Raw genomic sequence first — 144179 nt, 5'->3', positions numbered from 1 at the left:
AGAAGATGGTGAGCTGCGGACAGCAGCTTGTCTTGAGTAGCTCCAATTTGTCTTCATGGTCCAGGATCCGAACCTACTCCTTTCTCCCCTTCCAAACACACACATTTGTGGGTCCTGAGTTCAAGTGCAGCGCAGAGGAAAGAAGAAACTCCTTTGGATGACCGGAGGAGCGATCACGTCTTACTTTATGCACACACACACACACACACACACCGGTTTTCGGATGAGCAATTCAGAGTTTCATTTGCCCCGCGGAGGGCGCCTGGGAGAAACCGAGAGTGCTCAGGGTAGGGAGAGATTTTAGATAATGTACCGGCTAACTCGATTAGGCTAACAAACTTGGCTGGAAAGCAAATACGGTGCTGTGTAGCGGAGAGTGGGTAGAAAATGTAATCGGATTCTTGAGGCAGGGAGGGTTGCGGACTGCGGCAGGAGGACGCGACTTTTCCTAATCTTCTGAGCTGAGTGTACTTATGCAAGACTACGTTGTCTTGTTTTCAGCTGCTTGTTAACTTTCACTTTTCTCTTGGACCCTTTGTCCAGGGGAACTGCCTGGGACGCTTGGGGGGGGCAATGTTGCGGTCCCGATCCTAAACATAATTATCTGGGAGAAAGCCCCGTTGAATTCAAGGGGACCTTCTTTCCTGCCCCGGATGGCAGCGTTAGGAGGATGTTATCTGCCTCCCTAACTATTACACAGTCCTAGCGTAATCTTCCTACACCGATCGGCCTACTCAGAAATTAGCCCCTTAATTCAATGGGAAGGTCTTGCTCCCGCATCATTTTGCATACAGTGGCAAGCTCGCTAAACTCTGGGAGATTTACTCATGGGAGGGTTCACGAAGAGTCGGACACGACTAAACGGCTGAACGACGACGACACATGCGTGCGATGAAGTTGCATAAATTCCAACAATTTCAACGGGGCTAGATAGAAATGGACATTTTAAAAAGACACCCTTCCATTGATTCTCAAGCCAAACATCCACGCTGCAATCGAGTGCCCAAGAGAAAAACCCAAGAACTGAGTGGCATTTCGGATAACATGGCATTCTAACTAGGAGTAAGTCCTCCATCCTATACACAGTCAGCCGCATGGAATTCGGGGGGCGGGGAGCATCAACGTCTAGGATTGGGTTCCTAAGGGCCCTTCACTTTACCTAGGATTGCCCCGCCTTGGGTCAAACTGAATTCGCCTTCTGAATTCTAGAGTCTGCGCACGTGTGAATGCTCTGAAAGAAGAGACATCAAACCACGTAACACAGTTCAGCCGCAGCTCTTGGGCTCCTGGCTATTTAGGTATCTCCCTTCTGAAGAGATTGCCTCTGTTTCCACAGAATTTATGTGTGGAATATCAAAGGAAGCCCTTCCCCCTCCCGCCCCCGTGAATTGACCAGTCTCTCGCCCGTTTTAGAAGCGGAAAGGCACAGAAGAAGCCTTAGGTCGATGCGGCCCTGTACCTATCGCCGAGGACTTGGGATCTTTGAACTACTGTATTTCGAAATTTATGCAGCGGCTTCCGAGCTAAAACAAGCTGTGTCCGAATTTCAGCCACTTCAAAGTTTTTACCAACTCGGACCGTTTCGAGGCGAGAATTAGGCGCGTGCTTAAACGCGCCTTTGCTTACTCCCGGGGAATCCGACTCCGCCTTTTATGCAGAAGTTGCATCGCAAGAGGATCGCAGCCATTAACTAAGAACCGATCGTCTTTATCGGTCTCAATCCAATTGTTAGTCCGAGAGGGTATAGATCCACTGAATGAATGGGGCTTGCTAAGTCAACATTTGTGTCAGTCCCTGTGTTTCCGTGAGTTTAGTCCGTGGACTGTATACAAGTGAATTATTGGTTTGGTTCTTGGCTTGTGTTTTATTGCAGAGTCACGGCAGTGAAATATTTGATTAGATCCGATGCTTGAAAGCTCTGGCTTTTATGTACACTTGCCTTACCAGAAAAGTCTAAGGAACAAAGTGGGCTTTATTTCCGATTAAACCTGCGGATCGTACCTTCTCGTTAAAATCCCTGAGACAAGTCGTTTCACTTCAAATGGATACTGTACGAGTTGAGCCTACAAACCTAAGTTCGAGACGAATTCCTTGAGGACTAGCAGTGAAATCCTACGACGTTTACTCAAAAGTCAGCTCAAACTTTCATTAATTACCAGCATGCTTGTACAGTAGTCTCATTTACAGCAGTTCAGTGGTTTAAGTGTCTGGCTGCGGAGTCAGAGACTGTGGGTTCGATTCCCCTGTGAATAAAGCCAGCCTGTGTAGCCTTGGGTAGGCGGCACAGTCCCAGGATGCCCCCCCCCCCGAGAAGTGGAATGATAAACCACTTCGAGTATTCTCTGCCTGGAAACCCCTGAAGAGGATTGCCATTAGTCAGAATTGATTTCACGGCACATTGTTGTTGTTAGGACCCATAGAATTCAGTGGGACAATCTTCTAAGTAGACAGATATAGGATCGGAATGTGAGTGGCGGGTTCAAGATCGACACCCTCACGGTACTTTTCTGCTTTTCTATAAACCCATATACTCGGCCTTCCGGTAGCAATTCGCAGATCGGCCCTCGGTGCCAGGGGATGCTTATCGGGGCAGAGGCTTGAAGCACGTGGTGACGAAGAAGGGACAGCCTCAGCGGCCTTCTTGGGTTGAATGCCCAGCCTGTTCAGGATCCGGGTATCATTTTCATCCAATCCAAGCGTTCCCTCGGAACTGGATCGGAGAACGGCCCACCGGAGAGGAATCCCGGAGGAAAAGGGTGGTGGATCGGGATACTTAAAAGACTCGGGTCTTTGCCTGATCGAGGCTAGCGGGAATGGACGGGGGGGGGGGGAAGACCGAAACGGTGGGTCCCCCATGAAGGAAAGAGAGCACCGGCAGAAAAGCTGCGTTCTTCTTCTCCGGAAAGAAGACTCCGCACGTCGGACGTTGGGTTCGCCTCCTGAAGCGGTGTAACCTTCCCTCGGGGACGCTCCCTCCCTCCGCTGGCAACCCGATCGCCTCCGGGTTAATGGGGCCACCCTTGATTGCCTTTGTAGTCTCCCCTTGAAAACCTAGATGGAAACATGGGAGCGCCGGGGCGTGCGTGCGTGAGTGTGTGTATGTGTGGCGCGCGCGCGCGCGGGGGGGGGAAGTCCCGGTTATATGAGTTGCGTTCTTTTCCCGGCGAGGGGAGGCGCAGCCGCTTAATTGGGAGAGAAAGGAGTGGGCAGGGGGGGGGGAGAGAGAAGGGCCAGCGGAGAGGACGAGGGGGCCCAGGCGGGGGACGGGGGCGACCAGCGGCATCCGACTCTTTTTATTGATTAAACAAATCATCCTGTCTTGGTGCTTGTGTATGAATGACATACACATGAGGCAAGACGAGGGATGTAGCCGATGTTCGTCTAGCATAATTTGCCTCTGATATGGGAAAAACGAGGGAATTTATTTTAAGGATTGTAGCCTCTACACGTTACTCAGCTTTCATCCCAGTCTCTTCCCCCCTCTCTCAATCCTCCCCCACCCCAATAATAATAATAATAATAATAATAATAATAATAATAATAATAATAATAATAATAATAATAATAATAATAATAATAATAATAATAATAATAAATAGTGTGCCACCAAGTCCATTCTGACTTATGGCGACCCTTTCGAGAAGTTTCTAGTTAAACACAGAAAAGCGCCTTAATATATCTATATATTTCTAAAAATAGAGGTATTGATTTACAGCGGTCTAGCTGCTTATTTCTCACCAGTATCTGCTCTGTCGTCACTATATAAAAGGACCTTCGGAACCGATCAGCCATCCATGGACCGATCTTTCTTATCCCGTCTAGGGTAAATGAAACACTCTTGTCCCATGGATTACAGATTAATATGTTCCTGTTGTCACTTCTTGGGGAGCTAGACCTAAACAAACGTCGACTTTAGTGCTTTTACTCCCGCGTAAACATGGATAGGCTCCGGCTGGAAACTCCTTTCAAGGATCTATTGTGTTTTACAGTGATTTGGCTGGATTAGGATGGTCTGCTCACGGTGTGCGCATATTTCACTGCACGGACAAAGGTCAAGGGGATTATGTTCCGAAAATTTCGGCCACCATCCCTACCTAGGAATAAATCCATTTAACTCAAGATGACATAGCTGTGATCAAAAATACGTGTAGGGTTTCACTGCTCATTAGTGCTTCCAAGAATGGAGGACAGCAGTTAGATTAAAGCGAAGCCCAGCTGGTTGGTTTTGGAAGATTCTTCCTGTTACTTACGGTAACGTCTAAATTCGTTAAAAAACGTACATGCTGATAGGGAAAATTCAAGATCTTTTGTGTATAACGGGGTATGCACGCATCCTTTACAAGGGCTAAATTTCAGGCTAGGGGACTTTCTTCCAGTGCTAATATATCTAGGACCAGGTTGTAAGTGGCATGGGAGCCGTGACATGCCTTTTTAATATCTGTTTCGGAAAATTCTGGGATGCGCCGAAGAACAGAATGGAAACAGATTTCCGCTTGGGAATAGGATTTGTGTGTGTGTGTGTGTGTGTGTGTGTGTGTGTGTGTGTGTGTGTGTGTGTGAGAGAGAGAGAGAGAGAGAGAGAGAGAGAGAGAGAGAGGGTGGTGATCCGAGTGGCCGGTTCTCAAAACTAGAGAGTAAGTCAACCATAAATTCAGGTTCATGTCAACCTGGTGCACGGAGAGAATTAAGAAATGCATTGGAGTAAAACAAACGAGTGGTTTGATAGGAGCTGCCAGTCTCAGAGAAGTAAATCCCGTTTTGCTCACTGGGACTACTTCAGAGTAAACAGGAAGAGATCCGTAAACAAAACAGGAACCTGAGCCGCTAAACCGAAGCAAATCATCTTAAACCGATTCTCTCTCTCTCTCTCTTCTTCCCTTTAAACCCTCAGTTTAGGAACCGCAGACCCAAGGCGAGAAAAAGGTTCGCAAGATCCGACCCTGTCTGTGCCTGGGAGCTGTCGGATCTCACACGCCCAGATCAGTGAGAAGACTTCAGATCAGCCTTCTTTCCACATTAAAATCAACAGGCATTAATATAACTGCAGCATTTGGAAGTCATTTGCTTCCTCTTCCAAGATAAAGTACATCTGAGGAGGTTTCTAGTCCTCTAACGTTCATTTCTGATTATGTATTAAGTTGTATTTACTGTATATAGAAACGAACACATACCTCCATAGTTTAAAAAGAAATATCCCTAAGGAAATCTTGATCGACTCCATTTGTCGTGGTGGTGGAATCCTTTGAACACCTACCTGGGGTGAAGTGTTTTCGTAAAGGACGCTTCCGAGGGAATATGCACAATTTTACGACTGATTGGAGATTCTTTGTGAGTAAATTTGTGCTAAACAGAAAAAAGTGTTCTGCTTACAGAATTAAATCATTACTTGGCTAGAGTTTAATTAATTAGTTGTTCAACAATTAGTAACTCGGCTAAATTTGTCTGCTAAGGGAGGATGTTGGTACACACGTGTACTTGCAGACATTCTGTCCAGGTCCTGACATGACGTCCTAAAAGCACTAAGTCTGCGATTCAACACACACCTTTTAAAAGACAAAATCCCCTTGGAAAAGGAAGGAGGTGTTTTCTGGTAGACATGATCAGGATCAGTGTGGAAGGCTGGTTAAGGTGTGACACACACTCTCTCTTTGAATGCCTCAAACCCCGATTTAATGAGATTTTGGATGCCCTCAAAGAAGAGAAACACAGCTGGCCTCTTCCCGTCTATAAAAATATCTTAATTTACAATTCCCAGAAACCTAGTGCAATTGTCTTCAGGTTGGACAATGTGGGATTTGTAGTCCAAAAAAAGTAATCTTCCCAACCCTGCCCCCGACCCACCGTGTCTTTATTACAGACCAAAGTTTGAAGCTTTCCACCCTGGGAATAAGCCCCATAATAAAACCATAGGGCTCACTTCTAGAGTAGGCGTAGAACCGCTTCAGAATCTGGACCTTGAATATTGTAGTTCTGTTCTTCCCTCCCACACATTTCTGCAAACACACACACACACCTCTGTAACCTCGCTTCTCTTGCCTGCTGGATGATCTTGACAAGACAACGAGAACAAACAACAACAAGAAGAGGGTAAACCGAACCAGATGGCTGGAGTAAGATGCGAGAGCCTTTTGCCTTGGGGGGATTGGCAGGAACCAACAGTGCTCCGGCTGTGGGGAACGAGATCCCAAGTTTGCAGGGCGGGGGGGGGGAATCGAGAAAGAAGCCCCCCCTCTCTGTGTGTGTGTGAGAGAGGGGGGGCGGTATACGGGGGGTGATGGTGCAGGAATTGTTCTCCCCTCTTGGCTGACTTTCCACTGTGATCAAATTTTTAACAATATTTATAAACTTTCCTGGCCACTGTTCTCCTCGATCAGAGAGAGAGAGAGAGAGAGAGAGGGGCTAGGTCTCCAGCAGCCTGAGCGCAGACGGACAATCCTCTCTCTCTTCCTCCCGCCTCCTCCTTCCTCTTCCTCGCCTTCCGCGCTTGATGAATAGCGATCAGGTTTCCTTGAATGGCTGCCCCCTATTTTCACAGCCTCCCACCACTAACCCGAGAGCCTGTTTCCTCGACCTCAGTTAATGCCGCTGATTATTCCAAGATGACGAGCGAGGCAGGAGGCGCGGCGGCTGGGCCCGCCGAGGCCGAGCAGTCGCCTTATTACCAGCTCCCCGGCTCAGGCGCAGGGCGGCGGAGGGGAAGGGGGATAATCTTACAGCACTACCAGAAGGAGCAGAAGGGCCACACTGACTGACAGCTGAGGATCGGCCTGCCCCTCCCCACCTCCCTGCAAAGAAAGAAAGAAAGAAAGAAAGAAAGAAAGAAAGAAAGAAAGAAAGAAAGAAAGAAAGAAAGAAAGAAAGAAAGAAAGAAAGAAAGAAAGAAAAAAAAAGACTTCTCAATAAACACGATCCCTTTCAAATCAACCACTTTCTAAGCACACACTTGCTTGGGGACAATTCCCCCCACTTGGAATCTATGGGGAGATGTTATGATGATAAAATCTCAGGCTTGTGTTTCCGTGTAGTCCATGGGAAGAGAAAGGGCAGAAAATTTTGGGTTGTTTATTGTTTGTCTTTATTTCAAGCTTGTATTGGTCTTAATATTGGGAAACAGCATCATCCCAAGCCTGCCCACACCTCCCTTCCACTACCCTTCTCCCCACCTCCCTCCAGGAAAAAACAAATAACAACTGGTACTGACATTACAACCTATGATTCTGCCACACCTACCAACATATAAAAGTATGCACGGAGATACCTGGAAGAGTTTTGATCATCTGGTATCTTGGATGCCAGGTCTCTCTCTTTGGTTCCTGAAAAATGTGTACCTACTATGTTTTCTGGCCAAACTGGAAAGCCAGAGGGAGTAGTGTATGGTTCCCATAAATGCAGGTTAGGTAGTAGAGAACAGGTTAGGTGGGATGGCCAGTGGAAGGGAAGCCAAAGTCAACCAAAGTGGTTGAATATGAGCTTCAATGTATTTGCTCCAATGAGTGAAAGAGTATAACCAGAGTCCATCTATATGGCCAGTCTAACAAGCATGGCCATAAGCCTTTTCCCCACTACTCTGTTGAAGCTTAAATTGCTGATTAACCACAATGATTGTATGTGCCATCAACTGGCTTCTGGCTTATGGAAACCCAAAAGGGTTTTCAAAGAATGGTCTACCATTCCAACTGCATCATTGAGTTTCTGTGGCTCACTAGTGAATTGAACCCAGTTCGCAGAGATCTATCCAAGAGTTGACTGACTCTGATTCTGTCACCGTTTATCACGTTAGAACTGCAGAGCTGAAAGGGACCCTATAGATCATTAAGTTCAGCCCTTGTCAAAGAGGCACAGTGGGGAATTAAACTTTGCAGCCAGTTACCTAAACCACTGAGCTATCTAGAAGTTGTTCATCTCCTACAAGAACAGAGCAGTACAACTCCTTAAAGTTTCATCTCTATCTGATGAGCAGATTTTGATGTTGTTTCAGTTGGGTTCTCTTCTATCATAATTAGTCACCAGCTGGGCAGGAGAATGGTGGCTCTGTCCCAGCTTTTTTAGCAGGCAAAGCTGCACCATATTCCATTTGCTCTAAAGATCCAGCCTTCACTGGTTAAAGAACCTCTCTCTACAGGGGATGCCAAAATCCTGTTGCTTAGTATAGTGGTGCCTCGCTTAGTGATCACTCCGTTTTATGGTGAAATCACTTAGCAACGCTGTTTTTGTGATCGCAAAAGCGATCGTTTTGTGATGTTTCCTATGGGGAAAATTCGCTTTGCGATGATCGCAGGGAAGCGATCATCACAAAGCCCCCATTTTCGGCCAGCTGATCGGCGGTTCCAAAATGACCACCAGGAAATAAAATGGCTGGCCACTGTTTTGCCTCGCTTTAGAGGCACCGAAAATGGCTGCCCATATGGAGGATTTTCACATAAAGTTAGTTTTTAAGCCCATAGGACCACATTAAATGTGTTTTAATGCATTTCTATGGGCTTTTAAAAATCACTTAGCGATGTTATTGCTTAGCAGCGATTTTTGCTGCACGGATTAACATCGCTAAGCGAGGCACCACTGTACTGTATAATGAATCACAATAGAGTAGGCCCATTGAATGAATGGGGGTATGTTTAGTCAACTCCTCTGTAACTTCATTTATTTATTTATTTATTTATTTATTTATTTATTTATTTATTTATTTATTTATTTATTTATTTATTTGATTGATTGATTGATTGATTGATTGACTGACTGATTGATTGATTGATTGATTGATTGGTTGGTTGATTGATTGATTGATTGATTGACTGATTAATGTGCTGCTCACACTACCCAAAGGTCTCTGGGTGGCTTCCAACATTTAAAATACAATAAAATTTAGAACAATTAAAATACAATTAATATATATATAAAAATTGCCATCGGACCCACAGCTAATATTATTTCAATTAAAAGCCTTCTGGAACAGGAAGGTTTTGACCTGGTGCTGAAATGTCATCAGCGTCAGCGCCTGTCGAATATCAGTCAGGAGGGCATTCCATAGTCTGGGGGCAGCTGCCGAAAAGGCCCTTTGTCTACAAGCCATCCCTCTTACCTCCTAACAGGATGGCTCTTTCAAAAGGGCGCCCTGGCTAGATCTTAACTGCCGGGTAGGTTCATATGGAAGAAGGCAGTCCTTCAAGTATCCAGGGTCCAAGCCGTTTAGGGCTTTATGACAAAACAAGCACTTTGAATTGGGCCCGGGCAGCAACTGGTAGCCAATGTAACTTATGCAGAATCGGCTTGATATGTTCCCTGGTGGCTGCACCACTCACCAGCCGCGCAGCTCAGTTTCTGGACCAGTTGGAGTTGCTGGACCATCTTCAAAGGCAGCCCCACGTAAAGCACATTGCAGTAATCTGTGCGGGATGTTACCAGTGCATGTGTAACTGTCATGAGACTCTGCTCGTCCAGGTAGGGCCGTAGCTGGTACAATTTCCGCAGCTGAAGGAAGGCGCCTCTGGCCACCGAGTCCACCTGGGCTTCCAGACTTAGACTGGGGTCCAGGAGCACCCCCAGGCTGTGGACCTTGTCCCCTAGGGGGAGTGTAGCCCCATTCAGAGCAGGGAAATGGCCCTCCAACCTGTCCGGCGAAGCCCACTAACAGCACTTCTGTCTTGTCTGGATTGAGTTTCAATTTATTAATCCTCATCCAGTCCATTATCAGGTCCAGACACGAGTTCAGCACAGAAACTGCCTCATCTGGATTGGTGGAAAACGAGAGGTAGAGCTGAGTATCGTCAGCATATTGCTGACTCCTCAGCCCCAAATGAGCTTACTCTAACTGCAGCTTACCTTAGCATCATAAATTGCTATCCCTCACAGACCCACTCACAGAGAGAAAACCTGTTTGAATCAATGCAATGTACTGAGCACAATTGACTCACTAAATCCCCATTGGTTCTGTAGTCCTATTTACTATCCTAAACAACAGCAAGCTATAAATATAATTGGGAAGTAAAGGAACAAGGACTTTTAGTGACCTGTTAGATGAACTGCGAATCCAGCATTGCAGTTCTTCGACTCCATCTCTCCTCACCCCTACCTCAGGGTAATCTCAAAGACATAAATTATAACCATGTTAGCATTACCTCCTCCTTTGACAGAGAGTATCCTCAAGGGTTTCATATCTAAACCCTCCTGGGGCCTTAAACCATTTCTCACCATCATTTGGTGGTTCTCTAGCTTTCTTTTGGTGCCATTCCTCCTTATTCTATAAGGTTGAAATGCATCTCCTAAGATTTAGCTATTGCTGTAAGATCTAAAAGAAAGAATTTATCTTTGACCTTTGCCTGCCACCCGAATATGAATCCTAAGAATTTCTTGAAATGGAATTTGGCTCTTGGAGATTGGTGAAACCCCTCTAGAAATTAACAACAACAACAACAATAATTAGTGCCATCAAGTCATTTCCTGCTTATGGCAGTCCATCCCAGTGTGTTCTAGGTAGTGAGCACTCAGAAGTGTGTACCATTTCCTTCTCCTGGGGATGCTCTGGGATGGTACAGCTTGCCCAAGGCTATGCAGACTAGCTCACACACAATCAAATTCCCAGGTACCCAACTCGTTGAGCTATCCAGCCAGCCATTTAACAACAGCCATTTCAAAAGTACCCCCCCCTTCCAACCACCATAAATTAAATTGTAGAAATAAAGAAAGTTTTGAATAAACAAGCAAATGGACAAGTGGGAGGGCAAGACCTGTGAACTGCTTTGAGGACTGGAACTGGGAAAGAGGAGTTTCTTGGGCTCTTATTTCTTCAATTCCATGGCCAGAATCCTGTTGGATTTGTGCAGTGCTAATGACAATGTGCATTCTTTCACAAGCTGTTTATTGCATGGTCAGTCACACCTGGACAGCTGCACAATAGATTATGTGACTAGCATCCTGTAAACAGTGAAAAAGACATCTGTAGTTACCCTAGTGAATGCATAATTCCTTTGTGCTTGGCTTCATTTGGCAGATCAATTAAAAAACCCAAAGTAGATCCCACAAGCCTGACATTTGGCCACCACTGGGGTAGGCCATGTGACCCAGGGACAAATGAGATGTTGCTGTTTTATGCTCTGCATATTACAGTGCAACAGATGTGGAATTCCTGTAAAGTGAGGGGTGGGCTTAAAGTGAGGCATTGGCAGGCAGGCAGGCAGGGTGATGCTGCTGCGCCTTTATTTCTAATCATACTTGGCTCTGTCTCAAAGATGCTTTTCAAAGGCAATTCCATGTCAAGCTTGTTATAGCAACCTCAACTGGACGTCACCAGCATGCAGCTGTGGCAGCTGCGGTTCCCTCCCGAAGAGAAGGGAATAGCTATTAAACCAATTTAAGCCAGTAGCGGAGGCATGCCCAATCATTTTCATTTATTAGTGAGTCTCGCTAGACACCCCCCCGATGCACACTCTCGCTAATGAAATCAATATGAACACCAATGGCTCCATTGAGTATGAGTTGGGGCTCTTGTGGCCAGCCATGGCTGGCCACAGAGGCCAAGTTCTGAGATAACAGATATGAGGAAGGCTGAGGGGGGTGGAAAAAAAATGAAGGAGAACCACCATGAAAGGTTTGGCATGAAATCACAAAGGGTGGTGGCGAGCATGTGTATGTTTTCAAGGGAGGGTGGGAGGACGGGGTATGTATAAATACAAAATTCAAAATCCTTTTGATAGCACTCAAGTCAAAACTTCCCTCAAGGCATCTTTAAACTCAGCAGTTGGCACGTTTCATGGAGCATAATCCCCGCACAGACACCCATCTTGGCAGAAGTACAGGGCTAATATTTTCACAAGGATGAATTGTTCTTGACCAGTTGCACAAACAGTCTCGCCCACAGATCCAGCCGGGGCACTCTCAGCAGGCGAGTTTACATTCTAATTGTTGTTATGGTTTCTAACTGCCACAATTGTCATCCTCAGGGACAGAGGAATCATAAATCTCACTTCACATCTAATCACCGTCTCCCACAATGCTGTGTGTTATTATCCTACCATATGGAAGAGAAAACACCATGATCTCCATGTCTAGTTTTTTTTCCCCTGCTCACAGCATCATAAAGCAGTGCTTACATTGCTAAAGCAAGGCTAAACATCCACTCCAATGTCTTCCAGGTAGGATAGCTTGATGCTATTAGGGCAAGTAGGAAATCCCTACAGGGTTTTTCGGACAGGCAAAGATTTTTTAAGTTTTTGAATTCTCCTGATTTGCAAAGTCTCTTGAACCAAAGCACTCTGCAGCATGACTCTGCGAATCTCCTGAAGCAAAGCAAAGCAAAGTGTGCTGCTTATATACCACCCCATAGTGCTTCAAGAACTCTCTGGGTGGTTTACGGGTTAATTATGCAGGCTACACATTGCCGCTCTCTCCAGCGAGCTGGATACTCTACTGACCTCAGAAGGATAGAAGTCTGAGTGAACCTCAAGGGATTGAACCCCAGGTCGTGAGCATAGTTTTAGCTGCAGTACAGCAGTTTAACCACTGTGCCGCAAGACTCAGTGGCACTATCTCTCATAGGGATATGCCAGTCTCTTACTTTCTATTCCTTTCCTTGTAGTTTTGAGAACAATGGTAAATTCTGGTCAAGAACAAACAGAAACAGAATTCTCACCTACCTCTGTGTGTGTGTGTTCTGAGCCATCAAGTCAGTCCTAACACGCCTTTCGAGGTACTGTAAGTGAGAAATGTAAGAAGTGGTTTAACCTGTTCTACTCACCCAGTCAGAAGGGATGTGGTGGCGCTGCAGGCTAAACCGCAGAAGCCTGTGCTGCAGGGTCAGAAGACCAAGCAGTCGTAAGATCGAATCCACGCGATGGAGTGAGCGCCCGTCGCTTGTCCCAGCTCCCGCCAACCTAGGAGTTCGAAAGCATGCAAATGCAAGTAGATAAATAGGGACCACCTCGGTGGGAAGGTAACAGCGTTCCGTGTCTAAGTCGCACTGGCCATGTGACCACGGAGGATTGTCTTCGGACAAAACGCTGGCTCTATGGCTTGGAAACAGGGATGAGCACCGCCCCCTAGAGTCGAACACGACTGGACAAAAAGTGTCAAGGGGAACCTTTACTCACCCAGTCAGTTTTCTATGGCCGAGCGGGGATTTCAACCATGTTCTCCAGCGTCCTACTCTGTTATTCTATCCACTACACCACACTGGGAATCCCACCTTTAGGATAGGTAAATCTGTCAAGTTTCTTTCTTTCCTGTTCTAATTTTGCAATTTTTGTCAATTCTGATGAAAAATAAACTGAAAAGAACCACTTCGTTTGTTTAGTCGTTTAGTCGTGTCCAACTCTTCGTGACCCCATGGACCAGAGCACGCCAGGCCCTCCTATCTTCCACTGCCTCCTGGAGTTGTGTCAAATTCATGTTGGTTGCTTCGCAGACACTGTCCAGCCATCTCATCCTCGGTCGTCCCCTTCTCCTCTTGCCTTCACACTTTCCTAACATCAAGGTTTTTTCCAAGGAGTCTTCTCTTCAAAAAGAACCACTTACCCACAGGAAAATTTCTCCATTTTACTTTCTCTGATATTCATATTTGTGAGTTTGAGTAAATTGTGATTTAAAATTAAGTGAAACGCAATTCTGCCTTCCTTATTTAAGAATGGACAAATACAGTCCTGCTGCTTTCCTCCCACACTGCAGTTTTGGATTTTGGGTCAATGGTGATTAAAAAAAAAAAAAACAAATCCAAGCAACACTCATTTTTGGGGATGCATACATTTGTTGATTGTGCTTTCTCTCATATCTGTGTTTTGTGGACTGTGGTAAATTCTAGTAAAAACCGAAAACAAAATGAAATATACATACTGAGCCCTTGGGTATAGGCCAGGAGCAAAGAAAGACATAAAAACAGGCAGAAAACTGAGGCATTAGCTCTTTTTAAAATCAGCATGTCATTAGCCTTTCTGAACCTCCAGGAAGTTTGGGCAAGTAATCCACGTCACACTCTAAAAAGGAAGCCAAGAAGGGAGGAAGAAAAACTCTTCCTCTAGCAGCTCATTCTTCTCTTTGTTTTCCTTATTTTAACATGGGAAGGTTAAGAATCTCTTCCTTGCTCAAGTGGTCAGGAAACATCTTCGAGATTGCCAGGGAAGTATCAATAACAGGGTGATCAGCTTGGGTCATGTTTGCTGAAACAAGCATTTTCCTGCAACAGGCTACATAAATATCTGGTTCCTCTGAAAAATGTAGAACTCTGTGTGTGTGTGTGTGTCTACATGTGGGTAAATAATCTACAGTGGTGCCTCACATAGCGAGGTTAATCCATTCCGGATTAACGTTCGCTATAGCGAAACATCGCTGAACGGATCAAAAAAACCCATTGGAACACATTAAACATCGTTTAATGCGTTCCAAATGGGCCGAAAACTCACCGTTCAGCGATGCTTCCTATGGCCTGCAGCCATTTTCGCTCCCTCGTTAAGCGAGGGGAGGGCGCAAAAACGCTGCGCGCGGCCATTTCGGGGCTTCCGGCGGCCATTTTGTCCGCCGAACAGCTGATCGTTGGGGCTTCATTTTGCCAAGATCGGTAAGTGAAACGCTTGCCGATCTTCGCAAAGCGAGTTTCGCCCTATCTAAACAACGTTGAGTGATCGCATTAGCGATCCCAAAAAAGGGATCGCTATGCGATTTCGTCGTTGTATGGTGCGCTCGTTAAGCAAGGCACCACTGTATCGCAGAGAGCTCAGAGAGGAGAGACGAGTGGTTTAGACATTGGCTCAGAGCCAGAGGTTGGGAGTTTTATTACTCACTGTGCCTTCTTGACACTCAATGATCCATAGGGCAGTGGTCCCCAACCTTGGGCCTCCAGATGTTCTTGGACTACAACTCCCAGAAGACTTACCACCACCTCTGCTGGCCAGGATTTCTGGGAGTTGAAGTCCAAGAACATCTGGAGGCCCAAGGTTGAAGACCACTGCCATAGGGTACCTTCCAGCACTGCAGTTCTACAATGATGATTATGATTAATCACTTTCCACAGTGCTGCTAGTGCTATTTTTGTCATTGCTGTTGCTTTCAAATAGTTCTAGATCACTTAGATCTAAGTGGCCCATAAGAATAATTTTTTAAAAAATGTAATATTAAACTCACAGTGTTCATGAGATGGTAGGTTGGAGCACCCCAAGCACAGTGGGGAATTGAACTCCCAACCTCTTGCTCCACAGATAGATACTTAAACCACTGAGCTATCTAGTTAGCTACCTTAATTTTAATTGAGTTGATTCCCAGCTACATTTATGTATACACGTATCTATAATAACTCAGTGAGGCTCACTTCTAAGCAAATGTGATGTAAGACATATTTTTTGTCTTCCTATACAACAGTGTTGAGGTTTCTGAAGTTCTTTTTAATACAGCACAAAGCCAGTCCATATACAGTACCAGCAAATTATTAAATAAACAGAAAAACAAAAACAAAACACAACACTAAATTTCCTTATTTTCCCTCAATAGGAATCTACTGAACTTTGCAAGCCAGGTGAAACAGGTTTGAAAAAGACCTACATTCCCTCTAATGTCCTGTATTACAGTAAAACAAATTTTATCATTGTCTGAACTTCGTCAAGGAGATAATGATTCTACATCAAACTTGACTTCTTCTTAAACATACTTCCTCCCACTTGGCAGTACAACTGTGGTACAGACATGCTGGGTGAAATTTGCCCCATGTGAAATGACTCTTTTAGGCTTATATCCCACTTGAATTCCACTTAAACTTTTCAAAAGATTATTAAAGGGATTTGAGTGCTGAACGAAATGCATTGCATCTGGAATCTTCAATTGGGAGACAATCTGCAAATCATCCATTGCAAACAAAGCATGTTTTACTGATGCTAATTCAAAATGTATCTTTCTTTGATTTTTTAAAATGCAATTTATTATGATCAACAGATTGTGCTTGTCCTTTCTTCAAAATGGGGTCTCAGGCTAATTATACTGTGGGGGTGGGGGACAGCACAGCACTATTGAATAAAAAGTACAATTAAAACACACAGCAAGATCAAATATTCAAATCAAATTAATTGAAAGGACAATTAAAAACACCATAAAACACAGTTTTAAACTGCCTCACCCAGTTAATAGCATGTCCCTTTCTTAACAACTGGTCGATTTAGAAAATTCTAGGAATGGGACCATGTACTTTGATTGTAACCATATTTAGTGAGCAATATTCTATATTAAGCAATCGGTATCTCACAATTTGTTTGTCCACATTCTTTCTTAGGCAAAAAGTAGTTTTGGAGGCAAGAAGACCTCCAAAAAAGGAGGCCAACAGGAAGGATTGTATTTTTTTTCCAGGAAAACAGCAAGACTGGAGTACCTGACTCTGTGCATCTTTTAAAAACTGAAATTATGCAAATATACTACAGTATTCCATTTCCTATATATCTTGGTCTCACTCTAACAGCAATCAGGTTTGGGGTTGAAGCCATAATCAGGAAAAAAAAGTGAAAAATCAAATGGCTTCTTTAGAGGCAGGTCATGTTCACCCAAAGTTATAACTGAGACTAATTGAAAAGTTAAAGCATTGACTGGGACAATTTTTTGACCCACAGCCTGAATTCTAATTTGGAAATAATCTCAGGAGTCACAATCAAAATGTAGGTGGCATTTAAGGTCATGACAGGCATGAAGGGCAGAGAAGGTAGAACAAAGAGAGATCTAATTCTCATTTTCTAGCATGCAGACAAAAGAGCTTAGCTCTACATATGTGTATGCATAACACAAATAAGTGTACATATTTCTACTTCATCAGCGCTGACGTTTAGCATTATGCTGTATTAAGATGTGTATAATTTTAAGATGTCTATAATTTTCTTTCATTTTTGCTCTAAATAAAGTTTGTGGGGACCTGATCCAGATTAGCACCTCTCCTATGTGGCTTGATGGAGACTTTTTAACCTTTTCCCCAAGGGTCTCTTCCCCTATACAGTGGTGCCTCGCTTAGCGATCGCTCCGTTTTACAGCAAAATCGCTTAGCGATGGACTTTTTGCCATTTCCAGAGCGATCGCTTAGCGATGGCCCCTATGGGTAAAAATCGCTTTGCGATGATCGTGCGGACGCGATCATGGCAAAGCGCCCATTTTTAACAGCTGATCGGCGGTTCCAAAATGGCTGCCGGAAAAACAAAATGGCGACTGCTGTTTTGCCTCGCTTTAGAGGGACCCAAAATGGCTGCCGCTATGGAGGATTTTCGCTTACAGGTAAGTTTTTAGCCCATAGGAATGCATTAAACACGTTTTAATGTGTTCCTATGGGCTTTTAAAAATCGCTTAGCGATTAAATCGTTTAGTGATGTTTTTTCCTGCACAGATTAACGTTGCTAAACGAGGCACCACTGTATATTCACTCACTGGTACAGGGATGAAAAAGAAATCATTAGCACTGTTAAGCCCACAAGAAGGATGAATTAACTGAAGCAACAGCTAATGGAAAGTTTAAGCTCAGGGCCCTGGGTACATATTTTGGGGTGTCCCTGTTACACTGTGAGTACACAGGATATGGTTCCTCTGTAGCAATATCTTGAATGTGGAACTCCCTTCCAAGGCAAGCTCCCTTCCCAAATAACCTTCCAGTAGCTGACTATATGCTTCCATATGACATTTTATCATTCAAACTGATTTTAAAATTGATTTGAAGAATTGTGTGTGTGTGTGTGTGTGTGTGTGTGTGTGTGTGTGTGTGTGTGTGTGTGTGTGTCTTTTTAAAGAATTATTATTTTTACTTATGTTGTTATGCATCCCTTTGGAAACCCTGGAATCAAGAAAATGCAATTAAAACAAATATTATAAAATAAATAAAATGTTTATTAAATATTTTGTTTCCTTTATTTATTATTACATTAAATAGTATATTATTTTAAAATATTTTGATATAACTATTTTAATATATTAAATAGAAGAAAGAAAGAAAGAAAGAAAGAAAGAAAGAAAGAAAGAAAGAAAGAAAGAAAGAAAGAAAGAAAGAAAGAAAGAAAGAAAGAAAGAGAAAGCTTTCATTGCATACTAAGCATTTTATGCAGTATGTAATTTAACCTTGAGTTTCAAGGAGATCAAATGAATATTCCCGTGTGCTTCACATATGTGAAAGGTCTGAATTCTAGAACACACTTGGTATATTAAAAGGCTACATTTTTAAAAAGCAAGGCTGCAGATTATGGAACCTGCTCTTGATAAGTCCCAGGAATAACATTCTACATTCACTGTATCTTCTACTTTTCTAAAGTGGTAGATTGTCATATTACTTCTCTAATGGCATTCCTGAGTGGAGTGATTAAGGACAACAGTGCTGAGTTGCCATGTGGGAAGCTCATCCAGGAGGAACCCAACACTTTTGCAGTCATCATGCAATCGGACTTGCTAATAAAGGACTGTTTATAACTTTCAAGACCAAACTATACAGATTGCACAGCTCTGCGCAGTTTCTTCCTTATGATGATGACGGTGATGATTCTTCTACAATGTTCAACCACAGTTGTAGTGAAATATGTACAGGGCCGGACACTTCTAAACACTTCATTTACACCTGGTTCTCTGCTAAGTATCATTCTCTTCCCAACCTCATCCTCACCTGTGTGATCAAGATGTCATCGCTGGACATTTGCACCCCGTTAAATTCAATGTACATCCCAAGCTGCATCTTCCTCCACATTGTTGTTGTTTTTGTTTGTTTGCACATATATATCTCTTACTCACTTTTTTTGGCAAAAGGTAATGATATAAGTATAATTGGGTAATCAGCAATAATAAAACCAGAATTGTGTAGTATGTGGAGTATTGAACCAGGATGCAGGAAACATGGATTTTAATCTCCACAGTGGAAGGTGGCAATGGCAAACCTCTCCTAGAATATGCTATGTATATTGAGAATCTTATTAAGGCTGCCATAAGCTGGCAGTGACTTGACAGAGCATATTAATGCTGTTATTGCTGCACTGTAAAAATCCATGCCCTATGCTGCTCTGCTTCTTTGCAATGTATGGGTATCAATCGCTATAAAACCTAGGAGTCACACTTTCTTCTTGCATAGACATCATACAGACAGCTGACTCTTCTCAGTGGTTTCACAGTTGTTTTCTTATAATTAACAATGGGTTTGTGGCCTTTTCCATTCTGGTGATGCTACACAATAGATTAACACTGAGGTGGCTCCGCAATCCATCTGGAAACTTACAGAATTCTGATCCACCAACATTATTGTATAGATAGCTGAACTGTTGCTCTTTTTTCTTCTGTAATGTGAGGCTACGTATCCTTTAAAATGAGGATCTCATCTCATCTGTGGTATCCCGGCCCTCATCACTTCATGGGATATTCTATCTCTTTTTTGGCCGGCCAGCTATAAAATCCTTTCAAGCAATTCATTTTCCTACATCCTTTACACTCTCTCCCATAAGCTCTACACTCTTTCTTTTGCCCTTCATGTAACCTCCCACAGCACATGCGCTGAAGTATATTGTTTGCTTTTGCACAAGGACTGTCAGGTTCCTGCTACCCAGAATCTTTTCAATGAGGCTGTATGTGTGTTCTGTTGTTGCTGTTGTTGTTTTTGCTGTTGTGGGCCATCGAGTAGAAACCAACTTATGGCAACCCTAATAAGGCTTTCAAGTAAAATATTTATGGAGTCATTTTACCAGTTCCATAACCCCAACGAGTTTCCATGGCTGATTCAAACTCAGGTTTCCTGAGGTGAAGTCTGTTACTCTATCTACTATACCACACTAAGTATAATGTGTTCTGTACTTGTAGCTAATGATAGTGTTATGCTAGTTTGTTTAGACAATTCATTTGCCGTTGCAATTTGGGAAAATTTCCTTAGGTGAGATCTACATCTCTCAGCAGCCTCTCTTGCAAGTCCGTGCTCACATAAAGTGCTCACACAAAGATTCTCATCTGAAACATTTTTTTTGTTTCAAAGTTACATGTAGATACCAAAGTTATTCCTGCTTTGATATAGGTGTCCATTCCTTCCTCTTCAAAATAAATAAACAAATAAGTAACTAGAGTCCTATCCTTATTGGGGGTCACAGCAAAAATCAAACACAAGGTCCTTGTGAATCAGTGTTACAATTGAATCTTGAGATGTCTCTCTGACTAAATATCTTTACCATTTTCTTCTTTTTATCCCCCATAATTAGTTCTACATGCAGGGTTTTTTTAAAATGTGTACTGAAAGCCAGTATCCAAGGTAGTCACTATTCTGTCCAGAATCTTCTTGAATCACTGCTGAGCCCATGATATTTCTCTCTTCTGGGCTTCCTCAAACAATTTCCATTGCCACCATCTTTCATGTGAAATGTTTTGTATAATCAAGATGTCTTGCTTAATGCAAATAATACAATAACATCTTACAGACCAGTTATGTACCCATCTGTTCTGTCCTAGCCTAACACAAAACTGAAACCATCTCCCTGCCCACCTGCTTCCTGTTTCTCCTTCAAAGTCCACTTCCCTGCAGGTGGTCACATCACTTTTGAGCTCCTGGTCTACTTGGATGTTCATGGGACCCCAAGTATCTGTCCTGAATGAAAGACTGTTCCTTAATAGAGTGTCCCTAAGTTATTGCCCAGGGAGGAGGAGAAGGCAACCTACACAAGCTGTCATCCCACACTTTTCTGTCTCGTTTCTTATTAGATGCTCTGAAGATAGAACATGATCTAAACTGAGAAGCGCAGTACTAAATAACTGTGGTTAATGAACAAGGAGCAAAGTTACCTTCAGTTACCTTCCCCATTGAAGCACACTAAAACAATACGAAAACTGAATTTGGGATAACTGCTGGATAGACTTTCTGGCTGCACAGCCAAAGGTTAGGACATTCCCCACTCTACTTCCTTGACAGGGGCTGGACTGGATGATCCATAGGGTCCCTTCCAGCTCTGCAGTTCCAAGATGAGGATGATTCAAGGTCCCTTGCCCCACCAGTAGATCAAGACAGACAGACAAACCAACCAAAAAAAACCAGTGCTGATACCTCTTCAGACACAAGCGCCTTGTTTAGAACTGGAGCACAAAATATTAAACGCTAAGTGGGCGATTCTCTCTTAATCTTTCACCATGAAAATTTAGAGGAGATTTAGTATGTTTTTGTTCTAGAGTGCTTGGCAAGCAGCCATCAAGATGAATGAGGCTCACTGATTTCATTTGTACTGCTGCCAGAAGTCACTGTTAGATATGGCTGCTTTGTTTCATCAGTTAGGCAGAATTTCATGTGGTGGTTGATTGGAGGAGAGCTGCTTTGGAAAAATAACATGATGTCAAATTAGCAGGCACGCAAAACCCCATTATGAAAGACCAGTGATATTCCAAAGACTCATGACTTCCCTTTTGTTTCATTAACCATTAGGCAGTCTCATTCCATTTCCTCATTTGCCTGTACGTTAATTGGGCGCCCAAAAGTAACAGCTGCATTATAAAGGTGGTTGATTGAGTAATTGGTTTTTAAGTACATAATTATAACACTGAGATCTGGAGAATTACTACAGGAATACAGAATAGAGTATTCTGTATTATTTATGTATTATTTAGTTAATGGTTACATTTCTATTCCATATTTCTTCTATGAACTGGAAGTGGCATACATGGTTTCCTTCTTCCCCACTGTTTCTTCACAACAATATTTTGGGGTAGTTTTGTCTGACAGAGTGTGAGAAGCCCAAGCTCACTCCGTAAGTATTCTGGGTCAATGAGGAGATGAACCTGAATCTATCAAGTTCAGTGCTCTAACCACTAGACTGCACTGGTCAATAGAAAATGTCTATTCATTTCTGTGCTTCTAAATTGCACAGGGGCATCTCTCTACTACAGACCTCAACATTCAGCTAGTCATGAACCAGACCACCTGAAACCCATTGAGCAATTAACCACAACTAAACTATGGGTTTGGTTAGACAGACTCAGTTGGAGTGGGCTGAAGCAGGCTAAAAAGGGCTGCTTAAGATCTGGTAGAAGTCTGGTATGCCATTTGGTGTAATCTTTGAATCCAAAGGCATATGCACCTCAAATGATCTATTTGGTCTGGCTCCTTTGAAAGACATGGGAAAAATTGCATCCTTGTCTCCTCCAGTCTCTTCCTGCTTCCAAGGAGAAATATTTCCAATTTTTAATTTTCATGTGAGTGATAAAGTGCATCAGCACTGTTCTAACTGGTGTAAAAAAATGGCTTCCTCCTTCTGCTCCATGGAGGAGTTGAGGAAGGAAATCTTTAATTTCCAGGTTAACATCCCAACTTCTCTTTAAGTGACTAAGATGTGTGTTTAATCCACTAATGATATGGGGATACTGAATTCACCATGAAAATTAAAGAAGAAAGCTTGATTGCTTCAGTACCAGCAATTGCATGTACTGGAAATGAACCAAAATTAAGGAATCCTACCCACACACACAAAAAAACAAAAAACCAGAAGCCCCTGACAGGAACCAATAAATGTGCAGGTAGGAATGCTCTGGGAATTGACTGGTTCACTCCAGCAATTCTGATCACCAGAAAAATGAACAAACCAGCCCACCTCTGCAACAAAAAAAACAGCAGAACAAACACCTCTCTGCTTGCACCCTAAGTCAATTCACTTGCAAGGGAACTTAGTAACAGCTGCCTTTAGCTGCAATAGATCAAGATTTGGCTGGCCATTACAGAAAAACAGGAGTGTGAAATTGTTTGCTGTGTCTTTTTTAAAAACAAGTATGTTGCTCATCTGATTACACAGATGGAACATTTTAAATCTTAAAATTGGATCTAGACTTGGTCATTTTATAAATGGAGTTATGGAGGAGGAGGAGGAGAAGGAGAGGAAGAAGAAGAAGAAGAAGAAGAAGAAGAAGAAGAAGAAGAAGAAGAAGAAGAAGAAGAAGAAGAAGAAGAAGAAGAAGAAGAAGAAGAAGAAGAAGAAGAAGAAGTGGATCTCTTAAATCCTGATCCAGTGCTCTAATAACTACACTACACTGCTCAGTGGAAAAGTGTTCACGGACAATTGTAACCTGTTTTGCAGTGAAAGGCCAGTATACAAATGTAATCAAGAAAGAGAAGAAGAAAGAGAAGGAGTGATACAAAACCTTCCATGAATTTTTAAGATATTGTAACTCAATTACATAAAGAGAAAGGTGCAGTCTGCATTTCACCTTGTTTCTTACCTTTGTTTCTGTCTCACTTTTGCTTTCCCTGCTAGCTACACAAAATGTTGGACATCGTTGAAGAAATAGAGACACCCAACTGGTGTGGATGAAAGTCATGACTTGCCATTGTTCTAACCATTCTCCGAACCCCCTCCTTGTACGTTTGTTTAGCCTTTGTATTCAAGACTGTTTCTGAAGACAAGTAATGTGTCCATGTGTGCTAAGCTTTATTCCCAGTATCATCCCTGGCAGGGGCAGGCTCAAATTTTCACATGATGAGTGGAAGGCCAGAGAGACCATCTGTGCACAGATAACTGAACAAACATATAATTGGATATTCCATAGGTGAGGAACTTCTTGGGGGCAGATGGGAGATCTGCATTGGTCCTCCTCACAAAACAAAGGCCAATGTCCTCCCCTCATCCAATTTGTTGCCTCATGTCTTCATCTTGCAATGAAGGATTACAGATACTTCTCTTCTGCATCATGTTTGAAAACCATGATTTGTGCCACTGAGGTCATTCATCTGGAGATGATACAAAATGTCAACTACTAACTTATTTAGGACATTTTGACCAAGCTGCTTCATGACTGCAATGCAAGGTCATCCCGTGCTTTCTTCATATTCTCACCTTCATAAAATAATAATATAATAATCATGAGCTGTCAAGTCAATTTAGAATTATGGTAACCTTTTTTCAGGCTTTCTAGGTAAAGAGTACTCAGAAGTGGTTTGCCATTTCCTTCTTCTGGGGCTGCCCTGGGACTGTGCAATTTGCCCAAGGCCACATAGGTTGGCTCTACTTCACCAGGAGGCACAGTGGAGAATCAAACTCCCAGACTCTGGCTCTGGAAAAATCTCTGAGCCATGTGAAAGGAATGGGTTGTCCTTGTAGTTTTTCGGTCCCTGGTCCAATTTTGACTGGCTGCCATTCACAGAGAAATGGAGAAAGTTCCTTTTCAGCTGACTGTTCCAGAATCTGTCATCCATCACTGGCCATGCTTGCTCTGGGAGATGCAGTCAAAAATTTAAAAATAAAATAAAATCCCAGTCTCTGCATTTGTGGGTGCAGAAAAAGAATGAGCACCAGACCCATGTTTTGTTTTGCTTAAATATTCCTGGGGAGATCTAGGGAGAAAAACAGATGCAGGGCTGTTATTTTTTTGTGGCATTTCTTCCATTTCATGTCCAGATCCTGCCTATGGAACAAAAATGAACTAAACCCAAATGAAATATGACAGAATGCTAGTTTGGATATCTTTTTAAGTAAGTAAGACATATTATCCCAAACTAAATTTCCAAGTGTTTCCTTTGGTTGTTTAAAAAGCTCTCTTTTAATTTAGCTCATCTATATTTCTTGCTCCGAGTGGCTGCACCTTACCATATGTAAAACATTTCTGAAAGGTGTCAAAATGGCTTGTCATGGGCTTGGAATGAAGGAGAAATGAAATGTCCATATCGTAGCATACTTATATAAATAATGAGAGATTCCAATGTAAACCATTCATTTGGCAGTCATTTTTCCATCAGCAAGCAGTAAGTGAATTCACAGTGAAAATTCAGTTTTCACACGCACACACATATCCCAAAATTAAGAAAGGAAATGTGTATTTTTAGTAATTTTAGCATGAAAATCTACCTTCTCTCTTCCTGTTCAAGTAATTGGAAAATATTTTTAGCTCATGGATATGTTGTGTGAAATTTTTAAAAGTGCCCTGATTTTTTTATGTTCCTCTCTCCCTGGATTTTTTCCCGTTATTTGGAAACATAGATGGTGGAAATGGGGAAACTTTATTAGTGAACATCAAAAACTATGTATGATGGACAGTGTTGGTTTTTTTTAAGTAATGTTCTTGCTTTTTTAAAAAGCATACATTCATTGAAAGCTGCTCTGTAACACAAGATTTCTTTAAACCATGGACATTTTTGGAAATGTCAACTTGATACAGATCTCCACCTTGCTCCCTCAGGCATGCCTCCGCACAAATTAATTCTCATACCGCCGGTGAGGTGTTTTTTTTTTTGTGTGTGTGTTTTTTTGAGATCTTGTATTGCAGAATCAACTTAAGTATATGTGCATGCACAGAAAAGTAATGTTTGGATGCTTTCTGAGATCGTTAGAGACTTCGTTAGGGCCTTCATTCTCAGATATATTTTTACGTGGTACCATTTTATTGCATCCTTTAAAAAAAAAAAAGGCACTCTAGAAAACATATATAATGAGCTAAATCAAACCTTGAGCTGGCAGTTTCAGTGGAACTTTCCCCTTCTCCCAAAGACAGAGGAAAGTCAACTTTCCAAACTGTAATTCTCAGGGCTGGGCTATTGTCAAAACCATAGCTTTAAAAAGTAATGTTTTAGCCAGATCTAGAGGCATCGATAGGTATCTGGCTGTAGAGCCAGAGGTTGGGAGTTTGAATCCCCACTATGTATCCTGCAAGAAGAGTCAGCCTGTGTGACTTTGAGCAAGCTGTACAGTCCCAGGATGGCTCCAGAAGAAGGGAATGATCAACCACTTCTGAGTATTGTCTATCTGGAAAACTGAAAAGTGTCGCCAACAATCAGAACTGACTTGATGGCACATGGGGTGGGGGTGGGGGAGGAAGCAGCCATTTCATCAGAACCACCTTCAGAGACTGGGAAGTTAGATCCCTCCCTCCCCCTAAAAACCTCAGGTTTAAGTTGAAGAAAGCAACTTTTTAGCAGTTTAGTTAATGTTAAAATGCCATTTAAGGTTAAGATAGGTGACTACAACAAAGCCTGAATTAACCTGAGTTTACTTCCTGTTATTTGGAAAAAGAATTTACTCACATGCCTACTAGATCCTGGCCAATGTTTGTAAAAAGGATCACACACTCCTTTCAGCTGAAGCTTGGTGGTAACTTTATATCACATTGTGAGTCTTGCCAACCCTTCCAGGGTCAACACATGGGCCCTCCTCCCTCTCCTGATCCATGGAGTCAACACCACTGGCTTCAAAAACAGAAAGGTTTATTTTAACTTGGCCAAACATGTTAGCAAGAGTTGGTTCACATTCATACAGCACCCCAGGACTAGTTAACTGCAGTAACCCTGATTTGATTGTCTCTTGCCCCACACTCTATATTAACGGCACTGGGGTGTGGTGTTCCACAGACATTCCTGGGGGTAATATCCTGGAGATCCCGAATGTGAGGGCTGGCATACCTCAATTGAGGGCAGGACATGTGACATATGGATGGTTCTAGTGGGGTACAGTTCTCAGTTAGTGATCTCTGCTACTGTTTCTGCATCCGGTGTTGGTACTCTTTTTGCTGATTCCTCCACCAGCATCTCAGCTGTGTGAGGCTGGGCTCCCCTGTCCTGGTTTAGTATCTCTGACTGAATTGATCCTGACATTCTTCCCTGTGAAGGTTTGGGGTTCTGGTACATCTTGCCTTCTCCCTTCAGGAGCCTTAGTTCAACAAGGAAACCTCACCAGGTGTGTTACTACACACTCAGGGTCTTCCTCCTCCCTCTTCTCCATGTTGAGGGCATGTTTTATATCCTCCTGGGTGTCATTCCAGGCTCCTTCCTCCCCCCCTCTGAGGAGCACTCATCTCTCATTTCCATGCCCTCCATCACCTGCTCCTCCACCTCCTCCAGTGCTTCTGTTATGTCCCCCCCCCCCCATGGTCAAGTTATCTCCTTCTTTCTCCCACTCTTCCTCACTGGTAGCCAGGAGGTCTTCTATCTGTGGCCTGCTAACTTGTGCTTTCCTTTGTGCCAGTGTGGGTCCCATCACTGGCTCCATGTCTGCTCACACAAGTTTCACCACTGCATCTGCTGGACTCTCCTCTTTAGGGCCTAGGCCAGGGTTAGATGGCCTGGCATCCTCCCCACATATATATGTCAAAGGGAGACCAACTATGGATGTCCATGCATTCATTACATTACAAAAGGAGTCTCAAAACAATTAAAGCTGCCACCAGGTCTCGAAGTTCAGGTGAATGGAAGTAATTGTACAAACAAGACACTGAAAGGCTGTATCAAACAAATATTAATTCAAATGCATCCAGACTGTCAGTTCAAGTTAATTATCTGCTTTTCTTGGCGGTTGGCTTTTAATTAATCTACTTATTGTATCAAATCAGTAAAAAAAATCAAACAAGAAGGAGAGAAAGCAAGCGGGAGGGAGCAGAAGTGTCATTATCTTGGAATATAGTTACATAATTATTTTTAATTCAGAGCAATGGCTCAATTAAACACTTGCACAAAACCAAACTTTTTCAGGAAGTTTGGCAATTACCATCAATTTAAATGAACAGCTACATTAATATGATGACAAGTGGAGTAATAATAGCACAAACCCAAGTAATTATAGGCAAATGTTAAACAGATGTGTCAATAGGCAGGGATCATTAAGATATGTTATGCTGAAGCTGAGAGAGAACCTGCTACTTAAAGGCCTGTTTCCCATTTAACCTTTTTTTTGGTGCTTGTTTATACCTCCTCTGGTATGAAATATACAGTAGTTCATAATAATAATAATGATAATTGTGTGCCATTAAGTCAATTGCTCTTTCCAGGGTTTTCCAAGTAGGGAATACTCAGAAGTGGTTGACCATTCCCTTCTTCAGGCGACACTCTGGGACTGTGCAGCTTGCCCAAGGCCACATAGGCTGGCTTTACTCCCAGGAGGCACAGTGGGGGGGGATCCTAACCTCTGGCTCTGCAGCCAGACACCTAACTCACTGAGCTATCTAGCCAGCTACAGCAGTACATACATGATGTAATAAAATTATGAACCTGCCTTCCATCGTTTCAGACTGTGCAACACCTCTCTCCATTACAGTCATTGCATATTTATGAAGTATGTAAGCTCCCTTCAGAGTTTGGAACGTTTGGAATTTTTGTTATAGAATTTAGATTATTTATTGGGTAAAGTATTCAATTCGTCAAATTAAAGATTAAGATGAAGAAATTTATACACTTTTAAAGAAAACCTTGGCATAAAACATTACTGTGGCGGACAGCATTTCTCTTACTGGCATTTTGTTATTTATTCCTTTAGACTGACTCTTTCCATAACCTAGCATTTTCCAGATTCTTTAACTACAAACCCCACAAATGAACTGCTGGCTAGAGGATAGTAGGATTTGTAGTCCAATACATAGGGAAAGTGCCAGGTAGGAAAATGCTGTTCTTAAGTATGGCTCTCACAACCTCTTCAATTAAGCTTTGCAATCTCTCTTTCGTTCTTGAACTTCATGTAACTTTTCGTTCTCGAACTTCATGTAACTTCATGTTAAGCCGGTGGTAATTACAATCGCACCTAGACACAATATCCACAGAGCACTTCGGCCAGTGCATTGCACAATCAGTCAAACAGGAACCATGCAACAGATTGTACAATTATCTTGTGCGGTCCTTGTCGCCGGGATGGAGTGCCAAACACTTTTATGATGGTGTAACTTAACATTATGCCCTGATAAAGTGGATTCCAGCTACTGAAGAAGTGCAGTACAAAAACCAGTAAATCGAGGCTGGGAAATTCTTAAACAGGAATATTTTTAGTACCTCTGTCTGCAGAACATTTTTTTTTTGCACTGCTGAATAACTCTGTCCTCTGCTTTCCCATTCAAAGAGGATCGTGAAACATGATTAAAAGTGGAAAGCCAATGGCATCATGCAAAATGGGGATGAAGGGGACAGAAATATTCTTATCTTCCTTGCATCAGCTCTGATCTGCTTCTAAAAGCAGAGTAATGACTTATTTGCGTTTTCTACTCCAGGTTCATCCTCTCCCCCAACCCATTCTAGTCACCTCTGTAAGCCAGTTCCAGTGTCCCCACCTCACACATATCTTGTACTCAGTGCTTGCCTCATTGTGTTTCTGACTACTTCCATGCAGTACTGTTAGTTTCATGCTGCAACCAGGCACTTTGAAACGAGAAACCTTAACACTGCTGTTGCTACCATGGTTTGGCTCTCCTTTTTCTTCTTCTGGCTGTAGCTCATACTCATCCTGTGTATTTGCTGCTGGCAACACCCCAGCAAAATAGGTCAGCTAAAACAATTAACACAATGTTGTGGGTAAACGTTAAATGAATCAAACCCTAAGTAAGTTACCAGGTTAACGGTCTTTAGCAGATGCATGAGGATTTATGGTTTTGGATTATAGCTTCCAGAATTTCCCAGGCAACTAGTCTTTAGCTTTCTCGGGGTTAAAAGTTACTAGATTGACCTACTTTGTTCAAATGATTAATTTATTCCAAACTGTTCTAGTACTAACTAAGATCATGGCCACTGGTCCCATCACCTCCTGGGAAATAGAAGGGGAAGATATGGAGGCAGTGTCAAATTTTATTTTCCTGGGCTCCATGATCACTGCAGATGGAGACAGCAGCCCCGAAATTAAAAGACGCCTTCTCCTTGGGAGGAAAGCGATGACAAATCTTGACAGCATCTTGAAAAGCAGAGACATCACCTTGCCAACAAAAGTCCGAATAGTCAAAGCTATGGTTTTTCCTGTCGTGATGTATGGAAGTGAGAGCTGGACCATAAAGAAAGCAGACCGCCGAAGAATTGATGCCTTTGAATTGTGGTGCTGGAGGAGGCTCTTGAGAATCCCCTGGACTGCAAGGAGAACAAACCTATCAGTTCTAAAGGAAATCAACCCTGAGTGCTCACTGGAAGGACAGATCCTGAAGCTGAGGCTCCAGTACTTTGGCCATCTCATGAGAAGAAAAGAGTCCTTGGAAAAAACCCTGATGTTAGGAAGGTGTGACGGCAAGAGGAGAAGGGGACGACCGAGGATGAGATGGCTGGACAGTGTCTGCGAAGCAACCAACATGAACCTGACACAACTCCGGGAGGCAGTGGAGGACAGGAGGGCCTGGCGTGCTCTGGTCCATGGGGTCACGAGGAGTCAGACACGACTAAACGACTAAACACACACACGTTCTAGTACTTCCCACCCGTGTTATAGTCCATTTGTCTTGCCATGTACGGTGAGGACTTCAGTCATAGTTTATTTTTCATTCATTCATTCATTTTAGAAGTTTGGAGGCAGTGGTTGTATCCAGAAGATGATTTCAAGGTGGATATGTATGCCCATCTCATATATATCTGGTTTAGGGTAGCCATGTGTCCTACAGTTCTGTTCGAATGTCCTTTGCCAAAGAATAGGCATCCATCTCAAGTGCGGTTTAGATATCAAAACCATTACCATTGCCCACTCACTGTTAGCTCCTTGACAACAGTTTGAGCAGATATGCACATTACATGGCCAGTCTTCCCAATTGCAGTAGGACTTAATGGGTAGTTTTGCACTAAGACTTAACGGCTAGTTTTGGACAACTGCTGGCAGAACACTAGAATTCAGAGGAATTGGAAAGGGGTGACCTATGTTTCCCACTAGTTGGCATTTCTGAGCTACAAAGTCCACAACTACCCATTCTGGGATCCCTCCGTATTATATTCTTTACAGACACTGATGTGGTTCAACTGGGAGAAAAGACCTAAAAAGCACAGCTCCACCTAGCTTCCTGTTCAGAAGGGAAGCTCCCAGCTGACATCAGAGCAGAAACAGGGAACTTAGGCGGATAGCCCAGCTGCGACCCTACCTTGATGTGGGGGCGCTCACTACCTTGGTACATGCGCTCGTAATCTCGAGATTAGACCACTGTAATGCGCTCTACGTGGGGCTACCTTTGGGGTTGCTGCGGAAACTACAGGTGGTGCAGAATGCGGCGGCCAGATTAATCAGCGGTGTGAAAAAATACCAACATATTTCACCCACTCTGGCCGCCTTGCATTGGCTGCCCATCCGTTTCCGCATCGACTTCAAAGTGTTGATGCTCACGTATAAAGCCCTAAACGGTTTAGGGCCTCGATACTTGGCGGAACGCCTACTCCCACCAAGATCTACCCGTGTCACCCGCGCGAGCCAGGAGGTGAGGTTGAGGAGCCTAACGCCGAGGGAGGCCCGGAAGGAGAAGACAAGAAATCGAGCCTTCTCGGCGGTGGCTCCTCGCCTCTGGAACAACTTACCTCCTGTGATCCGCAGGTCTCCCTCGCTGGGTGTCTTCAAGAAGCAATTGAAGACATGGTTGTTCCGGCAGGCCTTTCCATCATACACCTCTTGACCCCCCTCTTTTCTGTTTTTGTTTTTTGTTTTGTGTATTATATGATTTAATGTAGTGCTTTCTTCTTTTAGAATTGTCTATTTTCGTTGTCTTATATTATTTTTATGGTTGTTAGCCGCCTAGAGTGGTCCTTTTGGACCAGATAGGCGGGGTATAAATCAAATAAATAAATAAATAAATAAATAAATAAATAAACTTGTGTGAAGCTAGGTCTAGCTCAGGTTCAACGTTTTCCGGTTTAGGCATCTTAAGACATGTGAAAGTTAGATAGACCTCCCAGAATGGGATTTGTAGTCCAAGAAATTAAAAAAATCACATCCCTGCCCATCACAACGTCCATGTACTGCCAAAAACTGGTTCTGAAGGATTAGCAGAAGGAAGGAAAGAGGAAAAATATTACAGTGCAACCGTCAGCACCGAACTGGATTTAGCCCACTGTATTTGCATTTAAACTGTAGTGATGATTACCAAATGCTCGTCAATACATATAAATCAGTATATGGATTTTAAATACAAATCTTTGTCCTCTTCTTTTAGCAGTACTGGGTCTTATTTGGTTGGCCACTGCTGGCAATAAGGTACTGGATCAGATTCCTGCCCAGAAGGGATCCACTTCCTTTCTTAAGTACGTCCATAGCTTTGACTTGTACTTTTCTGGGAAATGAACTCTGCTGATTGATGTCTTCTACTTTATATTTCACAAAAGAATAAGCCCTGCTGAAATATACTCTTCTTTCAACACATTTCACGATGAAAAGAGGTTTGCCTTTGGAATAGATTAGTAGTCAAAACAATCCACACAGCTTTTTAAGTCCACATGTCTTTCCCTTCCCCAGTTCTGATGTTGATGATGGGCTCACAGATAATCTCAAACAGCCAGACCAAACAAAACTACATTATTCTATCAGGCACAATGTGTGTCGACTGGATTTGTTGCAGAGACTCTCTTGTACAAGAGGTGTGTCATATGTAAGGGAGGGAGTAGGAAGGTGTGTATTTGCCTATAATCCTCAAAAAAAGCAAATATTCCAAGCTAGCAGTCAAAATGAATTGTGCAGATTGCATTACCCCAAATACCTTTGAGACCTGTGATTTCACTGATACTGGCTGGTACATCTTCCACCAACACAAATTATAATGTTTCCAGGGATAATTGCTATATTCACTTCACCATGTGATGGTCAGCCTTCTGCTGATGATTGTTTTCCACACTTAGCTAGGCTGGTCTCCAGGTGACAGACACAAAGGCTACCTCCAGGGCCATACTCAAAGACATGCCAAGCTGGTGGAACATGCAAGCATATACACTCCACTGGCAGAGGCTTCAGGAACCCAAAGTCAGCTTCATGCCATAATGAGGTGGTACAGTGGTTCCCATACTTCAGTCCCCAAATGTTTTTGGACTAGTAGGCATCCTTCAGTCTCCAGAGACTATGGTAGCGTGCTCTGTATGGAGGTCTTTGAACAGCGTCTAGTGTGGCTGAGAAGGCCAGTTCAAGAGTGACATCTCTTCCACATTGAAGACAAATACAATCTCTCCCCTGTCCAGCTGCCTGGTTTTGCTTGTTTCGGGACTGCCTCTTTGCCTCGGCCTGCTGTACAAATGTCTTTTCAAATTGGGAGAGGCCATAATGCACTGCCTGGCTCCAGGCTGAACGCTCAGACATCAAGGTTTCCCATCTGTTGAGGTCCATTCCTAAGGCCTTCAGATCCCGCTTGCAGATGTCCTTGTATCGCAGCTGTGGTCTTCCTCTGGGGCGGTTTCCCTGCACTAATTCTCCATACAGGAGATTTTTTTTAGAATCCGACCATCAGCCATTCTCGTGACATGCCAAAGCCAATGTAGACGGCGCTGTTCTTGGACTACAACTCCCAGAAATCCTGGCCAGCACAGCTTACAGCGAAGGCTTCTGGGAGTCTTAGTCCAAAAAACCTGAGGATCCAAGGTTGAGAACAACTGAGGTATTAAAATAGGACTTTTGTGGGGCAGATTTTATAAATATATATTAATCACCGGTGCTATATTTTCAGTAACAATTCTTCTATAGCCAAAGTTTTGGATGTTCTGCACTTCTTCTTTTTTTAGTATAAAAACTTGCACCAGAGTGACTCATCTGTACCAAGAAAATTCTGCATCCCTTATAAATAATGCAGAGTTGTCCATCTTTGCCTATTTTGCTGGTCTTATTCTCCTGCTCCCAGTCATGGAAAGGGATTCCACAGGCTAATGCAGTCCTGCTCCTTAAACACTGAAATTCCTAACCAGTTCTGCAACAGCAGAAATTTCAGGAGACATTGGCCTTTTATATGGTCATATTTTTACAGCTGCAGCTAGAAAGTGAAAGCAGGATTTCTCAAGATGCTAAATTCTACAGCTACACTCCACATGGCATGATGGCAGAATCAAGGCATTATATCCTGCATGAATAATCACATCATGGCCAGTTATAGATCCGGATGATGAATCTATGGCTTCTGCTTCCCTCTGTCAGGCAACATGGCTACCCAGAGCTTGAAAAAGTTACGGATTAAAGCAACAATACTCAGAATTCCCCAGCCATCATGGCTATTGCCTATGCCTGTCGAAAATAAGTTACATTTATACCCTATTCTTTCTCACATGGTTCTCCACATGACATTTCACTGACCCCTGTGAGATGGCTAAGATGATAAATAATGAGTGCCTCAAGGTCACATGGAAATTTGAACTCAGGTCTTCCAGTATTCTCTAATACACTATACCAGCTGTTGGTAGCATCTTATTGATATGTTTAAAAAGTTACTGGACTAGGTAATAACATGGCTGTGTGGTGTCCTAAGCACAATCTTCCCCACTATAGTGTTGCATGTGTTTGTCTGTAAATTGCAGTAATCCCCTCTATATTTGCATTCGGACAAGGAGACGGCTAGAGCGCAAATGGAGAAAGGACCCGACGGATCACAACTGGATTGCTGTTAAAGTCGCCACTAACCTTTACCTGCCAGTCGAGCATACTTCGCTAACCGGATAAGCGAAGCTTCCAACCAGCAGGCGGAATTATTCCGTATAGTGCGCGACTTATCCGGAATTGGTACGGGTGATGGGCCTCCCCCTAGTCTTACACCTGACCAATTTGCAGCATTTTTTAAATCAAAAGTGGAGGCCATCCGCCGGGACCTCTCTCCTTATTTGAACACAGTGAGTCGAGCTGAGATGTCCAGCGCTCCGTCTTGCCCGGTAACTTTTGATTCTTTTCAGCCAGTCACGCCTGACACTGTGGCCAGGGCGCTTGATCGCTGTCGTGCCACCACCTCCTCCCTTGACCCTTGCCCGGCCTGGCTAATCAAAGCAGCCAGGCCGATTACAACGGAATGGGCCACTGTAATAATAAATGGGTCCCTCCTTGAGGGCAGATTTCCATCTGCCCTCAAGGAGACACTCATTAGGCCCATTAGGAAGAAACCAAGTTTGGCGGCGGACGAGATTGGCAACTATAGGCCCGTCGCCAATGTTTCTTTCCTAAGCAAGGTGGTTGAGAGGGTGGTGGCCGACCAGCTTCAGGCGCACCTGGATGAAACAGATGCCCTGGATCCATTTCAGTCGGGCTTCAGGCCGCGCCATGGTACAGAAACGGCATTGGTCGCCCTGTGTGATGACCTATTGAGGGAGGCCGACAGGGGCAATGTGTCCCTGCTGGTCCTCCTCGATATCTCAGCGGCCTTTGATACCATTGACCACGGTATTCTCCTGGGGAGGCTCTCCGAGTTGGGAATTGGTGGCCTGGCATTGGCCTGGCTCCGTTCCTTCTTGGGGGACCGCCCCCAGAGAGTACAGCTTGGGGAGAATGTCTCGGCCCCGTGGAGTCTCAATTGTGGGGTTCCACAGGGGTCGATTATCTCCCCAATGCTATTTAACATCTATATGAGGCCGCTGGGTGGGGTCATCAGGGGATGTGGAGCTCGGTGTCATCAGTATGCTGATGATACTCAGCTGTACATCTCCTTTCCACCTACCACAGGAGATGCCGTTCTGTCCCTTCAGCGCTGCCTGGGGACCGTACTGCAATGGATGCAGGAGAACGGGTTGAGGCTGAACCCGGACAAGACGGAGGTACTGAGGGTGGGCGCTCCCACAGTCGGGTGTTTGGGAAACTTCCTCACTTTTGGGGGGGCGACCCTCCCCGCCAAGGATGGGGTCCGCAGCTTGGGGATCCATTTGGACCCGGCGCTCACCATGGAATCCCAGGTGGCGTCGGTTGTCTGAACGGCCTTTTACCACCTTAGGCGGATAGCCCAGCTGCGGCCCTATCTCGAGGTGGGGGCGCTCACTACGTTGGTGCATGCGCTCGTAATCTCAAGATTAGACCACTGTAATGCGCTCTACGTGGGGCTGCCTTTGAGGCTGCTGCGGAAATTACAGGTGGTGCAGAATGCGGCGGCCAGACTACTCAGTGGTGTGAAAAGGTACCAACATATTTCGCCCACCCTGGCCGCATTGCATTGGCTGCCCATCCGTTTCCGCATCGACTTCAAAGTGTTGATGCTTACTTATAAAGCCCTAAACGGCTTGGGGCCTCGATACTTGGCGGAACGCCTATTTCCACCAAGTTCTACCCGTGTCACTCGCGCGAGTCAGGAGGTGAGGCTGAGGAGCCTAACGCCGAGGGAGGCCCGGAAAGAAAAAACAAGAAATCGGGCCTTCTCGGCGGTGGCTCCTCGCCTCTGGAATAACCTTCCCCCTGACATTCGCGCGGCTCCCTCACTGGGTATTTTTAAAAAACAACTAAAAACTTTGATGTACCGGCAGGCTTTCCCGTTTATTAATTCCTGATCACCCTTCCTTTTTCTTCCTTAGCTTCCTCTCATCTTGTCGTAATTTTTCCTTTGTATGATTTATTTAACCGTATTGTTGTTGTTTATTGTTGTAAGCCGCCTAGAGTAATCTTGGTTGATTAGATAGGCGGGATATAAATAAAATAAATAAATAAATAAATAAATATGTAATTTGTGTCCTCTTTTTGAGGGGGTATGCTTCTTTTACTTTGGCAATGCATGAGGGTCCAATCTATTCACTATACAGAGCAGCCTTATGCTTGCAGTTGGAAAGCTTCAAGGTCAGGACTCCCATAATATCCAAAGCCTTGCAGGACTTCTGTCAGAATCTTATGTCAGACATCATCCAATCTTGCGGCTTTCTCTTTCTGACCTTGAAGAGTGATCTCAACTCAATCTTTTCTACCTTTGCTATCTGTGGGGTACCATTCCAAGGATAAGACTGCAACATCCGAGGGTTTCAGCTGAAGCCTCAGAGAACTGGTATGCCTCTATGATTCTGCAGAGAGCCAACAGGAGAAAGCATGGGGTTTGTGCATGAACATACCTCCAACTATTTCCAGCTGGTGTCACAGAACACTAGCTTGCCATGAAAATGTTTGCAAGGGTATATTGCTTGGCTCTGAGCTGCCAGGTTACTTGGTTAGCCCATTTTTACCTGGATTCTAGGCACGGATTCCCCTCAGACGCTGCAGCTGGCTAAGAAGCAGACCCACATCCTACCCCAACCTTGGCCCTGCATGTCGAGGAAACGGGCTGCTGACCTTGTAATTGTTAGATATATTACAACCTAAACCTGATGCCTTTGTTTTAGCTGAGAGAGACTTTTCTGGACTGGGGTGAATGTCAGTCAATCCAGTAACAGACTATTGTTCCAACTCTGCCTCAGATTCCTTTCCCTTCCTTTTTCTGACAGTGTTAGCAATGGAGGCAGAAGTGGACAGTTCAAGTGAAGCATTGTCAGCTGTGTGATCAGTTGGTATTGAAGCTAGTTAGCAAGTTAAGCTCAGTGATGTTGCAACTTAATAATTTTATACAACATGATGTTTGTTTTTATCTATGAAGACCTGTAAGTAAACAGAAATGCTTTATTCTTTCTCATGTGAGAAATGCTTTATTCTTTCTCACTGACAAACAGTGGTTGATTGAGGAAAACTTGAAGCCAATCTGCTCTGTTAGGTCCCTGCCTGAACCATTTTATCTGCTGCATAATTAAGAAGTTTTATTTAATTATTAAGCCACACTCAATTCTTGATACTCTCTGCCCCCAAAAACTAACCCTTTCTAGATTACTCCTCATTTTTATCTTCTTAAAAATTCCAAATGAACAAGGGCCTTGACAAGCAGTTGGTAGGCTAGGAAACCTGACAAACTGGTTGAATTTGGCCTTGTCAGTCACAAGTTGTGTTGGCTTCTTATAACTCATGAGTGCAAGCAAAAGGGGGGGGGAGAGGAATGTGTAAACAAAGAAAAGGTGTTCATTGATTAAAACAGTATGTATCTAATGTTTAAAAAAAACAAAATAAGGTTACACATATTATGCCTTCAGAAATACAGAAATAAATCATTACACGTTTTCTTCCCCAAACTGCCTCTTTCAGAATAAGTCCTGATGACAGCACAACCAGTTTCATACCTAATGGGAAACAATCTCTAATAATTGCCAATATTTCATTAGGAAAAATTAACAAATGTGATAACAGGATGAAGTGCGATAACAGAATTGCTGTTCACATCTCATTGATGTAAGTTATGACACCAAGCAGAACACCCTATTGGAAACATATGCTAGTTCATCTTTCCCTCCCCCCCCTTTCTTTCTTTTCTTTCTTTTTCTTTTTCTTTCCTGAGAGGGTCTGGCTCTGTTTAAAACTATTCTTGTTTTGGGAGATCAAAGCACTATAGATAAAACAAAACCATTACAAATTATTCCCTCAAATCCAGCCAGTAGTAATGCAAAAACAACTGTAAATAGAAGACTCCAGATGGTGCTTGATCCCTTTGCAGATAATGGAAAATCTATTGCAAGGCATTGTCTTCCTACTTTGGATTTGCTGACATGGCTACCAAAACATGGCAGGATTCTTCTAGGGCTGTGCAGGAAGCAGCCTTCCCTTTCGGCTGATGGGCAGGTGGTCATCTGCAGTGCTGAGTGACAAGGCAGTCAAATGAGAGCTCTACATTAAGGGCTTGTGCTATGTCCATGGTTCAATGCTGTATTATATCATGCTATTATTTTATACATTTTTACTGGATATGGATCCTTATTGGTCAACAACCACTTTATTTTATAAGCCCACACAAGCACAGAGCTTGGAAAAGTTATACATGTGGGGATTAGGACTCCTAGAATTTCCCAGCCGACATCTCAATAGGAAGGAAGGAGGAAGATGCATTTATTATTTGTTTCATTTATTATTTATGGCACTTCTGCAATGCCTTCTCTCAGCACTGAGTCCCAAGGCAGCTCACAAATCTTTAAAAGAGACAGGAATTAAAACAATATGCAAAAAAATTAGGTGTGCCAAAGCCATTTTTCTGTTTGAATCATCATCATATTATCCTAGAACTACAGAGCTGGAAGGGACCCTATGGATGATGGAATCCAGTCCCTGGAAAGGAAGCACAAAGGGGAATCAAACTCCCAACATCTGGCTCCACAGCCAGAATCCTAACCTGCTGAGATATCCAAAGCAGAACTGAAAATAGTTATCACCTCACATCATCACTGAGATTCCTACTAACCCAAGCCAGCCATATTATTTGGGCACATGAGGCAGAAAATGTCTCTTCACCCACCTTGGCAATTTGTTGCCCTTTTGTGAGACACCAAACCATCTATTTGAGGAAGCTGCTTTCCTTTGATTATTCTCTCCAGAGCCAGCCCTGCCGTTGGACAGAGCAAAAATGCTACCCTAGACAACGGACTTGAAAGCACAGCAAATGGCCAATACACGTTATTTACTTTGCCAGGATTGTATTTGTACAGTACTTTCAGGTAAGGGAAGAGGTGTTTGCGGGGCTTTCTGGACTTAGGTGACAAAATATCGGGTATCTTTGCATATTCTGCACCCTGACGTGTAGGGATGGGATTTTCAAAATGCAAGGACCCCCCCTCCCCCAAGTCCCATCATTTGGCCCTCCTGGCCAAATCATGGGACCAGGAGCATTCAGATTGACAGAAGGAGGAGCAACCCTCCCACCTCCCTGTCATTCTTACATTACTACTTCAAACCATTATAAAAGTTGCCCACAGTACCCTGAGAGTCATGAGGCAACCTCTGCCAGAACTCATTCCCACATGCACTCTTGTGAGTCATGGGGATTCCGCATGCCTCTCGTGGTGCAGCAGGGCCCTTTGCTATTGGTCTACAAAAACGATCTATGGAACTGTATGGAGGTGAAGGGTTTGTGCTACCTCCTTGCCAATTTCAGGGTTACTGGTCCCATAATTTGGCCTGGGGAGTTTCCATCAAACCACAGGACTGGGAGTCCTTGAATTCCAATACTCCCTTCCATACTAATTTGCATGGAGAAACATGTGAAGTAGTCCTTTTATTCAGGACATGAAATCAGTGATTGGTTTCACTACAGTACAGACTGAGGCTGTGGCTACACTGTCTAGTTATAGCAGTACGGTAGCTCTTTAACTGTCTTAGTTCCCACCTATGGTATCCTGGGGGTTTCAGTTTGTTAAAGCACTTAGATTTCTGTGCCAAAAAGCTCTAACACGCACCCTGAACTTCACCAGAGAAATCTAGGTAGCTTGCCAAACTATAAAATCCTACAGTTCTTCAGAATGGAACCATAGTAATGAAAGGGATATGGATATATTGTGTGTAGTGTGTAGATACACTACAAATCTTTTAAAGGAATCCTCAAACACCACTGCATACAGAGAAATAATATTGTATTGGCTGCCATTGTGGTAGTTCATTAAAACAGAACCTTTGGCCCCATAACTGTAGAAAATCATAGTAAAGGAGAAGAATTCATTCTGAAATTGCAGGAACACAGAATGTTTCAAAGGCGACCCAGATTAAATCAACAAACACTATGTTGTGGGAGTTTTCTTCGCTTCTGAGATGCCTCTGGATAAGCAGCATCCAATAATAACATTGTGAGCCTTGTCAGACAAACAGTTGAATGTTGCATGTTGAAGGTAGGCCAACTTAGAATGGCCCCTACCCACAAAGGGGAAAGATTTTTTTTTCCTTTTTTTACTGCCATGTGCCCAATACCCCAGCCAATATCATCTCAGGCTGCTCCCTGCTGATTTGCAAATTCTAGGAATTGTAACCAAAAGCAAAACAATAATCTCAAATAAAGTTTCCAGGCTTCTGCTTATACAGGGTGTGGAAGGTGTTTCTAAATTTTAAGGGAGAATGATTATTTTCTCTTTTTTAAAAAATGTGTGTTTTCAGCTGGCTTTCACAAGGTTGTATTTTGTGCATTTTCATAAATCATATATTTAATTTTTCTTAACAATGTGATTTTTATATTTGTTACTGTTTTAATATTTGAGATTTTTAAACCATTAGTAGGCTTCTTAGAATCCCTCTGTGGCAAGAAAGGTGGGGAGGAGAAGAGAGAGAAGCAAGCCAAACCAGCTAGCATGACTCAGATCATAATGAAAACTGTTTAAACTTGTGCTTACTTGATAGGCGACAGACCTAGAGGGACATTTCAGGCAATAGTGGCCATATAGATGATTCTGCACATTACTGTAGAAAGTAAATAACATAGAGGTGTAAATTGGACATAAGTGCAAGTTCCCAAATGGTCATCTTGACCTTAGAGGGTGCTATACTTCTCAGGCTAAGAATAGTACATTAGAGCATAGTGATCCTTGATGCCTTGAGGAATTATGTTCATGCATAAATGTTCACCTTTTGTCATTTTGTTTTGCCCGTTTCTTACCTAATGTGTTTTCCTTTTATTGAAAATAGTAGTGATATTTTGAAATATGGAAGAAAATACCTTTTGGAAACTATGTAGAAAGATTGAAAAATTCTCATAGACAACTGGGTTCCAAAATAATATCCATCACACGCCAATGGCCCGTTTATTAGCACACCTAGTCAAAAAAAGTGATGGACAGATAATACACCAGAAGCTACTGGCAATTCAGTTGATTTACATTACTTTGAGTTTCTGAACTCAGTTTACTGATAGCAAATAAAATTGATTTTTAAAAAATCTTTCTCATGGCTGGTATTATGCTAAAGGTTTATTTCTAATTTTCCAGGTCCATCTGTAGAATTGGAGTATTAATTCAGGAGTATAATCTGTTTAATGGAAGTATTAACTTTTGACCAGGTGGTTGTTGTGGGTTTTTCGGGCTCTTTGGCCATGTTCTGAAGGTTGTTCTTCCTAACGTTTCGCCAGTCTCTGTGGCTGGCATCTTCAAAGGACAGCACTCTGTGCTCTGGTGTAGTTTGGCTTTGGGAGTGCTCTGCCTTCAGAACACGGCCAAAAAGCCCGAAAAACCCACAACAACCATTAGATCCCGGCCATGAAAGCCTTCGCGAATATATTTTGACCAGGTGTTTGTGTGGTTCTACTGGTCATTTGAAAGTTCTGTATTAGATTACCACATTTATAACAATTCTGCTATAGGACTGTATATACAGGAAGTACGAGATGCAGTATGTGACTCTACTGTGACGTCCCTCGCATTTTGTTCCTGGCTCTGATTAATTGACTTAGAGTAAAATGTGAAGGAAACCACAAAAAGCCCTTTTCTTGTAGTCACTGCTTTAGTGGCAGAACAAACAACATGCCATTCCCTTAATTATAAGTGGAACTGTCTTAAGAGTTAAAGGACTTTTATTGTTCCTACCATGAAGATTCAAACCCTCAGCCTTCTTTTAATTAGTGAATGGTGTTTTGCAGATAAGAACACACCTATGTTAATAGCACAGAAACCAGAGTTTGAAAAAGGCAACTTTAGAAGGACACCTTCTAACTGCAAAGCTAAGAAACTGTCTTGTCTGTTTCTGTGTTGAATCATAGTTTATCAGATGAAGCACAGAATTTGTACTAGGATCCAATCTCAGGTTTAGTCTTCATTGCCAAGATCCCACCTCAGAACTAATAGCACACTTGAGTATGTGTAAAGTGCTGTAATCTGCTCAGCAGCCACTGATTCCACCCTTCCAAACTTTACAGCCAAAATCTTGGTTTAGAAAAGTATTTTTAAAAGTGAGAGTGCATCCTTAGTTTGTTAACATTCGATGCATGCTTCTTTTCCTCACTCCATTGGGCAGCAGGTAGTAACTGGAGTGATCTTAATATATATAACCTTAATAGCAAGTTAAATGGTAGCAATTAGTTGTTCAGTTTCCAGGTGCGCTAAGCTAATTGTCAAGAACATAGCAGGATTCAAAAGGATTAGAAATCTATGTGGAGAATAATAATAACATTTCAGATAAGATGGGAAATAGAGAAAGCCATTCGTGGTTATTAAGCCCCAAGCAACATTCTTAAGGGTGATAAATGTAGGGGCAAAAGAGTGAAAAGAAGTCCATTATCTGTATAAATGAAATGTAGACAAAGGTCACTGCATAGAAAAGGTCTGGATAGGTTAACAAAGAATAGTTTTCATATCCAAAATTGACCATCATATTGTTGGGTCTCACAATTCCAGCAGTGAAACATGCATTAAAGGGTAGGAAAAACCCATGCTATTATCATTCTAATAGTGAATATAATAGTTGTTGTGGGTTTTTCGGACACTTTGGCTGTGTTCTGGAGGTTGTTCTTCCTAATGTTTCATCAGTCTCTGTGGCTGGCATCTTCAGAGGACAGCACTCTGTGCTCTGGTGTAGTTTGCTTGGGAATGCAGTATTTAAGGCTGTGACATAGGCGTTTGTCTTTTTCAGAAGATGGGTGATTAGTGTGTCTTGTGGGTGTATTGTTGTGCTAAGGAGAAGGGATTATCTGTCACTGTGGTTGATGGGTGTCATTAGCTGGTCTTTTGTGTGTAGTGATCCCCTGTCCTTGTGGCTGGGTAGAGTTCGTTGACCTTTTGCACGCTGTATTTTTGGGCACTAGGAGCCAAGTTTTGTTGAGTTTCAAACTTTCCTCTTTTTTGTTGAGGTTCTGCTGGTGCTTGTGGATTTCAATGGCTTCCCTGTGCAGTCTGACGTAATGATTGCTGGTATTGTCCAGTATTTCAGTATTTTGAAATAGAATTTCATGTCCAGTTTGTTTTAGGGCATGTTCAGCTACTGCACATTTTCCTGGTTGTTTTAGTCTGCAGTGTCTCTCATGTTCTTTGATTCTGGTGTGGATGCTTCATTTTGTGGTTCCAATATATACCTGGCCACAACTGCAAGGTATATGGTATACTCCTGCCATGGTGAGGGGTCCCTTCTGTCCTTTGCTGACCGTAACATTTGTTGTATTTTTGTGGTGGGCTTGAATACTGTTTGTAGGTTGTGTTTTTTCAAAAGTTTTCCCATGCGGTCCGTGGCCCTTTTGATGTATGTTGTTTTCTTGGTTTGATGGCTCTTGTGATTTTATTTTTGGAGTAGCCATTTGCCTGTAGGGCCCAATTTAGATGGTTGAGTTCAGTGCTGAGAAACTGGGCTTCACAGTTCCGATTTGCACGGTCTACCAGTGTTTTGATTATGCCTCTTTTTTTCTGTGGGTGGTGGTTGGAGTTTTTGTGTTGGTACCTGTCTGTGTGGGTGGGTTTTCTGTAGACCTTGTGTCCCAGTCGGAGGTCAGGGAATATAATAATCAAGGAGTTTAAGGCTGCAATCTGATAACCATTTCTTAATAATCCCCATTGGACTCAGTGGGATGTATCCCAAGAAGGCATGAAGAAGACAGCAACATAGGTGGGATGAAGAGTAAATAATCTGCATCCAAATTGCAATACTCAGCAAACAGGGCAATCCTGTGCATGTCTACTGTGCCATTACAAGGACCTACCTTAGACTTTGGATCTGAAAAGAAGCTGCCGACCTGGTAATTTTCTAAGATCATAGGGTTGTGCAGCACAAGGGCAGCAATGGCAAACATTGTCTCACCGTTTTTTTTCACCAGGGGGTTCTCTGCCACGCAGGGAGTTCTCAAGCCAACATTTTGTGTTTGTTTCTTATCCATAGGACAGTGGTTCGCAACCTTAGCTCCCCAAATGCTCCTGGACTACAACTCCCAGAAGTCCTTGCCAGCACAGCTAGTGGTGACGGCTTCTGGAAGTTTTGGTCCAAGAATATCTGGGGACCCAAGGTTGGGAGCCACTGCCCTAGGACAAAAGATTCTCTCCCAATTTTTGCAACAATCACACATTATTATGTTGGCCTCTTTTGTAACTGCATTAATTCTGTTCACAGGATTTTTCCATTTAAATTTTTGTTCTTGGTCAAAAAAAATTTGAAGAAATAAATATATCAATGCCTTTCTAATAGTTCACATTTGTATCTATTTTATTGAACAAACTCTGTAACAAGAAGACTGACCTCCTAAATTTCTTGGAAGATTGAGCATCTCGGTGCTTTAGTGCTGTTACATGTCCTTTTTTACACCTCTATTTTAAGGCTGCTGAATGAGCATTAGGCATTGACACGTCTTGTGCACGCAATCTTTATATACCAAGGGGAAAGTACAGTATATCCTAATAAATACCAGCTTCATGTTGGTCCCTCAATGTGCCCAAAGGAGATAATCTTATGGGAGAAGTCAGTTAAAACTGTTTGAATTGATAATTTCTGGAAAGTTTTGCCGGCCAGTGATTTTCAAACTTAAAAAAAAAAATCCATCATCATCAAAACTGTGTGCTCTTAAGTCAATTCTGACTTAAGGCAACTGTTTCCAGCCTTTCTAGGTAGAAAATATACAGGGGTGGTTTACTATTCTCTTCTTCTGGAGCCATCCTGCAACTGTGCAGCTTGAGACCTGCTTCCTCAACAATTTCATCTGAAATTTGAAGCAATGTGGCTAAAACAACTCAAATCATTTGTGAATTTAGACAGATGCACTGTTACTTGTTACAAAATTATGGAATGAGCTGCATAATAATAACGCAATCCTAAGACAAAGATGTGCTGGTTGCAACAGGTCTGGAATGAGATGAAACAGTGCCACCAGTGTTATGTCACCAGAAGCCCCATGTGCTGACTGATCTCAGAAGTCTACTGGTAGAACGAAGTGCCAGCTTAATTACGTGCTGACTAAGATTAGCTAGCGAGAATCACAAACAGGGCAGAGAAGGAAATGAATGCGAGATGAGCTGGGTTATGGTAGAACTCAGCCAACACCTCTATTATACCAGCATGAGGTCAGGTCAACACGATGGTACCCTTAAGTAATGCCCAACATTCCCAGAGTGGAATGGGTTTGGAATCAGCACAGCTTCAACTAGCCTAACATCAGCTCAGCTGGTCCTCAGCCTTCTTCACGACTTAGGATTCTGCCCTAAAGAAGCAATAAGTATAATTTGTTGCTTGTAAAGATCATGAATATAGGACTTTGTAAGCTCAATGAGTTAGGTATCTGGCTCTGCAACCAGAGGCTGGGAGTTTAATTTCCCATCATGCCTCATGAGAGAAAAGCCAGCCTGTGTAACCTTGGTAAAACTGCCCAGACCCAGGGTGCTCCCAGAAAAAGGGAATGGTAAACCACCTCTTGCATTTCTGATCACCATGTACGAGTGTGAAAGCTGAACAGTGAAGAAAGCTGAAAGGGGGGAAAATTGTTTTGTTTAAAATGTGGTACTGGAGGAGAGCTTTGTAGATACCCTGGAGTGCCAGAAAGACAAACAAGTGGGCCTTAGATCATATCCGTGGAGGCGAAAATGTTGAAATCGAAGCTGTCGTACTTTGGGTACAACATGAGAAGGCAAGATTCTCTGCAAAAGACAATAATGCTGGGAAAGGTGGAAGGGAACAGGGGGAAAAAAGGAAGACCCAATACAAGATGAACTGGCTCCCTCGAAGGCATATGCTTGAGTCTACAAGAGCTGAGCAGGGCTGTTGAGGACAGGACGTTTTGGAAGTTGCCCACTCATAGGATCACCATAAGTCTGAAGTGACTTGATGGCACATAACAACAACACCAAAAAACACTTTTGAGTACTCTACCGCTAGAAAATCCTAGAAAAGGTCACCCTAGGTTGGAATTGACTATAGAAGGGAGGAAGCTACTGGCCACCACCAGCCAGAGTGGGACATGGAATCAGAGGTGGTAGAAGCAATAACAGACCCTTTCCCTGTCAGATCTCTCTCCTTTCCCAGTATATGCACAAGACGAACAGAAACCCTCCCGTACACAGCCTTCCATCATGCTGAAATACAGAGTCCCTATAGAGGAAATGCAGGGAAAGAAATGACCCTATTGGATTCAAGAACAGGATATTCTGATACAATATATGAAAGAAGAACATCTTTAACATCTTGAAATAATTTATTATCACAAGCGATGTTAACAAACTGCAGCTCTCTTCCATTTACCCAATCATTTACATCTTTCAGTCAAAGCCAATGGGTAATGAGAGTGAGACGGATACGGTTAGCCTGGTCATTACTGTCATTTTCACATTGCAGAATTACAGTTAACACATTTGCGATGGGCTTGGAAAATAACTTTTTGGTGTGTCAGGGCTTGGGGAGGAGGCAAAGAGGATAGATAAAGTTTCAAATTATATCTACACGATAATCACAGCTACATAGAACAGCTACAGAGAACCAGAGGTTTTACGCGGGGGCATAGTTTCAATAGTCAGGTTATATGCCTGTCCCATGATTCTAGAGGAAAAGCCTCTTGGGATTTTATTAGCAATAAGAGCGCAGTCAAAACCTCTCATTTTCATCATATTCAATATATTTTCTGACAAGTTACCCTAAAGCACTTCCACTGATGAAATCAAAGCTTTTACATGGTCTCATTAGCAAGAATTCAGGGCCCAAGCCAAAATGGAGGGATTTGATCTCAATTTGAATGATCCATGGGGACCTTTGATATCATATTTTGCTTAATATCTGAGACCTTTTCAGACTAATTGACTACGAGGAAATTTGCAACTTAGCCTCTCACACAGACAGAACACCCAGATTTCTCCTTGAAAAAAGGTCCTTTAATCCTTTCCAGTAATAGAAGGTATGAAGATATATTCGTAATATGTTTCCTGCAGATCAGATCTTGTGGATGTTTTCCCAAAACATCTCATCACAAAAAGGGCTTGAACGAAATTACTTGTTTAAATTACAGCTGCCAGAATCCCACAAACAGGAAGGCCATGTTTATTCTCTTTCACTGGTAACTATACGCATATCTGCATTCACTGACAGCATCACATAAAATATTACCCAGGGCAGACCAACATATTTTGCAGCCTAAGGTGAAGAACAAGATGGCATCCCTGTCTATTCTATGTACAAAAGCCACCTGGAGCAGCAGTTCAGTTTTACATAATCATTGGTGACAGAACAGTGTTTAGGCTAGCTTAGGGCGTCCAGAAGATAGCACTCCTCCAACACTTTACTATCATCTCTGAGTACAAATCGCCTCACTATGCCTAATGTTTGGGTCTATTCAGAGTTTCACAGAGAAGTCAACCACACAACAACACAGCATTTGCTGCTCTTGTTTATAATGTGGTGCTGGATGAGAGCTTTGCGGATACCTTAGACTGCCAGAAAGATGAACAAGGGGGTCCTAGATCAAATCAATCCTGAACTATCTCAGACAAAATTGGCAAAAATATTGAAACTAAGGCTGCCCTACTTTGAGCAATTATGAGAAGACAGGATTCTCTGGAAATAAATAATGATGCTGAGAAAGGTGGAAGGCAATAGGAGAAGAAGAAGACCAAATACAAGATGGATTGACTTTCTAAAGGAAGCCACAAACCTGAGTTTGTGATAGCTGAGCGGGACTGTTGAGGAGAGGACATTTTGGAGATCACTCATTCATATGGTCATCATAGGTCAGGGGGAAATTGACAACAACAAATTAATAATATTGTATATGTTATTTAACATTAGTTTCATATATAGCGAGGCCTTGCAAGACAAATTTAATTCGTTCCGCTGTTAATGTTGTCTTGCAAAAAATTCGTCTTGCGAAATGCGTTCTCCCATAGGAATGCATTGAAATCTAATTAATGCATTCCTATGGGCAAAAAAGTCAGAACAAAATCAAATTTGGTTTACAAAGGGTTTATTAAGTGCTCTTTAAAGCCATACATATTGTGCAGATGATTTCAAAAATTTCAATCAAAAAACTTTAACTTTTTAAACATCATAGAAAAACATTTAAAAATCAGCAAACATGAGGGAGGAACAAAAAAAAAAACGGCAAACATTTGTCTTGCGAAGCATGGCCATAGGAACATTTGTCTTGCGAGTCATCAACCCCATTGCCAAAACCATTTGTTTTGTGAGTTTTTTGTCCTGAGAGGCATTTGTCTTGTGAGTCACCACTGCTGCCTGAGGCAGACGAACAAATGGCAATCTCAGCTAAATATTGCATTACATATGAAGAAACTTATTTAGGTAACTGAGGCAGAAAGTCTCACCTTGTCTTCCCCTGAAGTAAATATTCAATAATAGAAAAATAAGTAGCTACCCATTTTTAGCTTTTTCAGGGGACCCCAAGTCTTCCACCTGAGGCAGACACCTCATTCTGCCATCCTGTTTGTGCTTTGATCATTTCGGAAGCACCACATTACATTTAATAAATATATCAGATAATTGTCGCCCAATTAGTGGCAACATTAACAAGATTTGGAGCAACAAACATCAAGTCTTCCACAGTACATGTTGACAGCACTGACATCTTGTGAAGTTGCTTGTTCTCGGTACTTGCAGAGAACTGTGTCAGTGGAAAACTATGTTTTCTTTGGTTCTGCCAACCCTAATCTGTAGCCGATTAGCTGACTTCCAAATACCCATTTCTCAATCTGACCAAAGGCTAGTCTTTCCATGATTCCATTTGTTTCAATAGGTGGGTCTTTCTTCATCATAGTCCTGGCAGTCTCTGCTGGTCCTTCAAAATTCACTGATGTTCTAAAAAGATGTTTTCTAAAAAATATTTTCCCTATTTTATTCTGGGAGGGGTGAGATGGTACCTGTATCATAGGTGTGCATTTGATGCAAATGCTCCATGTCTTTGACTGCCAACTGCAACCTCTCTATATACTGTATATCATTGAGTCCAATGGCTGCTAAGTAACTAATTTTATAAATAAGGGTTGTCCTTAGACATCCATTAATGATTTCACAGCTTTCACTGTAAAATCATTACTAGATGCCTAAAGTCAACCCTTATTGATAAAACCCTACGTCTACCTGTTTTGCATGGGCTGAACTATACCACCCAGGCCTGGTGTGTTCACCTGTGGAATAGCATAGGACCAAGGTTGCAGATCTTAGTGTTTATAGTTGTGTGCCCCAACTGGTTCCCGATAGCTTGTTAATATCCTAGGTGTTGCACAAAACAACAGGCACCTTGTTCAACAGAGTACAGTACTGAGCAGGATTTTTCCAATAAGAACCACTTCTGACTTCCATTCAACGGATGGGGCATACATGTGATGGAACCTTCTCCTAATTCAAAACTGCTTTCTTTAAACACGGCTGGATCCTGTCCTCCTCCCATACTTTCCATGTGGGGAGCCTTCCGCTATAGGATTAGCACCTGAAGTGGAAAACAATGCTGTCTAACTTTAAAAGATTTAAGAATTAATAGTGTAGGAAATCAGGCTGTAATAAGCTTTAGATCAGCAGTTCATACAGTATCAAGGGATTGATAACCTCTCCAGGAGAAAAAGGTTCCTAATATATACGGTGGCCTACAGCTTTCCCCTTGAAATGTCTTAGTTCCACAAGGCAATAAAACAGTCTGGACAAAGTAACTGAGGTTCTTTGAAGTACTGGAGAGACCAATAAATAAGGTGAGTAGTAGCGGGGGATGGGGTCGAGCGCTCATTTTGTGGTATACACATACTACAAGTTCATAGTCACGTTGATTTGTTGCTACTTTAAGTCAGTTTCCTGGGAACTATAAATCTTCATTCAAGTAAAACTCAAATGCCGCCTATATTTATTTGATGTGTTTTTTACACCCTCCAGAAGGAGAGCACCCCACAACCAAAAAACAGGGAAAGCATATTTTAAAAATATATTGTCAGCATCCACGTAAAACTGTATTACGCACTATTTGCAGCCCGGCTTTCTGTAAATGCATAAAAAATGTTTCATACTGAGTTGTAAACATTGGCTAGCCAATGTTCCATTTCATGACCAGAAAGAGTGGTAACTGTCAATGGTGAAATAAAATTGAGTGATTGTTTCCAGTTTCAAAAGAACCGAGCAACAAGTCTAAAAAAAACCACCCCCAAAAAAATCCCTATATGAGATCTTTGTCCGCAATACACAACACCCCCAGACACCTGCACCCTTCTAATGTTTCACTGAGTCCTGAAAAATACGTGCATAGCTCCAGTCTCCTAATCCATGTGGCTCCAGAGACCACTGTTACATGAGAACTTAAACTGATGGTGCTGGGCGTCACTGGGGCAGCTTAATCTTTTTTAATTCAAATCAACTGAGTCCCAAGTGGCACTGGGATGATACTCTATATGCCGCAATCAGACTGACCTAGACTTCTTGTGCTCTAAATGATTAATGAAACTGCCTCTTCGTTTGTTTCTATGGTGATCCGAAACTCGACACGATGGAGGAATCTGCCATTCACACTGAATGAATTGAGAAAGAGGTAGCTAAGGGACAAGAAAACTTGCCTCCAGTTCTCAACACTTCATTGCCAAATGAATGTTAACCCTAGAGGAGAGATAGATAGATATAAATTTATATATATATAAATTGAGGCCATTACTGAGCAAGCTGTAGCTAATGAGAGTTAAAGAATTAAAGATTAAAGAAACAGACAAAGGAATGGTAGCCGTGCATGGGCTATAAGGAAAATTCCAAAACCTACTAGATTAATTCAAAAGTTAACAACTTAATGTCCCTAAGCATGCAAACTTTTCTGTCCTTTAAATCTCTTTATCAGGCTAGAAGATAAAAAACTGGGGAGCAGACAAAAGTCTGACTAAGTGTTTTAAGCTATAGGGATCTGCTAAGTAGATCAGCTTTTAAAAATGATGTTCTGCAAAACTCAAAAGATTTTTATATTTTCTGAATTTATAGTTGATCTTGGGAACTGCACAAAGTTTGTATATGCTAAACCAGTGATCCCCAACCTTGGGCCTCCAGATGTTCTTGGACTTCAACTCCCAGAAATCCTGGCCAGCAGAGGTGGTGGTGAAGGCTTTTGGGAGTTGTAGTCCAAGAACATCTGGAGGCCCAAGGTTGGGGACCACTGTGCGAAACAACATCTGCACAGCTGGAAGGGACCCTATGTATCATCAAGTCCAGCCCCTGTCAAGGTGGCACAGTAGGGAATCAAACTCTCAATCTCTTGCTCAACAGCCAGATACCTAAACCAATATGCATATGTATGTATAATATATGTAGGAAAGCATATTTAGAAATAATTGCTATAATTTGTAGAGATACACAGGACATGTCACCATGGTACTTTCTAGTAATGAAGAAATCTATCAGTTAGTTTCACTTTCTCCTGAATACCAATTTGTAAACTTCATTTTTTTCTGTCTTGAACATGCAATGATTTGTAAATTTAAGAAATATTTTTCAAAAAAAAATTAATTATATTCTCTCCCCTATACCAGCCAAATCCAAAATGTACAGCTGTTCCTATGATGGAGAGAAACATATATGGGCAGTAAAAAATTAGAAGACTTTCACAAGAAAAGAGGTGGAAACCCTAACTCAACATTGCCATGGTTGAACACCCCAGGCTCTCAAACCCAGGCTTTCAAGAATTTCCAAGAGCCTGGGGGTCTTCCAGATGGAACTTTTGTATCAACCAGTTGCATCCCCATCCCTTTTTGTTGGTTGTTTACAAAAGAGCATAGGATTTGCTGGGATTCACTTCTGGACAGTTGTATGCCCTTAAACGGCTTTAGCACAAACTATGTCAGCTGGGGCAGCTGGCTTCTAGCCAAGTGAGGTATGCGGGGAAATGGGATGCAGTGGCCACTGTACCTTGGTTGAAGCCAAAGTGAAAATTCCAGCATGAAGAGAAAGGAGAACGAGTCAGGCAGCCATGATGAAGGCTTCTTGCAAGTTCCTTTTGATATGTGCAGGGTGAAGAATAATATTCTTTGGAAACTACTGAGAACCAGTTGGGGCACACAAACACTAAGAACAACAGCCTTGGCCCCATGCTTCTCTGCAAGTGAATACTGCAACCTATTGTGGTGCAGTTCAGCCCTTGCAAAACAGGCAGACATAGCGCTCAATGACAGCTATAGCATCATTATTAGATGCTTGAAACCAATCCCTGTTGATAGAGCATGTTATCTAGCAGGCATTACACCCAGTGACATACCGAGAGAGGTAGCAGCTTACAGGGAAAGAGTTAAAGCATCTGCATGAAATGCACATCTTTTGTTTGTCTACCATCCCACTTCTCTCAGATTGAAATCAAATACTGTATTTTTTTTCTGGAACATCCATCAGTCTTGGATGAACAAAAGCGAATACCAGAACTATAATGTGGAAAGAACGAACTACCAACCTCTCAAAACAGATAGTGCCTTGGGGACTCTAGCCCTTGGTCATATCGAGAACTAAGTTACCTGGAAGTGGCTTAATAGACTACAGAATGGAGTTGGCAGGACCAAAGAACCTAAGAAAACAGGAGTTTTCCACTGACACAGTTCTCCATGAGTACAGAGAACAGTCAACTTCACTCCTATGTCAAACTACCCTATGCCCCTCAACATGTTATTTGACTTGAAAACATTGCTCTGACTTCCAGAACTAGGATGGGACAATTCCATCCTTCAGTCTCTGCACACTGAAAACCAGATGCAGATGATCAGTCAATGTTCTAGTGCAGGCTTTCAGATGGGATCTATGACAATGAGAGAGGTGGGGAGAGGGATTCATGCAGATACTTGGTTGAATGTTGATTTCAATTGGTGCTACCATCACTGCAGCCTAAGTTTGCATTCCCTGTTTCAGCAGCTTCAGGGCATTGCAAGGTGTGTACTGGGCCACTTGTCAGGTCTGAAATTTAAACTTCATTCCTAGGAATGAAACCCTAACCTGAGTCAGAGGGCAAAATCCTGAGATGTGGCGTCCCCATTCTTACTGAATGCATTCACTATTTGGATAGGAAATGCATGGTTTTGTGAAAGTTACCTTTTGAGGCTATGATTCCAAGAATCCCACCAGTCAGATGGACATTCTAGAAGGGAGATGCTGGGAGTTCAAATTCCACAGATTAACTTCGTCCAGGTTGGAGAAAATAGAAAGGTTGGCAAGGCAACCATTCCATTTTAAATCTGTGATAAAATGGTGAATGATGGAACTGCCCATGTTTAACCAGAGACCCAGAGACAAGCATCTGAGATGCGCTTGTCAAGGATCACTGGGTCTTCCACACTTTGAAGCCAACCCACAAAAGCTTACACTGTCATTAAAATGCTAGTCTTTAAGGTGCCACGAGGCTTTCTGTTGGTTTTGCTACAACAGACCATCAACAGCAGCCCCTCTGGAAATGGTTAGCAACAGACAAAAATAGCATGGAAGCAGGAAACAGACAGCAAGGGTTGCGTGGATTTAGAGAGACGAACCGTCTGACTGTGAATCAACAATGCAGCACTGTGGCAAAGTTGAGGAAATGCTTCAGAGTCAGATATATCAAGAGCCTCTCATATGAAAACAAATGGAGTGATTATTCTGCTCTACTTCACTAGATAAGCCTCATTTAGTTCTCTGCAGGTGGCTCTGAAGACCATTTTACAAGAAATGATACATGCTAATTTGTGAGCTGATGCAGAGAAACCTATCAAAATGAGAGTCACATTGAAAGATAATATTTATTATGCAAAGCTGCACACCGGATGGAATAAGATAAGGAGGCAAGCATCACACCAAGAGCTTCCCAGTTAGAAGCTTCTTCTTCTTCTTCTACAACACAGGCCTAAGCCAGACTACATTCAGCTCCCTCAAAGGGTGACAAACTTCCAGATACATCTGTATCTGTCCATCTGTATACACAGGCGAAGCTGCAGACACACAGACGCAGACAGACACACACAATGCAAGTTTCCACACTCCAATTTGTTTAATTGGCAGGACAACCAAAGCATAGGTAGATTGACTGTGGGGTCATAGAGGGGAAGACTGCTGTATCTTGGTAGTTTCTCCATGTGAACCAAGATCCCAAATGCTGCTCTATCTAGGCAGAGAGGCTACGCAGACAGAGCAGTCTTTCCTCTTCAAGTGGTTCCTTTCACACATTGCAAGCAATGTCAGAAGTGGCACAGGTAGCATGCTCTGCTCAGTATGTATTGGCTCCCCATGTACACAGCGAATCAATGCACTTAAAGAGTCATAAGTAGTGTCTCTGACTTTCAGCTGCCTGCCATGCACAGTGTTTTTTCGCACAGACAAAATAGGCTGGAACAAAGTTTGTCCCAACAAATCTAATGCATTTATCCAGTGGGCCATTATTCTTTCTCTCTCTCACTCTGTCAATGCACATGGCTGTTTTTCAGCAGACAATGTTGCTGGAAAGCAGAAGTGATATATAAAGCAGAAGTGAATGGGTCAGTCTCAGGGGAGATCAGTTAGAATTCCAGGCCTGTTCAGGCAATGCAAGACACCTACATTAACCCTAACCGTACCCTAATCCTTACCCTTACTGCAACAATAATTCTACTACGAACCTTCTATACACTGGATTTCACATTCAGTTCATTTTTTGGAAAGAAAAAAAGATGGATGAGGTTTAAATTTACATTTATCATTTCTAGAAGTTATTTTTGTTCTGGAATAGCTGTCTGAAAGCTGTTTGAATACTGTAACAGGGAATACAAATATATCTATATCTGATGCATGAGGCCTGCAACAAAATGTTGCAGCATGAGTTGACTCTGTTCAGTGTTTCTGTTCCTTTCAGTCAACCATGCAGTCCTCTCACTTTTCAAATCCTGGACTTTGGACTTTTAGCCATGAGGTTGTCAGTAACACAAAGTGTGTGCCTTGAAAGCCAGAATGACCTATTTCTTTCAACTCCATCTTCAAATTAAAAAACTACAGTGGTGCCTTGCTAGACAGTTACCCTGCATGACAGTTTTTTTGCTAGACATTGACTTTTTGCGATCGCTATAGCGATTCGTAAAACAGTGATTCCTATGGGGGAATTTCGCTGGACAATGTTTGGTCCCTGCTTCACAAACCAATTTTCGCGAGACGACGATTTTGACAGCTTCCTCCGCGCTCGCAAAACAGATGTTTTCTGGACCTAAGCTTCGCAAGAAAGCTGATCGGCGGTTCACAAATCGGCTTTCCTATGGCCAATCTTCGCTAGACAATGACGATTCTTCCCCACTGGAACGCATTAAACAGGTTTCAATGCATTCCAATGGGGAAATGCTTTTCGCTAGACAATGATTTTGCTAAACAACAATTTCAGTGGAATGGATTATCATCTAGCGAGGCACCACTGTAGTAGTAGTAGTAGTAGTAATGCTCCATTATTGTCACTACACATGGCCTAATCGTGACATCTATTTTTCCAGTTTCTTGCTGACTGTCAACGTTGGTTACAACATTTCTCACCGGTTTTTCCCCTGATGTGTGAAACAAAAAATGCTGCAATGGCAAAAGAATAAAAATGGGGCAAAGGAATCAGCAGGATTCAGCTCTTGTTTCTCTACCTGCTCTCAGATTAAATCACTGTATCACAACCATAAAAACAATCAATGCACTTTTGGAAGTGAAGGGGTTCCTGTCAATGGAAGAAAAACTGATTGTATTTCCAATGGTTCCAATGGGTGGAGTCAATTAATATATATGAGGAAGGTATAGAAAGATATAGATAGGGCTGGTTAGTCAGGAAGAGAGAAAACAGATACTGATAGAGATAGGGCTGGTTAGTCAGAGAGGCAGAGATTGAGATGAGATACTGAGAAAGATATAGCTGATTAGGAAAATAGGTAGAGAAGGTAGTAATGATATTGCAAGAGAAAAGAAGTATGTACTGAGAGGACTGTTGATGATTTGCTTATGTATAATGTGTACAGTGGTGCCTAGCATTACGATATTAATTTGTTCCAGCGAAATCGCTGTAAACGAAAACATCGTAAAGCGAAATTAAAAAGCCCATAGAAACGCATTAAAATCCAATTAATGCGTTCCTATGGGCTTGAAACTCACCGTCCAGCGAAGATCCTCCATAGCGCAACCATTTTCACTACCCGTGCAGCGAGGAATCCGTCCCAGAAAACAGCGGGCGGCCATTTTTTTTAACCCGTTGGCCATTTTGAAAACGCCGATCAGCTGTAGGAAAATCGTCATTTTGCAAGAATTGGTTCCCAAAGCAGGGAACTGATAATCGCAAAGCGAAATTCCCCCATAGGAAACATCGTTTTGCGATCGCAAAAACTTTGTCGTTATGCGATTTCATTGTAAAATGGAGTGCTCGTCTTGCGAGACACCACTGTATCTGAGAAACTTCTATTATTCAATCTGCTTCACTTCAGCAAATAAGTTCTGTTTCTGTTCACAAATGTTCTGACATACATCATTTAAATTGTGGATTGAAGTAATTCACTGGTGGCAGCAAGAAGAAAACGCGACGCGAGCCTTCGCGAGGAAAAAACAAGCAGGGGCCATGAGGGTAAAAGTCACAAAGAAGTTTCCAGTTAAGCAGCTTCTCCAAGGGACAGCCTTAATAATCTTGAGAAATCTTTCCCTTTAAAAGCAAAACATATTTCCCTTTAAAGGGAAAGAAGATCTTGGTCATGCTAAACTGGGTTGCTTGAGTTGTGATGAGGTTTCCTAACCCAAAACCAGTTGTTTCTTGCATGTGGGTGGAGGGATCACACTACATACCTCTGTCCAACTCTCAGCTGACCGTAAGGGACCCCATTTAGCCTGTTCCAATTAGGCCATCAAGCCAAGCCCTAAGTTCCTCTGTATCATGCAGCATAATACATTCTTGTTAACAGGCTTCATCTCATTGATGACACAGAAGGGCGTGTACATGCTAAGATAACTCATACTAAGCTGAAAACTGTTCTTCCAATGTACTATGTTGACATACCAAGAATTTGAAAAGAATCCATTGCTATTCAATTCTACAGCAGCGCATAAATAACAACAATTCTTTTCAAGTCTGAACATTTTAACCTATTCCAGTAGTTTTGGGATTTTAAAAAAATCAGAAACTTCTTAAGGATAATTTTTTTAAGAGAACTATTTCGATCTAAGCTAACCCGAAAATGTGGAGTCCCTTAAAAGGAAAACAATCAGATACACAAAGGCACGGACTCTTTCAGGACAGGGTTGGCTTAAACAAATGTGTACATTTTCAGCTTGTAGACACGACCCCCTACTGTGGCATGCATAAGTACCCATTTATAATTACCAAGATGTCTAATTGAATTACCCTTATCTGAAAGCCATCTGAACCTAACAGAGCAGATAATACATTCCAGAAACCAATACAGCGTGTGGGGTCAACGTGATTTTACTTGCAAACATAGAAAAGTTCAAATCAATGAAGTCTGAGCAACAGCACATTATCTGCCCTTACATAAATTCCAGACCTGAAACATTTCTTTAAAGGAGGGGCTCTTAAACTGGGGTGGACCTCCTAAGAAGGAGAGAAAGTTTTCCAGAGATGTGCCGTCCCGCTACATACATAAACTCTGCACAGAGTTAATGAACTGGGATAGCCAGTAACTATACTTGTTCTTTGTCTAGTTCACATAAGGCTATGAGAGTCCTCAGTCAGTGCTTGGGTTCAGTAATGCACTGGGTGAGATCCAATAAATTGAAATCCCCTCTGAGCAAGACAGATGTCTACTCAACTGAATGGTGTCCATCTTGCATTTGACTCTGATACATCCCAACGGAAGGACCAATCGTGTAGCCTGTGGTCCATCTTTGGGACAAGTGATCTGGGCATTTCTAATTAACATATGATGGCACACTGGCTCTTATCTCACCTGGGCAGAGATAGCCGGGCCTCAGTTGTCTATGTGCCAATAATCTCCAGATTAGATTACTGAAATTCATGAGAGCTATGCAGGAGACAGAGTGATGAATTAGGACTCAGGAGACCTGGGTTCAAATCCCTTCTCAGCCATGAAAACTCAGCAGATGGTAGCACTCCTTAAATATTTCACACGTCTTGAAAACACTATGAGGTTCACTATTAGTCAGACATGACTTGGTGGCACATAATATTAAAAGTGTTAAACACAAGACTGCTTTTGCAAGCAGCAAGGGGACTGGGAATGATTGTCAGAATGCTACAGTATAGATTACTAACTGGACTCCAGCGTTCACATCATGCAGCTGCTTCAGCAGCAGCAGAGCTTCCTGATCAAAATGCTAATTTAAACTTCTGAAGTCTTGCATGGTTGGAACTAAAACTACCTGAGAGATCACTGGCACTGAATGTGGCTGCCTGGCCAGTTGCAGCTACAGGGTTGAAGGGGGCCTTCTGGTGGCATTGCCTATTGTGGGGTGCCATTCCCAGAGAGCTGCACCTGGTGTCTTATTTTGATCACTAAGTGATTTGCTGCTGTTTTCATATGGATGTTGTTTATGTTTCTAAATCATATGCAAACTATTTGTTGCATGGGTACGATAGACCCTGTCATTCTTGGAACAAACGATAGTGCAGTCCTATGTGTGTTGATTCAGAAATGTCCTATATAGGTCAATAGATCCTATTCCCAGGTAAAGATGTATAGGATTGCAGCCTAAATAATAAATAGTGGTGAACTAGCGCTTACACTGAACAACAGCTTAACTCCTCTCTGCTATTACATATAGTCAATCGAAGGGCATCCATAGCAACCCTTGCATTTCTGCCTCCCTTTGAGTATTTTCAGTCTGGAGGCTGAAAATGCTATTCATCATCCTTAATGGACATAAAAAGTAAGTTTAAAAAATAATAAAAATGTGGAAGACTTTATGGAGAAACACTGCCTAGAAATGGGAGATCTCAGACTAGCCCCCATGGGTAAATGGACAGTAAAAGATGACTGGAGAATCAAAGCTTTTTTCTGGAAGCCCTCTTTAAATTAACCTATGCTTCATCTCTCTGCACCAGTTTTATTCCCTTTAATTAATTTAATGTATTTTTACCTTCCCTTTCTCCTAAGAAAAGACCCAAGTCAGCTTACATCATTAAAACACAATATTAAAAGCTAAAAATGATTCAAACATGAAATGAATTAATAACATATTAAGAATGTTAGGGAGAGCATTACTAAAAGAGATTCAGAAGAAAGAAAATGCAAACCATCTCATTTTTAAACCAATCGTAGACAAACTGTCACTAAGGAAAAGCCTGCCTGAAGAAAAAAGTATTTGCCTGTCGGCGGAAGGACAGCAATGATGGGGCCAGCCTGGCCTCTCATGGGAGGGAGTTCCAGCATCTGGAAGCAGCCACAGAGAAGGCCCTCTCCTGTGTCCCCACCAAACACATCTGTGAGGGTGGTGGGATCAAGAGAAAGTAATTTATTTTATTCTTAGGAAACAATGTACAGTATCCCACCCCTTTGGTAAATCCTGCCATTCTGCAGTAAGAAAAGCAGCTTAGAAGCAATACATTAATCATTAAAAATAATCCATCATCAATAGAAAGTTAAGAACAAGAAAAACTAACCCAACCAAACAAATAAAATAATTCTCAACAGCAGCAGCAGTAACAAAACAGATGCTGTGATACCATGAACCAAATGCCCAGAAAGAGAAAACAAGGTTCACCTGACATCTACTTTTTAATTTTATGTATTCAAGATATTTATCTGCTGCCTTTCTCCTAGGGGATTCAATGCAGCTTACAGTATTAAAAGAACCAACATTAAAAACCAAATCATAAATTATTACAATATTTAATATTTAAAAAGCATTAAACAGACCATGACAGCACTGGCAGCAAATAAATATTGTTGAGGACTATATTCCAAAGATGAGTCTGCACCAAAAGGAAGATAAGGTTTCTAACACATACTTGCCCGCACTCCATGGAGTGGGCACCACTGCCCAAAGTGTACTGGTCCAGGCCAAATGGGTCTCTGTGATTGTCTAAAAGATAAGCCAGACTTCCAAATTAAGCACACTGTTATCTTCCAATGAGAAAATAAGTTCAAGATATGCAAGCTACAGTGAAGGGAATGACACAGTGCTATTCTAGGTAGACATTTTTTACTACTTAAAGAGCACCCCTTTTAATGCCATGCTGACATATTATTTAATTTAAACCTTAGTGATAGCTGCCCTCCTTATACTCTTAGAAATGACTGAGATCCACTGAATTCAGTAGGACGTACTTCACAGAAATAATGGGAAAGCTCAACAGGGGTTGGGCTGGGCTGCATAAAACTTTTAAAGGAATCCTATTTTATCAATTCTGCCTTCTTTCATATATACCCTAAAATCAGAGCTTGGAAAAATTACAGTACATTTTGAATTATGTCTTCTAGAATCTGTTAGTATGGCCAACTAGGAAACTTGGAGTAGTAATCTCAAAAAAGAAACTTTTGTAAGTGCTGAACTAACGTTTCTGAGTTGAATTTATATTTTGCCTGTGGAGGCTTTTGCCAGGAGGAATTCCATTCAGAAAACTTCTACCAAAGCTGAAGGTGATGTTTGTTTTGTTAATTGAACTGAAGACTGCTTTTAACTGCACTGCACTGCTGTCTCATAATTTGACATTTAATCTATTTGGCTTCTTATACACTTTCTGTTGCCAGTCTGGTTTTTTCCTGTGCTACCTTTAAAACTTTCAGCTTTTCAACCTACTTGCAAAACTAACATTTTGTGATGTTCAGTCTTATCTCATTGACTTCATACCAGTGTTTCAACTTGTCCAGATCCTTTCAAATCTTTGTCCGGTCTTCTGCGGTGACTACTATCCCATCTAGTTCGATCCTCATCCTCAGAGTTGACAATCATTCCTGCACACCCTCATCCAGGTCATTTATTTGCATGCATGTGTTTAGCATCAGTTTACATCTCTGTAAAAGATAAAGGTAAAGGTTCCCCTTGACAATTTTTGTCCAGTCGTGTTCGACTCCAGGGGGCGGTGCTCATCCCCGTTTCCAAGCCATAGAGCCAGCGTTTTGTCCAGACAATCTTCCGTGGTCACATGGCCAGTGCGACTTAGACACGGAACACCATTACCTTCCCACCGAGGTGGTCCCTATTGATCTACTTGCATTTGCATGCTTTCGAACCGCTAGGTTGGCGGGAGCTGGGACAAGTGACGGGAGCTCACTCCGTCACGTGGATTCGATCTTACGACTGCTTGGTCTTCTGACGCTGCAGCACAGGCTTCTGCGGTTTAGCCCGCAGCACCACCACGTCCCTATTCACATCTCTATAACCAATTTCAAATCTCTCTCAGTCCGCCTGCAAATTATTAAGGACAAAATCTGGGAAGGGAGGGGTCATTCAAGACAGTCTCAATTATCTACAACACTAATGCACGAAAATTCTTGCAAAAATAAATCTACGGTTCTCAATGCTACCACAAGACTTTGTATCTCCCCCCCTCCTTCTTTCTCTAATATCCTGCTGAAAAAGACTAGGGGCACATTCAAAAAGGGGAAGTTGGAGTGGTCTGGTTTGTTCTTTAAAGGTTCTTTAATGCTTAAAAAAATTAATCCAGCATCGAGTGATTCTTCCATTCACACTGACTGACATTTTTTTCTCTCTCCCATGAGAAGGGCCCATACAGGTCTTTGGAGGGCTCCAATTTGTCTCCCTTTTAATTAATTACACTCTCCTTCCTGTCCCCCTTTCCACCTTTTTCTGCATCCATCACTCAACGGACCACAGAAACTTTCCTTAATTTTGGTAAATAGAGTAAGTGACACAGCGAAACAGCAATGCATCTACGTAGCATGGTACAGAATGAAATAATTAGGACCCCTCTGAATTGCTCCCCCCCAAAAAAAATCTGTTGCCCTAGCACTGTGCCAAAAAAGAGTGGGGCAGTTTTGAAAAAAGAGGAGGGGTGGATCACTCTAAAACACATGTTTACTGTATAATTTGATTCAAACCACAGCACACCACACCAAAAGCAATCCAGATAGTAAGCTATATGACCATCTGAACGTGCTCTAACACAGCTACTGCTTCAGAAAAAATATCTTCAGTAAATAATCCCTAACCATTAACCAATAGCCCTCTAAAGAGCAACATTGTGAATCACTTGCATGAGATTTTATCAATGTTCGATAGTGGGTGCATTTGGCAGAAAGTAGATCATCCTTTGTTCCAATTTATTTTTTGTAATTAAGAACAGATTAAAAATACGCTGTTTTACAGTCCATGTAAAACAATGAACATTTTCAACAATTTGAGTCAATTTGGATATTCTCCCAAGCAAATATATATATATCAGACTGCTAGAGACATTTGTTCCCCAAACTCCATTAATCCACCCTGAAGCTCTAAATTAGATTTGAGTGCACACTTCCATTTTGAGCAGATGCTGTCCAGTTGTGATGTATACCTTAGAGTAAGTCTTAAAAGCATATAAAGCACTTGGGTTGTTAAATCTCCCTAAAACCTGCATGCGTGAGTAGCATCACTAAAAGCAGGTATGATGGATAAACATGAATGATGGTCCTCTGCACTATAAACCATGAAATCCATCTTCCAGCATAGTTTATAAATAAAAGACGGTTGATTGGCTCATGAGCTGCTGGGCATCTCACTTGTCCATTTAGATAAGGAGAACATTTTTTAACACAACCAGCAGTCACTGTGTCAAGAGGTTGAGATTAATCAACCACTGTTTGGGCCGAGGCCAATATTCTCCTACTCTTTTGCACTGCACTTGAGAACTGAATGATGATGGCGGAGACAAACAGTATAGACTAAACAGAGATGAGTCGTTCATCTAGAACTGTACAGGGGCCTCTTTATCCTCGCCCTCTCCAGAGCAATCTATTACACATGAGTTGCAGAGTAAATCCAAATCTGCTTGCACATAGAACTTGTCTGTATTCACATCAGCAAGGATTTGTTTTGGGGCAGTAATAACTTCTTTTTGGTGGTGTTTTGGTTATACGCTGGAGTGTGTTTGCTCATCAGGAATCCAACATCATATGCAAACAAATCTTTCTCAAAATCTCAGTTGTGGACAATTCATCAACCCTGCTGGTGTGGGGATCCTGGGTGTCCAAACAAATAAATTTTCCAACTTCTGGTCAAGATACAGCTTTTTACCCAGGTGTTTTAACTCAATCTGCCTTTGTAAATGAGAGAAAGAGGAATAGGGCTTAGTTAATCCGCATGCCAGTTCTCCTGTCCCCCACCCACACATGTAGCAAAGGTTGATCGCTTTGGACACCTTTGGACTGTTAGGCTGTGTTTCTTGGACTTTCCTTCTTTGTTTTCCTGTAGTACTGACCTGACCTGACCTTTGGACCAAGCAGTTTGGCTTGCTTTTTTGGTGCATCCATACCGGAAGGATGACAAGATTTCAGGGTGAGTGTTGCATTGTCTTCTGAAGTCTTGTAAGATGAAATCCTCAGACTTCTGAGCTAAGCTATTGAGATAGCTCACTTTACACAAATTTACATGGAAACATGTTTTTTATTAATACGATCAGAAGAGGGAACTTCCTGAACCATTATAACCGTCATTTTATCTGCAAGTAGGGCTCTCATTGAAAGCACACTAATAGTACGCTGAATTATAAAATCCATTAATTGGTTAATAAGATAAAGCAGATACTAAACCCCCAGGAATATGTAATACACACTTTGAAGTACTTGGCTTAAAGCCTTTGAGATTGTCCGGTACCACTTTTCCCAGAATAATGTAGGATTTATAAGGCTAGTTAGTATATGTACTGGGCTTTGTATATGTAGTTTTGCCTGTTATATAACTAATGTTTAGTCCTCATCCAAGAGCCTTCCCCCCCCTTTTTTTTGGATAATTCCATAGAACCAAACCTATAATTTTTTTTATCTGAAGAGTTATGAAAAATGTCCCCAAGTTGCTATGGACAATTTTTTCAGTGCAAGATTTTAAAAACCTGGATCTTTTACCATTCAGTTTCAGTAGATGACCCCAGATACAAGTATATGGAGGCAGAAAATGTTCTCCCTACTTCCTCTACAACATGCATACTTTTACACAACTCTATCATCTCTCCTCATTCTCACCTAAATCGTCCCTATCACTGTACTTTTTCCCATAGAGAAGTTGCTCCAGACTTCCAACCAATGTGGTCATTCTCCTCTCCACCTATTCTGGCTTGGCAATCTTTTATAATATTCAGTCCTAGGTCTGAACATAAATGGAGATGAAATCTTGGAAAATGTTAGAAACTAGAATGTATTTTGGACAGCCAGAGGTTGGGAGTTTGATTCCTCACTCTGCCTCCTTGACTGGAGGCTGGACTCAATGATTGCCAGCGTCCCTTCCAGCTTAGCAGTTGTGGGCCTATGGCTAAGCCAGCCCAGTATTTCCCCCAGACAATAAACACACTGCACACTTTAAACTGGAAGGCCACAGTTCCCCTGGCTAAGCCTTAGGGTCGGATCCATTTCCATCAGGAGGCCTGAGTGCATCACCAATGTAGCCTCTCCTTCCCAGACCCATCTGGGAAATGACACGGGGTGGCAGATACTCAAGATACCACGTGGGTGTATGCCATTCTGTGGCTCCCTGTCACCCAAGGCCAAAGCCCTGCCCTCCCGTGAGCTGGGGCAGCCCTAGTCCTTGCCCCTAACAACCCACCAAGGGAGGGGGTTCAGCTATAGCAGTGGGCAGGACCTCGGGCACCCTCTATCATCCCACAGATCCATCTCCAATGCCCCCAAACTGCCAGCAAAGCTGTGACATGGATATAAAATGAGCTGTAATAACAAATCACTCATCTAATGCAAACCATTATTAACCTCCGCAACTCTTAAAGTCTTAAAGCACTAGATGGGTGGGTAGGATGAAAACTGCTGAGTGCCCTTTTATCTGGGTGGTGGTGGTGGTTTGTAGTAGGCCCCACCTCTGGTTGCACCAGCCAATCCCTGGCTGCCAATTCTTCACCCCAACATCATTCTCCCAGGCTCCTCCGTGGCCTGCCATGTGGCAGCCCCATTACAGAGCCACAAAGGAGTGTGGGAAGCTGGGCTGCTGAGTCTGGGTCCATCTTTCTAAGATAGTGATGATGATATCATGGAAAGACAGGGAAAAAAAGATACAACTTAATGACTGTTGTTTAGTCATGAAGTTGTGTCCAACTCTTCATGACCCCTTGGACCAGAGCACGCCACGTCCTCCCGTCTTCCACTGCCTCACGGAGTTTTGGTCAAATTCATGTTGGTCCTTTGATGACACTGTCCAACCATGTCATCCTCTGTCGTCCCCTTCTCCTCTTGCCTTCACACTTTCCCAACATCAGGGTCTTTTCTAGGGAGTCTTCTGTAAGATAATGCTTGGAAAAGATAAAGAGGAAACAGGAAAAGCAGAAGACCGGATATAATAGAGAGTGAAATCCAAACTCAAAGATAGACCAGCTTTGTTGAGTGGCCTTTTTGCTGGCATAATAACTCATGTGCTAGCTTATGTCCAATCTGTTGGCACAAATGATCTGCAGGAGCCCCTAATGTGTTTGTGCAGATCATCCAGCAGAAAAGTGAAAAATGTTGAATAAAGACAGATGTGGGGAAGGAACTGAGCTACTGTGGTTAGATACTCCTCTCGGCTCTGACTCACAGCCACTGTAATGGGCCAAAGTTAGGTAGGGACAGGGCAGTCTTAAGTAATTTCCAACCTCCCTTGGCTGAGAGACGCTTGGATATAGCACAGTGTCAGCTGGCTGACTGTCAGCTTGGCCAGCTTTCTTGGCTAATTAGGATTTTGCCCTAAGTCAATAAGGGTGGCTGCAGTCTTTGGTTTATAAGACCTGAGCATGGATGTTAATGGCAGCATCTTTTGAAGATTCATGAAAGCAAATTAATTAGTTCATCAAAACAAACTGACAGTTCTAAACAAGTTGAAGTTTCTCAACATTTTCCAAAGGCAGCCCCACACGCAACATGTGGTGGTAATTAAATCTTATCAAAGCATGGTCAACTGTCACCAGAAAGACTGAAGCCAAAGAAGGAAGGAAGGAAGGAAGGAAGGAAGGAAGGAAGGAAGGAAGGAAGGAAGGAAGGAAGGAAGGAAGGAAGGAAGGAAGGAAGGAAAGAGAGAGAGAGAGAGAGAGAGAAAGGGAGAGAGAGAGAGAGAGAGAGAAAGAAAGAAAGAAAGAAAGAAAGAAAGAAAGAAAGAAAGAAAGAAAGAAAGAAAGAAAGAAAGAAAGAAAGAAAGAAAGAAAGAAAGAAAGAAAGAAAGAAAAGAGACAGTTGTTCAGCTGTTCTTCAAAAACCAAGGAGTGGTAATAAAGGTAAAAAATCAAGAAGAAAGAAAAGATATTGGTATAAGACTCAAAAAAGTGGAAATTTAGGCATTCCCAATATAAAAAATTATTATGTAGCAAATCAACAAAGACTTTAATTATTATTATTATTATTATTATTATTATTATTATTATTATTATTATTATTATTATTATTATTATTATTATTATTATTATTATTATTATTATTATTATTATTATTATTATTATTATTATTATTATATAAGGAAGGAAGATTAATTTGGTGGGATATGGAATCTTTAGAAATACATGGAAATATTGACAAAATATTTGTTCAGTGCAGTAAAAAGAAATATAATAAATCAGGTGAATAACCCCTTTTTAAGAAACATGTTAAATGTGTGGGACAGATATAAAAAGAAGTTTTGTCCTTTTACTTCACCACTAAAATTAGTGATTGAAATAGAAAATTTCCCAGCAAACTTGAAGGGCTTTGTTGATTTGTTTCAGGATAAAAAAAAGTTGCCAGATTGAAGGATTGGATGGTTAAAATGAGTTCGAAGGGTCAGATTACAGCTAAATTTCAAACTAATAAATTATCATGGTACAATTATATCCAGTTAGACAGATGGACTAATGAATGTATAAGGACTAATGGCAAATGTAGAGAATGTACTATGAACAATTTCTATCATCACATGAAGCCATGCAGAAGGATGCTTTGAAGAAGGGAGTAGTAAGTAAAATTTATAACCTAATTTTGGATCAGGAGGAAAATGAGATTGAAACAGAAGGATTAAAATCAATTTTGGAGCATGATTTAAAGACAGACATTAGAACAGAGCATTGGATAAAATTTTGGAAGATGTGAGTTCTAAGATTAATGTTGGTAAGAATAAAGGAAAAAAAATTAACTTGACTCTACAATTGACTCTAAAATTGACAATACATGACTCTGGTGAAATTGAACATAATAAATTCAGACTATTCTAAGACCTGTTGGAAATGTGATGAAGAAGTTGGCACGTATTATTATATGTGGTGGGAGTGTAAATTGATTCAGAAATTTTGGAAATTGATTTTTAAGGAAATATGTGATATATTTGGAAAATATATTGAATTTAAGTCAAAAATTGCTTTACCGTCAATTTTCAATAAGATAGAACTTGATTATTACTCAAAGGAATTGATTTCTAATTTTATGACAAGTGATAGATTATTAATAGCTAGATACTGGAAAGACAAGCATGATATCAAATTAGAAGACTAGTATAATGAAGCACATTAAATGACAAATTGACTACTGAACTAAAGATGAAAAGAAGGGAAATAAGTTTGAATATTTTAATGCTATTTGGGGTAGATTTATTGAATTTTTATTAGTGAAAGGAAAGGGGAAAGCCTCTAATCGACAATCAATACAATCTTGGAAAAGAGGTTCGTAATAAAAGATTTACTCCAAAGGGTCCAGTGGGTATGGGGGTGCACTGGGTTTTAGATTATTAATCAGTATTTTGTATTGTTTTGTACTGATGTATTTGTTTTGAAAAAATAATTTAAAAGGAGAGACTGTGTACAGTAAAAGCAGGGTCATCATTATTATTGAGAATAATAAGGAAAAGATTACCACAAGATAGAATTCCTCCAAAGGAGTGAGAACAATTTCCTTCAGTCAATCATTTCTGTTTTTTTACAGTTTTGATAACTAGTTCAGGCAGACTTTGACCTGAAAGTAGACGTCCTAAAGGTTTCTCATTCTTTGATCAATATTCAAAATTGCAGGAATAATAGGGGTAATAGAACTTTGAAAAGCTCCACTTTTAAACACCATCATTCCAAATCCCTCAACCAGCATGAGCAATGGCCATCTGGAGAGCGGATTCCTCAATCACCCTTGAAAAAGGCATTTTTCCAGTGCCTCTTATGAAACAGACGTCCGCCCACCCCTTATATAGTAGCAACAGTTTAGAGATGGGCACAAACCTCATGGTGGTTCATCAGTGCAGCACCACAGATGCCATGTGTTCAATTTCCCCTCTCCCCCCCCCCCGGGCTGGCTCCTCCATTAACCACTTGGCACACACTGCTCTTCTCCTGCTCTTTGTGCAATTGTCCAGTTGCAAAAGGAGCTCACACTTCCCTCTTCCACCTCACTCAGACGAGGAAGCGGGGCAGGGACTTCTGCAGCGCTGCCTTTGAGTGGGCAGCTGCTGGAGGAGATGAGGAGGCAGGGCAAGAATTCCTGCAGTGCTGCCTTTGAGTGGGCAGCTGCTGGAGGAGGCAGAGGAGGGAAGCACAAGCTCCTGCTGCAACTGGACAATCATGCAAAAAGGAGGAGGAGAGTAGCACGTGCCAGCAGGTGAGCGGAGGAGCTGGAGGGGGGGAGGCAATGCGCAGAACCTCTGGTGCCTCATCAACAAACTGGCACAGACCTCTGAACCGAGGTTCGCACCTATCTCTAGTTGGGATCTATTCCAGTCATTGTCCACTCTTGCTGCTTTTTGGAAGGGTATAAATACCCTTTAAAAATTGGATCTTTGATATTGTTTAATTTATTATGATGGCTTTAGTTGTTTACCAAATTAATGGATTTTAAAGACATTTATTTTTTTATATTCTAACCATTCTATGATTGTTTCTGTTTTGGTTTGTTTTTGTTATGTTTTACGGTATTGCAAGCCACCTAGAGGCACCTATGGTAATAGCAGAATAGTAGGGTCAATGCAAGCAATAACAATAATACAAGCAATAACAAAGTTGATCCTGCCTAGCAGACACCAACTGCGAGATTAGCTATTTTGTGGACTGTTCTGCCTACTGTAAAAGGGCTTGCTAATGCCGGTAACCTGATTTGACTTACATGAATTGCAAGTTTTTCTTCCTACTCCAGTTCTCTGAAGATGCTGGCCACAGAGACTGGCAAAACGTCAGGAAGAACAACCTTCAGAACACGGCCAAAGAGCCCCAAAAACCCACAACAACCATTTTCTCCCCTTGTTTGGCTTTTTCTCTCCTATATCTCAGATACTTGAGTTTAGTCTGTGAGCCTCTTGCTCAAGCCTTATCTGCTGCTCTTTTCTGGAATAGCCAGCACCTGGCAGCATTTGGACATTCCATTTTCACAAGTGCCAAATGAACAGAGCTAAGGTTTCTCCAAGTGTAGCAGTGATGGAATAGGATTTCACTTCACTCTATCACATGCTACAGCTTCACAGCCTGAAAGGCAATCACTTGTGGAAGAGGTTAAGGCTCCTGGATTGACATCAAATGCTTTTTAGGGTGCCTGAAATTAGTCCTTTTCCAACCAGCCACTCCACAAACCAATAGTACATTTAGGAATCGGTTCTATAGAACTGGTGCAAACTGGCTGAATCCCACCTCTGGTTTAGTGGGTTTTTTAAAATGGATTGTTTTTGCTCTCCTGAAGAGCTAAGAGAAACCTTAGCTCTGTTCATTTGGCACTTGTGAAAATGGAATGTCCAAATGCTGCCAGGTGTTGGCTATTCCAGAAAAGAGCAGCAGATAAGGCTTGAGCAAGAGGCTCACAATCCATTTTTAAAAAACCACTAAACCAGAGGTGGGATTCAGCCAGTTTGCACCAGTTCTATAGAACCGATTCCTAAATGTACTATTGGTTTGTAGAACCATTTGCTGGCCTGAGATTAATGAAGGAGGAGGGGCCAGGTGACCAGCGACGAGCGTGGGGGGGAGGGGGCGCAATTGGCTGCCTCCCTTCCCGCACCACACTGAGCCATTGGAGGTGAGGTGTGGGTGAGAGAGATAAAGCCCTGGAAAGAGCAGAGGTGTCACTGGGGTAAGGGGGGGGAGGATGAGTCCTTGACATCACTGGAGGAAAGCCCGTGGCCTAGAGGCAGAGGGGGGGTGATTGACAAGGCATGAGTGGGGGAGGGAAACTATCATCACCACCAGTACCGCCACCAACACCAACACCCCTCAAAGCGACTGGCGAGGAAAAGTAGTGGGCATGGGGTGGAGGGGAAAGATGGAGGAGGAGGAGACCTCAGAGGAGTCAGTAACTGAAGGACTGATTGAAGTGGTGGGGTTGAGGTGGAGTGGCAACAGACTGAAAAGAGACCATACCTTCCAATCCAGAAGGAAGCGGGGGGGGGGAGAATAATTCCACAACAGGTGCGTAAAGGCGGCCTCCAGGTAACAACAAACAGGGCTATCAGTCATTTCAGTAGCAGGAAAGGGGAGGGAGGAAATTTTTACAGGTGAGCTATAGGGCGAAATAGGAGGTAAAGGGAAGGAGAGATGTGTCAGTTCTCTGTCAAACTTGGTCATAAGCACCCACAGTGAGGTGTGTGTTTGTTTGTGTGTGTGTTTTTGGCACATGCCCACGGTGAGGGTAACAGCAACGGTATGTCCAAACAGATACACTTATCCAGATGTCTTAATCATGTGAGAAGTAGTTGTGATAATAGGCAGTAGGGAGACCACTGTGGAAGAAACCCTCATCGGATCCCACTGCCTTTATTTATTTATTTATTTATTTATTTATTTATTTATTTATTTATTTATTTATTTATTTATTTATTTATTTATTTATTTATTTATTGTATGGTCATTAGGACATAGAACCTGTTGTTAATTTATTTGAATCCCACCACTGCACTAAACCATGGTTGGATAAAAGTATTGTGACTACTCACTTAAAAGCTATGAAAGACTGGATCATGCTGGACTGTCCTCTGGAATGTTCTACAACTATGGTGCTGTCACCAAAAGGACCTCTGTCTTTTCTCATACTAATCCCTGGAAATGCAGATGTTAGTGATGAATTCTAGCAGGCTGGGTCCCAGCAGTTGTCCGAGGATGCCAAACATTGGTGTTAAGCCTGAATTTGGGACGTAGCCTCAGCTTAGCCTTACGGAGTCACACTTCCTGGATATACATGTGCATGTGCATCCTTCCTGGAGGAAGAAGGGGTTAACGTTGAATGATTATTATAATTCTGTGGGGTCCAATGTTAGCTTTTATGCAACCTGTTTGGGAAGTACAGTTGGTATGAGAGAAGGCCCATCAATGGGCTTTGGGAGTAAGGGCGAGAATGGGAATCACAGCTGCAAAGTGAGGCACAGTCATATGTGAGCCTTCATTTTCTCCATCTAGGTTTCCAACTTATCTCTCCTGAAAAGGGGGGCAGAGAAAAGTAGGGGAGTAGGGGGAGGGGAAGACTTCCAAAAGACAGAGGCTGCAATTATGGTGAATCGAATCTTGTAATGCACGGCCTCTGAAAGTACTTCAGCGTAGGGAGAATTAAGGAAACTCTCCCCCCCCCCGTCTGCATTTTGTGTGAGCTGATCAAATGCAGATGTTACCAAAGAGCTGACCTTCTTGACCGCAACTTAACTCAAGATTGAATGGCAGACAGGCACTCAGTAGTAGGTTGAAACCATGTTTTGGTGCAAGGGTGTAAATGCATATACAATTTACAGGCTGTGTATGACTCAAGTGCACATCTGCTCTGTTGATAAATATGTTTCACTCCACCACCCACCTTCATTCCACCCCCAGTTTTTTTTTTGTTTAACCAGGGAAAAGCAATAAAAATAGATGGTGCCTGAAATTATTCTGTACTTTTGGGTGTGTGTGCATGCACACACTAAAGGCCTCAGATATCGGAAAATATTAAAAATGGTACTCACTTTTCTCTCTTCCTGGAGGATCAGATTTCATATAAAACTCATCAGTTGAGCTGAGTATTTGGCTTGATCAATGGCAGGAAACTAGAGGATCAAATGTTAATAAATCAGAAACAGATACCTCCACTTGAGCAAGGATATATCAGTAACCTGAAAAACAGGGCAAATTATTTGACAGCTTCTCTCTCTATACACACATGCATGAGGGAACAGAAAGCTTTTCACAAGACACTCAGAAACTTGGAACAAAGGACTTGAATAGAAGAAAAGAATGAGGAGGGGGGCAGAATAAGAGAAACCATCAGAGAAAAGAAATGATTGAACTCAGCAACAAAAGAACTCACTGAAACTCACAAACAGGGAAGAAATAGAAAGAAAGAAGCCACTGCTGGGTTACAAACTAAAATTGCAAAATTACAGACTTTCAGATGTTGGAGGCTGCAGTGGACTGCTCCAATCTGTGGCAAGTCATGGTGCATTGTGCATGCGCAATGTACATACAAGATGGCCGGATGTTGCCAGGATGCCCTTCAACATCATAGAGCCATAGGACAGTGTCCCCTTCAAAATAGGAAATCGCCTTATTTTTGGGATGGCATTCAATTCCAGTGGCATGCATCTATCAATAATCAGAGAGGAACAGGATAGGTGCGGGTGGCTCAAAAAAATAATCAGGAACCCTGTACATAACCCACAAGTTGTGTGTTGCCCACTGTGGGTTTACACAAAACAATGAATAAATCTTATAAATTCATGCCGTTTGGATTTGAAAGAAATATATATATATACAGATGTTCCTTTCTCATGTGTGCTCCAGCACCACCCCCTGCACTTTCTCATTTTGGTGGAGAAGGCATGAAAAGGAGCTGTAATCCAGTTCAAGAGAGCATGGCTACAGAGCTCCATGTGATGAAAAGTTCTGCTGTATCTGAGTTTCAGATCATTGAGAGCTGTATTATCAATCCAGAGTTGCCAGGTCAGCACTGCATCAGTCCATTCCTTGAAATTTCAGACTGAAACCTGAAACTGGGGGTGGGGTGGGGTGTCAATCCCTGTGACATCACAGAGGCAGAGCAGGCAACAGTTGCTACCAAGTCTTCCTGCTTCTAGAATCACAGAGTTGGAAGAAGACTCTAAGGCCATCAAATCCAATGCCCTGCCCAATGCAGGAATCCAAATCAAAGTAGATTTGGCAGATGGTTGTCTAATTTCCTCTTGAATGCTTACAACATTAGAGCACTCACCATCTCTCGAGATAATTGGTTCCATTGTCGTACTGCTTTAACAGTTGGCAGATGGTTGTCTAATTTCCTCTTGAATGCTTACAACATTAGAGCACTCACCATCTCTCGAGATAATTGGTTCCATTGTCATACTGCTTTAACAGTTAGGAAGTTTTTCTGATATGCAACCGAAATCTGACTTCCTGTAACTTGAGTCCATTATTATATGTCCTGCACTCTGGGATGACTGAGAACAGATCCTGCCCTTCCTCTGTATTCAAGTATTTGAAAAATTGTCAATCAAAATCACTCACCTCTCTGCCTTTGTTTCCTTGGTTTCCTCCTCTTCCGGTACACACTTTCCTTACTACTCCTTCCCCATCTTCTGTTTGCTCTCTCTGATCTCTTGCTCCCTGGAATCCATTTTTAAAAAAGTCATGCTGGCTGTCCACATTTTGTCTTCCTCTGAAAGCCACGATGGCTTGAGAGCAATGCCCCTATCACCTTTCTATCTCTCCTCTTCTCCCCTCAGTCTTGTGTTGTTGTTTTTTCTTGCACAAGGAAGTCACACATGCAAACATCTTCATGCTAATATAATGGGTCCTGGTGACAGCTTGGAAAGAGTGAAGATAAAACCACCATACACAACAAAAGCCAAATGTTCTCCAAATGCCACTCACCCTTACAGTAGATTTGTCCCTCCACCAGGAGACCCAGAGAAGCAGAGCAATTCCCAGATACGTTAACCAGCACAATGAGACCTAACCAACGTTACTACGTATTGAACTCACATTCAGCCAAAGTCCTTACAGCATCTTTTCAGACTTTTCTTCTGAGCTTGGTAGAACTCAGCCCCTTCTACAGAGATATTTCAAGCTTAATTTGAGCTACAACCCCCTTGTTCGCCTTTCTGGCAGTCCAGGGTATCCACAAAGCTCTCCTGCAGCACCAGATTTCAAATTAATCCATTTTTTTCCCTGTCAACTTTCTTCACTGAGCCAGAACTGGGCAACTGAATTGGTACATATAAATAACCAAGTAGGCCTTACAGCTAATGGCTTTTAACTACTTGCTCAAAAGCAAACTTCCTTCAAATATTTTGCATCAAGAAAGGAATAGCTTGGAACAATCAATCTGGGAACAATCAATTTCTGTAACAGTTATGGCAGAGATGTAACAGGAAAGCCCGCAGGAAGTTGGCAGATGACACCAAAGTGTCATCAAGGCAATCAAGGGTGTTATATCTTCAAGGTCAAGCTTCACCAAACCACCATCACATAGCAGAGGGTAGACAGTTTTGACTACTCAGCATACAACAAAATTTCTTAGCTTTTTTCCCAAAACAAGTTGCCGGTGGTGGAGCATGTAATCGGACTTTCCTTTAAATAGTGACAGCTGTAAGGGGGGGGGGTTGGTAGACTCAGATGGGGGCTGGAAAGCTGATCCATGCTTTCTGAGCCACACTCCTCTTTTCGACACTGTCATACTGTACATCAGAAGGAACATCTTATTTACCATATAGCAGAGATACTCACTTTTTTTTTGGAAACAAAACCATAAGTAAGAAATCTGATATCCAAAACTACAGTTGGCAATGAGAATTTCCAGGCATCCACATATATATAAATTTGGAGGCGGCTGAGGGCGCACATGCTTTTCAAAGCATTGGGTTGACTCACACTCATGTTTAGACATTTATTTTATTTATTTGTCTGTCTCATTTATAGGCCACTTTTCTCCTGATGGAGGGGCTCAAGGTGTCCTAGTATTTTAAAAAAATTAAATTGAAAACATAGTAAATAATACATTAAACCAATTAAATATAATAGTAATTAAAATACACTGAATGATTAAAAAATTTAACACTTTAAAACAAACTTACTCAGCTAAAACATGACATTCAGAGGCTCAGTGATGATTGTTAAAAGCCTGCCTGAAAAGATGAGTCTTCAGCTATCTGTGGAAAGATAAAAGGCAGGGGGGCAATCTAACCTCCTGAAGTAGCATATTCCACAGTTTGGGGGCAGCCACAGAGAAGGCCCTGTCTTGCCTCCCCTTCATACATGCCTGCAATGACAGCTGGACTGAGGAGGAGGAAATTAGTTTCTGTATATCCAGTCTCATTGGGTTTGAAATATTTGCATTAAGCATCAGATGATGGTAACAGGAGATTGTGTGAACATCACAGATATGATTGATATTTTAGATCCCTGATTTATATTTCCAATAATTCCAATCATATTGGGACCACTGCACATGAATAAAAGGAAATTAAAGCTCCCCCACCCCACATCCGGTTATTATCCAAAGATTCAATCAGCCATCATTCTGAACCGAAAAATAAAAGAAGAAAAACCCATTTGTACAGATTGGGGTTTTTTCCTAACCCCACAAGGGGGCAAAAATCCCAAGATTAAAAGATAAACAGGAAAGTTTAAATCTCCCCCATATATGGGGGACTCGATGGCCCCTGTGGTCTTTTCCAACTCTGTGATTCTATTCAAGATTCCCAGTGTGGTGTAGTGGATAAAGACTAGGACTCTGGTGTACAGGATTCGAATCCCTGCTCAGTCATGGAAACTCTCTGGGGGACTAGAACTGGTAAAATCACTCCTTAAATATCTCACTTACCTTGAAAGCCATATTAGGGTTGCTATTAGTTGGTTTGAACTTGACAGCATGTAACATACACACACCTATGCATACTGTTCTCAGTCCAGATCAATGCCATATGTGCATACTTTAGAACTTTTTTTAAAAAAAACCCTGATATTTAGCTTCATTCTGTGTATTTAACACAACATGTAGCTTGACTTAGAAGTTTGAACAGCCTTCTAAAGAATGGCACTATATATTTATTCCAAAAGAATAGGGAATTAAAAAAACAATCTAGAAAGACAGCTGGTTTACTAGCATGCACATATGAGGATGTATAGGCTCCTTTTATTGAACATCCTGTCTAAAACATTTTTAGTTTCAGGTTTCTGATGCCCACCTGGAAGAAACACCCGAAGACTTCATCCTTAACTTTAAGTGGAAATGGCTTGCCCCCAAGAATAGCCGCTTCAATTCAATTAAATGTATGGAACCTCAACAGACCATCAGGACAGCATTATGCTTCCTTCCTATTTTTTCATTCTGCAATCTATCACCTCCATTAATTAGAACCAGGGAAGGATCATCTTCAGTGGATTAACCCTAACTAACTTGTGTGCCTCCAACATGTGCTCTTTTGATTAATTTGAGCCCTGGGCTGCCGTCTGAGCTGTACCATCTTGTAATTGTGTACATGTTTTATTAATTTCAGATGAATGGGGAAGCAGAATCGCTTCAGTTCTCCAATTAATGAGTCTGCCCCCATCCAGTATGTTCTAGTTTAATTTCTGGTCATTCCTTCTGTGTCTCTGAAGTAGATTCTTCTGTTTGCTGTTTTACATCGAAGCAAGCAAACTCAGCATACTATGGTCATGATCCGAGGGCACATGCAAATAATGTAGCCATTCCAGGTTGCAAGTACTAGAGTAGCCAATCGTGAATTACCTTTTTCGTAACCCGTGTGTACGAGCATTCTGTAACAAATGAGTTATATCTGAAATGCAATTGAACAAGTGGGAACAAAATTACTTTGTTTTCTAGTTCTTTTAAAAGGACATTTTAAGACCCTTTTAAGAGCACTTTGATGGGAACAGTTAAAGCTTTATGCCATTCCGCTGTCAATTCCAATTTTTTCCACAAAAAAGGCAACAAAAAGCAATACAAAAGGAGCAAAAATTACCTTAGCTACTGCTTAGCATTTTTCTGTTTTCTGACAAAACTCTGTGCCGTGTTCAGTGCTGGGACTTAAGAAATAGTCCAATGGAAAGGCAAGAGCCAATACAACTGGTTCCAGTGACATTGCAGGAGTTGCCAGAATGACACGAATTGCCTCTGGGACTCCGGCTCTGGATTTTGCCTCGAGGTTAACTCCTGAAGCCTTTTCCATTAGTGGATATAACCTCAAGGCAATGGAAGTTTGAAATTGGAGTTTTCCTTCTCCTAGATGGGCTGCCTTCCAGGGCTGAACGAGCCTCTCCTACCCAGCTTGAATTCTTTATGCACATGAAAAGAGCTGTGAGTCTTCTTTAGTTTTTTTTAATTCTTCTACATTTTCTGCAGCATTTTCAGTAGACTTCATGGTTTTGTCCTGCCGGTATGTTTAATTGCCCTAATTATAAAGATTTGGTCTTATATATTAATCTGTTTTTAAATGCCATGTTAATGAACACTTTTATTTTTAACTATATGAATGTTATCTTTGTATCTTTTTATTGAATTCAAATTGTTGTAACCACCCAGAGACTTTTGGGTAGTGTGGGCGGCATATAAGCTAAATAAATAAATAAATAAATAAATAAATAAATAAATAAATAAATAAATAAATAAATAAATAAATAAAAAGCTAAGTTGGGATGTGCAGAGATGAGCTGATTAAGTGAACTATTCTTATATCTTTTCTGTAAAAGGAAAACTATGCTCAAAGCAACCAACATTGACATTCAACATTTTTCCCATTTTAAAAAAATATGCAATGAGAAATTACTTATGGCTGGTCTAAATGTTTCCTCATATGAAGGGTCATGGCCATGGATTGGCAGGATTTTGGATCTTGTGGATCCAGATTCTCTGGTAGTCTATCTACCACCACATTCCCAATACTGGACTTTTTAATGTCTTCTGAAGTCAACGTGGTAACACTGGGCAGCTGAATAACATGGAAGTTTCTGTGGCAGTTTGTGGAGGAAGCTTCAGCTTTAGAGAGGGGGGTCTGGGATCTTTCCTATGGTCCCTGAAGCAATTGTCTCTGAACTATACTTTAAGGCCAGTCTGAAACTCACTACATCACTGGGGGGGGGAGAGGCAAGTTGAGCCCCCTACCCCTTGTAAATCCTCAAGATTTATGTATAATAACCTTCAGCAAAGGTTTTTTAAAAAGTAATTGTTGCTTTGTTGTACTGGCAAAAGAGCAACAAATGATTAAAGGCTTACTTTTGCTATAGATATAGAACATTCCAACATCTGTTCATCAAAATTAGTTTTATGGGGAGGTGGGGTTTTGTTGAGGCGAGAACTGGATGGGTTTCAGGCAAGCTCCTGAAATTGACTGGGATCCCTCGGTTCCGTCCCCACCAAACTGGGGGGGGGATGCCACTAGGAGAAGTGATATCTCAAGCAGCAAAGATGACAAAAGCAGGGAATGGGATCGACACAGGCTGGTTCCTCCTCTGAAATCACATCTGAGTGCACAGACCAAGGAGGAAGCCATCTTGGCAAAGAGCTGGGAACACCCAAGCAGAAAGTGAGTGTGCACGAGGCATTTAAGGACTGGCAACAGACTATTGAAGAGATGTTGTCAACAGAGTTACAGCAACTACACGGAGGGATGGCTCAGCTATATGTACAAATGAAAGATGTAGGGATGCAAATGACTGATATTAAAAATTGTAAAGGTAGCAGGCCACTCTGACGTCACTGCCAACTCAGGCCTCTCAGAGTGCCCACCACACCACTTCACACTCGCTGCCACCAATTATAATGACTATTTAAGAAGGACAAAGGTTTCCTTCAAAACAAAACAGGTTTATTGGTACACGAAATAAAATATGTAAATCACAGGTAGCTAATCAAGGTGTAAATCACTGTTTCTTATTTGATCAATCACAGACTTTCCCTCACTGACTACTTAGGCATACAGGCCTCTAAAAAAGCTCTTTCTCTCTCACACACCAGATCTAAATCTTTCTCTCCCTTCACACCCCTTTTTCTTCCAGCTCCTCCCCCTTAACACCACCCTCCATCACCCCATTGGCTGATGATCCACTGTCCAACTGTGACGGACAGGTGAGGTCAGGGCTGCCTGTTACAAAAATCAAATTACAGAAAATAAAAAACAAAATGCCAGAATAGATTGGACATCAAAAAGAATGTAATAAAGACTGGAGACCTTGAATACAAAGATGGGAAGCGTAAAACAGAAAAGAAAGCAAGATGAAATTACTCTGTTAAATTTACAAATGGAAAGCACCAATGCCATACTTAGATTCCAGAATGTACCAGAACAAAAAGAATCTGCTGGAGGAGTGTCCGGGTGTCCTTTATTGGTACCTTAGTGAACAGTGGACAAACCTCATCCTACATCAAAGACTCAGGACATTTCATAAGCAAGATCAGCACCCTAAACTCAACCCTGGGGACAGATTGATCAGCTTTGACATAGTATCCCTATTCACTAAGGTACCGATAAAGGACACCCTGACACTCATCCAGCAGATCTTTCCAGAAGACATCAAGGCCCTTTTCCAACACTGCCTAACGACCAGCTATTTCCAGTGGGATAATGCGTTCTATGAACAGACAGATGGAGTGGCCATGGGGAGCCCCCTCAGCCCGGTTATAGCGAACTTCTACATGGAGCATTTAAAAAAACTTGTCCTGGTTTTGGGACTCCTCACATCCACAGTCTGGTTCCGATATGTGGATGACACCTTCACAATTTGGAGCCACGGTGAAGAAAAATTGGAAGAATTTCTGCACCATCCCAACAGCATCCACCCAAATATACAATTCACCATGGAAAAAGAAATAGAGGGCCAACACCCGTTCTTAGATGTCATGATCATATGCAAAACTGACCTCCAGCTGGGACACAAGGTCTACAGAAAACCCACCCACACAGACAGGTACCTACACAAAAACTCCAACCACCACCCACAACAAAAAAGGGGCATAATCTAAACACTGGTAGACCGTGCAAATTGGAACTGTGAAGCTCAGTTTCTCAGCACTGAACTCAACCGTCTAAATTGGGCCCTACAGGCAAATGGCTACTCCAAAAATGAAATCACAAGAGCCATCAAACCAAGAAAACAACACCAAACTGAAGAAGAAAAACAGCCACCCACAAATAAAGTATTTCTGCCATCCATCAAAGGGGTCACAGACTGCATGGGGAAACTTTTGAAAAAACACAACCTACAAACAGTATTCAAGCCCACCACAAAAATACAACAAATGTTACAGTCAGCAAAGGAGAGAAGGGGCCCCTTCACCACTGCAGGAGTATACTGGATACCTTGCAGTTGTGGCCAGGTATATATTGGAACCACAAAACAAAGCATCCACACCAGAATCAAAGAACATGAGAGACACTGCAGACTAAAACAACCAGAAAAATGTGCAGTAGCTGAACATGCCCTAAAACAAGCTGGACATGAAATTCTATTTCAAAATACGGAAAATACTGGACAACACCAGCAATCATTACGTCAGACTGCACAGGGAAGCCATTGAAATCCACAAGCACCAGCAGAACTTCAACAAAAAAGAGGAAAGTTTGAAACTCAACAAAACTTGGCTCCCAGCTCTCAAAAATACAGCATGCAAAAGATCAGCAAACTCTACCGAGCCACTAGGACCAGGGATCCTACACACAAAAGACCAGCTAATGACACCCATCAGTCACAGTGACAGATAATTCTGCTCCTTATCAGAACAATACACCCGCAACAATAGATACTAATCACCCATCTCCAGAAAAGGACAAAAGCCTATCTCACAGCCATAAATACTCCACTCCCAAGCAAACTACACCAGAGCACAGAGTGGTGTCCTCTGAAGATGTCAGCCACAAAGACTGTCGAAACATTAGGAAGAACAACCTTCAGAACACGGCCAAAGAGCCCAAAAAAACCACAACAACCATTAGATCCCGACCATGAAAGCCTTCACAAAACTTTTTTTAAAAATTTTAAATAGTGTGGGAAACGTAAAACACAGGAGACTTTTATTATGCTTGGTGGATATATGGGGAACAATTTCATAATTAGACTCAAAAGATAGCCTGGAAAGCATAGATTTAAAAAGAATGTGAAGGTGCAATCAGGGCATAGATAGATTAGTAACTATAGTCATACTGGAAATTTTGCTGTTTTTCTTTTTATCTCTCTTTTTAATATAATTGTACAATTTGATGTAAATGTACTATCTCACTCTCTGGGATTTTACCCTATCCCTATCCATACCTAACCCCCTAACCCTAAATTATCTTTTCCATAATCCTACCCCCATTGAAAAGAATAAAAATTAGAAAGTAAAAAAATTGTTTTATAGGAAGTAATACAGTGATACAATGAAGGTTGTTTCTATAAGTGGAGCACGAATGAATGAGACATATTTCAAGTGAAAGTAAAATAAGTACTTATACACAACTCTGAGTCAGACTAGTCATTATTCTAGTATAGAACACGAAGCGAAAGTACAATTGTATAAACATCCCACCTACTTGGGCAGGCTCTCCTTTGCACAACCGGTTGCTCAACCAATCTTCCAGCTAGTGCCAGAAGAAGTATAAAAATAAATAATAATGATGTCCCATTAACTAAATTTTGACTTATAGCAACCCTTTCAATTGTTCCAGGTAGAGAATATTCAGAAGTGGTGTACCATTCCCTTCTTCTGGGGGTGGTCTGGGATGGTGCAGCTTGCCTAAGGCCTCACAAACTGGCTCTTCTCCCAGAAGGCACAGTGGAGAATCAAATTCAGTACACCTCTGGCTCCACAGCCAGATACTGCTGAGCTATCCAGCCAGCTAGTAATGTGATGGGTGAACTGATGGAGCATTTGGGTGTTTCTGTTCCATATTTCTGCAACAGGCTACTGGCCATTTCTTGACTCACTAACAAATGGAAAATTGCTCCTGATACGTTTTCAAGAAAACAGCAAATAATTGTGTAATTATTTGCTACCTTCACAGTCTACCTTACCGCAAGAAGATAGACGGTGAACTATTGGAATCAATAGGGCATTTTACACTACTTAGTCAGAAGGATGTTTCATTGAATTCAGTGCAGTTTATTGCCAAATACATGTGCATAAAATTGCACCACAAGAAAAATACTTCATTAGAATTGAAAGTTTATTGATGTAGCAGATTATCCAGCCAGCATTTGTCAAATGTGCAACATGCACCTGAGGCAGTGTTATTCTTTTGGCCAGCTAACACTAAAATTAATTTGAGCCAGATGTTAGGGATGGGCAAAGTTTAACCATAGCTTCCTGCAAACCCCAAGGGGCATTCCTTGCACCCCATCTTCCAAGTTACTACTAAAAAAGTTGAAGAGCACCCGACTCAGGATTCAGCCTTATGTTATCCCGTTTGTTACCTTCTTCCAGTTTACTTTTAAACTGACTGTGACGTGCTTTAGAGTTAGCATCAGAGCTCTAAAATGCTTTGCTTTGCAAAAATAAAATAGCTCATACATTCATTTCAATCAAAGCTTTCAGTGGAATAAGAAAAAGGCTGTTTTTCAGAATACCAAACCATTAACACCAGCTATTTAGCAACCAACCATCTATATTTTCTCAGTGTAACTTATTTATTTAGCATTGCCATTTGTCAAAGAATCTTTTTTCCCATTCATGACAACTTTCTAGTCTCCAATACCTTTGCAATAGCACGCTTACACTTCAGGAATGTCTTCATCTTCAGCCTGGCATTCACATCTGTACTTGTTTAATATACTGCTGGTGGTCTCTGCTCTATGGTATGCCCACTGCTATGTTCATCTTAAACAATATTTGCTCTGGTTGTGGACACCAGTGTGAGAGAGCCTCACGTGCAAGGAACACGAGAGCTCAAGTTTACTCCAAACCAAAACTTTAAGAAAATATTTATATTTAAAAAAACACACACACAAAAGGTCCCTGGAAGGTGAGGACAGGAAAATATGGATAATGAAGCATGGAAAAAACAATATCCCAATTAAGTAACAATGGACATATATGCATCCAGTACTGCTATGAATTAAGTGCCATGCATGGCATGAAGAGTTCTGCCCCAGTTTTCTTTAACCTCTTTCTTTCTATCTTTTTCTAATCCAATTTGCAAATTCTAAAAAAAAAAAAAAATTCAGAGCAGTTCACTGATCCAGTAATACATTTTACAATCCCATATTGCCAGAAATACATCCTAAACTCTAAAAACAACAGTGTTAGATAAAAGTAGAAGAAATCAAAGGATGAACCAAAGTAAACAGTATTATATTTCATTTAGTACAGTAACATTCTCCTGTTATCCAACATGGAACATGACGGGAGACATGGTAAATGGCATGAAAGACAGTACATTTAAGCTGTTTCCTCTTAACTCTGACCAAACTCCGCCTAGAGTGGTCCTAATCCGACCAGATAGGCGGGATATAAATAAAATAAATAAAAAATAAAATAATAAATAAACCCAATTTGGGGAACCCATGAAAGACACAGAGGGGCTTGGGGTCCTTCACCCCACTGCCTAGCCCCAGCAGGGAGACCAGCAATATTAGATTTACCACCAATTATTGTTTTCCTTAAATGTTACTGAGGCCTTGGGGTGGGGTGGGGAGGCATGCTCCTGCCCTCCCATCTTAAGCAAAGAGCATAAAAGAATAAGACTACAATAATGACTAAAATACTGAAGCAAGGGATTAGAATACAACAATAGTCATTCAGTGCTCTCTACCCTTGCAGCTACCAGCAACATTAGTGTCACTGCCAGAAGTTGATTTCTATGAAGCTATGGAGAGAGAGAGAGAGTCTAAATAATTTTTTTACAAAATATCTTCTATTCTAATAACTTGTTTCTTTCTTAATACTCTTTCCAAACTCCCTTACAAATTCCCTGGAAAATTCTCTAACTCTATCATGGGATATAATGGAGAAATATTGGAATAAAGATTTTTTTTCTATATTGATTACATTGATTTGTAGTGCATACTTGAAGAAAGGGTTTTCAATTTTCTTTACGATATTTTTATTATTTTGTTTTAAAAAATATTTTCCAAGTCACCAGCAACCTCCTGCAATTCCAGCTCTGACCATAATAATTTATTAGACTGTGCTATAATATCTATCACATATCTTATTAGATTAGCTATATAATATAACTTTATATTAGATAAACCTAGCCCTCCTAATTTTTGAGAGTTGTACTACCTCTTTTATTAATCCTTGCTTTTTTTTATCATTACAAAATTTATTGAACATATTCTACCAATCTTTCCACTCTTCCTCTGATAGCTATATCAGCAGCGTCACAAATAAAAAGTTAATCTTAGGGAAAATCTCCATTTTACATACTACTATTGTGCCAATAGTCCTATCTTTCTTAATTCCTCTAATTTATCTTTAGCTGGTGTATATATTATAAGGACGTAGGTGAAGAACTTGTTTCCCCTTTGACTGGCCGATTTCCCGGCTGTACAGAGCAACAATGTATGCTGTCTGATTCCAATCCTATGTTTACACATAGTGTTGCCAAATTCTTTACTGCTGCTTTGGGCATCAGAAAAAGCATCCTAAAAGTGGATGGGCCTTCGTAGTCAGAGCATGGTTTGCTAGACATTTTGGAATTGCTTCAGAGGAGATGTAATGACACTAATGTTGTTTAGCTCAGAACCAACTATTGCTTTCCATTCAATCCCAGTATTTTTGTATACTGTATTTCTATATTTTATATATTTTAGATGTTTTATTTGTGGCCGGTCTTTTGACCATAATAAAGTTTTATCTTTCTATCTATCTAATTTTTTGTTTCAGGTTTTCAAAATATTCTTATTTTAAACATAGCGATTTCTTGTAATATTTATACCTAAATACTTAATATGCTTACATTTTTCCCTAATCATCTCCTTCTCCTCTCTGTCATAATTAAACAGTATCATCTCTGAGTTCTGCCAATTTACCTGTGAACCAATTATATCCTCAAATTCTTTTCAATGTGATTTAACTATAATCTTCAATATGTCCTCTATTGTTAATAATTTACCATCTACAAATAAACCAATCTTGGCTTTATCTCTAAAATCTATACCTCTTATTACCGGTAATTTATATTATCTAATAACAATCTCTAATATTTCTATAATTAATGCAAATATGATCAGGAAATGAGGACATCCCTGTCTAGTGCTTCGGCCTAGGGATATCTGTTAATCCATCATTTACTAACACCGTTACAATATTCTTTGAGTACAATTGGTTTACAACACTTTTAAATCAGCACCCAAATCCTAATGCCTCTATTGCTGGTTGGATAGCTCAGTGGTTTAGGTATATGGTTGTGGAGGCAAAGGTTAGGAATTTGATTCCTCACTCTGCCTCTTGTAAGTAGAGCCACGTCATCACAGTCCTTGATGTTAAGAAATATAGTATCTAAAGAGGCCAAGACAGTCAGCATGAGGAGTCTTGCTTTCTCAGTCATGGCTCCTTTCCACTCGAACAAGCTTCCTACCCTGTTTCCCCGAAAATAAGACCTAACCTGAAAATAAGCCCTAGTATGATTTTTCAGGATGCTCGTAATGTAAGCGCTACCCCCCAAAATAAGCCCAAGTTAAGTGAAACCCCGCCCTCCACCCTTGTGCAGCAACCAGAAGAGGACATGACTGTATTTGAATCAATGTAGATTGTTATACATGAAAAAATGAAAATAAAACATCCCCTGAAAATAAGCCCTAATGTGTTTTTAGAGCAAAAATTAATATAAGACCCTGTCTTATTTTCAGGGAAACACGGTACAGTGTTCTGCCCTGCACCATCACTTTTTTTGCTTTTAGGAAGTTTATTCAGGCTGAATGATATAAAGCTGCCTTCTGCTTGTGTAAATTTGCTGTGATGGTTAAATGGGTTTTAATCTGTGTATTTATTTAAAGTAGCTCTAGCTAGTGACAAGTTTAATTATATTTTATTCTTTGATTTGTTTTCATTACATTGCACATTGTAAATATTCCAGAGAGTGACAACAGAAATGGGGTGCTATAGAAATTTAAATAAATAAATAAATGTGCCCAGTTTTTCCTCTTAGGGCATTGATTTCCAATCCCCTGATCATCCTTCTTGCTCTCTTGTTTGAGTTTGTATGAATGCACCTTAAACTGTGGTGTCCAGGACTGGCCACAGTACTCAAGATGAGGTCTAAATAGGGCCAAATACAGAAGAACTAGTACTTCATGGGATTTGGAGACTATAATTCTGTTAACGCAGCCTAAAAACAGCATTTGCCTTTTTTTTATCCACATCTCCCTGTCGGCACATATTCAGCTTGTAGTCTAGAATAATTCCAAGATCCTTGTCACAGAATGTAGTATTACTGAGACAAGCATCCCCCATCTTGTAACTGTGTGTTTGGTTCCCCCCCCTCCAGGTGCAGAATTTTTCATTTGTCCCTGTTCAATTTCATTCGGTTGTTTTCCACCCATCGCCCAAGCCTATCAAGATCTCTTTGGAATTTTGTTTCTGTTTTCCAAGGCATTGGCTATTTCACCCAATTTCGTGTCATCTGCAATTTTGATAAGCATTCCCCACACCCCCTTCTCACACAGAAGTCTCTGTCCTCAGGAGAATCACATTTCTTTTCCAAGGCAAAGATGTATATTCAAGGTGCAACCCAAATTAATGTCGCTCTGAGTAATCCGTCTGCGAAATGTGAGATTTAACCCCCGCCCCTCCACCCCCAGTATCCCAGACATTTAACAGGACTGTTTTATGAACTCTTACCAGTTTATTTTTTAATATTAGAAGATGGAGGGGGAAAGTCTCTTTCTGTTTCTCCATTTTCTTTACCTAGTGAATCATGGGTCCCTTGTTAGTTGCAGAGGAAAGTTGTTTTAGTAATTCAGGAACAAGAGCTGGTGCTGAATCAGCATGGAGACTCAAAACGACAAGTTTAATACTGGAAAACATGCTAGAAATAATAATGAAGGGGAGAGAAGGGGGAAACCAAGAATCAAGGTTTCAGTTGTGGGTTCCTCATCTATTCCACTTAGCCAGTAACTGAGTAATTGATTTAACAAGAGTCATTTACCATATCATGAGATATGTGCCCTGTTTTTATCATGATGGATAAATTTCGTGTATGTTGTACAGAAGAGAGTAATGTAGAGTATTCTGCAATTGCTCCTGAAGTGTTGCCTTAAACTAGTGTTATCCTATCCCAGCAATCTCTTTTGAACATAGGAAAAATCTGGATAATATGGACCACTCCTTCAATTCACATCTGAAAGAAATTCTTCTGGAATTATTAGCCACAGAGTAGTTTCATAAATGAATGCTTTACATACATGGTGCTCTCCCTGCAAACTATGAATGTACCTATTGCATATATGGAACTCTTCGATAAAAGAAGAAGCCATGTGAAGAGTTTTGCTCATGTATTTAAGGTCCTGGAGCCTGTCAAGAATAGTTAAACCAGTGGGAAGACGAAAGTCTCTTAGACCAAGAAGGCCAATGTTGTGAAGTGCTTGGGATCTAGACGAATTCTCAGATCATTGCTTTGCCATTAAGGTGTCCAAGGAACCATACTCTGTTAGTAAAGGAGAAATAGACAACCTGCCCAATAGATTTCTGTATACAAAACAATTGTGCAATATATAAATCCAGTTTAGCTAGATCCAAGCAATGTCTAAGTGCTTGTTTGCTTGCTTGAATTTTTCTCTCTCAGAATGGAGAATTATGGTATCTGTGATCCAGAAACACCCCACCCCCCCCAAAACAACCCTAAAGATTTGAATTAGCCTTGCGCAAATTCAGAAGGAATTTTTCTTTATATTTCATTCTTCAGGGATGTGTGAGAGGAGAATAGAGAGAATAAATAAATAAATAAATAAATAAATAAATAAATAAATAAATAAATAAATAAATAAATAAATAAATAAATAAATAAATAAATTCATGGAAACCTTGAACGTTGTTAAGGCACCCTGTTAACACTTTCACTTTGTAGGCAGGGTGGAGCCTAAGGTGAAAAACAGTTGAGACCCATCACAAATGAAAGCATTTGAGTAGCACAGTTCTTGAATGATACTCAAACATGCAAATTGTTTTGTTTGATGATCAAGCTTCAAAATGTAAGCACTGGATTCCTTTGATGTCTGGTTTCAAAAACCTGAATTAGAGCTTCACACTATTAATGTGCTTTCTCTTCTAAATACTGACTATCTCTAAAGTGTAGTTGTGGCTGAAAAAGGGCATGAACCGCAGTTATGGTGGTTTGTACTGGTTTGGCCGCCAGCCCAATATGTGTTCCACAGTTCGAAGCCTCACCTCGTCCAGCGTGTGCCTACTCAGAGGCAGCACCAAGGGGAATAGATGGGGCAGGGAAGCCGGGGCACTGACTCTGAGTGGGCAGCCACCAGAGGAGATGGGGCTCAATGACCTATTGGACCCACAGTCGAACCACTGGTTCATGGCCATCTCTAGTTGCAGCCTTAGTGGAAACACCTCAAGAAAGTATACGTGGAAGTTTTGAGTCTGGTCTCAGGTCTTATAGGATTAAATTGCTCACTACTAACTGTCCTATGTACTAATTTGCAACAGTGAATTCTGGTGTACACCAGAACATGCCATCTACAGTAATTTAAGAGGAAGGTTGGATTTGATGTAAATGACACTTTGAACAAAGCACAAGGACCTTCACATAAAAATATAGCACCCCTTGTCTCACTCTCATCTGGAAGTGAGGACTCTTGTGAGGTTTGATGATTCCACATTGCAGTGTGTTGTGGAACTGAAACAGCCTACGCACACAAAAACAAAGCAACGAGTATTTGTATTCGCGAAGGCTTTCACAGCCGGGATCTAATGGTTGTTGTGGGTTTTTCGGGCTCTTTGGTCGTGTTCTGAAGGTGCAAGTATTTATTGCCCATAGATGAGTCCACAACTTCATGAAAGCTAATATATTTCTGCCAGTTTCAGCACAAAAAAAAGCAAAAACAACAACACCCACACATTTTTGTTGAAATTCAGTATGTCCCTCTTGCTAAACATTTTAATGTCTAGTTAAAATAAGAACAGTGGTTGGGGGAACACAGAATCCAGAAACCATAAAAGTTTTGCTAACTTCTGCAGAGTTCAAGAAGCAATTCAACTTTTTAAGTAATCCATGCTAACTCCTTCCCAATTATGATCTTTGTTTCTTGTTGGTCTTCATGTGTTTTCCTTCTTACTATGGCCATTGGGGCATTTTTGTTTCTCCAATAAAGGAAGCATGAATTACTGAGCGTATTGTGCATTATAAAAGGGAATACAAAAATAAAGCGAAATTTAAGAGAGGGCTTAATGTTTCAAATCGGAAGAAGAGAAAATGGCAAATAATGCCAAAAAGAGGAAAAATGGGGGGGGGGGATGATGAAAGGCTTCTAAAAGCAACCTACTCCATGGAAGAAACTATTCCTTTAATTGGCTTAAATTTTATCCTAATCACAGCCACGACCTATGTTTGGACATGAAGAACTTGTCTGGAGTCAGCATGGAAATATTCTAAGCTATAAAACAGAGCAGGGAAAACACATTCTGTTCAAAATGTCCAGGCTTTTTGGATAATCCTGTTCTGTGACATATGGACTACGTTAGCACTTCATGTTTCTGGCTCAGATCAGGAGAAGAAAATCAATGTCCCACATACTGTCCCTTCTCACACTTTGACTAGGAAAGAATGCAAAGAAACGTACTGAATTCTTGAGTTTTTACTCCTACTACCTAGCAGGAATAGTACTGTTTTGTCTGTCTGTCTATGTTTGTCTGTGTGTCTCTCTCTCTGTGCGCATGTGTGTGCTGTTGTAGGCCTACGAGTGCACTGTATCCTAAGCCAAAATGGAGGTGTCTCATTACTCTTCAGTGGGATGGAAATTCTCTACATACTGAGGAAGGGTCCCCAGGAGCCTTGCTAGTTCAGGCCAGTTATCTATCCAATACAACATTAGTAAACTATTTTATTTTATTGATTTATTTTTGACCTCAGCTTCCAGAATCCCCAAGCCAGTATGGGGATTCTGGGAGCTATAATGAACAAAAAGGGCACTTTTTCGAAGTTCTGATCTAGCCCAGCATTCCGCTTGCCACACCAACCATCCATAATTAGGGACAGGGAAATCCATCAATTTCCTTTCTCCTCCAAATCAGTATCTCAAAACACACCCATCCTTTTTGTCCTGAAGCTAGGGAAAATGTGAGTTTGGGTTAATTCTTCTAAAAAGAGAGTGAAATAAAACTACTTCTGTATTTGTGTTGGCTAAATTTAATAGGAAAGGCTGTTTCCAGAATGAAGATGATCCTGTTGCACATGCCTGCCATCTTGGTGTTACAGATGCACAGCATGTCAGGGGAAAAAAGAAATGGAGATAGTAGCTCTTAACCCAGTAACACAAACATGGTAGAATGCACAGGAAGTTGCATGGAGACTGGTCATGGATAGATAAATTTCTCCATTTTGTTTTCTCCCATCTTTGAAGTGTTCAAATGTACCATTCTTTCCATTCTGAATAGGCAAAAACTACAAATTTTGCAAGGTTCATATCAAATATAAGTGGAAATGAAATTCTCACCCAGCACTATCCATTGTCACATCTTTGTACAGTGGTGCTTCGCATAACGAGCACACCGTTTAACGACAAATCCGCATAGTGATCTATTTTTTTAGATCGCTAATGCAATCGCATTGTGATGTTTTAATGGGTAAAACATCGCATTGCGATGATCAGTAAGCGATGTTCCTAGATCTTTGCATTGCGATGTTCCTAGATCTTCGCATTGCGATGTTCCTAGAACAGCTGATCGGTGGTTCCAAAATGGCCGCCAGGTGCCAAAAATGGCCACCACAAGTGTTTTCGTGCCCTGCCCTCGCTTACTGAGGGCGTGAAAATGGCAGCGCTATGGAGGAACTTTGCTGAACGGTGAGTTTGGGCCCCATAGGAACGCATTAAACGAAGTTTAATGCGTTCCTATGGCTTTTTCCGTTCCGTTTAGCAATGTTTCCTCATAGCGATGATTAATACAGAATGGATTAACGTCGCTATGTGGGGCACCACTGTAGGTTGAAATTCCCAAACTTTGTTATTGGTATTTATGATCAGATATTTCATGTGTTACCTTTCCTGGACTAATATTCACGAAATTGCTCCTTCTGGGAATTGCTGTCCAGAAAACTAACTTTGCAAGTTCTGAAAAAAGACCAGGAGACAACAGCTGCAGGTGAAGTGACAGACTTCTATCTATATGATTCCAGAGACCTGTTAGATGTGTTGAGTTTTGGTAAAAGGTTTCTAGGGATGTGGTTATTCGTCTAGCAAAGTATAAGGTGGGGATGGTGGAAACCTACAGAAATGTGGATAGAACAGCCCATGCTCAGCAAACCCTTTCTAGTTGCATACGAAACTGGCATTTTCTGTGATAAAAGTCACTCTAGATGCATTTTAAAGTAACAACAAAAGATATCTATATTTAGAATTACTACCTGCAGTTAAAAGTCAGAAGGCAAAAAGAGTGAAAATGGACACTCCAGCATACAGGAGTCCCTGCATGGTTGCTGCTTCTCTGAGGATGGTCAGGGGAAGAAGAGAGAGAAGAAGAGGTATATTGACAAAACAGTTGCATTCTGGGTAAACAGCAGGAAAAGGCTTGCCTCAAATGCCAGTGACAGGAAAACCATATCTCCCTTTATGAACTTTCCTGGGTGTTGAGATCTGGACCTTTGACAGCTCTGAACTGTTGGGGATGACAAAAGGTGTCGGTATGGGAACAGAGCACAGCTTAGGAAGCACACTGTTTTTGGGACGCTCAGCTGCAAACCTGAATTTACTTTGTCAAATTCTGTCCTTTCAGTCTCTGAAAAATTTCTTCCCTCATTACGGAAGCTTTTATTTGTGTACTTTCTTCTCAGGGTGTTTTAAAAGGCCTTTTCCATTTGCGGGGTGGTGTTTCTGATCTTGCACTATCAACCTTTGGGTCCTCACATGTTCTTGAACTACAACTTTCAGAAATTGTGGCCAACATTGCTAGTGGTGAAGGCTTCTGGGAGTTTTCGTCCAAAAACATTTGAGGACCCCCGGTTGGGAATCACTGCTACAACTCTCAGATAATGGATAATCCTGTTCTGTGACATATGGACTACGTTAGCACTTCATGTTTCCGGCTCAGATCAGGAGAAGAAAATCAATGTCCCACATATTCATTCATTCATTGGTTCATTCATTCACTAAATACACATACAGTATTTAGTATTACATCAGGCTAAACAGGGTTGCATGAGGTATAATAGTAGTGTGGTCAATCCTTGCATATCCCAACTATCCTCAGCTGTCCCATACGTCCAGATTTGAAAAAGCTTCCTGAAGGAGTTACGACATGACATTTGCCTCTGGGCTTGCTCCAAAGTGTGGGAACCCAGCAGGTTGCATAACTCCAGATTATGCCCACAAGTGAGACATCCACCCTTCAATTGTGAAAGCTGCAGAGCATTCATGGCAGAGCATCTGTTTTGTAGACACAGAAAATCCCTCATTCAGTTCCAGGTTTTTCCAGGAATGTAGCGAAAGGAAAGATGGATGAACAATACTGGGCTGGATGGGCTAGTGGTCAGGCAGTTTCCTCTCTTCCTAAACTTGCAACATACCACAGGAATTTCACTGAAACATTCTTATCCCTCACCCCCACCCTCAAAGCCCTTTCTTTCTTATCCAGCTGAATAAGAATTGTGAAGACACTTTGAGCACTAGTTCTGTGAAGCATTTTGAACCAAGGCGTCAGCAAAAAAGGAGTGGATTTTTTGTGCACCATGCACAATAATAATAATAATAATAATAATAATAATAATAATAATAATAATAATAATAATAATAATAATAATAATAATAATAATAATAATAATAATAATAATAATAATAATAATAATAATAATAATAATAATAATGGCTCTCTTGCACATGTCAAGCCTTGTGTGGAAAAAGCAGCAACGTTGACATTTACTCACTGTTAAAAAAAAAATCTGGAGCTTCAAATTTCTACTTGAGCCGAAGAGTTAAGAGAAAACAACAGTTAAACCTTTTTAAATATCACTTCCTCACCCCTTGGGATTTGCTCTCCAAAACAGGTCAGTATTTTGGCCATTCTCCTGGAGTGAAGCATGAAATCTTTTTAAGTGAATCACTTCCCATTTCCTCTCTAACTACACTAGAGTGTCCTTCTTCCTCATTACAAGGAATGTCAGAATCTTGAGAATGCAGAAGACAACTGGAGCCACATGGTTCTCTAAAAATAACAGCTCCTTCTGAACAGGCAACTGTGGCCAAAGGGTTTAACAGGGTCCTTGCTCGTTCTCCTTTCTCTCATTTGTGCACATGTCTGTTGTGACCGAATAGCAATTAATACCTTGAAAAAATAACTGGTTAGCATATGATTCCATACTGATGCACTTATCGGAGACATAAGTATATTTATCATAAGCAAGACACAGAGCAGAGGACTGAAACATCAGAATAAGAGGAGCTAGCTTATAGTCATTTTATTTATTTGTTGGTTCATTCATTCATTTAAAATATTTATATGCTGATTTTTATATGCTGGAGAAGAAGGGGCAGAATGTGGTGTCCCCACTTCCAAAAAGAAAGACACCATTTATGCATCAAATGGCACCCTAGGAACTCTCAGAGACCCTATTTAGCCAGCTCCAGCCTATGCCAATAGCCACATGCAGACAAGCCCTAAGTAATGGCTGCCCCAACCTGGTTATGGACCTCAGTGAATGTCTGGCAATGCTTATGTCTGATGTCAGTCTCTGTGAGGGGGCAATATACAACTGCCTACCAGGATGGGACTTCCCGGGTATCATCATAGAAGAACTGAAAAACATTAAGTTCATGGCCTGTATGCACATCCTCTACGTGGTTCTGCAGACCCCACTCCTCAATCACGCCAGAAAAAAAGAGTCAGAAAAAGAAAATAAGCCACTCCTGAAGCCTCCAACAGGAAACATGCTCCTTTTAAGTAAAATACAGAGTGTTGCTTTAGTGTGGTAGAACATTTCTGGTCTCCTCCTCTTCTCCCCCAGCTTAGAATAGAATAGAATTTATTTATTATGGTCAGGTGACCAGCCCACAAACCATATCCATGGCTAAAACATACAAAATGCAGTTTAAAAAATATACAAACAATTCACAAAACTTACCATGTGGCCAAAATACAAAAATTCTTCTTCCCCAGCTTGAAGTCACCAGAGAGCAACATTGTTTGCTTGCTTGCTTATTTATTTATTTATTGCATTTATATGCCGCCCATCTAGACATAGTCTACTCTGTATTCGCGAAGGCTTTCATGGATGGGATCTAATGGTTGTTGTGGGTTTTTTGGGCTCTTTGGCCGTGTTCTGAAGGTTGTTCTTCCTGATGTTTCGCCAGTCTCTGTGGCCGGCATCTTCAGAGGACTGGAGTAGGAACTCTGTCCATGCTCCTGTTCTTCTGAAGATGCTGGCCACAGAGCCTGGTGAAACGTCAGGAAGAACAACCTTCAGAACACAGCCAAAGAGCCCGAAAAACCCACAACAAATAGTCAAATCTTCTCCCCTAACCTCAGAACTTGCCCAGTCCTGCATTAGAAAGAGTGAGATTATTGCCTCAGGCATGATTCTGGTTGTAAGGTTGTAATGAACGGAATAATATTATTGTGCATTTAGTAGTGAAATCCAGTGCAGTATAGTAGGTAGAATGTTGAACTAGGATTCAAAACCCTGCTCAGCCATGAAAAGTGTGTGTGTGTGTGTGTGTGTGTGGGTGTGTGTGTGGCGGTCTAGTAAAAGCATAGCTTACACATCAGATATACCTCAGAAACATTACTAGAGCCATCATAACTCATATTGACTTGATGGCACATAACACACGTATTCAGTAGCTAGGAGAAAATTATCTCCTATGTTATTTTTCCCCCTTAAGTGCCAAAATAGCAAAATTGCTTGGCTTTGCCCTGACAGCAGAAGACAGCTGGCAGCAATGCCTAAGGGTGATGGGGGCGAGTCATCATCTACTTCAAGGTGAGGGTGTGGCTCTTGCATGACCCATCAAGGCTTTTGTTACTAGAGGGAGATTGAAGAGGGAGGGGAAGCTTCTATGAAGGCCTTCAGTAGGTTGGACCATCTGGAAACCCCAAGTGTGTGTGAACGTTGGTCCTTCCGATTGACACAGTTTTCTCACTTTGTCTTTGGGGCAGCTCAGGCTGAAAGGGGCTTGAAACCCTTTAAATGTGGAAATGTAAACATAGCTGATGTGGAGCAGGTACTATTTTGATTTTTTTTTACATTATTATTTTAAAAAGGTTTTGGTGATCGAGGAAGTGACACGTGGCAGATAGCTCTGGAAGTGGAGACTAAACAGTGTGTGCCAGAATAGACACTCTAGCTATTTAAAAAAAATCTGAGAAGAGAGCATACAGACTATATGATCTAAGTTATTCTTTTTAGCCGGGAGATACAAAGCTGCCAACAAAAATGTTGGGATTTGACAAGACAGCAAAAAACAGCCCCAAAAAAACCTTCTAAGACATAAATCTGTATTTGTAAGTTATAAGACCTTCCAGAAGATGTGACAAATCCCCCCAAAAGTATGGAAAAGCATGCGTGGCCCACAGAAAATTACTCCTTCTGCCTGGACCTGCCAAAAGAAAGGAAGCGAGGGGGGAAAAATTGCACAAGAGATTTACCAGTGCCAGACACACCATTTCATTTAATAAGCACACCTCATAAAACGTTGAAAAAAATTAATGATTGTAATATACTGTATGCATATTATAAATAGTGACTCGTTTTGAAAGCAGCAACAGTAAAATACTGCCCAGGGGATTGAAAGGTTATGGAGATGGCGATAAAACACCCAAAGCCAAAAGACATTAATAAAATAAAATGGTAATAAGAAGTTACTGCTTCACACTCACGAGGGGTTTTCATCTTCAAAACGTACTGCTCACAATGATGGTAGTTCATGTTGCAATTTTATGGTCTCCAGGTAGAAAGACTCTTCAGGCTTCCTATGTTCCATACGTACATGCAGTGGGAGTAGAAAGACCTAACTTTTGCAAGCCTGGACAAAGACATTTTGCAAGCTGGACCTGGGCAATATAGGACACACGCACCCATCTCAAAGCAGCCACAGTTTGTCCATGTTCTTACCTCCCCTTCAACACCAATAGGACTCTTCTGCCTGATGTCTTCAATCTAGGACTCAGGTTAGAGGACAGGATGTCCCCCACCTTGGCCAAATACACCAGCTAGCTCTAGTGGCTTGCTGTTGTTGCTTCAACCCTCGATACAATACAAGCACCCTCTGCTGCTCCTGAGGACAACAGGAAGCTTTTGGAATGAAGGGCAGGTCACATGAAACACAAACTCTGACTTCCAGCATCTTAGCACAGGCTGTTACACCCCCCCACCCGTTTGTGAGACAGCAGCCTCACTCTGCCTAAAGGTAGGGCCGGCCCTCTTCTAATTATGTGACAACAGCAGCATTTCCAGGCAAACAAATGGAAGCATAACTGTGCTTTTGATTAACAGGGACTATTAAAGTCAGGTTGGTATGTTTTCCTGATACCATTATGACTGCATAAGAATTCAGAGATCTCAGTAGTCCCTTTATGAGCAATAAGATGTTGTTCTCTTTGCATTAGGTTATAGGGGATGTTTGGCTATTGTAGATCTAAGAACTCCACAGTAATGGCAAAGACAGCCAAGATATTCTTTTGTTCTGCCCAAGCAGAGCTGGGAAAGTTTCTTTTGGAACTACAAATCCCAGAATCCCCCAAAATTCACACCAGATTGGGTGTGAATTTTGTCACATTTGATTATGGGTCTCGCTGGAGGATTCCTAGCATATCTTCTATTTTAATCAAAAACTATAATGCATGATAACATCCCACCCAAACTATCGCTACTGATTCCTTCTTACTATGCAAGTGCATTTACATTTATCTAGTGGATTAATCTCTTCAAAATAGTGATCAATTAAATGAAATGTACAATTTTTTAAAAAACCAACACAAAACAGTCCTCATACAGGAAATAAAACACACATTTGTAGAGGGGGGAAAAGGACAACAATATAAGAAACACAGATTCTCAAGTTGCTTTTTTGCTTTTAAACAAAACCCCAGAGCTTCTAAAATTACATGAAAGTGTCCCAGTATGGATGAAAAGATTAAGGTCGTAATTTGAAACTGACCATATGTGTTATTATTTATGATTAGTCAAAATTTTACGTTTTGCTTACAAATTTCTTTTCTTCCATTTGCCTTTTTTTTCCATGTCTCTTCTAATTTCCTGAGATTAAAAGGTGGTCTTCAGAGTATATGGCTGTTTGTAATTACATAATCTAGCAGGCTACCCATGATGAACACAAAGCCTATATTGTTTGTGAATTCCCAAAGACTTCAGATTGCATACAGTGTGAATTCAGTTGCAATCTTTTTTCATCTATACATTCTTCCAGTTATATGCCTAAACACATTTTCCACATGGATAAATATATCAGGTATAAAGCGCTATAAATTATAGATAGTCATATCTGTCAGATTCATTTCTGCAGTATGCCTCCTTACCTCCACTCCAAATTTCCTCACTGCCTATTATGTGCGATTTTTTAAAAATGGAAAATGCATATTTTTTTTAAAATGGATGTGTGCTCTCTTCCACTAAAAAAAGTGTCTACATGTTTTCTGCATACATTCACTTTGTCAAGTGCATCATTTCCCGACAGAACACACCACAAGTCCAGACATGTAGCGATTTTCAACCACAAGTCTTGTATTGAGTGCCGTCTGGGAGCCAAAGAATCAGAAATCTGTGTAAAAAGAAGACTTGATGGAGTGAACTCATCAGGAAGTGTAAACTGTGAAACAATCAAACGTGTATGAAATACTTGACATTTGAATGTACATGAAATGTTTGACAAACCCAGAACAGCACGTTTTAATTTCTTCCGCATTATTTTACAGTTGCTTGGGGGGGGGGAGAAAATCTTTGTGGCTGTGTGTGCCGAGCAGAAATAATTTGAATAGGGTGCTACTCATAAAAAGCAGAAAGATACTGAACCCCAAAGCGTCTATTTACACTGTATAATTATTGCTGTTTGATACCACATTAATCTGTCATGCCTCCATCCCCCCCCCCAAAAAAACCCCTGGGATTTGTAATTTGGTGAGATGTGTTTCAAAATGGAACCAGTTACTAGCAGGGTTGATGGGCTCTCTGTCGCTGAGGTCTTCAAGAGATGGCTGGGTAGCCATCTCTTGAGGCTTCTTAGTGTTTCCTGCATGAAGTTCAGAGTTAAAAATAGATGGCCTACTAGCCCATACCATCTCTATGAAGCTCTTATATTTGCACTGGCGCTGTTCTGCAGAATTGTTGTAACAATACAATGGAATAGCCTCATGAATGCCACTCCTAAGTAGAGCTGCCAGGTCAGTAGAATCCCTCTTCCCGAAATTCCAAGTACCAAAAGCTGAGGCCAAGACGTGAGTCCTGGTGATGTTACAACATGGAACAGTGTGAAATAACAGGGGTGGAGAGCCGAAATTTGGGAGGAAGGCCAGAACAGCTTCTGGACCAACTGCTTGTGGAAACAGGCAATAAGGGAATTTGAATAAATGGCTGCAGAATCTCTGTAAAAACCGTGAATGAGCTCATATGGCATCGATTTAACAAGCATCTTTGGATGAAGGGTGACAAAACAGTAAGCATGGGAACCAAACTGTAAGGAATTCAACTTGACTAACTGATATTTAAGAATCGTAGCCCTTATAAAATTTCTAAGCAATATACATATACATAATAAAACTAATAAAATACAAGAGGGAAAACAAAAAGGGACAGAAGCAGGAGAAGCAGAAGGTGGAGGGGTGTTTCTGGGACAGCATTCTGGAACAGCCAAGTTTTCAGTAGATGCCAAACACACAAAATGGCCCCACTTACAAAAAAAATCAAATCAAAACAAAAACACTCTTCCTACCAGGACTTTAACTTGAAGCCTTGAAAGTGACTACAGTGGAGATTTAGGGCTTCAAATACAAGACTGTCCTCTCTAAACAAGAGCACATGGCCACTGTGCTTCATAGGGTTCCTTCCAAGATGTTGACATTCAGTTCTCTCTTACAATCTCTTCCCTCTGCTTTGGGGGGGGGGGATCTGTAGCATTCCTTTGCTCCCCTTTTCTCTGGGAGGAGCCTTTCCACTGTCACTTCCACTCTTCTACTGCAACATCTACCTTTCTAACATATGAAGACAGGTCTATATCATCAGTGCCTCACTATGGATGCTGGCATTACTATTTGTGTTCTCAACCCTCTGCAGAAGACACTCTTCACAGGGCTGAAAGAGACTCCCAGAGATTGTTACTTTATCCTAACTTTCCACCCAGTTTGAGATAACAGGGTTTGTTTGTTTGTTTTTTGGGACAATGGCTTGAGATCTGATCCCCTTGGGCTGCCTCATGGACATTTCAGGAATGCTACATATTTCCACGAAAATAAGACAGGGTCTTATATTAATTTTTGCTCCAAAAAACGCAGTAGGAATTATTTTCAGGGGATGTTTTTTTTATGTACAACAAATACAACAAATGTATTTGAATACATTTATTCAATGTATTTGAATACATTTATTCAATATATTTGAATACATTTATTCAATGTATTTCAATACATTTATTCAATGTATTTCAATACATTTATTCAAATACAATCATGTCATCTTCTTCAGGTTGCTGCACAGTGGAGGAGGATGGGGTTTCACTTAACTGGGGCTTATTTTGGGGGTAGGGCTTATATTACGAGCATTCTTAAAATCATACTAGGGCTTATTTTCAGGTTAAGTTTTATTTTTGGGAAAACAGGGTATTCACTTTTGCAAGCAGCTCTCTTCAATTGTTCATCACATCCTCAGCTGTCCCTAACTAGGAATAAAAAAGGAAACAGTCCATGCTCAATACGTGAAATTAGGGTTTATTAGACCACCAAGATATACTATCAAGATTTTGAGGTTCAAAGGGCTCTTCATCACACTGGGCACTGCAGAGCCCAGATGGATAGGAAAGTCTCTAAAACAACTGAATTAAAGCAGATCTGACAGATGGTTGTCCAATTTTCTATGGAATGCCTCCAGCACTGGAGTGCTCACCACCTCCCAAAGTTATTCCATTGTTGTACTGTTCTAACAGTTGAGAAGTTGTTCCTGATATTTAGCCTAAATCTAGCTTCCTGAAGCTTGAGTTCATTGTTGCATGTCCTGCACTCTAGAATGATCAAGAAAAAAATCCTGCCCTTCCCCTGTCTTTCAAGTATTTCAAAAGTGCTTCAGTTTGTTGGCATCCTTTCAAAAGTCCTTCTAAACCCACAAACTCCAGGATCAACCTCCCCCGAGCCACGTTATCCATGGCATTTGTCCTCATATAGCAAGGAAATGTAGGTGAGTCCTCTGGCATCTTCCATGGAAGTGGACATCTCTTGCCATCAAGAGGAGAACAGCCAAGGAGATCACCCAGATGGCAAACCTTCTAGAAGGAGCACAAAGCAAGATATCTGGACACAACCATTCTAGAAAGTGTACCCAGGAGGGGGACAGGATATGAGGAGCACCTAACATGGGACGTGTAGGGAGACTCAAGAAGGTATAAAAGGGTAGGTGGAGGCAACAGAGGAGGGGGCTGGAAGCAGCAAGTGAGGACAAGAAAACATAGTACTGCAGAGCCCGGCAAGTGATAGTCAAGGAAGATGACAGAAACCTGGGCTGACACACCAAAGTGGCTCCAGAAGGAGCTACCCAAGGAAGCCCCTGCAGGTGCCCATTGTCAATTGGCCTTGAAACATCTTTGTTCAACATTGTCGCAATAATCTGCCTGTCACTGCTGCCCCTGAGTATCCATCCTCTACTTAGAATAGACAGTGGAGGAGACAGAAGCAGCTGCAATGCCTTCAGCAGCTGGAAACAGAGGTTTGGGCTACCCACAGATAGTCCTCAACCCAATAGGGTTGGGATAAGTGTGAACAGACATGCAGTGGTGCCCTGCATGACAACGATAATCCATTCTGGGAAAATCATTGTTTAGCAAAATCATCGTCATGCGAAATAAGTTTCCCCATTGGAATGCATTGAAACCGGTTAATGCGTTCCAATGGGGAAAATACCTCATTGTCCAGCGAAGATCGCCCATAGGGAAGTCATTTTGCAAGCACCAATCAGCTGTAAAAATGGCTGCCTGCAAAGCATGGGTCCGGAAAAAACAAGGCAGCCATTTTGCGGAGCCAGAAAAATCATCGTCTTGTGAACAAACGGTTTGCGAAGCACGGACCTGATCGACATCCAGCGAAAATCTCCCATTGGAATGACTGTTTTCCGAATCGCTATAGCGATCGCAAAAAGTCATTGTAATGTGGATTCGTCGTTCAGCGGGGTCGTCGTCTTGCAAGTTACCACTGTGTTGTTAAGCAGCTCATTCGTGAACAGTCCTAGGAATGGGTGAAGTGAACCACCGTCCTAAACGTGGATGACTGTAGAGTGGAATCCAAGGCAACCAAGAAGAAGTGGCGAGTCCTGCATTGGGCACAAGAGACTGCTGGGAAGCAATTCTCTGTCCTCTTTGCCTTCCCTATGCCATGACTTAGCTGGGAGGCACCCTCCTCCCCCACCCCTGCTACTGAACAACAGGTCCAATTTATTCATCAGTATGGGCATGAGGTTGTGAACTTCTGAACCTGATCTGCAGCCATTAGCAGGTGATAAAGTGTTCAGTTCAATGAAAAAGCATCCACTTGCTGATTTCTAAAAATGTAACCCACTATGAATGACACAAGAGCAGGCCAGGGTAATTAATCCCCCCCAAGACTGGGCTTTAGCCCAGTCTCTCCACTCTTTGCATATTGGACAAATCTAGTTTTTTCTGCAGTAGGTGATTATAGATGCATCATTAAATATAATAAAGTATCTTTACTCACAGTTATCAGCTTGTAGTTACAATCAGAGAAAATAAGATAAAACGGAGTTTCCAGCATGCATGGCTTCTTTGATTGTACTTAGGGAGGAAGAAGGGCCAGTCAAAACAATGTATTCCAAGGCAACCAAGAAGAAGTGGAGAGACCCAAATTTCAGATGTGGGGAAGACCTTATGAATCAGATTAGTGGCAAAGAACAATCAATTTAAGCTGCAAGCCCCCTTTCATTGATACCCAGTATCAGAGGCATGCAAGCTTGCTATATTTCCAACAACCTCTTCCCCCACACTACAGAGATTGGACAGGCTGTCTCCCTATCCCAGCCTTCGGGGATTGGTTAAAGACCAATCTCTTTTAGAAGAGATTTGAATTTTTAGTAAAATTAGAAGAGTTTTGAATTTCTGGTAAAATTCTTTTTGCCACACGGCAGAAGTACAGAAATCCACAGAAGAGAATATCTACAAGTTCCACAGAGTCCTCACCTTTCTCTTTAACTTGAAGGTCTCAATAACTGAGACATCTGTAGGAGAAAGAATACAAGCATTTCTTTACTTACAGATCCTTGAAATTAGAGACTTGTGCATCCTTTCTTTACTACACATATACTCGCAACCAACTGCACAGATCAACAGCAAATAAGCTACTGCCACCAACTCAGGAAAGAGTGGGGAAAAGAGCACTCAGCAGAAAGGTAGGGGTTCTCTTTGAATTCAAAGGCTGCAAGGAAGGATTGGTTAGTGCAGGATCAATCCCAGCCCAGAAAAGTCTGTCCCTGTCACAGGAACTACAAGATAGCATGTGAAGTTGCAAACAAAACTCCAACACTGTCATCCCTGGCTCTGTCCACGATCACCTGCTGTGCCTTTCACCCCACAACCCCAATAAGCACCAGTGGCTACTGCTAGCCAGGGACTGTGATTTTTCCAGCTTGGGACCTAACCCCTTTTTAGTTGCAACTGATAAGTTGTTTTTCTCTTAGTCTGATCAGTAGCAATCCCTCTTGCTTTCAAGAAGTTTGCGTATATCTCTCCCCCAGCCCCACAACTCCAACTCCATTGCACGTGCTAAAAAAGGAGGAATAAAAAGGTGGGGGGGAGAGAAGTAAACCAAAACACTGCTAAACACTCCAGGCCTGTGCCTCTGTTTGTAAATCAACCCTCTCGTGGTCAGGAGATTAAATAAAGTTTACAGACCTTGATGAAAGCCCAAGCATTTCTGCAAGTTTTATTTGTCTAGCAATAAAATTTTTAAAAAAAATTTAAAAAAAGAACCACACTTGTGTTGAAATTGAGTGTTACCTAGATTAAGATAATTGGGGGGTGGAGGGGGGGGCTAGTGGCAGGCCATACCATCGAGCCTCCACCCCCCACCCCCCATGAAAGCAACATAAGCAGAAGAGCTGGGGGCCCCCGGCGTACTTTTTTGACGACTTGAAGTGGTTTCGTAAATGAAGTCCAAATATGTAATAGCTCCTCTCAGTTTTCGACAAGAAGATTTATTCAAAAATAAATTTAGCTAAGGAGGGGGGTGGGAGGAAGGGGTGGGGAGAAAGAAAGAGAAATTTAAAAGCTGAATTATTGCCAAGACCCGAAACAGCCAGCTTCCATAGAGACAGCTGCAACATTTCAGGGTGTAAAGTCAGCAGATTTCCACAGTCTTTGCTGCCAGAGACCACAAAACGGTTTCAAACAACGGCTCGCTTCATGATATTTTTTGCTCTCTCTCTCTCTCTCTCACTCTCTCCCTTTTTTAAAAACTGCCCTTGCTTTGCTGAGTGGGCAGTGTGCATTAAGCTAGCAGATTAATGAAAATGTTTCACTGGCATGAGATTTTTTATATACTATATATATATGTTTTTTGATTGCCTTGGTGCAAAATTGCTTGCAGATTGGAAAACAGCATGTTTCATTTCAAAGTCATTCTCTTCCCATACATTAGCACTTGTCAATGTGGCCATTAAGCACAGGCAGTGCAGAAATTTAATTACAAAACCATTTATTTTATTGAAAGAAAAATAAACCTAAGCTACCTCAAAATGCATTAGGTGGGTTCAAAACTTGTTCGGCTGATAACACCCATGGGTAGAGAGGCTGCAGTAGAAATAATGTGCCTTTCATGTGTTGTAGGGGACTCGATATTAGAAACAGCTGTCTATAAGTCACTCTTTATTTAAGTTCTATTATGAATTAAAGAACAACTGAATTAATAAAGGAACTTTCTATATCTGAAAGTACTTGGCTGTGGTATTCATTCTCTCTCTGTGTGCATTTCCCCTTTGGGGTTTTTTTGGGGGGGGAAAGGGGGGGGAGCTGAATTTGTAATGCTAAATAGGCAAACAGAATACTTTTCTGCTTGAAAATATCTAAGCCTCCAAGCCATTTTAAGTTCATGTTTAGCTGTTGTTCTCCAAAAGGTTGACGGGTGCTATAATCATTCTGTGGTGTAAAAGGAAGTCAGAAAAATGTGCTAAACGCATCAGAGGGAGATGGAAAAGGAGGAGGTAAAGAAAGGCACAGGACCTGTCTCTTGTTTGGACGCCTGATGGACTACCAAGACATTGTAAACATTGGGATAACAGAAGTTCTCTGATCAGGGATGGGCAACATTCTGATGTCAAGATGTTAGATGCATCTATCTTGTTCTAATGAGCTTCAGCAAGTGGTCTGTTTCACTCGAAGACAGGGTGGGCAGAGAAAATGAGTGTATAGCTTCGGGGGTTTTGATTGACTTTTCAATTTAAAGTACAGATTTCTCATCTGAGAGATGTATCCACGTTTTCTTCTACAACTGGAAAGAACAGGGTCAGCTTACAGGTTTTGGAATTAACTGGGATCATGTGGGCTGTTTAGAGGGAGGAAATTATCTCCCCCTTACTCCCTGCTGATCTGCATACAATTTGACAAGCTGTTGTCTGTGACTTATTGTATATGTGCCATTTTATTTCAAATATCTGGGCCTGGAGGCTTAAAGTCCCAGCTCTGAGACAGGATGTTTGACATTTCTGTCAGGATGAGATGCTAAACAGAAGCTCACACGGAGAGCTCAGTGTCTTCTGTCGGGTCATAGCGAATCAAAGTCTGCTATATTCCAAACCTTTCAGGAAGATCTGCTCTGTACCTATGGCATGGAGGTGACCCTGAGTGTTCAAAGGCTATGCCAGTGAAGTACAAGTTCTGGCAAGCTCCCCAAAGCTGATAAGGCTTGAAGTACAATGCCAGGACCACACTCTGGATGGACAGTCTACCACCATTCTGTGGCAATGCACCATGCTGTAGGACCAATATTTGAAGTCTAGGAGAAGGTGTGGAATCTCTAAATTGACACCCAGGGCAAAGCATGAGTTGCTACATCCTAATTACATCCCGGTAATTTCACAAATGACTCTACAATTGCCATGGCATGGAGAAACAGATATTGCTATAACCGTTGCACTATCGTGCATTAGTATTTAAATAGTTTAAGCTGGTATTCAGGCATAATGACTCCACAGGCATGGAGCTCTCATTTCGAAAAGCTGAACTTGTCTGTCCAGGGGACATGTTAATGTTTGCCATTGAATATGAAGATTTTTGCAAATTTTGGTTCATTTTTATTAATAACAAACCAAACTGAAATGCTTGTCCATCCCTATCTCTGGAATCTTTATATCTCTCAGCAGCACCAGATTGGTGACAATCCCAGGAGAAGATCTCACAATCCCAGGCAAAACTATCTATAATTCTCTCCTTTGAACAGCACTACCAGTTGTTCAAGGATCGAGGCATCTGTGATGGGTCTCACCCAAATATGTTGCATGCTGGCATCAGAACCGCCTAGTAAAGCCAAAGAACAGCATCTCACTTTTTTTTTGAACTACAATTCCCAGTGACCATGCTAAGTAGAAGATTCTTTTGCAAGTCCCGAATGCAGGAACCAGACACATAGAGCCACGTAGAGTAGGTTATGCTCCAAGGGACTACTTTGTATATGAATGTGGACTTACTTCCTTCCTTCCCGGGTGGTCAAATATACACAGAAGGAAGGAAGGAAGGAAGGAAGGAAGGAAGGAAGGAAGGAAGGAAGGAAGGAAGGAAGGAAGGAAGGAAGGAACGAACGAACGAACGAACGAACGAACGAACGAACGAACGAACGAACGAACGAACGAACGAACTGTAATGAACAACATTGTAAAAGTTGAATTTTTAGAAAAAATATCGCCCAAAATCTTGTTGCTTCACATAGTAAATCACGCTTGTGTTGGCCGATTGAAGCAGAAGAGATTTGGTGAGTCTACTCTCCCTGTAAGCTCCATTGATTCAAATTGGTCAACTGTAACTGCAATTATGCTAAAGTAAGTTACAACTAGAGTAGGCCTATTTGAATTAATAGAACCTACAGAGAAGTCAACTCAAAAAATCCCCATGGATTCAATGGGTCTACAGTAGTGTAATTACATTACACTAATGTAATTTACTACATTAAGCAACAGGATTTTTGCCACTAAAAGCAAAAGAAATTGAAGTTTGTTGCTATTAAAGATGTTAAAATGTGATAATCCAAATACACATGGTGGAGGCACCAGGCAAAACCATAAAATAAGGCACAAAACATTCCTGAATTCAGTCACAGATGTAAAGTTAAGATCCAATTGAGTGAAAAGGAGAAGGGGGAGGGGAGGGGAGGAGCTTGTAAAAATGCAGAAGAGGTTAGGTCTGAAGGCAAGCTAATGCACTGTTAACCAAGGGGGATTTTCATGTGCGCTCAGGCAATATACTGCTTGTTGGGAGACATTCTAGAAGATCAAGTCTCACTTAATAAAATTGTGTGCCAGCATTGTGTGTTTCCTTCATATTGAGCCTCTGCACCAGGAGACTCAGCTATCTTTGTTTCACTTCAAGGACTCCGAATGCATTTACCAGTTAGGAAGCTAAAATTCCAGCCAAAGCTAAACAGTTCTCAATTTAGTGGAAGAGGTAGGTATAATGCTAAGGAACAACTGATCTTTTCTGAATATCTGGTGCAAACTGAACAAATTCCATTCTTTTAGATTTCATTCTTTTCTAACTCCTGCAATACATTTCTTGGCTCAAAAACCGTGGCAGAAGAGCACAAATCCTATTCTCATTTTACACTGGTATAACATGATCAGCCTGGTTTTTGGTGGCAAATGACTGCAACTGAAGAAGTTGGTGCAGCTGGCTGGAGGGCTCAGTGAGTTGAGCCAGAAGCTGGGAGTTCAATTCCCCAGTGTGCGTCCCAGAAGAGCCAGCCTGTTCAGCCTTGGGCAAGCTGCGCAGTCCCAGGAATCCACCGCCGCCACCCCCCCCGAAGAAGGGAACAGTAAATTCCTTCTGAGTATTCTACTTGGAGAACCCTGAAAAGGGTCACCATCAGTCAGAACTGACCTGATGACATACTATTATTATTATTATTATTATTATTATTATTATTATTATTATTATTATTATTATTATTATTATTATTATTATTATTATTATTATTATTATTATTATTATTATTATTATTATTATTATTATTATTATTATTAAGAAATCAGTGCAAACACAATTTGTTGCATGCTGAGTTGCTTGATTTGGCATGCAACAGACAATGATTTCATAATTTGCAGCAATGTGTCTCCAAAGGTTTATACACACATGTGTAGCTAAACAGGATTTTAGCTAATACCTTTTAAATGAATATATTTTGCTATGCTGGTTGCAGGACTCTGAGAGTGGTCATCCAAAATGTATTTCTTCTAAACTCTATTACTTGTACTGTATAACTTTTTGCTTCCTGGATTCTGGATTTCCATATTCTGGATTTGTCTATTGTTATCCCACGGAACTTTTATGGATTTTGCTATAAGATGCACTTCTTTATTGGTTTCACTGCATGTAGACATCTACGCCCACAAGCTTCCTTCCCTCAGACCACAGATACATTTGGACATCTGAGTTGGGAAGATCCTCATCACATAACAACATGACCAAAACAGTAACCCTGATATTCCTTTAAACAGAATTGTCTCTTCAGTAACATGTCAAGATGGCTTACATTCTACAAAGAAATGCTGAAAGAGTTGAATATTTTTAACCTGGAAGAAAGAACTTTAAGGAAGATTAAAACTTTACCTTCACTATACATTAGAGCAGTTCGATCCCACTTTAATTGCTTTGGATTTATGGAATCCTGAGATTTATAATTTGGTGATATAGGCATAATTCTTTGCTAGAGCACTGTCCTGAACACCCCCTGAACTATAGCAGAGGATTCTAAGTTCTTTGCTGCAAATCCCATGATTCCATATCCAGACTGCTATAACTGCATAGTGATGATGATAATGATGATCTGACTGGATAGCTCAGTGGTTTGGGTATCTGGCTGCAGAGACAGAGGTTGGGAGTTTTATTCCCCATTGCACTTCCAGCAAGTAGAGCCAGCCAGTGTTGCCTTGCACAAGCTACAAACTCCCAGGGCTTTCTCAGTAGCATACTCTGAAGTGATTTACCATTCCCTTCTTCTGGGGGCACCCTGAGACTGTTCAAGGCAACCCAAGCTGGCTTTTCTCCCAGGTGGCATAGTGGGAAATTGAACTCCTAACTTTTGGTTCTGCGGTCAAATACCTAAACCATCGAGCTATCCAGCAGTTAGAAATGGTTGCAGCATGACAGGTATCAGTCACATATTGTTCCCAGAGATTTATGCTAAGCAGATCCCTGATGCTGCACTGCCATCTTAGAGCTGTCAGTTCCACAAATTTTCAATGGGATTTTACTACACAGCAGAACTAGTACAGGTGCGATGTGTTAGCTAATGGACTACTAGGATCTGACAGCTGACACTTATGCAATATGTCATTTCTCCTGTAGCCTTCTAAAGGCTGTTCAACTAACTTTCAGAGGGCTTTAACACTCTGAGGTGTCCTGCTATCAGATGTGCAACTCAGCTCATGTGAAATAGTCTGAGCCTGGGAGAATTATGTATCCTGCAGCCAGAATGGCTATCAGATGTGCCTCTTGCTATTCATTCCTAATAAATGAAACTTGAAAATGTTCTAAAACTCCCTGTACTTGGAATGGTTACTTTGCTGGACTGCAACTCGGAAATATTACTTTTTTAGAAACCATGCTGCTTTGAACACTGTTGTACAAAAAAGTTAATACAGTATTTTCCAAGTTCTCATAGTATCCAGATTTGTTTGAGGGCCAAATGTTAAGGTTAAAACCATGTCTTTTAGATTTTAAAAAAGATGAGACTGAAACAACGCAAAGATCCAATTTATATGCACTCAGTTGATTTCCTCTACAGAGGAAGACAATGGAGAACCATCTATGAAATGTATTATTTCAGAGTACACAGCAAAATGTAAGACTGCAAGATAACCCTGGTATGATAAAGTCATGGTTAATCACAAAAGAATCAACAGAGTAAACCGATGGCCGGTGATTGAGAGGAGCATCATGTGACTTGGTCAGCTGACTTATTGCCATGTAGGCCTGGTTTTAGGAGTTAGAATGGTGATATAATGAATTCCCGACTCACACAATTGAAACAATGAGACTTTTCAAATAGTGGAGAACTGATGTAATCTGCTATCATCTTCCGTACCATTCTTGGTCAACTCGCAGCTCCATAGTTGTTAACTGGTGGCAATAAACTGAGTATTATGCTGTGGACTTCAGATGTTTGGTGAGGTGAGGCACATACCATATTTTTTGCTCCATAAGACGCAGCTCTCCATAAGACGCACCACATTTTTAGGGGAGGAAAACAGGAAAAAATATTTTGGCAACTTCAGCCCACTGGGATTAGGGGACCCTCGGAAGGGTCCAAGAGTGCCTTCCAGGAACACCCCCACGGGGCCGAAATCACCAGCTTTCAGGATCCTTCCGAGGCTTATAGAGACTTCTGATGTTTCTGACAGTGCAGGTACTTTCAAGTCTGAAAACTTGCTGCTTCATTTTTTGGACATGACTGTATTCCCTCTGATAGAACATATAATCTAGTTTGGGGGCAATCATCGGTCCATCTTTTTCACTGTAATGCCAGGTAGCCTCAGTGGTCCAGCCCACCCATTACCAACCTTGATTGGTGTGATAACAACATCTCTCCCTTCCTTCCTCCCAAGATTCATTAATTAGTAATGTGAGAATAAGACACTTGTAATGACATCTGAACATTTTGCACATCATTTGGAAACTGCAGCTGTTTCCAAGGGCAGCACCTGAAGTGTTCTGTGAGTAGGGTTTCCAGATACATATGTATGAAAAGGAGGACATAGAAAGCCAAAAAGGAGGACAAAGGAGGACATATGGGGGGCGGCTCTGTGCACAGGGTGGGGTGGGGAGCATGTCACTTTTGGAATTAGGTATTGGGTAGAATAGCTCTTTGATCATGGGGCAATACCATAACCATTCAACCTACTAATTTTTGGACTCCAAAACTCAGAATCCACTGGCCACTATGTTTTCGTATTTTTAAAAATGTTTAAAAAATAAAAACAAAACAAATCTACATATACACTTACTGGGCTCCCAGGACCAATGGATACAATCTATTCCTTCCTTTAATGGAGACTCATCCCCCTTGTTTTACTTATTGATTTTTTTAATTTTAATAAAAGTGAAATAAAAAGTTTAAAAAGTTGTGTGACCGATTTGAATCACTTTATAAAAACCAGGAAAAAACAGAAGGTGTGGATTTCTCTCAGCTTGAGAAATGCAAAGGGTGGAGAAAATGGATTTGCAGACACACATACAAAGACACACAAAGCCATTTTCTCCACCTTTTGCAATTTCTCAATCTGAAAGAAATCTGCTTGTGTGTGTGTGTCTATGTGTGTGTTCCAGTTCCCAGAAGCATGGGGGATAACTCTGCATGTGCTCCTGGACCTGGAAACACACTCTGCACATGCCCCAGAGTCAGGGGGTCAGGGCAGAAGGGGGGATAAAAGTGCCTCCTGTTCCCTGGCTTTAGGAGGAAGGAGGGACCGGACTGGCTCCTATTTCCCTGGCTTTGAATGACCACCACCCCAAATCCCAGACCAGCTTCCCCTCCAGCAAGCAAGCAAGTGCACTCACTTCACTCCTGTCCAGGTTTCCATCCATCTCTCTCGCACCTTCCTGCCTTATTCAGCTCCCAGGCAGAAGCAGCCATCCACAAGCTGGGGATTGATTGCCCGGGGCTGCAGCCCTAAACAATCAAGCCACCTTATCTCAGATTGCTGAAAGAACCGGAGGATTTACAAGGGCCGCAGCCAAGGAAGTAACAGGGAGAGGTTGGCCTGCAGGGGGTGGGGGAGGGATGGGTGTGGAGATACAAAAGCTGGACATTTCAAAGTTTTTTAGTTTTGCCTGCCAGACGGAGGACATGCTCCTCAAAAGTAGGACATGTCCTCCTTTTGCCGGACGTCTGGCAACCCTATCTGTGAGGCATTACACCTTTGTTAAAAGAATTATTCTGGCTGTCCATTTGCTATTGAACCACTACTACTCCAGCCAGGGGGTGGGATGGTAAGTCTCCCTGCCCCACTGCTGAGTGGCCAGAAGAGCAGGAAGGTGGAGAAGTGCTAGCTGGGCTATGTCGGGGATTGCCAGAACAAGCAGAACACCAGCCATAAGTGAATGGGGCATGGCAAGGAGGCGGGAAGGGGCCTGAAAGTTCACGATTTGGTAGGCACTCTTGGACCCTTTGGAGGCCCCTGCCCCCCTGTGGGGCCAGCGCTGCGGGGGTGAAATCGGCAGCTTCCAGGACCCTTCTGAGGCTTTCCAAGCCTCAGAAGGGTCCTGGAAGGTCATGATTTCACCCCCACTGGCCCCTCAGGGGGTAGGTGGGGGAGCCTCTGAAGGGTCCTGGAAAGCACTCTCGGACCCTTCCGAGGCTCCCCCACCATCTCCCCACTGGGCCCTGGGGAGCGCTGTTTTACAGTATTCATTCCATAAGATGCACACACTTCCCCCCACTTTTTTGGGGTGTGAAGTGCGTCTTATAGAGCGAAAAATACAGTATATATGTTTTTGTGTGTTAGAGAGAAAGAGCAAAACACACACATAGATTAATGCAGCTACTTAACATAATATAATGGTAAAGTAATAATTTAAGAAAAGATGATGAACTTCTCTACTATATCACAAACAGGGTGAATAGGAAGGAAGGAAGGAAGGAAGGAAGGAAGGAAGGAAGGAAGGAAGGAAGGAAGGAAGGAAGGAAGGAAGGAAGGAAGGAAGGAAGGAGGTTTATAGTAGGCCAAGGATTCAAATTTAAATTGAGACTGCCATAGACTAGTAACAAGCCCTAATACTGTGCATCTGAAAGCAGGGACACCCGCTCCCATTCCATATACAAAAGCTGGCTGGGCAAAGTGTTTTTTCTTCAATACAGACAATGGGACAGCATCCTTCACTATAAGTGGAATGCCTTAGGATAGCTTGAGGGGTACAGGGCAAACCATGTGGTACACAATTTCCTCATACCTTGATGCCCCCTTCCAATATTTACAGTTCAGTGGTGCCTCGCTTGATGAGGATAATTCATTCTGTTCAAATCGCTGTTAAGTGAAATCCTCGTCAAGCGAAACAAAAAAGCCTATTGAAATGCATTGAAAACTGGTTCAATGCATTCCAATGGGTGAAATACCTAAGCGTCCAGTGAAGATCCTTCATAGGGCGGCCATTTTCCGGTGCCTGTAATACAAGGAATCCATCCTAAAGCACAGCAGAGAGCCATTTTGCACAGCAGGTGGCCATTTTGAAACCCGACGATCAGTTGTTTTTGATCATCGTTAAGCAAAAAATCATCGTATAATGGAAAAACCCCATTGAATCATCATTTAGCGATTGCAATAGCGATTGCAAAAAACTAATCGTCAAGCGATTTCCTCGTCTAACGAGGTAATCGTCAAGCAAGGCACCTCTGTATTAGGGCCAGGTGGTTTAGGTATTTCTTCAATCTTCTGGCCCAGTCCTAGCCAGGAGGCAGTTTCCAGAGTTTATACAACTTCCTTTTTTACGATTTCAAATCCCCCAGGTTAGTGTTCATGAGTCCTAAATGTGTTACACAGGGTTTAGGTGGTCTGTAGCAGTAGTATTAATTAGTAGTATTATTAAACAAGAGCAATTTTCAGATGGAAATGTGGGCTCTAAAGTTAACCAATAGGAAACTGATGATAACAACATCAACAATAGCAGTGCATAAATAGTATGCTTTGCAGTCTTTGACTATTCAACAAAAATAAAAGTCAGTAGTAGTAACAGCATGCAACTGATTCTGATTTCATGCTGAATAAGTATAACTTGGGTTGACTAAGGATGTTTTGTGACCTCTGACCCTTCCTCAGAGCCTTGTGATTCCAGGGGTAGGGGGATTGCAATTTTGGAAGCTATCAGGAGTAGCAACTCAATTTTTCAATAGGTTACAAGACACATACATCATACAGTGGGGTCTTGACTTGAGAACTTAATCCGTATTGGAAGGTGGTTCTCAAGTCAAAAAGTTCTCAGGTCAAATCTGCATTTCCCATAGGAATGCATTGAAAACCATTTGATCCGTATCTGCTCTTTTCCGTCCATAGCAACTAATGGGAAGCTGCTATTCCGCCTTCGACCACTAGAGGGGGATATTTTGTTTCTTTTTTTCTTAGGTCAAGAAAGGTTCAGGGAAGGCAGGGAAAATACAGTCCAGGCAGTACAGTACCAGGCAGTCTGAAGACTGTCTCCCAATCCACTCTCTAAACGCTGGGAGGAGTGAGGAAGCAGACAGGCACCCTTTTCACTGGCCAACAGTTAACTGAAAGTTCAAATTTTGCACTTTCCCTGCCTCCCATGTGGTTTTTTTTCAGTTCTTAACTCAAATCTAAGTATGTAAGTCAAGTCAATATTTTCCTATGAGAGTGGTTCTTAAGTCAAAATGTTCTTAACTCAAGTCGTTCTTAAGTCAAGACCCCACTGTACTTTGTTGTTGTTTAGTCATTAAGTCGTGTCCAACTCTTCGTGACCCAATGGACCAGAGCATGCCAGGCCCTCCTGTCTTCCACTGCCTTCCCGGAGTTCAGTCAAATTCATGTTGGTAGCTTCAATGACACCATCAAAGCTACATCATACTATTTAATAGTAATTATGTGCCATCAAGTTAATGCCAATTTATGGTGACCCTATCCAGGGTTTTCTAGGTACAGAGCACTTAAAAGAGGCCTACCATTCCTTTCATCTTCGGATATGTTGAGATTGTGCAGCTTGGCCAAGGCTAAACAGGCTAGCTCTTCTCCTGGGAGGCATAGTGGGGAAATCAAACTCCCAAGCTACACTCACAACTCATTGAGATATCCAGCCAGCTCTGTATCATTTACCACTGCAAAATACTCTCTCTTTTTTTGAAAAAAAAGGGAAGGTAGTCTTCTAGCCACTTATGCTTTCAATATTATTTAGCATGTTTGAATTCTGTATAGCCCATCAGATGATCCAGAACAAAAATCTGTCCGCCATCAGCTTTGTCTTTCACAAAGTGTAGCCTCTATGTGTCTTTGGTAAGGGAATGTATATGTCAACATTTTTCCACTGGCAAAGTAAGTCTTCCCAGGTACCACCTAGTCCTAGTTCTGTCTCTTAAGCCTGGTGGCTGGAAACTTCCAGTTTGGGAGGCCGGCTATGAATCCACTCCAAGTTTTCCTCTGCACTTTATGAAAGTTATTCTGGGAAGAAGATTCAGCACCTTGGATAGCAGACGTACCTGTAAACTGCAGACTAAAACAAGGAGTGGATTCACAGCCCCTGCTTCGAAATTTGAGTCACCAGCCACTATTGCTCTCAAGACTCAGGTGGTGCTACATTCTGGTGCATAGCTTGAAAAGCACTTGAACATAAAACCCTTGGCTGGATCCTACACATCCTGTCAAATTCACACCCTCTTGGCCACTGCGGCACCATAGTTTAACAAAAAAACCCTCAAAGATATGTGTGTGTGTTTGCATGCGCACATGTAGATTTTATATATATATAAAATTGTAGTTTCATCTGGAAAACACTTCAGTCAGCATTTAAAAATTATAGTGAGCCAATGTGAATGAAAGCATATTCTCATAACACATAAGTCTGCAAGAGCTTCGCAGCTCAGTTTATGGTCATTCAAAAAATAAATAAATCTGAAAATGTTTTTTAAAAAAGTAACACTCCTCCAAAACAAAAGATCACAAAGTGTCAGGAGTACACTTCCCATCATCTTTAACACTGATTAATTTGGGTCTGATGAGAAAAGTTTGTCCAAAACTTAAGGAGAACATCAGATGGGAGAAAATAATCTAAAATTGCCTTCTGGTACAGTAACGAAGGGGTAAAATATAGCCACGTTCAGAATATGGTGATTTTCTCTCTTTTTCGTGGAATCAACTCAGAACTGAAAAGTGTTAAAAAGCCATATATTCAAAACTCATGGCTGAACTAATATTGGTTTCTTTCCCAGGAAAAAGGAAACCTATAAAACCTAAATCATCTTCCCACCACATGAGTCAGAAATAAATTCTGCCTTTAAAAATAGAAGCCAGAAGAAAGTGTGCTTTGTTTGAGGGTTTTGATTTTTTAGGCTGGGAGGCATTGTTGTCAATTTATAAAAGATGCTGAAGTTAAAATGAGAAGTGATTAATCTGTGGGCTGGAAATAACCATTTATTCTCTCAACTAGCTGCGTGGCAAGTTGACACTTTCAAGGTTCTCCCTGTTCCAGTCGAGTCATTGTCTATATTCATTAGTCCCCTTGTTAAATTTTTATAATATTAAATAACTGTGATGATAAAGAACAATTTTATGTAGTAACGAATAGATGTATTCACAGGATAATTAGCTAATGATGCCTTTTTCTGCCTCTTTACTAGAATCTGCATCCTGGATTAGACAAATGTTCTAAACTGGATAGTAAATTGTTATTCTCTCCAAGGACTTTCCTCGATCAGTCTTGGTAATTTGCTAGTTATGGTATATGTAACCTGATATTATTACTCATGTTACACTGGAGGATTACATGGCTTACTAAATAAAGTGGTGGTCTTTACTTCGGGGACCACCATTTCCTTTCAGAGTTATGTGCAGACAAGTGAAATAAAATTGCTGACCTCAGTTTTAGGATTACTTTGGGTGGATACGGCTTCAATACAAAGCAAAATCCAACCCAGCTGCAGGGCCCTGTCTTTCTGAGCCTCCAACCATCCACCCCAACAGGGCAGAGAACAACTCGAAGGGTACAGGAACCTGGTCTAGAAGCAAAGAGATAAATCTCTCTCTCTCTCTCTCTCTCTCTCTCTCTCTCTCTCTCTCTTGCTCTACAGCTGGCAGGATGCAGTGCCCAAACTGCATAGGGCATTCTGGCAGATATAGTCTGAAACAGTTACTTCTCATATCACTGTCTAGAAGCAGCCTGTGATGGCCCACATTGTTCTTGCTGTTTGTCACATCTTTTTGGAACTTGGCTCTCCGTAACCACAACTTTTGGGTCACCTAATGAGTGTCCCTGCCATATTGCAGAATGGCATGCAACCAATGTCGAATTTAGTGGAAATTATGAAAGAAATTATGGGACGTGGTGGCGCTGCGGGATAAATTGCAGAAGCCTCTGTGCTGCAAGGTCAGAAGACCTGTAGTCGTAAGCTTGAATCCACACGATGGAGTGAGCCCCCATCGCTTGCCTCAGCTCCCGCCAACCTAGCAGTTCAAAAGCATGCAAAATGCGAGTAGATAAATAGGTACCACCTCAGTGGGAAGGTAACGGTGTTCCGTGTCTAGTCGCGCTGGCCACCTGACCACGCAAACTGTATTCAGAAAAATGCTGGCTCAACGGCTTGGAGACAGAGATGAGTTCCACCCCCTCGAGTCGGACACGACTGGACTAAATGCAAGGGGAACCTTAACCTTTACAATGTGAAAGAAACACCAGAAGCAGAGAATTTTAATTCTTCCGTCCTTTGTTATGTTTTTGTACCAATCCACAATTGGGAAACCATCAGGGGCCCCATAGAGCTCTTTTTCTGTCATCTCTTAACAAAAGAAGTTTGCTTTCAGTTTGATGAACAATTTAGGATGAATGTGAAGAATCAGATCAACTTTATCAGAGGGTCCAACTTTTGTTCATTTTGATACCAAAAGGCCAATAGATCTCATGATACCTTCCCAAGCAGGTATCTTTTGGCAGGTCTCAGTACTGACACCTGCTTCGAGAGCCCCCACCTTCCTTTCCCCACCCCTAAATTGGCACTTCAAACAATACCAGGTGGATGCACTTAATTTGGTTTCACACAATTCTCTTGACCATGAATAAAAAAAGGTAAAGGGTCCCCTTGACAATTTTGTCCAGTCATGTCTGACTCTAGGGGGTGGTGCTCATCTCCGTTTCCAACCCATAGAGCTAGCGTTTGTCCTCAGACAATCCTCCGTGGTCATGTGGCCAGCGTGACTAGACACGGAACGCTGTTTACCTCCCCACCGAGGTGGTACCTATTTATCTACTCTCATTTTTGCATTTTTGCATGCTTTCTAGAGAATTATGTGGAATTTAAAAAGTGGTTAGATCATCTGCCTAGTGTTGCTGGGAGTATCACTCCTATAGTCAGTTATGACTGCTATTTGACAGACTAGGCAACACATTAGATTCTAAAATCTAGTTTAGAGCAGTGAATTCTTTTCCCCCACCAATGGCTCTACTTCAAGAAGAAGAAGAAGAAGAAGAAGAAGAAGAAGAAGAAGAAGAAGAAGAAGAAGAAGAAGAAGAAGAAGAAGAAGAAGATATACCAATCTTGAAAAGACCACTAGCTTAAAAGCAGTACACACACACACAAGTAAGTAGTAAAAATGCACAGCATTCTGAGGGGGAAAAAAATACATCCTAAAATGCAATTAAACAGCATAGTTTACAGTGCAACAAAACCCTTTAATTGTTGTTGCACTGTAATTCCTATGAGTCCTAGCCAGAATAGCCAATAGTGAAAGATGATGGAAATTGCAACCCAACATCTAGAGGGTCAGGCATGGCTCGTGTTCTAGAATGCACTTACTAGTGTTTGGTCAAAAGCACTCTTGGGATGGAAAACCAAGATAAAATATTTCATTTTAAGAAAAATATATTTTGGTCTGTTTTTAAACTAATCAGAAACCCAGTAAAACCTGCAAATTACAGGACAAAACAACTCTCCTCAGGTTCATCAGTTGTGTAGTAATAATGGGACTGATGCATGGCAATACAGCCAGGAGCAAATCATGGTCACGAACATTCTTTAAAAATTAAGTTGTCCAATATCATTGTTAAAAATTCCTTTAATGTATTCAGTCACCAACTAGCAACATGACAGAGAAATGCTATGGTATTTATCTCATCCAAAATTACTCTGTCTGAGGGATATGTTTTCTGTGGTTTGAGAGGGTTTGTTTATTCTAGCAAATTACGAGAACCCAAGCAGAAATTCTGACTACACTTTCTTATGTGGAAATTGTTCCGGAAACATTTAAAGTACTATTGGAAATAAAAGTATGGCATGTCACTACTCATTACAATGATTCATGTAGGCTTAAGGCTAGCACATAGACATCAAGAAAAACAAATACTGAAACATGAACAAACTTCCCAAATCATATATACTTTCTATGTGACCTCCTTCTTAAACCCTGAAGGTTTTCACCCTCTCTCATAGGCTCACATGTCTGCATTAAATTTAATCTGGGACAGAATGCAGCAGCTTCTTTTCCTATCTTATTTATCTTCGTAACAGGTTTAAAAGTAATTTTGCCTAGAATAAGCTTGTCCAAGACACCAAGTGAGTGCCATTGTATTTCACTGAAGACAAACCCCAGTTATATTCTTATTTATTTCAATGCAACATTTCTCTCAGAGGAACTCTAGAGTGGGATGCATGCCCCCCCCCAATATTTTATCCTGAAAACACCCTTGTCAGGTAGATTGGGCTTAGAAATAGTTAATGGTCTGAGGTTACCCAGTGAACTTCATGGCTGAAAGGGGTTTCACACCTGAACACCCCCACTCTACATCCCACACTGTATCCTCCTGGGTGTATCAAATGTTGGTACGAAATGTCCCCCTGCAGTTTCAATACCAACATGAAATGGAAGAATTCTAATAGCAAAAATAGTTGGCATAAGGCTGCCAGTGAACATTTATTTATTTTATTAATTTGATTTATATCCCGCCCATCTGGTCTGACAGCCACAGGGCTCCTGTGGAAAAAGGCAGTCCTGAGTCAGATTTAGCCTTTTGTTTCTGTTGGCTAAACCTGACTCGGGACTGCCTTTTTCCACAGGAGTCAGGCTTAATCTCTTTAACATCTACTACAAATTATCTTCTGCTTTGACACCATGAAACTACACTTACCCAACCTCTTTCCACTTCATAATATGTAATGATCATGTGCCGCCAAGTCAATTCTGACTTAGGGCAACCCTTTTCAAGTTTTTTGTGGTAAAGAATACTCATAAGTGGTTTACTATTCCCTTCTTCTGGGGGCATCCTGGGACTGTGAAGGCCACACAGCCTCACAGTGGGGAACTGAACCCCCAACCTCTGATTCCTCAGTCAGATACCCGAACCACTGAGCTATCCAGCCAGCTTTTGACTTCATAAGCCATTCAACGTAATGAGAGTAGAATACTGGCTTAATCAAAGAACATATGTGGAAACAAATACTTAACACATAGCTGGCATTTTTTGTGGCAGTCCCATGTCTTTCACAATATCTAGCTCATCCCCAAGGAATAACTAGCTGCACTGTGTGTAATTTTTAGATGGATCGTTATGCATTACTGCTTTGACTAGGTTTTTAGTACTACTAGTCCTTTCCTCTTTTTTTTGTTTTCTGTTTTTCAGAGGGCATTTTTTTTCCTTTTTAGTATTCGTATATTTGTTGTTCTTAGCTTAGATATTGGCTTCTATTTTTTTTTATGTAAGCTGCCTCTTTGTACTCATTGTTCTTACCTTTAAACACTGTCTTTTAATGTTCTAAGCCGCCTCGGGTCTTTTTCAAGGAGAAAAGTGGGGTAAAAATATTTTAAATATATAAATACTGTCATATAGAAGACAGGCAAGTTCTGTGTTTGGTCGTTCCAGACTGCATGACATGTACAGTAATAATGGCCTTAAATTATAGGAAGCCAGATTTCGACTGAATATCAGGAATAAGTCAATAGCAGAAGCTAGAATGCCCAGCAGGAAGGTTCTAGACTGAATCTGGTTGTCTCTAACAAAACTTTCGATACTAAGGTCTATATTCCTCTCACCCAGAGCTAAGTGCAGCCTTTGGCCAGCTGGGAATGGAACTCATGCATGATTTGGATCACTAGTTTCCCCAGGGCAAAGAGTTTTCATTCAAGGAAACCTCCTAATCCCGAGGAAGCATCTTTTCCTACACAGTCTTTCCCTGCAGCTGAGCACTTTGCCTGGGTCCTCTCCTTGGGCTCATCCTTTTAATTTGGAGTGTCCTCATGAGCTGGTGGATGCCCAGCCAGGTACATAGTCTGTCATGAACCCACACTTGAGGATCCCACCTGTGCAGGATCCAGCAGTTCTTTCCATCCCTTGGACAGGTTCAAAGGGTTCAACTTCATCCTCATTAGAGGACATCCATTGAGGCCATGGCCTTTCAATGTTGCTTTTTTAGAATGCATAGAGCCATTAATATAGGGCATTAATCTATATTATACAAGCTGTCTCAAGGGCCATGTTGTCCTTTACGAAGTTCTCAGGTGTTAAGATCATCAGGAGAATCCTTTCCCACGGTCCCACCACCTTCTCAGGTTCATTTGTTGGGGACATGGGAGAGGGCCTTCTCTGTTGCTGCTCCCAGACTTTGGAACTCCCTCCCACAGGAGGCCAGACTAGCCCCAACTTCGTCATCCTTTCATAAGCAGACACAGACCTTTCTCTTCAGGCAAGCTTTTCCTTAGTGGCTGGCTGCTTGAGAGGAGTTTTAAATGGACAGTTGTGCCTTACTGCTTTGAATGGGTTTTTGGTGTTGCTTTTGTTTTATCACATTTTTTTAGTGTTTTGTGTGTTTGATCCTTTTTAGTTAAACGTTTTAGTCTACTTAAACTGTTTTTAGCTTTAAATGTTATCTTTTAATGATGTAAGCCACTTTGAGTCCTTGTTAAAGAGAAAGGCAGGGTAAATATTTTAAATAATGATAATAAAATTTATAGCCATATCCAATTCAGCTTGTGCTCTGGATAAGAAATGATTTGGAAATTTCCTTCACTTTTTTTCTAGAACAAAACCTGACCATTCTGATTTGATTCAGAATTTGTACAAATCACTCCAAATCAGGCTGATTCAATTTGTTGTTCAAGGACAAGAATATACTATGCTACTATTATCTGAACACTATTAAGCCTGCAACTCTAAATCTCAGAGGCCAATTTACAAAAAAATCAGAAATTTCCTTCCAAATTCAAAGACGTGGAGGGCTCACATCCACGCCTCAGAGTGACTGAGATAGTCAACTCACTTGTGTTGCTTGACCAACTGCCAAAATTGTTAGTTACAGCTTTGGTCAGCCAGAGTAGGAAAGTGGGTGGTTCAAGATAAATATGGGTGGATTAGGGAATGGTGTGGCCACAGTAGGAGACCTTTTGAATATATGATACTCAAAGCTTAACCCTTTGCCATATTCTCAACATGATGAAGATTCAAACATGCTGAAAGGCTCATCTTAGTATTTCTGTCTCATTCTTTGCAATGGGAGATAAATTGTCATTGGTGGGAGAGGTGTGCAAGAGAGCTAAAGTGGTTTTACACCTGTGTACATGTGCATACTTATCTTGTTTGTTCTAAAAAAATCTTTTGTTTTTAGCCTGGTGGAGCTTAAATGACAAAATTCCGTCTATAAGGAGTGTCTGTGGTTCTGCCTTCAGGAGCGACCTACAAAATTCAGGATAACTCTCTTTTAAAGTTCTGCATTTCTTGTCCTTTCTAAACTTTGTTATTCATGGATGTGTTAAACTTTGAAAGGGGGAAAAGGATTTATGCTAACAGGGATTAAGAAGGCACAAAACTAAAAACAAGATGATCTAGATGAGGAGAGACACTACGGCCTGGCCGGTCTTAAATACAATAAAATAAAGAACAGGGAAGGAATGTTGCTAACGGGCAGAAAGAACCACCAGAGTGGAAAAAAACTTTTTAAAAAGTAATAACAAAAAAAGATACTTGATATGTCTACAGAGATGCTCCAAATCATGCTAAACTCAATTAGGCTCTTTACAATTCAAACTTCTCCATGGTGATTTCACTTTCTCTACCTGCCCATTGCCAATTACACTGCAAATCTCGAGAAGTAATTGTCCCATTCTATTGTGCACTGGTCAGGTTACATCTGGGGCGCTCTTGAACAGTTCTGTGCACCACAATTAGGAATAATGTTAACAATCATGAACATGTCCAAAGGCAGGTGACCAGCATGGTGAAGCAGCCTGGAAACTAAGTTCTATAAAGGAAAAGTTTGAAAGAGCGGTATGTGTTTTACCTGGATCTGAAAAGGCTAAGAGGGAGTAGCATTCAAATCTCTGAAGAAAATGGAGTAGAAATGTACTCTGTTGCTCCGGACAACAGAACTAGACCCAGTGAGCAGAAATTGCAAGGAAACTACTTTTGGCTATACTACCTAATGGTATGAGCTGTTCAGGAAGTACCAGGGTCTCCTTTGCTGGACACATTTAAGCAGCAGATAACTCACAGCCAATCAGCAGAAGCTCTGATCCAGGGGCCTCCTGGGTTCTGATTGGGTTCGCCTCTAATGAAGGTACATACGTACACCAGTTCTATATGAGGAGATATTCCAGTGCATTATTTGGGAATGAAGAAACAAATCATCAGGTTGTGATATAGTAACATCTGGAGTAACATATTCAGATTAAATTACAATTACCGGTATGCAAATTTAGCCACAATAAGCCCTTTATAAAACACTATATTTGTCCCTAATTTTCCATAGTCCTGTAGCTGAAGCTCAATATGCTCTCTCTCTCTCTCTCTCTCTCTCTCTCTCTCTCTCTCTCTCTGTGTGTGTGTGTGTGTGTGTGTGTAAAATTAAGAAAATAGGACAGTAAGGGAGGTATAAAATCTCCCAGGAGGAGTAATCTAATCCATTTCCCTCAAAGTCAAGGCAAACTGTGGTCCAAAGGTTCCAGAACATCCAAAATCTGCAGAAAGTAACATCGCATGAGAAAAAGTGAACTGAAAAGCATCTACATGCGAGTGTGAATGTGAGTGTTACTGAAGTAATCATTCCTTTTTCTTCTACTGATGCCTCTAATTTTCCTGCATGTTTGTTACCTTCCTTACCTTCACCCCTAAAATTTTGTTTTTTATTGGTAGACAGCAAGTTAGGGAAAGTGCATTGCACTAGTTTTCTTTATTCCCAGAAAATAAATCACCCCCTTTTCCCGCAGCACATGATGTTGTCAAGGTTTGATATTTTGAATGTATAGTGTGCTAAAGTAATTAAGGGGACTGTAAAAAAAATGCAACCCTGAAAATGTACATTGTGCTATAAAAATGAGGTTTGAACAGCAGGGCAATCAGTCAGTTCTCCAGCCAAGTCTGAAAGCAAAGTCAGTTTAAAACAACATTGCTGCACAAAGGTATCCCTTCCCTGGCTAGCTGAGAGTTGAACGTGTAAATAAATGATAAGGAAATACAAAACAATTCAGGAAAAAAACTTCCTAGGGTCATAAAGTGCAGGTAAAGTGCTGACCAAATGGGTCATGACATTTTGCTTACCCAGTAAAATGGTACCCATGTAATTTAACATCACAACAGATACAGGGACCCAGTTACTCATAATTAATTAATTAATTAATTAATTAATATGCTGCAGTTCTCCCCATAGGGGACCCAAGGTGGCTCATAGCAACTAAAACTAAAAACGATCGACAATTTTAAAATATCATATTTTAAAAAATTAAACATACATCAGGATTAAACCCAAGATTAAAAACACATTTAAAACATTTTAAACACATTGAAAAATATGTAATATGTAAGTTAATAAACAAAAGCTACCTAAAACACATATTGCTTAAAAGCCTGCATTAAAAAGAAGGCATTTGAATGATGACGAAAAAACAAGAAGCTTCTCAGGGCAGTGCATACCAAAGCCTGGGAGCAGCCACTGAGAAGGCCCTCTCTTGCATCTAGAGATAGGCATGAATCAGAAAAATGGTGATTAATTTAGATTCATGATTTATCAAGATTGACAAATCATGAATTACAAATTTATGATTTTTTTCTGATGAATCAACAAATTGATTCAATTCAATTTTTTTATTTTGAAACACTATAAAATGACTCCCCAAGCACCTAGAGACACCAAAATCACAGAGAAACGTCCCCTGGCTCCATGTTTGGTGATGATTGGGTTTCAGACCTCCACGCTATATACAGTGGTACCTTGACTTACGAACGTCTCCACTTGTGAACATTTCGAGTTACTAACAGCTCCATTCGCAAAATGTTGCTTCGACTTGCGAACGGAGCCTCGACTTACGAATGAAAAAAATTTAAAAAAACTTCCCTGCCCTTTTTTTGACCTAAGTTCATCTTAGGTCAAAACAAGAAAAAAATAAAAAAATTCGCCCCCAGTGGTAGAGTACGGAGTAACCGGCTTTGCATTAGTTCCTATGAGAACTAATGCCTCTATTTACGAACAGTGCCTCGACACGAACAAAAAACAGCCTGAATGGATTAAATGGTTTTCAATGCATTCCTATGGGAAATCTTGCCATTCCAATACGGATTAAGTTCATAAGTCGGGTCAACCCAGGAAGTTGCTCCTTAGCAGCTGACATGGGGAAACCCAATCTTCACCAAACTTGGAGGAATTGTAGAGGAGCATCAGAGGAAGTTTTTCTGCAATTCTAGCAAATCTAGGTTCCTGGGGGGTGTTTTAGAGCCCAACAAATTGATTAATCAAAAATTGCTAAAAATTCATTGATTCGTATGAATACAAATCAATGATTTAGCAATTGTTGAATAAATATAGTAATTTATTTCTAAATCCGTGTTCATCTCTATTTGTATCCTTGCCAAACAAGCTTGGGAAGATGGTTGAAATGATAGAAGGGTCACCCCAGTATATTGTAAGAGCAGAGAAGGCTTATATGGGGTGACACAATCCTTCAAATAGCCTGGACCCATTCTGTATTGGGTTTTATAGCTAACAATCAGTACTTTCAATTTAGCCCATAAATAGGCTGGGAGCAGATAGAGCTGTTGTAATAAGGAACGAGATGGCTGGACAGTGTCATCAAAGCTACCAACATGAATTTGACCAAACTCCAGGAGGCAGTGGAAGACAGGAGGGCTTGGTGTGCTCTGGCCCATGGGGTCATGAAGAGTCAGACACAACTTAATGACTAAATAACAAGTTCATTAATGACAACAGAGACTGGTCTAAGCCCAGAAAAAATGTCCTTGGAATCAAATGGGAAGGAGAAATAGAGTTGGATGTCATCAGAATACTGATGGAATTGAACCCCAAAACTCCAGACAACCTCTCCCAGTGGTTTCATATATACTGTATGTTGAATAACATGAGGGACAGGACTGAGCCCTGAGGGACACCATAGACCAACAGTCAGGTTGTTAAACAGGATTCCCCTAAAACCACCTTCCTGGAAGGATTGAACCACTACAAAACAGTACCTCCAGGACACATCAGAGAAAGATACCCCAGAAGAATACTATTGTTGAAAGCTACTGAGAAGCGCAGCGGAACAAACAGGGGCATACTCCCCCTGTTCAGTTCTTGACGTGAGTCACCCACCAAAGTGACCAAAACTGTCTCTGTTCCATAACCAGACCTGTAGTCAGACTGAATAGATCTAGATAATCTGTTTCATCCAGGAATCTTCAGCGGTAGCACACCACTGCATGCTCCAAAACCTTGCCCAGCCCTTACCCCTATTTTTATTTATGTGTTTATTTGAATATAAAAGGTCTTGTGAAAACAAGAAATTCCAACTGGCCAAATAGCCAGGCATCCTACTTTTAAAAGTAGGGCAAAGCTATCGTAGGCATTGATCAGAAAATTCTGCAGTCATCCAAACGGCCAGGATTGTTGGCTCTAAACATTGAAAATCAAATCTTCTCTCTCTCTCTCTCTCTCTCTCTCTCTCTCACACACACACACACACACACACACACACACACACACACACACACACACACACACACACACAAAAACCATTGCTGTCAACAGACTGGTCCTACTATTAGGCAAACTGTGGTGGTCCTCGTTTTAGGCAGCAGGTGCTTGGAGGTAGTAGTATGATTTTGGAGAAGGCAGTTGAGTACTATACAGCCTGCTCTGCTCTCTCTAGCTCAACTGCTATATTGTGATGTGGTGGAGGACGCTGTTCTGACACCAGTGTTGAAGAAAGAGTTAACTTCCTGTGCAAGTGAGATTTTTTTTTCATGGAATGGGAGGAAGCACCATCTTGGTTTTTTTGCCTCAGACACCAGATGTCTTGATTTAAGCCTGGTTGCCACACCTGATGCAGCTGTTTACTGTGGGGTACACAAGGTAAGGCCCACTATGCCGAGGCCAATCCACCATCCCCAATCAGATACTTGATAGACATCCTGTGGTGTTGTCATTTTTTCTATCTGCATGGAGGGAACACATGTTATATTGTACAGGTGACAGGCTGTGTTCAGCTTGGCAGATTCTCAGATTGTGACCTGACCTGAATGCTACCCATATTTCATTCTGGTATAGGCAGTGGGGGCCCCTGAGAAAATGCGACAGGAATGACTGAAGACAACTTTTTGCGTGAAGACTGTTCTTATAGACTTGAGTCCCCCCCCCCCCGTTCGCAGAAATAATTTTATTACCTTAGAGCGCCTCCTCAAAATGCTAGTAAAGCTGTGACTCCCAATGTTATGAGGACTGCTACTCAGAAGATGGCACCCTTGTTCAGGGACAAGTGGGTGACGTCCCCGAAGGAAAGAAGGATTACATAAGCGATTGTTCCACTTGGGGAGAAATGACATTAATTCCTTTCGCTTAAATTGTTCTGCAGTTCAGATTTGCTTACTTCACTCTCCACTAACTGGAGGGCTGCTAACTCTCAGCCGGATCTCTAGGGCACTTGCCGATTATGTCTCACCCTGCTCGCTTTATTCAAGAACAGTGCCAAGAACTAAGACTTTTTCTGAGCCAAACTGAACGGTTTCTTAGAAACTTTGGCTAAAGAGTGACTCAGAATACTTTGGTCAGAAGACAGAGTGGAGGCGTTGCTGGGCCGAAAGACTGGAAGTCAACTTCAGATTATTATCTGGTTAAGAAAGTTCATTACACAATAGTGAACAAATAATTCTTCTCCACGGAAACTGAGCTGTTGGTTTAGGCATCCTTCCCTAATCCAGTACTGTCCAGATGTGTTGGACCACAGTTCCCATTATCCTCAGCTATTACAGGCAACGGGGATGATAGGAGTTTTGGCCCAACACATATGCAGGACTCCAGAAGGAAATGAGTGTCACTCTAAAGCCTAACACACTTGGGAAAATCCTACTTAATTAATAGGTGATATTATTTAATTATTTGTTTAATAATAAGTAATTATCATACAATCAGTTCTTATACAATTCAATTACAACATTTCTGATCAATTCAAAAGGCATTCCCAATTCAATTTTAAATCATTTTTCAGTTATTTTTACTTTAAATACAGAGAAAATGTGATTGACAGAAGTCATCTTAGGACTAAATGATATGTGATACAATAAATCTATGGTTAAACCTGCTAGTCCTTTCGGAGAATGCATCTTTTAAATCAACCAGCAGCAACATATGACAACGTACTTCCATGCAATAATCATAATCTAAGGTCAAATAAAGTGATTTTTTTATTTTGCTTTCCGCCTCATTGGTTATTCACACAAATAATCTAATTGATTAATTGACCAAAAGCCAAACAGTTTCTTACACAAGGGTTAATTAAGCAAGTTATATAATGAATACAAAATAATACATAATACACATTCTAATAGTTATTGTACATCATATGTACAATACCTAACAACATGTTTCACTGTATCAGAAACAATATATTGCTGGTGGTGGTTTGCAGCCAAGATGCTTCCAATTTATGGTGACCCTAATAGGGTTTTCAAGGCATGTGAGATGTTCAAAGAGTAGTTTACCATTCCCACCACTGCCTCCAACAAGTTTCCATGGCCAAGTAGGGTTTGAACCCAAGTTTCCAGCGTCTTTCCTTATCCAACACCGTATTCACTACACTAGCTCTCTTCAAGAGATAAACTGCAGTGTATCATCCATTTATATATATTTCTCCTAATAATAATAATAATAATAATAATAATAATAATAATAATAATAATAATAATAATAATAATAATAATAATAATAATAATAATAATAATAATAATAATAATAATAATAATAATAATAATAATAATAATAATAATAATTTATTGTCATTGTAAGTATATACACATACAATAAAATTCCCCAAACACTCCCCACCCACTAAAAGTCCCCCACTAAAAATACAAACATCTACACCGCAGGCCAAGTAACACAGTCCAACTAATTATTCACTACGTGGTCTTTAAGCTCATTATTAATTGCAATTATAGCTCTGGGATAAAAACTATTGAGAAAACGTGTGGTCCGAGTCTTAATTGTTCTATATCTTCTGCCAGATGGTAACAGCTCAAAAAAGTTATAAGCAGGATGGGAAAACAAACAAACAAACAAATAAATAAATAAATAAAGAGGTCAAAAGGGATCCTTAAAAGACTATCATCAATGGCCTAAGACTGTCCCATTCTTCTATTGACTTCTCATTGACTACTTATAGTTCTTTGTGTTTCAAGTCAAGGCGAGGGAAGTTGTGCATAAGACCTAGATTGGATGCCAATGAGCAAAGAACATATCTTCCTTGCATGGCATTTTTCCACTTTGGAGAATTCCCTGGCAATTCAGATTCTACTTCATTCTACTTTTGTTGATTTTCTTCCTCTTTTGTGTGGAATTGAATTCAGTGAACGAAGAGTTCATGCTGTCTTATCTTTGACAGGACCAGATGAAGACTTGCTTAGCTTCCGCATGTTTGCCACCGTACTATTAGAGTGGCACCAAGCGACAATCCAGTTCCTTTGCCTACAGCCCAGCTCTGGCAGAAGTAGAATTCCATAAAGACTGTACTATGAACTTCCCAGCATTTAATCAGGGCCACCAATTTTAGCATCTTTAAAGAGAGATTAGAGAAAGTCAGAGAGGAGAAACCTATCTAGCCTAAGAGGCCTATTTAAGAACAACCCACTACCTTCCAACAAATGTCACATAAATTTCAGTGATCAATGTTAAGAGAGAGACCATCATCTTTCTTGAGATTTTGCATCTCTGCTATGTTTCACACTCTCTCCCTACCCCCACTGCTGCTAGTGTATAACTGTCCAGCTAGTGAGGACAGAGCTCGTGTCATGACTAAAATCTGTGAAACTTATGCCAAAAAGCATATATTTATTTTGAAGTACCTCCAGAATCTTTGTTGTTTCTCCTTCAATGGGCTACAGAGTTCCATGGCTGCTACCCTAGAATTTTTTTCAGTAACAAATACTGTATATATTTACCTTCAGTGTATCCCTCTCTGTACTAGTCGCAGGACTTAGGTTTGCATGCGGGCTTCCCGCTAGGATATCTGGTTGGCCGCTGTAGGATACTGGGCTAGAGAGGCCCTTCTCTGATCCAACATGTGTGTTAGATGCCATCAAGCAGCTGCAATAAGGTTTTCAAGGTAAATGAGATATTTAAGGAATAATTTTATCAATGCCATCACCCAATGAGTTTCCATAGCTGAGCAGAGATTTGAACCCAGGACTCCTGAATCCCGGTCTATCAATGGATCTACTGCGCCACGCTGGCTGTCACTGATCTAACACTGATCTCTTCTTATATTCTTGCATTGTACGGATTAGAAGTGGCTGGGGAACTCTGAAAGCTGTATTTCAAAAGCACAGATCTGCACACCTCTGGATCAATTGTGATTTTTAATTCTAGCATTCTAAATACATTTAACATTTAGTTATTCAGCTACATTGCTGGCACAAAATCTCATAAAGAATCACTGAGTTTGCAATGAAAAAAAATAATCTTTTCCTTAGGGAAAACAAACTCCTTTTTTAAATGCCCGGGAATTTATTTATTTTTAAAAGGAAATTATGCTACCCTTAAAATATAGCTGCTATTTGGACAAGGAAACTCTTTTCAAATTTTAGTGAAACACTGAGATTCATTATCTGACATGTAAAAGCTACTAACTCATATACCTGACATCAAGTCATATTTTATGAAAGCAATGTTTCCTCATTTTTCTTGAATGTCATAAGATCTAGAGTTCCTGTATTGTGTTTTAGCATTTCTGCCAAAATTGCCATCAAACAATGTGTCTTTAACTTTTCTAACCCTATTGTGTCAAAGACATCTCTCATACACCCGATATACCAGGCTTTTTAGTCTTATTCACTGTTCATATCTGAAGTCTTAAAAATCCTCTGCTGGGTAACCTCACAACATACAGACCAGATTTAGAAAAAGCCACATATACATACACATCTGGAGCCATACATCACCAACAGCACCCATGTATAAATGAATATTTTTAAAAAATACATGAATGAAAATAGTGTCTATGGGTCAATGGAAAATTGAAAGAAACAAAATACTAAAAGCCAAGACTGCTGCCCTGTCTAAAGCATCTAGAATATTTTAAGTGACCTGATAATGTTAATTCTTCAGTGCTTGAGACAAAAAACAGAGCTTCAGAGCTGAAAACAGAAGCTATTCCATTTTCTGCAGGTTTTTTAAAAGGGTGCAATTGTTTCCTCTTTAATTTTGTACCTATGCAAGTTGTTTTCAAACCCAGTTTTCTGTCAGTTTTTTTAAAAATTCTATTGGATTGAGAAAGCAGAATTCCCAAACAGAGTTTTAATAGCAGCAACTGTAAGTTATAATGACGATTACAGATTTAGCAGGATGGTTTGCATATGTGCTCATCAAACTTACAGCTACTTTTATAGAATCCTTTCTTTTCAACCATCAAAAGACATTTGTATCTTCAGGCATTGTGTATGGCAGACTGTAGTCCCAGAATGTTTAAATCCTTCTTTATTTTATTAATGGGGCGGTAATTAGTATTTTGTTTTGACTTGAGAATTTCTTATTCTTGCTACCTATAGAAACTCTTGGTAAATGACTATGAAACAAGAGGCAATCTTGTATGAAAATGCATTTATTTTTATTAGATACATTTTAAGAAGAAACTATTTTGTGATTCTGTGCGTTGGTTATTGCAGCTTTACACACACATATACATATAAAGTACATATAATCTTCACTTGTGTTACAAAACCAAACTACTGTATACATGTGCAAATAAAAGACAGATTGAGATTTTACCAGAATTTTCCGCTCTTAATTTCCCAGGTATCTCTTGTTGGGAAGTATTACTTCAAAACACACATTGTGGATTTGGAAACAACCACTATTGTTTAATAAAAATATAAATATATTTTCACCATGTCAACATTTCAAGGAAGCCTGCTTTAATCATTGCAATCTATCCTTCTGCAAATTCTATTAAAGCTGTAATCCTGTGCTCACCTGCTTGGGAGTGTACACACCCAACCAATTTCTTTTGACTTACTATGGGGTACGCATGTATTCAACATTCATCTATCTGTTATGGGATTCTGTAATAGTACAGTCTTATACATCTCTGCTCAGAAGTTAATCATACTGAGTTCAAATCGTCTCACTTCCAGGAAACTGCATGCAGTTACTTTAAGAACTGCAGCCATACCCTATTAAATGTCTAATCAAAGGGAAGGTATTTTTCTAAATATCCTTTTATACTAAAAATTAAAAGATACAAAACCTATGCCAGGGCAAAACAGTTACAACTGAATGAACAGATCATCAAGAATGACTTTTCCTTTTTCTTTTTTTTTTTTCCAACATCAATATTTAAACCCCAGTTACCCTGCTAGCTCCATAAATATAATAAGCCACACTTTATTTATGTATTTTAACCAGATTCCTAAACGTGTAGCTCCTTAATTCCATCAATATCTTAAATACTTCTATATATTAAAAAAAAGGAATCCTCTTCTTCGGGAGTTGTAACCTGCGCAAAATCACCAGCTTTAACAAGCCTATGTGATGTGCTTTCAGTGCTGCTTCTAGATTATTTTATGGACAAATAAGAATAGTAAATAATAATTAAAAAAGCAAGTCAATACTGGGAGAATTGCTTGACATTTATTTGAGATAAAGGTTAAATTTAGGAAATCATGCAAAGCTATCTAATGTCTGTTAACTCAGAAGCTATTCTCATTGTGTTCAGTGAGGCTTGCTTCCTATTAACCAAGTATAGCCTTGGATGACTGATTATGAGTTTTAATGGACTGAATACTTTTTTTAATGTGAATAGATGTGCAGATTACCAATGCAGTGCAAATGGGAAAAGCACCTTTTATTTAACTTTAGATGATGCTCGCGTAATTGATTACATGCTAGCAAGCCATTCTGACTCATGGCAACATTTTCCAGGGTTTTCCATGTATTGAGTACTCAGATATCGACTGCAGTCCATGAAACGTACCACTCAATTTGTCTGGAGACACTCTAGAACTGTGCAGCTTGCCCAAGGTTTCACGGGCTGGTTCTTATTCTGAAAGGCAAGTGCCTAACTTCTGGCTCTGCAACCAGATACTTAAATCAATTAACTATCCAGTTGTACAATAATGTAAAGTTAGACGAGTCGCTGTCCATTGCCTTGCAGGAATGAGCACCTCTTTCAAGAAGCAGTTTACCATCCAAAGGTTTTGTGTTATGAATGAAAATTTGTTGCCCGAATCGCTTGCCAGGGTTATCTTTCAGTCCTTCTGAGTGTTTCAACCTAACTAAGGCAGAGGGATCTTGTGGCCCTCCTTCAGATGTTGTTGAACCACAACTCCCAGCACAATTCCTGACCATTGGCTACCAAGCGTAGAAATCCACCCACATCTGGAAGGCCATTGTTCCCCTACTCTCATCCAGTCATTTGGCAACCAAAGCTTTCTTGAAATTGTTTCTTTTAAAAGTTCATGAAAGCCCACAAACATCTGACGATTTTGAGACTAGAACTTTATATTATATCTTGAGGCTAGAGAAAGTTCTTGCGTTCTCTTTGTGAGTCCTACCATAATTCATTCCGACATGGCTTTATGGAACACAATCAGTGCGAAGTCTTTCTTTGTCTATCCACCCTCATCTTCCATTTGAATTCTACTTTATGATGTCTGTGTACCAAGAGTACGAAGAAAAGCTATGTTATATTTTAAAAGTACCAGGACACTGCTGATTTGCTGCCGTGTCTATGCTATTTGGTGGAAACATCTCATTCTGTTTCCCCCAGGGTTGTTCTGTCCTTAGCGCAATTACACATTCAATCAAAAACTGTTTGATTCACAATGTTCCGTTATATGAATAAAACTGCCAAAGATACATGTATTTCCTTCACGCACAACTAACTACAAGAGCAGGGGATTTGTAACATTTGCTGATGCAAAGGAAATATTAATTGAATAGAAGGCCATTAAATAATGTTCTCACAGTGCTCTCAGACATTAAAACAATACTTTTCCATGCTACTGTCCAGAGTTTGGAAAAACTACTTGTTTGCACTTTTAAGTTCCTGAATTCCTTCATGCCAGTGGCCATGCTGGCTGGATGATTCTGGGATTTGTAGTCCAAACATGTAACTTTTCATACAAGTACCCTGGAAGCATGCTACTGATGGGTTACTGTTTAATGCAAGAGACTCCTGGTGCTTATAATGCCAACCCTCCCCCCTACACATGCGTGACTAAGTCTAAAGGAAAATGAATTGGCTGGCAAGATCTACCATTTTCCCAGGCCCAGGGCCCAAGAGGCCAATGGAAAAAGCACCATAGATACGGCACCACAATAAAATGAGTCGTCTTTTTCTTGGTTGAAATTTATGAGAATGAAATCCATCCTTGTAATTCAGCAGGCAGGCTTTATAGCAGTTAGCACCATTATGCTGTGAAAGATCCTGCACACATTATAGGTTTACTAGGTTAATTTCTCCTCCCAAGTGAGAGATACTGCAGTGGTGGGGTGGAAGACATAGCAGCTAATCAGAGGTGGAGCTTGAGGTGATGGAAAAAGCAAAGGAAACCTGCACCTGCACTTATACCCACACAGGCAGGTAAGCAAATTCTCTCAGACCTTTTCTGGTCCTACCCCATTACTTCATGGTACAACTTAGCTGAGGGAGAGAATTTATTTATTATTCATTTAATTTATTTATTCAGCCTTTACCCAACCCATCTAGATTCTAAACAAATCTACTCTGGGCGGCTTACAGTCCGAGCAATATAAAACCAAGAATTAAAACAAACAATATCAAAACAAAAAAGAGAGATGAGCAAAGTCAAGATGGTAAAACACAGGAAACCACCGTGTTTCCCCGAAAATAAGACAGGGTCTTATATTAATGTTTGCTCCAAAAAACATACATATTTTCTTCATGTACAACTATCTACATTTATTCAAATACAGTTGTGTTATCTTCTTCTGGTTGCTGCACAGTGGTGGAGGGCGGCGTTTCACTTAACTGGGGCTTATTTCTAGGGTAGGCCATATATTACAAGCATCCTGAAAAATGGTGCTAGGGCTTATTTTCAGGTTAAGTCATATTTTCAGGGAAATAGGGTAAGTGATGGAAGGGGGGGAAAGGCCTGCTGGAAGAACCAAGTCTTCAGCTTGTTCTTGAAAATTCCCAGCAAGGGTGCCAGACGAATCTCAGGGGGCAAGATGTTCCAGAGGTGAGGGGCCACTGCTGAGAAGGCCCAGTTTCTAGTTCTCTCATTCCAGGCCTCTCTCAGGGTCAAGCCCCTCAGCCGCCCAGCCTGGTTCGAACAAGTGACATGAGTAGAGCTAAGTGGGAGCAGGCGCTCTGCCAGGCATCGAGGTCCTAAACTGTTTAGGGCTTTATATGTAAGCATTAATACCTTGAAGTCAATGCAGAAATGAATGGGCAACCAGTGTAAGGCTGCCAGAGTGGGGGAAATGTGATGATTTTTTTTCACCCCGGTTAATAATCTGGCAGCGATGTTCTGGACCATTTGTAGTTTCCACATCAATCTCAAGGGCTGCCCCACGTAGAGACTATTACAGTAATCTCGAGACTACATGCACTTGAACCAGAGTGGCGAGCACCCCAACATCAAGATAGGACCGCAGCTGGGCAATCCGCCAAAGATGTAGATGGACGGTGTGGACCACAGACAGTAAAATACGGAGAAACATTCATTTTGTCTTCTAATTTAAAAATGGTCTTGCATGCGCCTCTAGTTTCTTCCTCACTTCTCCTTTTTTGTCTCCCTCACATACATTCACACAAAGTGTGGTGCCAGGAATTCATGTGGAAAGTAACATAACCGGGAAGGCTTTGCTCTGGCAAGGAGGCAAGTAAAAAACGGGATGGCTGGTGGTACTCTGTGCCTGAGGCTGGAAACACCCCGCTGGCCCTGATGGACCAGCCCGTAGTAATCCAAGGGGACTTGGTTCGAGTTAGGTATGAACAGATGGGGGCTTCAATTTAGATAAATCCTGAATCCAGTGTCTAGATTGAAGTGGTGCTTCTGGAAAGTGGACCACATCTGAATTTTTATGTACTTCTAAAGAATCCCAGGTTTCTGCCGATAATATTTAGCTGGCTGGATCACTCAGCGATATAGATACCTGTCTGTAGAGCCATAGGTTTGAAGTTCACTTCCCCACTGAGCCTCCTAGGGGAAGAGCCAGCCTGTGTAGCCTTGGCAAGCTGCACAGTCCCAGAAGAAGGAAATAGTAAAGCAATTCTCAGTGTTCTCTACCTGGAAAACCCTGGAAAGGATTGCCGTAAGTCAGAATTGACTTGACGGCATGCAATATTTTTTTTTCAAAAATCCTTAGCAATTTGGATCAAGAGAGACAGAAAAATGACATGTTCCCTTCGTGGATATGCTCATCGTGTTCCAAGAGGTGTACCTAACCTCTCTCTTTGTCAACCTTTCCTACATATGGAAAGCAATGTCTTTGCCCTGGAGATGTTCCATTTTGAATGTAGGCTCCATGGGTGAGCAAGAATCCCTGGGTTCTTGCTTCCACATAGTCTCTACACACCAGCAGGCATGTCTCCTTCTGTTTGCTGCATGTGGAAAGGGGAGAGGGAAGGGTAAGGATACAATGAAATACTCCTAGTGTATCTCTAAAATATGCTACAGGTATTTCCAAAGTTCTCCATAGAAAGAATATACCAGAGCCAGAGGAAGAGGGGAGGGAGGGGATTATGGGTTATGATGATGAACAACTCAGCCTCAGGAATGGTTTTACAAGACCTCTGAATTTACAGTGCTTTGAGGGAGGGATATATATCACAGAACTGTGCCAAGGGTTTAAGCTTCTCCAGTACAGTAGTTCTCTTTCACAGTAGCAAAAAAAAAAAATTAAAAAAAATTGAGTGGAGATTGGGAAAGCAGGGAAGGGGTACCATATGATGTTGCATGGGTAGCACTGCTAGATGTTCATAACTTTCTGATTTTTCTACTATATGTTACAAATCCATCATACTTCTCTGTCCTATTGCATTTTTCTAACTTTGGTACCAAATATGGAAAAAATCCAAGAGTCTTACACCGCTCCTTGTTCATCATAGCTTCCTATCCCATCCTCCTGTCCTGAAGTTTTGCCAGGCTCTTGCTTACAGACACCTCTATATAGCATGCATATCATATTATATAGTTATTTTTCAGCATGCTTAATGCAAGGCACAAGCATTTGGATTTCAAAATAAAAAACCTGGATTTGGATCCAAATCTCACAGGGCAGCAGTCTCTGACTCCATCTAAGTCTAATTAGGCCATTTTCCATCTCATCACATGTAGAAGGAGAACAACAGGCAATGGGGCAGTCATCCCAAGGGAAGAGAAATTAAAGACTCCCTGCCTGCAATCCCATGGTCTCCAGCAGCTACCCCATAGAAGTCTTTAGGTCTTCAGGGAGGGATTGGAAAATTTTAATTTAAAAAAAATTGCTGCAGCTGATGTCATCAGCCTTCACATGTATAGCTCTGCAAACAGGATTTCAGCCAGCTGTTACTTCTCAGCTGCCAGGTCATCTTTATGATTATCTCTGCTTCAATCACACAATTTTTATTTTATTTTATTTATTTGATTTATACCCTGCCTATCTGGACTACTCGTAAACACAAGTAATTCACTGTGTTGTGCATCATTAATGTATTGCATTGTAGTTACTAACAGGCCAGAAAAATACAGGAAAATACTCTCTGGTTCCCTCTAGTAGCCAATTCTGATATTGCACCTTGGAAATATCTATACTAACCCAATAGTTCCCTTGCTACTTAGGACTGCTGAGAGAATGAATAAAAATCCAAACAATCCTTGTCAAAATATCTTTTAAAATGCCCCAAAATGCCCTTAAAAATAACGTTTCAACATAATAGGCATTACCTATTGTGTTACACCTAGGTAACACAAATGTTACTTGTTACACATAAAAAGTGACATTATAATTACTACTCACATTATTAGTTACTCCAAAGTTAACCGGTTACAACTATGTTACTTGAACTAGTATACATAGTTGTAACCGGTTAACTTTGAACTAGTCTCCTTCATGGATTGCTGCCTTGTCGTGGCGAAGGGGCTTGAGTAACTCAGAGAAGCTATGGGCTATGCCGTGCAGGGACACCCAAGACGGACAGGACATATTGGAGAGTTCCGACTAAACGCAATCCACCTGGAGTAGGAAATGGCAAGCCACTCCAGTATCTTTGCCAAGAACGCCCCATGATCAGAAACAAAAGGCTAAAACATATGACGCTGGAAGATGGGCCCCTCAGGTCGGAAGGCGTCCAACATGCTACTGAGGAAGAGTGGAGGACAAGTACAAGTAGCTCCAGAGCTAATGAAGTGGTTGGGCCAAAGCCGAAAGGACGCTCAGCTGTGGACGTGCCTGGAAGTGAAAGGAAAATCCAATGCTGCAAAGAAGAATACTGCATAGGAACCTGGAATGTAAGATCTATGAACGTTGGGAAGCTGGAGGTGGTCAAACAGGAGATGGCAAGAATAAACATCGACATCCTGGTGAACTAAAATGGACAGGAATGGGCGAATTCAGCTCAGATGATTATCATATCTACTATTGTGGGCAAGAATCCCGTAGAAGGAATGGAGTAGCCCTCATAGTCAACAAAAGAGTGGGAAAAGCTGTAATGGGATACAATCTCAAAAATGATAGAATGATGTCAATACAAATCCAAGGCAGACCATTCAACATCACAATAATCCAAGTTTATGCACCAAACAGCATTGCTGAGGAGACTGAAATTGAACAATTCTATGAAGATTTACAACACCTTCTAGAACTGACACCAAAGAAAGATGTTCTTCTCATTCTAGGGGACTGGAATGCTAAAGTAGGGAGCCAAGAGATAAAAGGAACAACAGGGAAGTTTGGCCTTGGAGTTCAGAATGAAGCAGGACAAAGGCTAATAGAGTTTTGTCAAGAGAATAAGCTGGTCATCACAAACACTCTTTTCCAACAACACAAGAGGCGACTCTATACATGGAAATCACCAGATGGGCAATATCGAAATCAGATTGATTATATTCTCTGCAGCCAAAGATGGAGAAGCTCTATACAGTCAGCAAAAACAAGACCTGGAGCTGACTGCGGTTCTGATCATCAGCTTCTCATAGCAAAATTCAAGCTTAGACTGAAGAGATTAGGAAAAACCACTGGGCCACTCAGGTATAATCTAAACCAAATCCCTTATGAATACACAGTGGAAGTAAAGAACAGATTTAAGGAACTAGATTTGGTGGACAGAGTGCCTGAAGAACTTTGGATAGAGGCTCGTAACATTGTCCAGGAGGCAGCAACGAAAACCATCCCAAAGAAAAGGAAATGCAAGAAAGCAAAGTGGCTGTCCAACGAGGCCTTAGAAATAGCAGAGAGGAGAATGGAAGCAAAATGCAAGGGAGATAGGGAAAGTTACAGAAACTTGAATGCAGACTTCCAAAGAATAGCAAGGAGAGACAAGAGGGCCTTCTTAAATGAACAATGCAAAGAAATAGAGGAAGATAACAGAAAAGGAAAGACCAGAGATCTGTTCAGGAAAATTGGACATATTAGAGGAACATTTTGCGCAAAGATGAACATGATAAAAGACAAAAATGGGAAGGACCTAACAGAAGCAGAAGACGTCAAGACGAGGTGGCAAGAATACACAGAGGAATTATATCAGAAAGATTTGGATATCCCGGACAACCCAGACAATGTAGTTGCTGACATTGAGCCAGACATCCTGGAGAGCGAAGTCAAGTGGGCCTTAGAAAGCCTGGCTAACAACAAGGCCAGTGGAGGTGATGGCATTCCAGTTGAACTATTTAAAATCTTGAAAGATGATGCTGTTAAGGTGCTACATTCAATATGCCAGCAAGTTTGGAAAACTCAACAGTGGCCAGAGGATTGGAAAAGATCAGTCTACATCCCAATCCCAAAGAAAGGCAGTGCCAAAGAATGCTCCAACTACCGTACAATTGCACTCATTTCGCACGCTAGCAAGGTTATGCTCAAAATCCTACAAGGTAGGCTTCAGCAGTATGTGGACCGAGAACTCCCAGAAGTACAAGCTGGATTCCGAAGAGGCAGAGGAACTCGAGACCAAATTGCTAACTTGCGCTGGATTATGGAGAAAGCCAGAGAGTTCCAGAAAAATATCTACTTCTGCTTCATTGACTATGCGAAAGCCTTTGACTGTGTGGACCACAGCAAACTATGGCAAGTTCTTAAAGAAATGGGAGTGCCTGACCACTTTATCTGTCTCCTGAGAAACCTATATGTGGGACAGGAAGCAACAGTTATGGAACAACTGAGTGGTTCAAAATTGGGAAAGGAGTACGGCAAGGCTGTATATTGTCCCCCAGCTTATTTAACTTATATGCAGAATACATCATGCGGAAGGCTGGACTGGAAGAAACCCAAGCCGGAATTAAGATTGCCGGAAGAAATATCAACAACCTCCGATATGCAGATGATACCACTCTGATGGCAGAAAGTGAGGAGGAATTAAAGAACCTTGTAATGAGAGTGAAAGAGGAGAGTGCAAAAAACGGTCTGAAACTCAACATCAAAAAAACTAAGATCATGGCCACTGGTCCCATCACCTCCTGGGAAATAGAAGGGGAAGATATGGAGGCAGTGTCAAATTTTATCTTCCTGGGCTCCATGATCACTGCAGATGGAGACAGCAGCCCTGAAATTAAAAGGCGCCTTCTTCTTGGGAGGAAAGCGATGACAAATCTTGACAGCATCTTGAAAAGCAGAGACATCACCTTGCCAACAAAAGTCCGAATAGTCAAAGCTATGGTTTTTCCTGTCGTGATGTATGGAAGTGAGAGCTGGACCATAAAGAAAGCAGACCGCCGAAGAATTGATGCCTTTGAATTGTGGTGCTGGAGGAGGCTCTTGAGAATCCCCTGGACTGCAAGGAGAACAAACCTATCAGTTCTAAAGGAAATCAACCCTGAATGCTCACTTGAAGGACAGATCCTGAAGCTGAGGCTCCAGTACTTTGGCCATCTAATGAGAAGAAAAGACTCCCTGGAAAAGACCCTGATGTTGGGAAAGTGTGATGGCAAGAGGAGAAGGGGACGACCGAGGATGAGATGGCTGGACAGTGTCTACAAAGCAACCAACATGAACCTGACACAACTCCGGGAGGCAGTAGAAGACAGGAGGGCCTGGCGGGCTCTGGTCCATGGGGTCACGAAGAGTCGGACACGACTAAACGACTAAACACACACACACTTGAACTAGTTACTTCCAAGCTCTGTATCCATGGCTGGTGTCCTCCTGTTGATCACATTTCTTTTGCCAGAAACAGAGTGATTATGTACATGGTGCTAATCTTTGATTTATCTCTTGGTCACAGAGAACTGTTGCAGAATAATGGGAGAGTGAAAAGATAAGTTGTGAGATGACTGGCAAGTATTCAGTTCTTTGGCTGATTTCCTCCCTGCTTCTAAATCCAGTGCAAAATCTTTGCTCATTCCTTTTCAAAGCTGTACCTAGTCTTTTTGTTGGAGTTTTTGCACCCTCACGTGCTGCCTCTAGTATGTGTGGCCAGGAGAGACCTTCCTGGGCTGGAGTAACTGTCAGTTATTAATATCCTTCCCTGACTCTGATTCAAAGAGAACTCTACCTGTATACTTCCCCCCCCCCCTTTGAGTCTGTTGAAGTCATTTTAGGCCTGTTTGCTCAAAGCATCCAGTCATGTTGTTTGCTTGCTATTACATGTTCAGTGTAAGTAAATGAAACATTTTTTGTTGTTTCTTTTAATAATATCTCAGAAGGAATTATTGAGACTGCAAGCACCAGTTACTGAGAAAAAGAGATGAACTACTCTGGGAAACATGAGGCTAATTCTCCTCTGTGAATCCCTGCACTACTGCTGCTCAGCTAGAAAAAAATTAACCATACAGCACTGATGTTACCTGTCTGTCATGGGTTTGGAGGGAAAGTTCCATCCTATGGGGAGTGGAAGGCGGGACATCAGGAGGAGGGGCTGTACTGTATAAATATGTGAAGCGTGTGTGGAGAAGCTAAGCAGACGAAGCAGCAGCTGGGAAGAAGGAGTTGGTGTGGGAGTCTGTGTGTCAGACAGGGTACTACTGTGTGTCAGAGTACCAACCTGATAGGTTCAGGTGTCTGTTGGTTAGCCAGAACTGATAGGTTCAGGGTCTGGGCTTTAAGTTAAGGTTCTGGGTGAACCAAACTGTATGCTTGTATGAGTGAGAATAAGCCACGTTCCTTTATGTTATTCACCTGATTGTTTTAATTACCCTGTGTGTATTTAAATAAACCTTATTCTTTTTATTGTTTAAAAATCCATCCCTGGTCTGTGTGACTTATTATAGGGAATGGTTGGTGGCAGCTTAGTGTAACTGTGTGACACATCCCAGTAGGTCTGGGTTTGTCACATTGATTGGTGTCCAGCGTGTGGGATACGACTGGTCCAGTTGTCCAGTGGTCCAGCAAAGCCTTGGCAAGTGTGCCCAGAGCAAGGGGGGTCTAGTCAGGGACAGTCTGAGGCGCGTAGGTAATCTTCTAGGTGTACCTCACGGGGAGGTGCGCTAGTAGAAGAACGTGCCAACTGGGAAGACTTAGATTAAGGTGCTCTGAGGCAGCCTAGTTTTGGCGGGAAAAAGCTGAGGCAAAACTGCGTAGTAACAGTGATCTAGCTTGCCAGCTGAGAGGCCCAGCAGAGGGGGGTAGGCTCTGACTCGATACTGTTGCAAGTTTAGTGCTGAAGAACAGCAGCAATCTCTAGGGAGAGCTGGTTCTGAGGCAAGAAGGAAAAAAGTGGTCGTTTTATTCTGAGGCTTGACTTTTTAAAGCAGCCTGTTCTGAGGGGGGATTATGCCCTTGACTCGAAGCCAGATGGCAGAAATGAGTGATGTGAAAGACCCCCAGATTGACCAAGGTTCTGAGGATGAATTTGGCTCAGTGCAGGGTGACAGCACAGGAGAGCAGAACCCAGAACTCAGAAAAATACTCCTAGCCCAACAGCATGAACTGAGGGTGAGGGAAATGGAGGAAAGATTAGAGAGAGAGAAAATGGCATTTGAACTAGAGAGAGAGAGAGAGAAAATTGCTCTGGAAAAAGAACGGATGGCGTTTGAATTAAGGAGATTGGAAATGATGAACCAGAACAATAATAACAATAGGGATTCTGAGGGAGGCCAACTGTCTAAAGCTGACCTGAAGAAATTCCCTGTGTACCACAAGGGAGATTGTCCTGAGGTGTTCTTTTCCTTAGTGGAAAGAGCGTTTGTGGACTTCTCAGTGAGGGAAACTGAGAAGATGACCATCATGCGGTCTTTAATCAGTGGTAGCCTGGCTGAGGTTTATGCCGAGATGCCTGAGGAACTGATGAAAGATTTTGCAGAGTTTAAAAAACTGGTGTTTGCCAGACATGGGATAAATGCAGAGCAGCTGAGACAAAGATTCAGGTCCCTCACAAAAAAACCAGAACAGACTTTTACCCAAGTGGGGGCCCAATTGGTGAGGCTGCTTGAGAAATGACTATCGCAGGAGGGGATAGAGACCTATGAGCAGCTTAAAGACTTGATAGCGCTGGAACAGTTCTATTCAGTCCTGCATGGGGAATTGAAATTCCAGGTGAGGGAAAGGAAACCGAAATCTGTGGCAGCAGCCGCAGAAATCGCAGATTTTATTTCCCAAATAAGAAAGCCCTTGGGTGAGGGGAAATCCGTAGGTAAACCCAAAGAAACCTACAGCAAGTACTCTCAGGGACCAGGGAAAAGCCAGCAAGGGGGAGGGGCCCATGGTGAAGGGAAGCCCTCAGACATGAAACTAAGACCTCCGATTTTGGAGGGAAAACCAAAACAAGATGAGAGAGAATCAAAATACACCAGAAAATGCTATTTCTGTCAGGGAAAGGGTCATCTAATCTCAGAGTGTGAGAAATTAAAGCAGCTAAAAGGAATGGTGCCTCAGAATTCTAGTGGGACCAAGCCAAAAGCTGTGTTCTGTGTCCAGAAAGAGCAAGGCTCAGTGTCACTGAGGGAGCCTGTTGCCATGGCTACTCAGTCTGGAACAGCTACCTCTGCTGATCAGGCTGAGGAAAATGGTCCTCTTGTGGAGGTAAAGCGCTGCTTGCTGGTAAAAACAGATTCTCAGTTGTTTGAGACAGCCGGGGTGGACGTAGGAATACTTGACCGTCAGTATAGGGGGCTGCGGGACACTTGTTCCCAGGTAACCCTGTGCCATCCAGATATCATCCCGAGGGAGTTTATAATCCCAAATGAGAGCATGAAGGTGGCAGGGATTGAGG

The sequence above is a fragment of the Pogona vitticeps genome, chromosome 1 (assembly GCF_051106095.1).
Source record: "Pogona vitticeps strain Pit_001003342236 chromosome 1, PviZW2.1, whole genome shotgun sequence".
NCBI lineage: Eukaryota > Metazoa > Chordata > Lepidosauria > Squamata > Agamidae > Pogona > Pogona vitticeps.
Note: the sequence above shows the minus strand (reverse complement) of the source record.